The sequence below is a fragment of the Leptidea sinapis genome, chromosome 15 (assembly GCF_905404315.1).
Source record: "Leptidea sinapis chromosome 15, ilLepSina1.1, whole genome shotgun sequence".
Classification (NCBI taxonomy): domain Eukaryota; kingdom Metazoa; phylum Arthropoda; class Insecta; order Lepidoptera; family Pieridae; genus Leptidea; species Leptidea sinapis.
The window spans coordinates 1,610,869-1,736,521 of NC_066279.1; the positions used below are offsets into that span (position 1 = coordinate 1,610,869).

The window sequence follows — 125,653 nt, forward strand, 5'->3', positions numbered from 1 at the left end:
TAAATAAAGTGACATAGCGAGTGTAACACATTGCTTTTTGAGCAGACTAAAGTAATAAACTTGGCCTGTAATCTTGCGTCTCCTAACAGCAGGAGGCTGTATCTAGACTTATAAATCATCTAAATAAAATTATCATTATCAGGCTATGCCCGTTCTTCGTCTTCTATCATAAGACAATCTTAAAGATATCTGTAGTTGAGCAAGAACTATACATTTGGAATCACCGGGATTCGAACTCGTGACCCTAATTACGTCAAACCCAGTGTAATCCAACACATGTAATTAGTCAGTGTTTTAAACATAATTGACGTTAACAAAACACTGAAAAACAAACTGTCTGTGTTGCCAAATGTTTGACATGAAACACAATAAGCCAGAGAGATGCAAAGAAAATATGGAGATTTATTTTAAAACATTTTCTTAACTCAAAAACTGGACGCGCGTGGGGGGTTTCGTACGGAATTGAAATAAAAGTCGTTTCATTTTTCAAAATATATTCCTTGAGAATGAGCATGATATTAGAGCATTAATTAATCAAATATGTGCACACACACAAAAACTATTTAATATGTACACACGGTACAAAACCTGACTCAATACATAAATCAAAATATTTAAATTTTAACATTAATAAGGTATTCAATAAAATGAAAGTATAAAATAGATCAACTGGCCGTGTTAACTGATACAAGAATGACGTCACGGCTCAATTAGTATCATTGATCTGTGAGGTGTGGAGTAATGATCGGCCCCCATGACACTTAAAGTTTTCGCGCATTTCAGATTATTTAATGAACACATAAAGTTTTTCGAACTAAAAAGAGAATTAACTATTATTTATGATGTCAATTAAATCAACCCCACCGTGAAATAAACACCGCTCTGAGAGAGAAGGAACGGCACAAGATTCTCATTACAATAATCATCTGTTGCCCTGTGCTACCCGGGGCATAAAAAGAAAAGGTCCCAGGCCCAAGGGTGTCTACAGAGGCGACTTAGGGCATTTACCAGTGGTAGGCTCCTGTGCACAGAATGCCGGCTGTATTATAATGTAATAATAATAATATAATAATATTGACACACTTTTTACACAATATCTTGCCCCAAATTAAGCATATATAGCCTGTGTTATGGGTTGCAAGGTAACGATATATTTAATACAATATACTTACTTAAACATACATAAATACATTTCAACATCCATGACTCGGAAACAAACATCCATATTCATCATATAAATGTTTGCACCTACCGGAATTCCAACCCGGGACCTCTAGCTTAGTAGGTAGGATCGCTAACCACTCGGCTATAAAGGTCGTATTATGTGTACCACAACGGCGCCTTTTTCTGCCGTGCCGCCGTGAAGTATTATTGTAATTCGGTCTGAAGGAAAGTGAAATTACTGGGAAAATGACACTATACATCTTATGTCTCGAGGTGATCGGAGCGGCACTGCATTGCAATGGACAGGGCTTATCAATTACCATCAGCTGAACGTCCTGCTCGTCTCATCCCTTATTTTCATTAAAAAAAACTGATCCCAATGTCTCGGGCTCTCCTAGTTAGGGGTCGAGGGTAATTTTTAAGTTACCACAGGGAGTGACAATAACATAACATATTGCATCAACACTTGGCAAACGTCATGAAGCTATATCAGTTCGTAAAGGGGCTTTGGCAATGGGAGAAGAACGGATAAGAAACTGCCGGCCCATCTTTTAAATCAAATAATAACTTAGCCTACTTAATATAATATTATACTTAGGTAGCCTGCGCAAAACCACACAAGAACTAATAATAATCCTATCCAGGTAATAATCCTACTGGTATTTCAGGCTGGTAATCTGCTCGTACTGTGACTAATTCCATAAAAAGAAACTGTCAGTCAGCTTCATTTATATTATTTTTGTTGTCATCCATAATTACAATAAGTATGACATCATTATCATTTTTAGGGTGCCGACGACTTTACGACCCAAGGGGTAAAAACGTAACCCTATTACAAAGACCTGGGGCATGCATATCATATATGCAATTAGGCAGTGCCTACCTCGTTATAAACCCAAATAAATATAGCACGAGTATACTACAGTAGGCAGTCTACAGATTCCCTATACGAAGCAAGCAGCGTTTTATACAACTTATGTTGTACTGTCGGGGTAAAGAGTAACTACGACTAGTTAGATCTACAGTGCCTACCTTGCTAGAAAACCAATACACGCCAATGCGGCCGTTTTCAATATCCAATCTATCCTTAATATAACTTACTAGAGGTAGACAACTCTATCCTTTTACGCGTACTTACATTTCAATAACCTATCTACATAAAGCGTTCGACTATAACTACACTGGCCTTTAAAAGTAAGTATCACACTTTTAAAATTGGGATAACGTTTTAAGTTCACAAGATATACTTTCGAAATAAAAAGGACTCCAAAGAGAATTTAATTTTGTACATAAAAACTTTATAGTCGGTAACCTTCTTTTAAGAATTGGCTGAAAAAAACTTCAAAAACAAAACCATTCCTTTTTCAAAGTGGATGTTTCCGAATAACAATTTTACCATTCACATTTTTCTTTCTGTTTTAAATTTTTTTCAAGATCGATGGAACTTGTTTTTAAAATTTATGCTAAAAAGCACATAACATTTATTTAACATGCCTCTTTCAGTTGAAGAATGTGCTAGAATCATGGCTTTTCTGGAACTAGGCATCAGTATGCGTCGCACTGCAAGAATGGTGGGTGTGACGGTACGAACGGTCCAGAAGGTAAAGCGAAGGTACGAAGAGACTGGACACCATCTGAGGAGACCTTGTAATGGCAGACCCAGGTGTACCAGTGCCCGAGAAGATCGTTATATTATTTCCACTGTGTTAAGAAATCGCCACCAAAATGCAGTTGAAGTCCAGACCCGGAGGGACTACATTAGTGACAGTACAGTGAGAAGAAGACTTGCTGAAGCAAATTTGAAACCCCGAAGACCAGCGAGTGGCCCAAAACTCGAGAGACAGCATCGAGTAGCGAGACTGCGATACGCCCGTGAACACATGCAGTGGGATGAAGAAGAATGGTCAAGAATTTTGTTTGCAGACGAGTCTCGATTCTCCCTTTACACTTCTGATGGAAGGCGAAGTGATTACAGGCGACCTGGTGAGCGATACCATCAAGCCTGCATCTCAGAAAGAGTCCAATACGGTGGAGGCAGTGTACATGTATGGGCTGGCATATCTTCAGAAGGTCGCACAGAGCTAGTAGCCATAGAAAATGGCACCCTCACTGGGCAAAGATATGCTCAAGAGATTCTCAATGAGTATGCAAGGCCGTATTTAGCAAATATGGGTGATGGATCGATGCTGATGCATGATAATGCCCGGCCACACACGGCTCATATCGTACAAGAGTATATTCAGGAGGTATCAGCGTGATAGCTTGGCCATCAAGAAGTCCTGATCTCAACCCGATTGAACACGGGAGGGTTGGAACATTGGGAGGCTAGTCAGAAATCGCCGACCACCACCGACTACCCTCAGGGCACTAAAGCAGGCCCTGGTAGAAGAATGGGAGAATATTCCCCAACATCGGCTCCGAAACCATGTGTTCAGTATGCCAAATCGGCTCGAAGCTGTAATCAGAGCTCGAGGAGGCAATACCAGTTATTAAAAATTAAATAACATGTAATACATTTTAGTAGATTTTTTTACACTAAACTAAATATGTCTTTATTAATTGTTTTATCCTTTTTAAGTTAAAAATGTTACTAATGTATAATTTTAGTTTCTAAGAATTAAAGCCTATAAAATTTGCAACAAAACGCTTTTAATCTTAAATCTCTACCTTCTATAGTTAAGAAAAAAAAAAAAATTTGAAAAGTGTGATACTTACCTTTGCAGGCCAGTGTATATTGGACATAACTATGGATAGATAAGATCTTGTCATTAAACGGTGACAGCAATGTATCCGTAACTAGAGATACGTTACTGAAAACGGCCTTAAGACCAATCTCTCCGTCGTTTGTCTGTCTGTCCAACTGTCATCAGGCTGTGTCCAATGAACCATGATGTTAAACAGTTGACAATTTTACAGATGATGTATTTCTGTTGCTGCTATAACAACAAATAATAAAAACAGAATATAATAAATATTTAATGGGGCTCCCATACAACAGACGTGATTTTAATAGCCTATATTTTATAGATAAAGGGTTCCCCCTTTTTGCGCAAGTCCAACTCACACTTGGCCAGTTTTTATTATCATATTCAAACCTCGATACTAGGTTACTAACAGAAGAAATGAATAATTTTGATAAATTTTTTAAATACCTGTCCAATTTAGAACGGCAAAGAGATCTAATTACATAGAGCAGTGTTTTATACAAAAAAATGTTCGTGTTGCCCGCTCTGTGTCATACATATATCTGCTATTTCCTCTTACCAATAGTACCCATCGTACCTAAAGACATTAACTCGTAAAAAAATACGATGAAGTGTTCGGGTCCGGAACCCGAGCTTCAGGTCGACTCATGCTTTGCCAGTTTCTTAATATAAAGTTGTAAAACAAAATTTAAAAAGAAAACCAATTTGGAAGACCACACACCGCACGTCAGAAATGTCAGGTGTTGCAAATTATCTTCAAAGTGAACATAATTTGAGTTTACTCGCACCTGCATAATATTTAAATTATTTCACGTGAAAGTTAAGTGGACCACCGGCTCAGAAAAGGGTTGAATAGGCCACTATATCGCCGACAAAGGATACGAAAGACGATATTATTTTCGTAAGTGATACGACGGTAAACAATAAATGATATGCAGTGATGTGAGAATTTATTTATATATATACCACTCGTTAGTTCTTACTGTAAATACAACGGATGGAAAAATGCATGCTGATGTTTAAATACTCCGATCGATTGATTTTTATGACATTATCGACGAGACGAGTAGGACGTTCAGCTGACGGTAAATGATATGCCATGTCCATTACAATGCAGTGCCGCTCAGGATTCCTAAAATACCTAAAATTCTGAGCGCCACAACAATTTTTTGAGACTATAAGATGTTAAGTCTCATTTCCCAGTAATTTCACTAGCTAGAGCGCCCTTCAGACCGAAACACAATAATGCTTACACATTACTGCTTCACGGCAGAAAAAGGATCCATTGTGGTACCCATAATCTAGCCGGCATCATGTGCAAAGAGGCCTACCACTGGTATATAACCTTTGAGCTTGGGACTTCCCTATTCTTTTCATGCCCCGGAGAAGCGCAGTACAAATTCATGTTATATATACTCTTATAAGTTTCGAAAATACTTTGTGTGCTTTAAATTATTTGAAACGCGAAAATAATATACTATTTATGAATGGCGCGAAAACTTTAGTACGGTATCCTATGCAAAAAAGCCCCCCACTGGTAAATGCCCTAAGTCGCCTTACCCTTGGTCCAGGGACTTCCCTATCCTTTCATGCCCCGGGCAAGCACAGGGCAATATTGATTTATTAATAAGCCATGTTTCCATTTTTTAGGAAGAAGAGGGCAAACGAGGTTACATATGTCACCTGATGGTATGGACTCTCTTGTGACGCCAGACGAATCGCAAGATGGTTACCAAAATTACGTTTGACCTTCTAAAGCGACGATAAACGTACATATCCTAACTAGGAACCACTAGGAGAAGAATCTTAAAAGAGATATATTTTGAAAGAACCACTAGCATTAACGGATGTTGTTATCGAATGAATGATGCGCGAATAATTTTAAAATAGCAAAACTGACCACTTGTCACCATAAATATCAACTTTCCAAATGTTGACTTTCAGCAAAGCATGGGTTGTTCGTACCTTATTAAGCCTTGCTGGATATCCAAAGGTACATTAAAAAAAAACCTAAATAAGTTTCTTGATCACAAAAATAAAGCCATGTGACTCCTTGACATGAAACCCCTATCAAACTACAACTGCTGCGGGTTTGCAGCTCACTGCAAATTATATAAAAATATTCATTAAAAGAATCAGCATAAATAACAGTGGCTATCAGAGGAAAAGATTTGCCCTGATCTATACTAAAGCGCTTTTCCAACCATAATCCTAGAGGTCCTATACCTCTTCTTGCTGCTGCCTGCGCCTACATCTCCGAGTACAGACGGATTGTGATTGTGTAAGAACTGAAACTATAACTACTTTGTTGTCTATAGTACCCTAGACATCGAAAAATGGTTAAGTGGTACAGACCACGAGATTAAAATACATTACACATAGTTGACAGTTATGCTGTTACACATAATAATTATTGATATACCTGTTTGGAAAACCAATTATCAATTTTTTATCTGTCCATTCTAAAATCTGGACATGTTTTGACAGGAATTTCAGCTTTTGTCATTTTTTCAGGGTTAACTTGGGCTATTTTTGTTTCTAAAAATGGTAAAGGGTTCTGTGGAAAATAATAAAATTATGAGCACATTCCGATGGCATTCAAACCCAAAGCGTCCGGCTCGTAAATAATTAATTACCTTTAAACACGAAGGCGGCGTTGAAAATACTAGGCCACGTATTAAAGCAACATTACAACGAGTATTACTTAAAAACCCAGCACACAAATAAAACCCCTAACACTAATATGTAAGAGCCAATTTTGTAAACATTTCAATCGAACATATTGTACATACTGATGAACTAGGAAGTTATATAGACACTGCTGGAATTCAATATGGCGGCTTCCTTTTCCAATAAATTCTTAACATTGTTTTTATAATTAATTGATTTGTGGATTTAACACTTTTTTTATTATTATTGGCATGATAATTAAAGTAAAAATTAATTATATTTATGACTAAACATAATAATTAATATAATTTTATAAAAGGAAGAAAAATAGTGTCTTTAAAAGTTACACCCAAACAATACGCTTATTTTTGTATAATAAATAGGTGATTTATAGGCCTAAAAAATATTACCACCTCCAATCCTTGACAAAGTGAAAAGTATCTCATTATATTATTACTTTGAATCACTTTAAATATAGGAAAATAAAAAATATTTCACATTTTCATTTTTAAATCGAAACAAAAAGATGATATGACATTCCATTGAAAGCGATGATCTCAGATTTAAAACATACAGACGGAGTGCATTATGAGATGACTGTAAGATATAATAGAGTTATTGCTAAAGGTTGATTAGATCGAGGTTATAAGTAAAAAAAGTCAGATCTAAGGACTGAAAGAGCTTGTAAGGTTTGATGAGAGAGGAAGAAGGTAGACTATTGGAGATCAATAATTTTTACCTGCCATTTATCCGATTTCGCCCTTTTAATTTGGATTCTATATTGATCCTTCCATACATATATTTATTAATCATTTCCCTAGGAAATAAAGAAAAATCTAAAAATATTTAATATAGTGCAATCGTAAAGGAATTTGAATGAAAGAAATTCTAGTCAGCATTATTTTGGAAATGCTTAATTTCATTAGCTTTTTGGTTTTTATAGTTGATAATTATTAAATACTGAGCTTGACAAATATTTTTTTAAGAAAAGTAACATTAATTTTCTTAATTGATTATTTGATTAATTAATTGAGCGTGTTAATGTTACAACTTTAAGCCATGCGTAATTTGACTTCTGTAACTGTGACGCAATGGAAGACTTTTAACATCAGTGAAACATGGTAGTAAAAATTTCTTTAGATCCACTGCGCATTTTCAGATGGACAACAATATTGAAAACAACATCACTGACATAGTAATAATGTCTATCAAAAATTGTAAAGGAATCAATTTTGAGAAAATACATGCCTTTTATGCTTCATTCTTATTTTAAAAAAAGCTTTGATTATATCTTAAAGCGCGTCTGATGTGCTTAGTTCGTACATATAATACATTATGTGATCTAATAAAGCATATCTTGTCATAATAACATGAGAATATGATTTTTGGCACTTCAAATTGTTTAAAAATCATAAAAATCGTATTTAGTACAAAGTTTTTAGGCCGATTCTTCGATCTGATAAAATCTCCAACATCCTACTTATGAAGTCACGATAGGTCTACGGATCAAACGCAAAAATACTGTCAGAGATACATGAAAGGTTTTTACCATACTTATGAAAGCCTTAGACTGAAAATTCCTAGTAAAACGGAAACGTAGCCGTACAAACAAACTAAGCGGCGTACTGTCAATTAAAACCAAATCAAACTATACGTAGACCATTGCAAAGACCTTGAAGTCAATAATTTTAAGTGCGAGTGCTAAAGACGAGCAGTTAAGAATACTTATCAGAAATGACAAGTTGGGACGTTAATTTTTGTACGAACTCTATAATATAAGAATTTTTAAGGTTTCATTCGACAGCTGTTATCACTTAGTAAGTTTTATCTGAGATATTTTTGTGTTACAATTGAACTTCCTTAATAATAAATAAAATTTTAATATCATTAAAATTTGGAACCCTAGATTTAAGCGGATTTTTTAAATAGATTTAAGCATTTAGCATTCTTATTAAATTCTTAATTGAACAAAATATTATATCGAATTGAGCTCCATCTATAGATATTGTAAAGTCTGTTGTTCTAACCCAGAATCACAGACATAAAACAATGGCCGCATGTCAACCGTGTTGAGATTTCACAGAAAAAATAGCACAAATACATATAACTTGGAATACAAATGGTAAAATTGTGTATTTTTATTTGAAATAATATTTTAGAATTACTATTTGTGTCAATGGAAGACATAACGTTCTGTAGGTACTTATTTGGGCTTACTATTCTTTTGAAACATTTTTTTTTTTTTTTTTTTGTGTGTTTGCTCCAGTGAATGCATTTGCACATCGTGTTGCAAAAGAATATTGGTGGAACAACAAAACATCCTATTCCACTAATAAAAGATGAGCACATTGAATACTGAACTAAAGAGAACCTACAAGTTATATTCTTAGATCATTTATAATTCTAGATCGACTATGACAGCTGTGAAAACGTAGGAAAATATTGAGTTTAGAACTAACCTCTATTTTGAGAAATGCACGTACACTAACACAAAGTGTGATAAAAAAAATTATTGAAGTAGGCGTTACTTTGCGGAAATCCATAATTATACAAATGATTTAAGTTTTCTTTAGTGTTAATTCCGCCAATATTTGTTTTTAAACAGTTCGGTACGTGTTTTGCCTCTACACGAGACATCCTCAGGACGTGTTGTCTCGCCAAAATCAGTCTCGTGCCAGATTGTTTAAAAACAAATATTGGTGGAATTAACACTAAAGAAAACTTAAATCATTTGTACAAAGTGTGATACCAATCGCGAGTGTAAGACGTAGCTTGTCATGCAAACTAAACTAATATTCCTGGCCTGTTTTTATCGGTTGTCTAACAGCAAGATACTCTATCTAGACGTATAAGTTATCTTACTGTAAAAGTATCAGAATTTTCCTAAATTCATATGAATGTTACGGAAGTTTTATGCGTTATATATACCAAATAAGATTTTTTTTTCTGTGTCTATCCATTTATCTTTTTTGGCCAATCTCCAAAATCATGACGATGATTATAAATTTAATTGAGCTTGGTTATTTTCTGTTGCTAATAGTGATTGTTAAATAACCTTCTTATTACTTCTTCTTACTTATTACAAGGAGTAGATATAAAGACAAAAACAAAAGGCAAATCCAGACGAAATGTCAACAGATGATAAAGTTGTTAATACAATGGTGGCGGTACACGGCGAGCGGTGTGATCACGTCCCACGTTATAAATATTAGCTCGAGGACCGCGCGTGAGCATGACCGCAGCTCATAGTGATGTGACTACATCGAGCATCGATATCGACAGTCATTTTTGTAATACATTTTAGTATTTAAATATATTCTTCTTCTTCGGCGTTACACTCTTGTCAGAGTGGTCGTGGTCGTCACATCGAGGTTAGTGGCCTGTTTCACAATGCGACGTCACTCGTCGCGAACTGCCGCTCTTCTCGTGCATGAATGCAGAGTACCGTCGACAGCTTGCCTCACTTGGTCCGTCTACCTCATAGGGGACCTGCCCCGTGGTCTAGTGCCCTCAACATTTAAATATATAGACTTATTTTAATTCTGGCAAGTGTGCATCTTCGTGCGGTCCTAATCGATAATGCTTCCTCTGAAATAACAGGATTTTATTTCTAAGTATTGTTTATATTCTAGCACTGTAGTCTATAAATACCTGAGTGTTCACTTTTTGTTATTTAGGGCAGTATGGTACATTTTTATTGTACAAAAAAAATGTGAACATATGCATTTTTTCATTTTACAAGACCACTTTAAGCCGCTATTTTAACCGATTCCACCAGATTGATGCATCAAGAGAATACAATTAGTCCTCTTTAACTCAATTCAAACAGCACAATCAATCTATCAGTATGAAGCAATAAACAAGAAATGTAATAAGCCCCCTGGCTTCATATTTAGAGTTATTCGAGAATTCAAGTCTCCATATAATTTACTGTTACTTTGTGAATCGCCAATCGTAAGCCAACTCGGGTAAGCCTCCATTATTTGGTCACTTAGTCTCTTCAAATACCAGTCTTTCTTAAAAAAAAAGAGGTCTTTTCCCTTAACTTTTGAGGTTTGGTCTTAAACAGGAGCATACGAGGAGAGGCCATATTACTTCAAGTTAATGAGTCTTGAGTGTCGTCACATTGCCTGGCGACTTTATTGAAAATACTCAATTGCATAATTTATACTACCCTCTTGCTGGACATTCATCTTAGAGTTCCTAATCGATCTTCAAGGCTTGAATGGCCTATCTCGATTCCCGTCTGTTATAATGTGTGTGTAAATTAATAAATATATCCTGTGTAATGTACAGGTGTAAGGACGTAAATATCTATACCTAATCTGTGCTTAAAGCTAGTTTAAAATTGATTTTTATTATTATACCTATCTATTTCTGCTAAATTCAAAATAAAATATTTTTATTCAAAATACGATTTAAAATCAGTTAATGAACGTCAAAACTACCACCCATTCAAAAAACTATGCCTCAGACCTGAGAGACAATATCAATTGTTGATCGAAGAGTTGCAGCCTTTTGCATCTTTGTATACTGATAGTTTTCTGGTATGTCATGTATTTTTTGTAATTATTTTGTAATGATAAAATATAATATATTAGTTAATAAAAATTGACAAATATTTATAATCATTGATTTATCGATAGTTCATCAACTATATATGGCGCGTTTTCTACCGGAGGCACCGGTTGAAGTGATGCTGTGAGCGCGCGCTCTCCGCCCTCTATCTCGAAAACGGTTCACCGTATAAAAAATTTTTTCAGACAAAATTTGTAGAAATTTTTGTATTCTACAATATTGAAAAAAAATACAAATAGCAAAAAACCCATAGGAAATGAGATATTTCCAAAAAAAACGCAAAAAACCGATTTTTGTGACCTTTGACCTTGAAATTTAATATTTGCTTGCATATGTAGGGTTTGAGACGACTTTTAGGGCGTCAATATACAAGTATTTACAGACTTACAGCTGGGTATCTCGAATTCCGAGATTCTTACCTAATTTAAGCTTAAATGACTGGATTATAATTACACGTTTCAACCCAAGTGTTTGAATGCAACTCAATGCAACAACGAAATATATTTTGTTCGAGCAAAGATTATTTTATGATTTGGTTATGTGGAAAAAATTATAAAAATACATTTACTAAATAAATATACAGAGCGAATGTAATGCAATATGAAGACATCGAACCAATATCGACAGCTGGCACAACACTATCGATACATATCACTTGAATAGCATACAAAACCAATTCAGGTATTTCCGAGAGGCTGCTAATCCATTTCTCGCGTACCGACTCGATAACACGTTACATACACACGAAAAACATATTATTGACTATTATAGATATTATATTCATCACAGATCTATAATATATAGACAGACTCAATATAACTAAAACACCATGTAGAATTTACAAGTTGTATGGCCCGCATTTATCTTTTTTCACAAACGAAAGAGAAACTAAGAAACTGAGATCATGGAAACAGATTTTATATAGTCACGACACAGGCGTACTGATAAAATTATATCTGCACTTTCTGCGTTCTACTTAACTAGCTTGTCTAACTATAATGCCTGATTATAATTTAAAACAATTCTTTAAAGAAATTGACAAAATAAAGTAAATATTTAGTTTGAATAGAAATAAATCCTCATGTGCGTGCGTACGCCGTGTAAGAAAGACGTGTGTTCGTGTTCTTGTCAAGTTATTGTTTTGAAAGTGAAGTTAAAACAACAAAACCGATTGATAGTTACTAAAAATTAAACACTAATTCTGTAACAATTTAATTAGACTAGTAAACAGTGATTCAATGTGTTTGTGATGCAAATCCTAAGATTATAATATTATTCTGTTATTGCGAATGTTGTGATCGGTCATTGAACTCTAGAGAGATTTTTTGCGACTACCCACTTAAAAAATATGATTAGTGTGGTATTACGTACAACAATTTCAACGTATTAAGTCATAGCCAGATAGCTCCGCGGGCAACTCTTTGACTGTAAAGGCATAGTCAGGGGTTCGAGCCCCTGGTTGGAGTACGCTATTTTTTATTATTAATAAATTGATTGTTGAGTTCATCACAGTACTTTAAAAAGTAACGCTAAAATTAATTGAATTAAATTAAATTTAAGAAGTTTAAAAATGTCCAAATACATATGAACTGTTGAAACGAAGTAAATGATGAAGAAGATTATTTGTGTTGCACAAAATGTAAAAACGGATATCACCGTGCGTGTTTGAAGTCGACCGGGCAATTTAGCACAGATACAGATTCCACGAATGACTGGACGTGTCCCGCTTGTATGTCAAGAAGGCCGAAAGGCAACAGTGAAAACGCACCCGTGCGTACTAAAGACATCCTTTTAGCCTATGACAAAAATGTCACTAAAAGATCGACCAAAAGAGTAGCAGTTTCGTCACCAGAAACAGAAAAATCATCGCATCTGGAAGAAATACGTGAGATGGTCAGTGAAACTGTACGGGCCGAAATGAAAGAAATGCTAACACAGATGCGGACTTCCATAAAAAGCGTACTAAATAGTGAATTGAAAGTAATAAGGGAAGAAATCACAGACATGAAAATTTCTATAAATTTTATAAACAACCAGTACGAGGATTTCTTGAAAGAACAAACACGCGTAAATCAAATAGCTGTGAAGGATCTTAAAGAATATAATGCCAAACTAGAGGCGACTATTAATACCCTAAACACACGTGTTAACGAACTTGAACAGCGATCTAGATACAACAACCTGGAATTGCAATGTGTTCCTGAAAGAAAAAATGAAAATCTGATCAAAATCGTGGAGCAGCTGGGCAGTGTAATAGGGTTAGATATAGCTACTGACAAAATTATGAATGTAATGAGAGTTACAAAGGTAAATCGTCAAAGTACTCGACCGAGATCTGTCATAGTGCAATTCAATTCTCCGCTTACTAGGGACACTGTTTTGGCAGCAGTGATAAAATATAATAAAACCAACCCTAGAGATAAATTGAACACCTCTCACATTGGAATCGGGGTAAGTGGAGAAAAACAACCAATTTATGTCATGGAGCATCTGTCACCTGAGAATAAAGCTCTACATGCCGCGGCGAGACTTAAAGCCAAAGAAAAAGGTTATAAATATGTTTGGGTTCGAAATGGTCGTATACTAATGCGCAAGGACGATATTTCTGATTACAAAGTAATAAAAAGCATAGACTTTCTTAGTAATTTAAGTTAGAGTGTAAGTTTCAATTAATATGTTATACCAGAATGTTCGCGGACTAAGAACCAAAACCCAAGATGTTTACCGTAACATAGCAGTTAATAATTATGACATTATTATTTTGAGTGAAACCTGGTTGAATAGCTCAATCTCAAGTAGTGAATTGTTTGACACTCGTTACACCATGTATCGAAGAGACAGAGAGACTGCAAAGCTTAACATTAAGTCTGATGGTGGGGGCGTTCTAATCGCTGTCAAGACCAATATAATTTCAAACAGAGTTTGTAACTGGGAAAGCGATTGTGAAGATTTGTGGGTGGTTGTAGATGTGCCCCATTTTAACAGTATACGCCATATAGCATTTTGTAGTATATATATTCCACCTCCTGTAAATAAGAAATTGTTCGATATTTTTTTAAATAACTGCAATAGAGTTTCAGAGCAACATAATATGTTAACATGTATAATTGGCGACTTTAATCTTAGCTGTATTTCATGGAATACATCTTTAAACCCAGCTGACTATAACATACCCCCAGCTCAGAGATTACTGGATTTTATATCAGGAAATGGCCTGCGCCAATGTAACTATGTTCTTAATAATAGGCAAAAGATACTTGATCTTGTACTCGTAGATTTACCTGTATGTTCCGTCAGTTACTCTTATAATCCAATTAGTAATATTGATCCAATGCATCCCCCCCTTGAAATTAGTATTCCTTATACGAGACAACATAGACTTGCGACTAATACTTCAAACGAGTTGTACAATTTTTATAAAGCCGATTATGATTCCATTAATGAGTACTTGAAGGGAATTGATTGGGATACGATATTGAACCGAGGTGATATAAATGAAATGGTTAAAGTATTCTACGAGATCTTACAGGTTGCTATCACAGATTATGTTCCCTTAAAAAAAGTTAAAAGCAGTAGGTACCCTTCATGGATGAATCATAAGGTTGTAAAAAGAATTAAAGAAAAACACAAAATGCTAAAACGATTTAAAAAATATAAAAATCCAATGGATGAAATAGAACTAAGACGGCTTAGTGATCGCTGTGAGAAAATTACGCGTGATGCCTATAAAAATTTTAATGAAGACCTGGAAAAGAAAATTCAGAAAAATCAAAAAGCATTTTGGACGTTCCTAAAGAGTAAATGTAGTAATTTTAACTCATATCCAGCTGCAATGAGTAACGGAATTAAAACCTCAACTAGCGGATTGGAAATTTGCAATATGTTCTCTAGTTATTTTGCTTCGGTATATGATGAATGAAATAGTTCTTGTAAGTTAGACTCATTATCTTATTTACGAAAGATTCTCTATCTGGACCTTAGTGAAAATCTTGCAGGCATAGAAATAAATCAGAATGACATTTATAAAAAGCTGAAAAGTCTCGATATTGCAAAAGGTGCGGGACCGGACAATATACCACCGGCATTCATAAAAAATTGTGCATCAAGCTTAACTTCACCTTTATATCTTATTTTTAAAGCCTCGCTTAATTCGGGTAGTTTTCCAGCTTTATGGAAACAAGCAAAAGTTGTTCTAATATATAAGAGTGAAGACGTGAAAGACATACACAATTACAGGCCTATATCGATTCTTTCGGTTTTTGCAAAGATCTTTGAATCTTTAGTTTGTCCGACAATTCAAATGCATTTCAAACGTTTCATGCCTGAGCATCAACATGGATTTTTGCCAGGTAGGTCTACCACAACTAATTTGGTTAGTTTTACATCTTCATTATCAGAAGCTATTGACTCGCAGAAGCAGGTGGATACCATATATACCGACTTTAAAAAGGCATTTGATAAAGTTCCACATGGAGTACTCATTGGAAAATTATCATTATATGGGATTTCAGGCCCAGTGCTGAAGTGGCTTTCATCATACTTACAAGACCGTTCGTTTTATGTAGTCATTAATGGATTTAGCTCTTCAACTAATCTGGTAACATCAGGTATAACACAAGGTTCACATCTTGGCCCAATTTTATTTAATATATTTGTGAACGACATTGTTTCTTGTTTTGAACACTGCACACCATATTTATATGCCGATGACTTAAAAATAACGAGAGCAATTTCTTCACCAAGTGATTCGATTCTTTTACAGGACGATCTAAATAAACTTACCAATTGGTGTGAATCTAATGGCATGCAACTCAACTGCAGTAAATGTGTGCATATTAAATTTACTCGCAAAAATAATATCATTCCGACAAGGTATGAACTGTATGGTAATACTCTTAAAGAAGTTGAACTCATAAGGGACTTGGGTGTTATGCTTGATAGGAAATTGACTTATCTCTACCAAAAAGCGTCAAAATTATTAGGTTTTATTATGCGACAAGGTCGAAATTTTAAAGATGCCAAAACAAAAATCTGTCTTTACAACAGCCTTGTCCGCAGTCATTTAGAGTATTGTAGCGTAGTTTGGCGCCCACATTATTCTACACACTACTTAAGACTGGAGCGTGTGCAGAAAAGGTTCATGTGGCATCTATCATACTCAGCGAATATTAACAAAACGGTGGTGTCCTATAAAAAAAGATTAGAACACTTTAACATGATGACTCTTGAACAAAGAAGAGAATTTTTGGACTTAAAGTTTTTATATAAATTGCTAAGAAACAATTTAGACTGCCCCAGTTTACTACGTAAAATTAATTTCCGAGTACCACGCAGATATCCCCGAACTGCAATTACTCCGGTCGTGCCTCCATGCACTAGAACAGTCTTTGGCGCCAACTGCACTATCCCTCGCTTGTGTAAAGTATATAATAAATTCAGTTCACTAATTGATATAAATTTTGATTCCCCTAACACTATTCGTAAATTAGTTATCAACAATCTAGTCAACCAGTTATGAGTGTGATAGATTACTTTGCTCTGTTAGTTATAACATAGGTAATATATTTTAATTAAAGATTAGTGTATTTTATTTTATTATATAATTTCTTAGCTTAGATTTAGATTTTTGTTATACTTAGTTGTATGTAATTAAAACGCTTATTATTTGTTTCTAACTATCCGTTAAACAATTCTCAATTGATTATTGCAGACTTTCAAATTTTTCATACTTTTTTTTCACCGGTTTTAGTTTTTAACTCACTTTTAGATTTGTAATAATGTATCGATAAGCGAAATTAGCATGTAGTGTTTACCTTTAAATGATTTTGCATACCCTGCACATGTAATTTATTTAATCAAAACAAATCTTATAACTATATTTACAATACTACGACTACATAAAATTAAAACTATCATTACGGGGAAGCGTACCAAGAATACTGGCAGCATTATTGGGTTTCCAGTAGCCTTATTGAGGCGCGAAGATAGTATTTTGAACATTCTCCGCGCCTCTGGGCCCCACGGGCCAAGTGTCTCGACACCAAACGGCACAAAGATGTATGACTCACTGAGACCAACATATTTGCGACGCTTGCTGTTTTCGGCAGTCGAAGCAGCAGCCCCAGCACCAACTGACGTAACATGGACATGAGAAGGAGCCAGAGTGTCGACGCAAGTAGCGTCCCACACCAGCGCCCTTCCCCGTGCCCAAGCCACCAGCGTCATTCCATCAGGACGCTTGCCATCGCGGCGGGTAATACCATTTGGCTCTAAAACAGCTGGTATATTAAGAGCGGCAAATGCCCTGCGGATGACTTCATTAATGCTGGCGTGACGACTGATACGGCCTGCCGATTTTAGGCAGGATAACCCGTGGCGTCCAAGAGCATCTACCTGAACGCCACATCTACATTGATGTGGTTCATTCAGTTTTATACCTAGCCGGAGTGATACGCATATTGACAATGTCATATTGTCAAGTAGCGTTCCAATCGTCGCAGAAGGCAAGGCTTGTAACCATAAGCCCGACTCATTTTGTGTCACGGCCAAAAGACGAGCACGCTCTGTTATGTCAGTAGATGAGATCAATAGATCATCAAAGGCTGGCTTACAAAGAAGTGCGTCCCATGCTTTTTGACACTTTAAATCGTCTGGAAAATTTTGAATGTTTGCAATATTTAGCCAAGCATTGTTAGCTTCATTCAAATACACAATCTCTGAGTTACCTGGTACATGATTTACAATTCTAGTAACCAAAGGCTGCGCACTATGAACTGAAGATAGAAATGCTGGTAAGGCAACGCCCGAAATTTTGCGAGTACCCAAACCACCAAACCGTATCGGTAAAGAGGCTTGAGACCATGCACGATCTGTAAACGCGCAATTCAAAACGGTTTCTAAAATATTTTTAAGTGAAATATCAATCACATCAAGCAAATTTGGAAATTTCCATAACGGGCTAGACCTTAAGAGGTACGTAAATTTTGGAACAAATAAACAAGACCGAATAATAGTTAAGGCCATATGAGAATTAATTTTTAATAATCTGTCCGAAACATTATTAAATTTTTTAATGTGATCGTTTAAGATCGTTGGAATTGAAACAGGAAATAATGGAGCTCCAAGAAGGTCAAGTGAATTCTTATCCAAAACTTTAATATTGGGGGCCAGAACATTAAATTTATTGATAATATCAACCCGGTCTGAAATTTGGAAATTAATTTAACTCAAGGCCGATTTAGCTAAAACTTTCTATTACAACTTTCAAATCATCTAAAACAGAGTCCACTTCACCACCCAAAGTACCATCATCCAAGTACCAAACATTAAATTTTGATTTTAGTTTTGTTATGGCGGAATGAATGGCAAGGCTAAATATTGCTGGACCAAGAGGGTCGCCTTGCTGACAGCCAACAGAAGACCAAATATTATGATTTTTGAATAATAATTTGGATGGTTTACTATAACATTGCCAAATATAATGATATATTGAAGGAATTGAATTTTTAACTTCTCTCAGCAGAGCTCCCCTATCAACAGAGTTAAAAGCATTTTTCACATCTAATTTTAAAAAGACATCACCAGAGTTCTTCTCCAAAAAAGTTCGCGCAGCGTGGACTGCAGCTTCGCAACCACTTTTGCAGCCGAAACCCAACTGAGTTGGAATGAATTTAGTTGATAGGAAAGGAGAAATATGTTTACAACAAATTTTAGAAACAAGGCGTCGAAATGTGCAGCCCACGGCTATAGGACGAATACCACCATCTTTTTTCTTAAGAGCACATATATTCGCACCATATAAAATTTCGGTAATTTCGGTATTAACCTTTCCAGAAAGCATGAGATTTACTAAGAGAACAATGTCCTCAAGCAACGCTCTACCCGCATCCCCTGTGGAAGGACATACCAGATCTTTCAGATGCTGGGGTGTCAGTCCATCGGGGCCGCCGGCAGAACCAGTCTTAAAGGACATTATTGCTTTTAGTACATCACCATCATTAGCCCGTAGATGATTATCGGAAAAAGATGGTTCCGGAATAACACAATTAGCATCTGGTGATGGGTGTTTACTTTGTAAAGCCAAAAGTGTTTCATTTGAGTCGGGTGCCAGGATATCATTTGAAAAAAGTATAGATGCAGCACCTTTCACGTCACCGTCATTAACTTTCTGTTCTACTTTTCGAAAAATGTTGAATTTTGAATTTTGGTTACTATTTAAAATATTGCCAAAGATATTTGGGTCAGAACAATTTGATTTTATTTTCTGTGTGAGTGAACTGTGGTCATCTTTTTTTGCATGTAAAGTTGAATATGCGAACATGAACAAATGCTCCCAACTATCTTTTGAATTTTGGTTGACTGTAGATTGAATGACTTTGGAGAGTGCAGTTGCAACAGTAATGCGAGCCCCTTTTGGAATTCGCTTTACTACTGGAACCGAATTCTTTAATTTTCCTAATAATTCCGAAAAATTTGTTGTAACATGATATGCGTTATTTGTCGAGGGCAAGGTGCTATGATGTATATCCGAAACTAACGCGGAACTGTGCTTTTTACCGGTGTGAATTTTTAAGCCTCTTGCACCTCTAAAATAACGTGTAGGAGAGCATAGGTCACATTTCACCAGATCACTGGCTTGGTTACAAACATTGTTTATGTTTAGATTATTATCACTCATTAATTCACTATTGGTCCATTTAACAGTCACTTCACACACAAGCTCAGCTATTGGTCCTCGAATGACACGAACTGCGCGTTTCTATGTGCAGAAGACAAATCTGAAAACAATAAATACCTTAGCAACTATATTAACAGGACAAAAATACTTAGGAAATATACTATCCTAAAACATTGTGATGGGTAGCCACACCGACACACCAACACTTGTACCGATGCAGCACCACTTTCTGAGGCTGGGATGGGACAGCAAGCGCTGATTTGCAGCGAAAATAATCTGAAACAGAATTAAAATATGGATCAGTAGTATGTTCTGCGTGACAGCTCAATGACATCCATCAATTTCCAACATGTAATTTAAATTGTTAATTGTTTAAGAAATATTTTTATGTAAAATCGCTGGTAGACCAATAAATAAATAAAAAAAAATCCTAATATGTAACATGACAAATATATTATAGCATTGATAATTAAGAATGAAATATTTTAAATGTAGGAAGTGAAATTTGATAGCAAATACTTTCTCATCAACAATGATTCAAAATTATATTTATTTACGCTCACTAATAATACATAGTAATAGGTAGGGCGTATCAATTACCATCAGCTGAACGTCCTGCTTGTATCGTGCAAAACATGCATTTGTAGTTTAATATTTGGATAATAAAAGATATAAAAAAACCATTATATTACATGAGGTCAGTTCTGTACACTCTGTCTTCATTGTTCCTTAGTCTACACACAGAGAAAACACACTATTTTAATGTAGATACATTAAATTAGATCTACGTATTGTTATAGATTATTGATGTAGTAATCTTTATAGTTTGTCAATATATAATACAGTGCTCGCTATTTGTAACTTAGGTCTTAGGAAAACACAAAAGTTCAAAGTTATTAACAAATTAACTTTAATTTATGGAAGAGGAGAACGAAAGAGCGCAAGGTCACCTGATATTAAGTGATCACCGCCGCCTACAATCTCTTTAACATAATACATGGAGCACACTAACAGTTTTTCACTTCTAGGTAATCGGAACTATTTGAATTTCGAATGTTATATTTTTTGAAACGTTGCAAACTTCTTAGTAATAAAAAAAAATCTAACACACATCAAAGTTCTACGTACGCAACGAAAATGGAATTAAGTCGAAAAGATTTTAGAGCGATGATTTTTTATGACGTTGACGTTGGTTAACCGCATTTTTTCATCTCAGCTACGGGTCCTATTTGCACAATTCCACTTGAAGATCAAAAGAGTGCTAATTCCGAGTTGTTGTCTATCATTTGTATACATAGGGTGTAAAAAAAATACGCGAAAGACGACCGCGTTCTCCTATATCATGACAACGCTTCCTCACATACGGCCAAGATTTAATGGGAGGTTTCACATATACCAATTCCGAAGAGGCAGTGATAGCGTTCAATTAGCACGTAGAAAACATGACTTCAGATCTGTGGTCCTCCTGTTTTAAAAAATGGTTCGATCGCATGAAAAAATGTTTAAAATGAAAAGGAAAGTATTTTGAAAAGCATTAAACATAATATTTTGGTAATAACACTTTGTTTTTTTGAGTTACGCAAAACTTTTAGTGTGACCTACGTACTAGAGGAATTAAAGCTTTTTGGAAGGTACCATCGTGGTAGCTTTCAAGAGGTAGGTAGGCTTCCAGGACGAAACACACGTAAGGAAGCTCATTCCATAGCTTAGTTGTTGAAAGATGACTAGTCTTCTTAGAAAACAATAATGAAGCAACGACTGTACGCAACACCAAGTGATCGAGCTGTTCACAGAACACTGGATCCTCGACGGTGAACCATTTGGCGGCATGCCGTTGCACCCTGGGGTGCACCAGACCATAGATGAGATATTATGTTGCTATGTCGGCTAAATGAACAATAAATTACTGAAGCAGAATGTATAATCCCATTAAATACGACGTAGATACTAGATGAGCCATTAAGAAAAATACAAGTGGGTTTTCTGTGGCTAACGCGCAAACTTGAGCCTTTTGATTTCAAAATTCTATTTCGAATAAAAATCGTTCTCATTTGAAAGCTAATATGATGGAAAGCGTTCTTTACCACTCAAATTAGAAAACAAGCTTGATATTTTGAGAATACTTAAATAAACATTTCCTGTACACTTATCTGCGTAATCCCACCATGTCTCTCCTCACAGCGGGAGTAACACGTGCCTCGGTGATCCTGTGTTCCTAAACAAACAACAGGCATTATATTTTATTATTTCGACAGTTTCATCGCAGATAAATGTGTAGTTTTATTGTTTAGCTCGCTTTTTGTAGTTCTAAGAAAATAATCGCTTGAACTTTGAACTCGGGAAGATGTTTTAGTTGTGACTATATTTATGTAGGGCCAAGGGTCTCTGATACTAAACATGTCAAGGTGTTTAATAGGATAGGATTACAAACGGACGTTTGGGCCACCTCATGATAATTGAAGCCTGATCTTGCAACACCAGAGTCACAAGAGATTTGCTTGTAGTTCTAGTATCAGTTTTTTTACGGTTTATAATAATTTCACTGTCAAAATGTTATTAAGAACTCTAGTGGAGTTCTATCTTTATGCACCCCTATTGTAAGGATGGAAGAGAAAATTCTTTTTAGTTCATTAAGGACTTCAACAGGTATCCAAGAGGTTTTGCTCATCAGTGTTAAAAAAATACGTTTGCGTGTCAAATAATAATCAAACATCTATATAATATGTTCAGTTTTTTTAAGTTTGAATGTGTCCGTGAGTCTTTCATGGACACCAGAGAATATGGCCCATACTCTCTTGTGACACTAGATAAATCACAAGTTCGTGGCTGAACTTATAAAGTGTGGAATAAACGTACCTACATATAAAATCGAATACTGAAAACACAATAATACGAACCAGGTGCTACAAGGTGGGAGTTAACGGTTCTAACTATTGCGTCACCGACGATTGCATGATGTTTTATGACTAGAAGTCATCCAGAAATTTTCAGATTCCTAGAACCATCCGGACGCGAAACAAATCATACAAATCTCAATGTTATTTCATTACTTCGTTTCTAAGATGTCTTCAATCATTTAAGAAACACATAAATGACGTCAAGCGCTCATAAATTATTACTGAAGAATTTGTTCGCGGGGATTTCCACAACTGTTTCTTGTAAGCATGTGTACTGTATGAGTGACTACGTATTTATACGATTAAATTTATCACGTATTGTTGCTGAAAACTGCTTTATTGTAAGGAGCTATTGTTTAAGCTCAATTTAACACCTCATTCAATGCAAAATTAGGGTATATGTATATATACCTACTTATTACATGGGAGTATGTTCAGAAACTGCCTGGGAGATCGGTGCAATTCTGTTTAGTTACGTACGTCCGTTTTTATATATTGATAACTTTCTCCGGAGGTAAAAATAAAATTAATTTTAGGTAACTATAGTTGGTAGATTTACTACAGTTGTTAACTATTTGTATGAAAAGTAGAGTCTATCATGAATATACGATTATAAATGTTCATTATAAAACCGAATTCAATATTAATTTGACGCTAACATTCACAAATTGCGTACAAAATTTTTTGATAAAGATAGTTATAATATAGTCCCAGGCCGTCTTATCGTTTAGACAGTATAATTTACTGTAGAGCCTTTTTTTGAGATTATGTATGAAAAAAGCTGACTTTTTATTATAAAAGTGAGAGATTTATTATACTTGTACATTGCTGACGTGAACCTTCTCACATCTGGCATAATCACGACCGTTTGCGACCTGTCATTCAAAGCTGCTCGTAGAGTTACTTCCGCGTTGAAATTTCACGCTCACATAAATTATTGAGCGAAAAAATCGACGTGGTTGGTGGTCCTATTGTCTGAAGAGAACAATTGTAAAGACTAAAATTCATGCATGTTGTGAATAGTTTTGAATTTTTGATGATATTTAAGGCAACAGGAACTAAATGTGCTTGCAAACGAACTTTACTTTTATTGCAATAAATGGCTACAATATTGTAAGTTTTTATTACGAATTCTTAAGAAAGTATTAAAAATTTCTTCGACTTTCAAACCAGCTCTGCTAAAACAACTAAAACACTCGATTTCTTCTTATATCGCGTCATTATTTGTCATTATGTTGGTAATGTACCGTCGTTGGTTCTTATTACGTCTGCAAATTATCAAGTAAATTCTTAAATTTTGTGAAAATCACGTCCGTTACATATATTTTTTTATGACAATAAGGGACGAGACGAGCAGGACGTTCAGTTGATGGTAATTGAAACGCTCTGGCCATTATAATGCAGTATTGCTATGGATTCTTGAAAATCAAACTCATTTGCCCAGTAATTTCACTAGCTCTTCCGACCGGAAAACAATAATACTTACACATGGCAGTAAAACGCCGTTGTGGTACCCCTAATCTAGCTGGTATTCTGTGCAAAGAAGCCTGCCACTTTCATTTTATGAACCCGGGAAAGCACGGGGCACATAGATGAATTCAGGTGAAGTGAACAGCGTATCAAAAAGGGACAGAGTCGCTGGTCAATACTACCATTGTAATATTAGGAGCAGATCATTGAAGTTGATGATACATCACACGGGATATGCGAAACGTTATATAATAATTGATACCAGGTTACTGCGGAAACTATGATTTTCGCAATCCTAAAGAAAAGCTAACTCTATTCTTATTGCTATAAAGTTCAAAATGATGTCTAATAATGACCCTGGGGTCCCAAATATGGCCCACTTTCGCTAAACATCCGTTTGAAATGAGACCGATGGTTTGTTTAATGCGATTTTCGGCAATAGTAACGTTCGGTACACAGAGGATTAAATGATAAAATATGTCTTGAAATACATTTAAATATCATTGGTATTGCAGTAGAATAGTCATAAATCAAACAGATTGTAAGGAATAGTAATTCACTGCCTACGGACAAACGTGATGTAAGGCGAACGTTCTTATGCATTGTCATCATAATATTTACTTTTAAGGTTGGTAAATTCTGAAACAACATTTGCCGACTCACTAACAATTGTTGGTAATTATTACTGTATGCGCCCCTGAATAAAACACATTAGTAAAGTTTCAATAATTTTTAATCTATTCTCTCTTAAGATGTAATATTAATAAGGAGTTTAAGTTATTTTAGAGTTTATAAGAAATTGGAGAAATATTTAGCAAATTGGTCAATGATCTAAATCCGTGTTTTGCGTGTCTTAAGAAGCATTCCTTCGAAAAAAGCTGTTGTTTGCTCAAGTCTAGCATTTCCAAAATATGGTTAAATTTTCTTACACACTACGAAATTACTACGATACGACCCCAATCATGTCGCACACCCTTTACGTGTTGATGAGATAACAAAACGGGTCTCGGGATGCCCAGCAGAAGTGATAGCTTTAAATAATCTAAGTTTAACAATCAAATATTGAAATTGTTTAACTTGAGAAATGCTTAGGTTATATAAAATTACGTATTTAATGTATATTAATATGATCATGTAAAGAAAGGTTATTTATTAATAACATGTTTTATTTATTATAGATTTTTTTTTCTATTTCTTACATAAGAATTTTGTGTATGGACATAATTAGTATTACTATTTAATCCTATAAAACCCTTCCCTATAAATCCCTGGTTTTCCTTCCTTAAGATGTTATCACTTCAAAAATAATATTCTTGCATCTATTTCTTTAATTTACAGATACACTGGTCGTTACTTAATTATATTATACACATTTTTACTTCAGTCCTAGTTTAAATATTTTTTCACATCAAAATTTCATTAAAAATATACTTTATTGAAGTAATGATCTATGTTATTCAAAAAAGAAATATGTCAGACCTGGGAAATAAAGAACAAAGAAGGAGAAATTGTATTAAGAATTTGATGGTTTTAGTCCTTTATTATATTTTTATGTGACTATTTATATGTGTGGAAATATGCTCCCTCAGAAATCAAAATTAATTTTTTCGGCATGGCATTTACATATTTGTTAAACTAAGCCAATCATTTCATTACATTTATTTATTCCTCTGTATTTTATACCTATATATAAGAAGGGGAGAGAATTTAAATGACCGCGGAAATCAAGATCGTTAAAGGTTGCAATAATTTGGCGAAACTTTAACAACTCGCAATGGATTTGACATTGGACGTCTCAGGACGTATCTCCGACTCTGTTGCGTTGTGGACCGGGCTCACGCCCGAGGCCACTGCATGTAGGTCAAGTATTATGCGATTCAGTATTGTATTTCTGGTGTATTACGATGCAGCAGGTATGAGGTCTGTAGATGCCCATATGTACTATTTGACCAGCACGTTCTTCATCATAATTTTCTATGGGTCCGTACCCGCATGGTAAACAAAGGAAAGAAACACTATTACTAAGATTCTTTTTTTTTATTTTCTGTTGCAAAAATTAATTTAACAAGACATTTGTTCATATTTATTTGTTTTGCTGAGACATCTTCTCCATGTGGAACACCCCATATTATTTAATTTTAATCAGTTTTATGACTTGTGTGTTGACTTGTTGTTCATGATTTAAAATAGTGGCAATGAGTTTCTTGCTACTTCTTCTCATTAGCTCAACCCTTTCCGAAGTAGCAGTAGATTCAATAAGAAAATATTTTTTTATGACATTCATAAATGTCATTTCCGAGACCTACATGCAAGTTATTGTGATTTGATTTAATTTGTCTGACAGTATAAAAGGAAGATTTTTTTCGATTAAAGCCCTACCTTGCACAGAGAGGAGCGATGATGAATCGCGAGGATGAGCGTATGATGTTAATGGTTAGAGAATCTGATGCTAGATGATAACCGCCTCCCAAAAACTCATGCAACACCAGATGAATCAAAAGATGGCCGAGCAGGAACACCGCGCATGTAAGCTCATTCGAAGGTTTGGTTGTACGTGGCAGAAAGTCTCTTGGAAACCGCACTGTGGAAGAATGTCACATATCGAAATGGTAGGGCTGGAATCCAAGTTTGGGATGGCTCATGCGAATTTGGAATTCAGCAGTAGAAATTTATAGAAACAGCTCTCCGAAACATTCCCCGTGATAAATGCGCTAGAAGACACCAAGGAGCGGCTCCAGACCTTGGAGCTGGTAATAGGGTATACCAGGAAGAGAGCATACCTCATATGTGGTTGGGCCTGCACTTTACAAAGTGCTATGATGAAGGCCGGCTTGAAGTATTTGCTCTGTTGATGATCCCAGTTGGCTAATTTGTTCCCTTCCCACCAAAATTTTGACAGTTTTCTGGATTATTCACCACAAAGGCACAAAATTGTAACTGTCGATCTTAAAAAAATAATACAGCTACGTGTAAGGCTTTATTGTAAATAAAATAAAAAATGTAATGAATAAAGAATTTTGCCATTACAATTTTATTACATTACTAGCTGACCCTGCAAACGTTGTATTGCCATATAATGTAATAAAAAAAATCAATATTTTAAATTTATGGTTTATAAAAGATAGACGCAATCGATTCTCAGACCTACCAAATATATCGTACTACAATTATTGTATTAGATTGCTATCTTGCAACTCTATAGCGGATTTGTGGATGGAACAGAATAATATAAAAATCGCGATAAGAAAATGTGGGATTTAATAAAACTTTGTGAGTTATTATTAACATCCTGGACTGTACAAAACTAGAGCAGAGATTGCTTAATAGTACAAGTACCAAGAACAATATTTAAAAGTCGTTCCTATCGTGGCGTATTTTTATATCAGTTATCAATTATTGACGCCAAGTGGTTCTTGACACTGGCTTCTAAGCTAGAAGTCCCGGGTTCGAATCCCGGTAGCTTCAAACGTTTTATGTGTTTGTTGAAATAGTGCGAGGTCAATGATGGTCGGAGCTGTGTGCCTCCTTTCTCAGGAATACTGTACCTAGTATTAGAAAGCCCAGATTCTCATGTGCAAGAATGGGTGTCTTTCTCTGGGTCAACTGGGGTCTCTAAAAAAACAAAAAGTTAAAAAAAATCATTACAAATAATCATATATTTCGCATTATTAATGTTAAATATTTAATTTAATAATAACATTTAATTTCCGAATTCATTGCAAACAATAATCTTTGGTCAATTCTTTAAAAATTTCGCTTAGCATAGTAGTCGCGTGCTATATGAAAAAACTTCCAACACAGATGCACTCCATGCTACAGAAAAATACAAAGCAACAATTAGCGAAGCACCCTACGCGAGCTAAAACACCCTTATAGCACTATTGTGTGACCTACCCTAATTATTGTAGGGTGACCATAATTTATTCGTCTGAATGGCTATAAATAATGGACAGCTAAGCATATTTATTAATTAGGGCGAAAAACGTGCGTGCGGGTCACTCGATTGTAAGTCATTGACACCGCCTTTTTATAATATGAATTAAGGAGACAACCAATAGTCAAAACGGCTTACCTTGACATTATACGTCCCGTACTACTACAGTCAGTCAGTTTGATTGGTTCCTTTGAATGGTGATTTTGAAATGTCTGTCTGGAACTTTTGTAATTATGACGTTACTAAGATGGTTCACCTTCCGCCATATTATCGTGGAGTATTATTTCTCTAAACAGCGGTACTACCATAGAAATCGAAAAAGGAAGATTATAAGTGCGGGATGACGGTCTCCTATAAATTCATACATTCAGGGACTTGAACAGCAATATTGGTAATAAAAAAGCATCAAATGCCATTGAAATGATTAATACTACTCGATTATGTTTTTGTGTATTTTTGTATGAAGTTTTGATTATTTTGCATTTCATTTATTTTTAATAAATAAATCTTATAAATATCTTCTTCCTTCCTCAACAATTGTTTGCCATCTTGGTTTGCCACTTGCTTTTCTTCTCTGAAAAATATTAACTACTAAATTCGAGACCGCACACTCTGGTGTGGGGTTTTTTGTTGCGACATCCACTCCATCATGTTCTAGCTCAACGGTGCGTGTCGTCGGCTTCTTGCGTTCGGCCTTAGGCATTATAGCAATAATTTTATAACTATCACCAACGGACGAGCATAGAGATCATTTAGCGGCAGTTAGATGACAGATGAAATTGAAAGTTTATATTTTTGTCTGTATATTATATTTTTGTATGTGAACCTAAAACTGTTTGATCTATTTAAAAAACAGGAGAATGAATATATTATCATTTATCACCATGTAGCTGTATTTTTCTTACTTACTTTACTTTTATATTATTATTTTTTTTAAATTCATAAGTTCTAATACGTAAATTGATATTTGTAATTATTTTTTGTAGCATGGTTGCCCTACCACCTCAAAGAGCCATAATAGAAATTCATAAAAGCCAAACACACCTGGCGTGTGCCCTTTATTTAAACTTGGCCACTTTTAATCCAACACACGCCTATTTATTCAGGAGGATAATACCTTGAGTGTCTCAAAATATTTGTATAGGTTATATTGCTTTCTGTTTGAACTGGTTTTAGAGTATGTTTTAGGTAATTTTTATTATTTAAAACATCGGTAATAAAATTTCAAGTTTGTTACTTCTCTTTATCTCTATGAAGAAGGTGGATTTTCGGTATATTTCATCATAGTCCGTCATGATTGCTATTATTTTGACTAGTTTTACTATTATATGGGTTATATCTTAGACTAACTACTATCTATTTATTTTCAGGGAACATACAGTCCTAAACAAATGATATACATGATATAGGTAAAATTAATATCGACAATGAGTCCCATACAAGTTAAACAAAAGATTTTTTTTTAATATAGACGCAACTTATGCACAAAGTTTTTACAATTTTGACAAATATATAAAAAGAGTACAATATTTTTCTTATATGTATCTTAAATTTACCATTAGAAAGATGAAAGTCAACATCTAAAAGAGTACTGTTGTACAAGTTAATAGTTCTTCTAAAATTATTAAAGTATTCTTTGAATGAATATAAGGATATGTCTTTGTGAAATAAGTAGCGATTTTTTTATCTAACGTGATAAACAGCAATGTCTTTTATGTTGTCCCGACGCCTTGTAAATTCATGCAAAACTTAAATCTATGAAGTAAGTAGTTTAATCGTTTTCCTCCGACATACATACAGACAAACAGACAACAAGTATAGACTTAATAAATAATAAAACTAATTTAATTGCTCCGACTTTGTCTTTAAAAGATACACTGAGGATTCTTTAAAAAAATATTCAATATATCTACAGTTTTTAATTTGTTCCGATTTTACGAAATTCCATCCGCAACAGTTTTTTTTTATAATAGAACCACGTCTGTCTACGTCTGTCGGGTCAGCTAGTCTATTTATACATATAGTAAAATCTCAACATACTAATAAGATTTCACGCTTAAAAAAGCATATACTCTTTGCCTACACTACTGAGTAGATTTTTATTCAAATGTACTCATACGAAATTCTTAAGACACATGCATTCTTAACATACTATATTTGTTACAAATCATGTTTATTGTCCTTGAAAGTTTTCACAGATTTAAAAGAGAATGAAAGTGGGTTGAGAATGAACGAGTTACTCATCAAATGTTTTCTCTATGCAGATGCAAGTATTTCTTACATCTTCGGCCGAGGAGTTGCAGGAGATGGTAACTGCTATGAATGGAGGTTTTGGTAGAAAGGGATTGAAGATGAATGTAAAGAAGACGAAAGTGATGGTGTTTGAAAGAGATGAGGTAGTGACAGCCTGCAATATCGTGATTGGAGATGAAAAATTTAACAGGTGAATGATTTTGTGTATCTGGGTTCTAAATTTACAAGAGATGGAAAATATGAGAGTGATATTGAAAGAAGAGTGAATGCAGGAATCATAGTGAATGGAGCTTTGCACTCCTTTATGAACAGGCACAAGGTGTCTAATAAGGCTCGTTTGGCTGTGCATCAGGGGGTGTTGGTTGCAACACTCATGTACTTAAGTGAAAGTTGGGTATGGCAGAAGAAACATGAAAGCAGAATAAATGCAGTTGAGATGAGAGCGTTGAGAAGTATGATAGGAGTTAAACTGAGTGACAGGATAAGAAATAGTCAGATAAGGAAACGTTGTGGTCTGAAAGAAGAGGTTGTGACAAAAATTGAGAAAGGTATGCTGAGATGGTTTGGACATGTCGAGAGAATGAATGAAGAACGATTGACGAAGAAAGTGCATAAGGCCAGTGTGAATGAAAGTGTTGGAAGGGGTAGACCTAGGCGGACATTTCAAGATCAAATCAGAGGCGTCTTGAAAAAAGGCCAGGTCAAGAGTACCCTAAGCCGGAGAGCAAGTATGAAAGGAATAATGAAAGTGGACGAAGCGAAACAAGTATGTAAGGATCGTAGCAAGTGGAAAGAAGTGGTCTCTGCCTACCCCTACGGGAAAGAGGCGTGCCGTATGTATGTTCGTATGTATGTAAAGTTTTCATTTGTTTTAACAAAAGCTTTGTGTAATGCTCTCTTGAGTATATCCTTTGTTTGGTTTCCTCAATTAAAATATTTTGGACTTGCTCCTGCCTGCGAATGCATCTGTGTGGATTCGAGAATAGGGTAAATTTGCCGTCGACTTTCAGACAACACGCAACCAACTTAGATATCATCCTCATCAACTGAATGTGTGGTCTTCAACATACAGCGAGGTCTTATATGAACTTGTAGCACTTTGGTAAGTGCTGAAAAAAAGTGCATTGTTTGCAATGGAATGAGTTTCCTTGTGCGGTGTTTTCAGGACAATACGATATGGGTACCATTTTAAAATAACCGCGTATACATAAGGGGCACTGTGATTCCTCTAGTTTTGCAAAATAGTATGGTGCGATGATCACATACGATCGAGCGACTCGAATGCTTTTTATTCTTTCATTTCTTTAAATAGATAGTTCTAGAGAGCCTTAAGAAGTTTGGGATTTTGCGGTAGGGTCGGTACACTCGCGCAGGAAACGCTCAATATCATGACTTGATCAAACTTGTCATGCCTACTATTAGGCTAAGACGAGACTGTAAGTATTTTTATGGGAGAAGTATTGTGCTTTTACAACAGGATACCAAAAAAAGTATCAAATACACGTGTTGCAAAATTAATAAGTAAGAATATACATATATACATATAATCACGCCTCTTTCCCTTGTGGGTAGGCAGATACCACTTCTTTCCAATTGCTACGATCCTTACATACTTGTTTCGCTTCGTCGACTTTCATTATTCCTTTCATACATGCTCTTCGGCTTAGGGTACTCTTGACCTGACCTTTTTCAAGACGCCCCTGATTTGATATCGAAACGTCCGCCTAGGTGTACCCCCTCCAACACTTTCATTCACACTGACCTTATACACTTTCTTCGTCAATTGTTCTTCATTCATTCTCTCGACACGGCCAAACCATCCCAGCAAAAGTAAGAAGAGCTTCTTATAATGAAATATAAATGTATATATACACACACAAACACATATACACACACACATACACACATTTTATATACAGGATGGTTTTTTGAGAAGGGCGGTAATGGCCAAGTCGGAAACTATGAGAATAAAAGAAAGTCATTCCCTCGATTTATAAGAAACCAATATCAATAATATAAGATTTATCCTTGATTGAATCTTACTTTTTGTTGATAGAATATCAACAAAAATTAAGATTCTAATAAAAACAGTGAATAGGGGTGAGTTTTCTTCCGCTTAAAATTAAAAAGTAGAAAATTTGCTATTTCCTTTCATTTTTCGTAATACATATCTTTGCAAAGATTGATCCTTATTAGCAACAGAGTCCATTGGTCCGATAATACAGGTGTAATTTTTTTGAAAAAATTTTCGTCAATAGTTAAAGAAATTAAAAAAAACTAATATGCAGTTTTTGGTTCCTTATAAATCCAGGGCATGACACCTTTCACGACTCTCCCCTAAGTCTCGTAATCTACTTGGCCCATCTCAAAAAACCATCCTGTATACATATGTGTGCGTGTGTGTGCATTAAATTGATTTATTAGCGAATTATATTGTGTTAGAATTTTTGACTTTTACATCGGAGCCCCGGTTCGATCCTCACCCGAGTGTATGCATTAGCCGACCCGGATGTATCGACGATTAATTCAAATAAATAATTTTGACCTCTATATAGTAAACTCGCTTATTATAATTATTCTGCTTCGATTGGCCATCTGTATAAACAACACATGAAGTTAACAATAACATAATTATTTTATCAATATTTAGATTTCATACACAAGCGTTGGTGGTGTAATGGTCAGCATAGTTGCCTTCCAAGCAGTTGATCCGGGTTCGATTCCCGGCCTACGCACACTTTTTTATAAGTTTATTTGTAACTTCTGCAGAAATTTCTGAACTGATTCATATTCGACTCGACATTTTTATATTTGTGATGGTCAAAAATTGACTCTAATTAAAATCTTAGTTAACTAACCAGTGGGAGGCTCCTTTGCACAGGATTCCGGCTAGAATATGGGTACAACTACGGCACCTTTCTTTGCCGTGAAGCAGTAATGTGTATGCATTACTGTTTCGGTCTGAAGGGCGCCATAGCTAGTGAAATTACTGGGCAAATGGGGCTTAACATCTTATGTCTCAAGGTGACGAGCGCAGTTGTAGTGCCGCTCAGAATTTGTGGGGTTTTTCAAGAATCCTGAGTGGCACTGAATTGTAATGGGCAGGGCGTATCAATTACCATCAGCTGAACGTCCTGCTCGTCTCGTACCTTACTTTCATAAAAAAAAGTTATTCATTTTACCATCTTGCACCACTTCAGAGAAGCTGAGCTTAAATGAAAATTGACAAGAATGGAATTGAAATGAAATATATATATTTTTCACAGGAAATAACATAACCTTAGATAATTTATATGTCTAGATAGAGTCTCTTGCTGTAGACAACCGATAAAAACAGGCCAGAAATATTAGTTTAGTGTGCGTGACAAGCTACGTCTTACACTCGCGATTTGTATGACACTTTGTGTTAGTGTGCGTGCATTGCTCAAAGCAGAGGTTAGTTCTAAAGTCTATTTTTTTCGACGTTTTAACAGCTGTCATAGTGTATCTAGACGTATAATTGATCTAAGAACATAACGTATTGAGAGCTAAGAGAGCTGTTCGTGCTATATATCAGCTTGGTTATAGACATTCTCTCAAAGAAAAATTTAAAGAAATAAATATTATGACTGTTCATTGTCAGTACATTCATGAAAATTTAATATACGTTCACAAAAATCGTCACCTTTTTGCTATTAATAGTGATTTTCATTATAATAACACTAAAAATAAGGGACTGCTTGTAACTAATTCTAGTAGGCTTCATAAGATACATAATAGCTTTAAGGGTAAATGTATACACTTCTATAATAAAGCCCCAGCCACTGTTCAGGCATTATCTATAAATAAATTTTAATGTTTTATAAAAAAATGGCTCCTCTGCTGAATATCTAAATGATCGGACAGCCTGGGACTAGATTGTGATTATTTTATAGCGATAGAAATGACTGTAGAATATTGTATATTTTTATTGAAAAGAGCGCAAAAAAAGAATGCTGGGAGAGTTTCTTGCGTCGCTTCTTCTCTCTCAGATCGCCATTTGTTTCCGAGCTGTATGTGAACGCGCATTGTCATGCATTAACGTAAAATTGGAGCCAAAGGTTTGTGCAAATGGATGGACATAAGGTCTGAGAATATCCTCAACGTAATTTTCAGCGTTCATGTTTCCATTAACAACAACGATCTCAGTTCGCCAGTTCTTCATAATACCCGCCCAACTGTTGAGCCGCTGTATGGATGAACTTCCTGAATGTTGCTGAGCCTTTCAGTATTTCCGGGCCGACGGTACACTCGCACCCTTCTTGTTTCAGGCCTATACCCGAATCGCGACTCATCCTAAACCATAATTTTATCCCATTGTTCCTGGGTCCATGTTCTGCGTTCTCTAAACGATTCGTTTCGACGAGCGCGATTCCCGTGACGTATCGGTGGGCATCTAATTGGGCGTCGAGCTCTCTCTCTCGAACTCATGCAGTCGATTTCGCACAGTTTGGGGACTTACATCAACACCACTTGAATTTTGTAGCTTCAAACTTATCTCTCGAGCGGTTAACATCGGCTGGCGTCTTGCAGTCAGTTGTATGTACCAGTCTTGCCGAGTGGTTGTACTCCTTTTACGGCCTGAATGCTGTTCAGGTTCCCTTGTATTATTGTGGCGCAGCCAAAGACGACAAATAACACTTCTATGAATGCCAAAATGCCGAGATACCTGAGATTGATTACTTCCCGCTTGCAACATCCCTATAGCTCTTTCCATTTCATTTGCCGTCAAATGACGTCGCTCCATGACGTAAAGAATATCTAACAATTCAATTTTGTCGCCAACTTTATTTAAATGGTTGGTAAAATTATAAAATCAAGACTAAACGTAGCAATAAAAACGCACTTAAATTCAAATAAATTCCCATTCATTTAATTTTATGAAAACAACAAAACATAATCGATTTTTTTTTACAACAAGCCAGTATATCATCAATAACAAAAAAGTTTACATACCTATGCACATTGAGTGAATAAAGACTTAGAAATTAATTAATTAATTAATTAATGGTAAATTTGTAATATCATGCATGTTGCTTAAACTTTTTTGATGTGTGTATTTCATATGAGCCCAGTGAGTCCAAGTATATCTCCTGATTACTGTCTGGTATACAAGAAACCTAGACTTAGAATAAACTAGCGCATAGACTAACAAAGCGTGGGAGCGAGAAGAAGATCTCATACGGAGATACAGCAAGATAAAATAGGAAACCAAATCTATTGTTATTGTTACCGATTTTTATTTACAAGTCCTAAGCAGTCGGCAACGCTTAGATTTAGCTAGTTTAGTATCAGCTGTTTATAAGCTCCATTTAGTAATAAAATATAAAATTTGACTGCTCAATGTCCGAAAATTTCGGCATACCCCAGTCGAATAAAATCATTTAAGTGTAACTAAACAAAACCAAATTATACTGCCATTTACATACACATCATTAATGAAGAGATTAAAAAACAGATTGAGTTAAAAAATGATAACCCCGCCATGCGAACTCTATAAATCCACACCATAAGCCGCTAAAACCATTATTATATAAAATAGGGATTAATCGTTTTTTTTTCTAAAAAGTTCAACAATCATTTATTTTTCTTACGATGTGCTTTTTATATCAATTTAATTGTTATATACGATTTTATGCGACTAAACGTGGGAGTTTTGATTTATGGTCCTCCTAGCCGCTTCGTGCTGTCATGCAATACCTACGCCTAATATAAGCCTATATAAGTGACGCGGCGTATGTAGTAGGTAAGCTGTCAACGACCAATAACAACTTCAACATTTGCCTTCAATGACACACACTCGTAAATAACCAACAAAGTTATTGTTATAACCCCAAGCCAGACACTCGATAAACAAGAGAAAGTATTCAGTTACTAATTAATGTATCGAATGTCAAACGTGGGCCGCCATTTTGTTTTCGAGTGGCAGTAAGAACGCGCCGTTGTTTGTTGAGATAACAAAAAACATGCTTGGGCTTAACGATTTCGTTGCTTTGGTATTATTTTAATATAAATTAGCCATCAAGAACACATTTTCAGATTCTTGGTACCATGTAATTTTATTTTAAGATGTCGTTTCTCCGTATAGAAATAAAAGCCAGCCAAGTGCGAGTCAGGCTTGCCAATGAAGGGTTTTTTTTTATAAATTTGGGGTTGAAGCACTGAAATCTGAGGATCTATCTTACCCCCCGCTCGCGTTCGAGCGCCCACTCTCAGTCAGATATCTTCGATAGCGTGGTAATCAAGGCTAGGGTATAGTGCAGCGGGTTTGTATGCATAATATGTTTTCAGTTTTCCGGATTTATATGTAGGTACATTTATTATATTGAAAACATATTTGTGCTGCAGAAAAGAGCAATTCGAGCAGTCTATAAAAAGCGTTCAAGGGATTCATTGAGAGAAAAGTTTAGTGAAATAAATATTATGACAGTCCACTGCTAGTACATATACGAGAACCTCTTTACGCTTGTTTTTTAAAAACAAATATTGGCGGAATTAACACTAAAGAAAACCTAAATCATTTGTATAATTATGGATTTCCGCAAAGTAACGCCTAATACAATAAATTTTCTTATACGCTTATAAAAATATTAGCCAATTTAAAAAGAATAGTGATGTACACAGTGTCAATACTCGAAACAAACATAAACTCGCAATTCCATCTACTAGGCTCCGTAAAATTGCTAAATCTTTTAAAGTGGACTGTGTTATATTTTATAATAAACTCCCAAATGAAATTAAAATATTACCTATTAAAAATTTTAAATGTATCGTAAAAAATAAATTAACATCATAAGGCCTATTATAATGTGAAAGATTATTTGAATGATAAAGATAGTTGGAATTGATATTCTAAATTTTGTTAATGAATATTGTTATAAGTATTTGTATGCTATTGTAAGTTTTGTACTTCATCCTGACTTGCACTAAATAACTTATAAAGTTTTACAGTGAATAAAGATTTTCTGACTTTGACTTTATTTGAAGCTTTACGGTGATGGAAAACATGTGAGAAAACTTATACGCACATACGAAAATATTCAAAAGTTTTGTGTAAAAATTGATGAAATCTTTACTTAGACCCTAACAATGGCGACGCCACTGTCCAGTAGGACGTTTTTAGGGTATTCATTCAGAATCTGCTCAGCTTGGATTCTCTAAAACTAATTGTGCCTATTCCGCTTGCAATCTCCATAGAGTCCTTATGAGAAACGCGTGGCACCAGCATATTAATGCACGACTACTCTTAGAGTAGGAGCAGCCTAGCATGAACGGTTTCGTACGATCGTTCACGAACGCTATAGATTTTTTTTAATACTTTTGCAAAGGACAAAAAAGCTATTATACATTTGGGATTCACCACCTTGGTTTAATTTTTTTTTGTAATAGAGGCAATAGTCATAGGTAATCTGTCAAAATGTACCGCTACTACAACAAAAGTTAATGAATTACAGGTCGCTCACACACGCGATAGAAGTGCTGTAAGACTATAATAATAGGATTTCTCTAATAGCAAATTATGTTATATAAGAAATCCATTAAGGATGATTTTCTAGTCCGTCATTTAACACCTATTTCCCCAGGAACGCGTAGAGGTATCAAATACCTAAGTATTTTGTAACAACAATAAAAAAAAGAGTTTGTTGACGATTCTGCTAAACTTATTACGGCATAGATGGTTTGCCGAGCGTATGGTAACCACCTGATGGTATGTGACAACCCGAAGAATCACAAGATGCCATCAACTACTGGGATACTCTCTTCTTCTTCTGGTACCATAACCCTGCTCTATTTTACCCAGCAAGGTAGGCACTTTAAGTAGATCTAACTAGTCGTAGGTGTTAAGTATCCAGCGTAAGAAAAAAATTTATGAGTGGGTGTTCAATAGAAGTTTTAGTAATAAAATAACGGAACCAAATGAAACTAAATTAACTTTAACACTAGTGCTATATTGATTTAGGTTCATAATGTCGTAGGCACAGCCTAATTGCCTATATGATATGCACGCCCCTGATTTTACCCTCATTGATCTTCCTTTTTCTTTTTTATGGAATAGGAGGACAAACGAGCGTACGGGTCATCTGTTGTTAAGTGACCACCGCCGCCTACAATCTCTTGCAACACCAGAGGAATCACTGGAGCGTTGCCGGCCTTTAAGGAAGGTGTACGCGCTTTTTTTGAAGGTACCCATGTCGTATCGTCCCGGAAACACCGCACAATGAAGCTCATTCCACAGCTTTGTAGTACGTGGAAGAAAGCTCCTTGAAAACCGCACTGTGGAGGACCGCCACACATCCAGATGGTGAGGATGATATCCTAACTTGTGGCGTGTCGTGCGAAGATGGAATTCGGCGGCAGGAATCAGGTTAAACAGCTCTTCGGAACACTCCCCGTGATAAATGCGGTAGAAGACACACAATTCCTGATAAAATTGTATTTCTTGTTTATAATTATTTTGTACAATCACCATATTATTTGCGTAATAAATAAACGTTGTTTGGCTAGATATTTATAAAGCTGTCTCGGCGTCTAGTCGCTTTAAATATCACAAGTTAGTAGGTACCAAAATCGATTTTCGGCATGAGAACATCAAACGCGTGCAAATGATTTAGACTAGGTATGTGATATGCCTAAACACGTTTTTAATACAACTACTGAACAATAAAGAATAACAGTTAAGTGCCTTTCAATAAATTAAAAAATATTTCATCTGAATGAATATACTTCAAAGGCAAACTCAATAATTATGAAACGTTTCAACAACATATGTAGGTTGTTTTATGTCTTATCTTTATGCCTAACATTGTAGTGCATTCTGTACCTATCAAAATCATAGTTTGTAAGTACCTACTTTATTTGTTAAAATATTAATTTCTCATGTTACAATAGGTCTTAATGATAATAAAGTTATTTATTTAAGCCTAATGAATTCTAGTTTGAATATGGTTAATTTATACATTAATATTATTCTCGTATGCTTCAAAATCTAATTAAATCGTATGAAATAATTACAATTTCCTCTGTGTTGAATGTTATTAACACAGCGTTAACAATTATCATATTAAATTCCTTAATACATGTGAAACAGAGTGCATTATTGCGTGAAATTAATCGTCTGTTATATTAATAGCTGAAGTAAGATGCAATTCGCGATATTTGATTTCGATTGGATTAAATTCTTTGTGTACAGTCGTGGTGAAAAAAAACATTTCAGCAAAGTTAAAGTGTTTAAAATTAAAGTTAAAGTTTGTAACTTCGATCAAATTTATTGGATCGTAGATAACCTAAAAACGACAAAGAAAAAAGGGGCACAAATAAACATATGGTCTCAGTTTTGTTTAGTATCTTTCGGTTCCTTCTGTATCTTCTACCTACTACATATATCATATGCATTCCTCCAAGGAGTTGTTTGGGTTGATACCAGCAGTCGAATTCCATCACCTTTTACACTTTCTATCAGGATATTATATAAAGTCGCAAAATGTCTTCACAATAAATATAAAAAGAAATGTATATTAGTCTATAGCGTACAAGTGTTGGGACTGCTGCGAGGTCACAGAATGGTTCAAGCTGGACATACATAATATATGTGTCAGCATTTGCCGAGCTTGTGTCTGGTGTTGCAGGAGAACATGTGCGCCGAATATCACTTAACATCATTACCCGTACTCTCGTCTATACTCCGTTACCATAAAAATAAAATTACAGTAGGTACACGGTTCCATCTCAGTAGTAAAATTGCACCAAAATCAGTGTAGAAGATATTTGCTATGTAACCACACGAGTTATACTATAAGGGTTCCTTGTATTTTAGTCGGACGTCCGATACCTTAAAAATATTATAAATGAAAGATTTTGATCATGATTGTACAGCTCAGGTATTAATCCTCGGTTATTATCATACTATTCCCTTATCAGACTAAATCAATTCAGATTACAATCAGAAATACTCCTTAATTCCTACGACAAAGGGTTGAAACTCGTATGTATGGGCACCTTGTTAGCTGTGAAATATTGCTAGCCACGCCTCGTGATTTTTCTGCTTTATTTGTTGTCATATCCTTTAATAAAGCCGTAAGATATATGTCTTTATTGATCAGTTCTGTTGTAAATACATACCTTGCTTAAACAAGTGCGCATTTAAGAATCGTTGACATTTAAATGAACAAATATATATAGGTACTTCCTGTTGCGTCTGATATAATATATTTATTTATGACGTATTTCCACGGACTAGTAAAAAAATAAGCCCTCTGTGTCACCTTACATAACAGTGTAGCACCAAAACAAGCCGATTAACATGTAAAAACATACATAGATAGGCGGCCATTTTGAGAGTTGTCATCGTCTGTGACAGATCAGTTTGCGTCTCAATAAAATATTTTAATAATGCCATCGTGCGTTGTGAAAAACTGTAAAAACGATACTATTTAAGTATTTGTGGCCATATTTAAGGGATAAAAAATTGTGTAACTAGTATCCCCCGTAACCGCACACACACACTAGCATAACGGTGCTAACTTGCTAATATCACGGCGCGGAGTCCTTCTTTTTTTACTCGTCCGTGCGTATTTCATGGGTAATTAATAGGTTCCAAGCAAACGAATACACAGTTTTAATATTAAATAGTTTTTCTTATAAGTTCGGTAAATCCAACTGTTCAATACAGAGAATATTCCACGAATACATATAACCTTATTTACTTCTATTTTTTTGCTAATTTTACGTAAAATGTCAATTTAACAAAAGAAAATAAAGATGTTTTGAATGTTAATAACATATCATTGTTACAGTGAACGAATAAAGATTGTTTCTGTCTACTGAAACTATAAGAATTTGAAAGATGCTATTATACCGTAGAGTTTGTTAAAAAATAATAACGAGAAACTAATATGTACATAATTTAATTTCAAACTTTGTTCAAATTTTTCCGACAGTATTATTTCTGCCGTGAAGCAGTAATGTGTAAGCATGATTATGTTTCGATCTGCAGGGCGCCGTAACTAGTAAAATTACTGGGCAAATGAGACTTAACATCTTATGTCTCAAGAAATGTTAAATGAAAAGTTACGTCTCAGAAATTTTTGGGTTTATCAAGAATCCTGAGTGGCAAAACATTGTAATGAGCAGGGCGTATCAGCTATCATCAGCTGAACGTCCTGTTCGTCTCGTCCCTTAGTGTCATTAAAAAAAATAAAAAAAGTCATTTTTCGAAATCGTTGACTAGACTGTAAATTCTTATTGTTAGATATTAATATAGTACCTTATAATTTACCTTTTTTTCTATTTGAAATTGGATGCCTATCTGTTATTAGCTCTAAATTTTTATTGCATTTTGTACAAATAGCTCATGATATTCCTGGACATAGATAAATAAATAATCTTATCACTGGCCCGACTAAACAGTTGGGTCTGTGATGAGTGCGCACACTAGACAACTATCGGCCGACAGTTTTAGGAACGATTCGCTATTAGTTTTAAATCGGCTATTGATGAGTCTGGCCGACTAAACAATCGGTGGTGTGCGCGCCTAGAAGAGCGCTGTACTGATTTAACAGTCGGCCGATAGTTTACTGACGGTTTAGTTTGAAGGCAATCGTGTAGCCCATCAAACTTTTTTGTCGGCCAATACCGAATCGTTATAATGTGCGCACTCTCATCTCCCATCTTCATACTGATTAGGAATCCAACCAAACTATCGGCCGATCAAAAATCTGCAGTTTGCGGGGTCAAAAAGTCGAATCATATACGTCTAGTTACGACCCGATCCAACAGTAAATAAAATGACTCAATGATTTTATTATGTGTATATTTCTTCTTCAGAGCTCTCTTCTGATTCAGATGATGTCTGCGAGGAATCAGACTCTGTATGGTTGTAAGCCCAGGCTTCCACTTGGAACTTGTAAAGGTGCTGTAGGGTTATCACTGGTATAAATACCTGCAATTAATAATAATAATAACACTAGCTGATTAAACTGGCCCTTTTTATTTATTACTAGCTGATGCCTGCGACTTTGTCCGCGTATATAAAGGGTTTTTAAAAATATTAAGCAAGTTAGGAATTGAAGACTATCTCATGTCCTATTCCAGTTCCGGTTCCCGTTTTCGCTCCCGTTCCCAACATATATAATATGAATCATGTTTCGAGGAAGATTGCTATAGGAAACTAAACCTCCACCTTCGCACGACACGCCACAAGTTAGGATATCATCCCCACCATCTGGATGTGTGGCGGTCCTCCACAGTTCGGTTTTCAAGGAGCTTTCTTCCTCGTACTACGAAGCTGTGGAATGAGCGTTTCCGGGACGATACGACATGGGTACCTTGTGATTCCTCTGGTGTTGCAAGAGAATGTGGGCGGCGGTGATCACTTAACACCAAGTGACCCGTACGCTCGTTTGTCCTCCTATTCCATAAAAAAAAAACTACTATTGGTTTAGTTATAGCTCATCGACGTGAATTTCAGTTTTTCCTAAACCCCGCGGGAACCATGGGTTTTACAGGATAAAATGTAGTCCGAGCGCTAGTCTATTGCTGTACCAAAATTCATCAAAAATCGGTTCAGTAGCTCCAGCGTAAAAGCGTTACATTTACATTCATAATATTAGTGGGGATTTACACACTTTCAAGAGGTACTACTAACTAGGCTTACAAAAAATAATAAATAATAGCAAAAATGAACAACAACATTATATATATATCTTTGAGATTTATTTGGATTTAAAATCGGGCGTCAACGTGTTGGTATCCGCCATGTTGTTTTAAGTCGATCATTTTTTTTTAGTTACAAATATTAATTTAAAATATTTGAATAAATTGTGATATCATTCAGACACTTTCAAGTGTCTGAATGATATCACAATTTATTCAATGAAGAAATAAATATCCGTTGGGAAAAATTCGTCGCATTTCGTTTTTCCCGAGCCTTTCAACGCAGACGAGAAGTGTCACTAACTAACACCTCAGCTAACACAAAGTGGCGTGACGAAGGTGAAATTCGGTGGCAGGGATCAGGTCAAACGGAACACTCACCGTGATTAATGTGATGGAAAACAATGAAGCGAAGTCTCCAGCAACACCAACTCATAAAATTATTTTATATCGTTGTGCTGCTTTAAGCAAAACTTTTTACCTTTACTTCTGGAGTATCCAGTTGCCATACTTTGGGTTGTCCAAGTTTGTACGGTAGGCCAACCTTGACACATATCACCATAGTGTCATGGGCACTGTCAATCTGCAAAGTAAACGCCCTATTGGGGACTTCTGTTATTCAGACTTACAAACAAAAAAAATCACCTGGTCAGTGATATGTCCTGCACAATACAAGCAGTGCCGCTTAAGAGTCTTGAATATCTCATTCTGAGCGATAGCGCGATTACTCTTGTTTTTTCAGTAGACCAGTCTTTTATTAGCCTCGGCACCTATGATAACGAAACTCAAAATGGGCCGCAGCCCTTGAAGGTAGTGTAAAAATACTACAAATTACTAGGCGGCTGAAATAATCACTGCTGTGGTACCCCATGAAGTTTGCATCAGTGCAAAGGAGAAATCTCTCCGGTGGAAAAAATCTCGAACATTCCTAAATTCGAGATTCCTGTTGGACGTATTCGGTATTTAAGTGACATACACTTAAATGACTAACTGGCATAAAACAACGAATTGTTTTTGCGCCTTTTTCAAAACTTCGTCTCGTCTTGTACATGTTTTTGTTAAAATATAAAGATAGGGCTTTCTTTTATTACAATTTCTAACAAGATTGTATCTCCTTAGTAATGATAACATGGCTCACTCATATAGTTCTAGGTGTTGCAAGATATTGTTCATAAAAATATTTCTGGAATAACCATCCTTGATACGGACGCAAGTACTTATAAGACAAACCTTAATAAAATTGTCTTCCATAGACAATCAATTCTGAATCTCACCTCCAGGTAATAATTCAGATAGGTCAACGAAGACGGCTTCACGGAGAATATCTCATGGTAAAACCGAAATATGTCATCAGCAGACTCGCCCCTGTCGTAACAACGAAGCCCCCCCATCCACCAATGTCCCACCCATGCATGCGCAATTAAGTCGTAGACAGACGCTCGGGGCATCATATAACCTTAACATAAAAGTTATGACACTCAATACGCATACAATCAGTCGATACTAAATATATTAATCTAAAGTAGTATTTAATTTTTTAAACCCAACTTTAATATTGTGTAGAAAAAGTATTTTTCTAGTTTCCTTGTTTTATTGTCTAGTTAAAGGACGGCAACGCTCTTGTGATTCCTCTGGTGTTGCAAGAGAATGTGGGTGGCGGTGTACACTTAACAACAGGGGACCCGTACGCTCATCTGTCCTCCTATTCCATAAAAAAAAAGTTATGGATATTTGAAGTCGACTTTTTTTGTAATAAATTTTGCATTTCTAAGATACGGTAGTATACAAGTTACAAAAATATAACATAAAAAATTCTCTAGAACATTATTATACCTATCTAAATATTACTTAAGTGGACCGAGAATAGCACCTTGGGGCACACTTAAAAAATTTCACTCACGAGTTTAATGTTAGATTATCTGTGGTTTACATGGTAAAATAGAACGTACATCAGCTGGCGATAGTCAACCAATATTACCTTAATACTGTCTACGTATTAAATTAAATTACCGAATGGATCGTCTTTAGCAAATGCACCGACAGCTTTTCCCGTTATGGCTGCAGTAATCCACGGTACGTAAGGATATATCAGTGTGTGTCTAGGTGGTGGGGGTGGCCTACGTTGACGCAGGGGATCCGGACATGGAGATCCACCTGTAGAGTAAAACAATCTAGGTATAAGAAACGAGTTGAAGTTTGAACCAAAATATGAAAACGATAAAATTATTTGCAAATAAAATTCCTTTCTGCAAGTTGTTGTCATGTCGTCGTAACTCGTTCTTTTCCCCGCTCTTATATAACTATTAAAAAAGCAGCTAAGGTGCAATATTGGCGAAGATTTAGCAAAGGTCGCAAAGTTTTGTTTCACACATCTACGCGACTACGATTTCGGGACCTCCAAGTTTAGAAGGTAGTTCAAATGCTAGCAACGCATTTTATATCTATGGTTTTGCGGGAATCCTTATCTAACTTCCAAATTTCCCGTTTACTTCCGCTGCTTTTAAAAAAAACTCACAGTAGTCCGCTTAGAAAAGAGCAAAATGGACTGTGTGTGGCTTGAAGGGGAGATCTATGTCCAAAAGTCTGTTGGTGAATATGATGATAATGGTGAGCAAAAACATCTCTAAGTCGCGTATTAAGTACTCCATACTAGTGAAATAATAAAATTTAATTTCCAACATTACATTTTACGTACCTATGTATAAATGACTACAAACGATGTCTTTAAAGACCATTGTTGATCGACTCAATAGCTAACCTCGAGAGTATTATGGCAGAGAATGAAAGAATAGTATAGTACATAATATATTCCTCTCTCCCATTTCTTTTAGAAAAATATTAAAAAATGTATTGTTTTAGATATTTTCTGCAATAGTGGAACCCTCAATAAGCTGTATTTTAGTTGAAAGATTAATTATATGTATACCTTGTGATAATGACACTACAGACCAATGTCCGGTGTGCTCGTGAACAAAGCCCGGTGACCCAGAGTAGAAGCCACAACCAGAAGAACAGGCCATGCGGCCTTTCGGAATTTTGCTTACATTCTGAAAAACGTATATTCTTATCAAATCAGCTTAATAGCAGTAGAACTAACTCTAGTAGACATCACAAGCACACCTATTTCCGCCATTTTGAATGGAATGATTGTTCTGTAAACTTTTTCAAAATTGGAACATTATGGTACAAAGTGCACTATTCTCCAGCAGAAACATACAGTGGCGGTACTGCCAACGAATACTGCATAGGACACCAAATCATCTAGACTACTAGAACTAATAAGTTCAACCACAGAATAAAAAGAAGTAGTACAGAAGATTCACATATTTGAAACACTTTAAAAGAAATAGCTACTTTAGCTGTCTGGTAGTAAGATTAATTTGAAATCGTACTTAGTTTGCAGCTGAAGTGGATTCATAATATATTTCAAATTAGTTTGCGCACATTTTGACAACAGGCGCCATTTTTACTATACTTTTGGTTGTAATGTCGAGGTGTGGTTGTAAGATAGGTCTTACATAAGCAAAGCTACCGTACAACTCGCAAGATGACAGTTATATTTTCGTCTGTTTTACATATTCAAAACTTTTTTATGCTTCTTCATGTTTGAGAAGACTTTTACTCGGATCAAATAAATTAAGAAAATAAAATATTATGACCTGAGGAAATCACGCGCCAGTAGGTATGTTTTCTTACCTAGATCACGGGTAGACTATGATTACTACCTGATTCTGCTACTAAACTGTCCCAAGAAAATAATTAAAAAACCATTAACACTCTAACTTACAACAGGGTTGTCATATAAGTAGCAAACTTCTCTTGGCAGTAATTTCAACTTCGATATCTCCTTTTCTTCTTCAATGAAATCTCTTGGGACATCTGGAAAATGTTAGCTTTATAAGCATGAATAATGCTTCAATCAGATGGCTTCTTATGGCATGAAAGGAAAAACTAGGTCGTCTGATTTATCTTTACCTAGTATAACTGAGTTCAGATTTTATTCATATAAATACAAAATACTTCGGTAAACTGAAAATGGAATTATTTACCTAACATTAAAAGGGATTTAATTGAACAAGATTTGATTGTATTAAAGATGAAAAAGTATACCAATTTCAAGATTGATAAACAGAATTAGAACAAATTTACCAGTGGGAGGCTCTTTTGCGCAAGTTGCCGGCTAGATTATGGGTTACCACAACGGCGCTTATAACCACAGTAATGTGTAAGCATTATTGTGTTCCTGTCTGAAGGGCGCAGTAGATAGTGAAATTACGTTAGGTTACGAGCGTAGTTGTAGTGCCGTTCAGAATTTTTGGGTTTTCCAAGAATCCTGAGCAACACTACAATGTAATTGGCAGCGCGTATCAATTACCATCAGCTGAACGTCCTGCTCGTCTTGTCCCTTATTGTCATGAAAAAAAATTTAAATTATTTGTCTATTATTTGTTTTCTGAACCCTTACACGTAACAGTATATTTTGCGGTTACATAATATTTTAATATATAAATGGGGTTTTAAAATACAAAGTTTATCATTGTTTGAGTATGGTTGGGTCTACATAATAAAATCAACCGCGCAGCGAACGAAAGCTGTGCAACCAAAACTCAAACAAAATCGAAGTTAGCAATAACTCACGAACGTCAATTCTGTTCAGGTATACTTACCAGAAATGAAGTCAATATGATAGATACTGTCTGTAGTTTGTCGGCCATTTTTGCCGATCAAAAAGTTCTTGAAAGGCAAGCAAGCTGGGACCATATATTCTGAAAGTAAAATTGTAAAATTTCGTTCAAGATCAAAATCAGTCAGAATCTTACCATTGAAATGTGTCTCTGACCTGTGATGAGCGAGCGCAGGAAACTCAGCCTGGGCATTTTTGTTAAATCTTTATCTAATACTAGCAGCTGACCCAGCAAACGTTGTATTGCCGATATTAAAATCGCGATACAAAAGTAAATGTTGATCGTAGATTGGTGAAAATTTGAAGTTGTATGTATTTTTTAATGCTGACTCATAATCAAACCAATTTAAAAAAAAAATGACAAAAAAATTAAAAAAAAATCGTGTGGACCACCCTTAACATTTAGGGGGATGAAAAATAGATGTTGTCCGACCCAATATGCACTCAAAATTTCATGAGAAACGGTAAAGCCGTTTCGGAGGAGTTCGGTCCCGCACACCGTGACACGAGAATTTTATACATTAGATATAAAATTCTCGTGTCACGGTGTACGTAATGAAACTCCTCCGAAACGGGTCGATCGAATTTCGTGAATCTTAACGTGCATATCGGTTAGGGTGGTGGATCGGACATCTATTTTTCATCCCCCTAAATGTTAAGGATTTTTTTGTTTAATTTTTTTTAATTTGTTTAATTATGTGTCAGCATTAAAAATACATACAACTTCAAATTTTCACCCATCTACGATCAACAGTTACTTTTGTATCGCGATTTTAATATCATTCTAATCCATCCACAGACACGCGATAGAGTTGCAATATGGCAATCGAATATAATTATTATTGTAGTACGATAAATTTTATGTACGATATATTTGGTAGGGCTGAGAATCGGTCGTCATCTATTTTCATACCCTAAATATTTTGATTTTTTTTTATTAATTTATATGGCAATACAACGTTTGCTGGGTCAGCTAGTATATATATAATTCTTCTGTACGTGTGTTGACAGTGAACTCCTCCTTAACGGCTGGACCGATTTGAATGAAATTTTCTGTGTATGTTTAAGTGGATTCGAGGATGGTTTAGATTAACAATTGAACTACCTCCTAAATGGCTGGACCGATTTTGATGAGTTTTTAGATTTTTAGAGTGTTCTAGTGAATTTGAGATTTGTTTAAATTCTCAATACAGTCAACATATAATTCTCCTACGTTTTCAAATTTAACACGTGTGTACAAGCAACGTCTGTCGGGACCACTAGTAGAATATAAATAATTACGTTTTATAATTTGAAAACAATAAGTAATTTATGTAAAAATATCATATTGGCAAATTGGCACGCCTTTATAACTAAGAAAGTATTCATAAATAAAATGGTATAATGTTAACAAGCTTTACCCTCAAAATATCAGATTTCATGACTAAAGAATAATAGAGTAATAGACTCGTTTATAATACGGACTACGGGGTAAGCCCACCCCGTACTATAAACGCGCCACTAAGTGTTATTGAAAAGGAAATGTGTACAGAGCGATAAATATCGTTTTTCTATCGCCGCAACATAATACTTTGGGTCATTGACCGTATTTTGTTTTTTCGCCTACCGTCAAAACTTACTTTACGTCTATTAGTAATATCCTAAGCACATAGTTGGATTTTTTTACTGCTGGACCATTGGATGTCCAACGTCGTACTCGGCACGGTCCGAACGGTAATAATAATAATTTTCTGCGATGGACTATGCGTCATAGAATATGGTGCGCTAACAGACTGCGCCCGATGGTTCAGCCGTACCAAATCCGATCATGTGTTAAGGCTTTTAGTGGTCACGCCTCTCACGAGATTTAACCGGAGTGATCAGCTTCATCAGAGCGATGCTGTGCCTGACGCCAAAGTGCTTGTACTCCGGATGCAGCAGCACGTCAGCAATCGGCATGAGAAGCACCGCTGGCTCGCACTCTGTTCCATCTGCAATTTCCGTAATGCTGATCTTGCATTCGTTCTCGTCTCGCTCATAATCACCGAACACGATGTTGCCTCTGAAACATAATAAAAAAAAAATCACTAACGCACAATTCGTATAAGCACAGTGTGTAAATAAAAAAAATCACAATATTTTATTAATATTAATTTGTGTTAAACAGTTTTAAAATGTATAAAACAAAATAATACTAAAAACAAAACAATTCTTAATATGATTACATGACTTTAGGCTAAGCCGTTGGCGAAAAACCAGCCAACGCTTGGGTTTCCAGAAGCCTTATTATATATTTTGTGTTTCTTTGTTATAACCTAACCATTATCTGTGGTATTTCTAATAATTTTTTGCATCATCATGATCATATACACCTGAAGACGTCCACTACTAATTACTAAATGCCTTCCTCTAAGATGGCCATGACGATCGATCCTGCGCTGCCCTCATCCAACCTATTCCGGCGATCTTGACCAAATCGTCGGTGCATCTTGTGGGGACCTTCCAACACTGAGTCTTCCGGTACGTGGTCGCCATTCGAGGACTTTACTGCCCCAACCGCTATGGTTCAGTTTGGCAACCACTGGGCTATATCGGTGAATTTGACTACTAACAATCAAGCCAATCAACAGATAAAAAAACGTAACAAAATAAAAACTGTACAATTAATATTTTATTGAAAGAATACTAATTGGTGTGTGTTCTACAAATAATACCAAACCCAAAAACAAGGACGACGTCGCGGTCAGCAACTAATCAATAAATATAATAAAACCATAAGCGAATTGTCCGTTTCTTAAAAAAATAAAAACAATTTATTCAACATGTTACAGAAGCCGAAAAACCAGATTTAAAGTTTCTATTTGTCGATTTTTCTGTATATTGTGGCAAGATCCCCATATTATTAACACTACCGGTAGCACATGGTAAAACCCGTTGGGTTAAGAGTGTTGGAGGCGTTATCTCGTCGCAGAATTTAAAAAAATACGACGGCAACTTATTTCTACCACACCTACTCGGAAAGTTCGCATTTTTACCCACATTTTCGAGATCAAAGTGGGGTCAATAAATTCATATGGCCAAAAAGTACCACTTTTCTCCTGGACAACAGAGTAAAAAAGCAAAGTTTCCGTTACAGGTGTTGTAAAAATAGTATACGGGAGGGAAAAAGTTCTTAAGATTCTTCAGGGAAGTAGGCCATTTCTAGAAGCGTTATATACTATTATAGAGCTAACTTGTGTCAACAAGATATATAACATACTAACAAGGCAAAGCCGTCCGGTATTTGCGCCGCATCGACAGCCGTTGACAACACAAACTGTCTGCTAATTAACACGACCCGGGGCACGCGGTAGTAGTGAGGCGTCCCGTTCTTTACTGGAAAGTTAATTGATTAGACACAGACTACTACAATAAATACAAGTAGATGTGGCAGTTATATTGTGCCTACGGCTTACATTTTTGGGTAAACCATTATATGATTCCTTGCAGACTACATACGTGTAAAATTTAAGTACCTGCAAAAATGAGGGTACTTCTGAAACTGTGTCTTGTAATATTATATTCTTCGAATAAAACAATGAGCAGTTATTATTTTAGTTACGCCATAAGCTATTTTATAGCTTAATTCTTCAAGAACTAAAATAAGAACGATTGTAAAACTGACCTTATTCAAATACAAATAAAGATTATTATTATTAAATTAATATAATCATTCGTAAGTATTTAGCCATGCGTCAACATATTCTTGACAGCTCAGAGGCGTTTGTTTTCATTTCTGTTGTGTCCGTGTTAAAGTGAGTGAGTAAATTCAAACTCTAAGGGTTAATGCATCCAGTGTACGATAATTTATATTTATACATTAAATTCTTTATTACTTTTTATGAAATGATTTATATTATTCAAACACGACTCATATTTTGCATGCAACACATTACAAACTAATTTGTTAAGTATATTACAGTCATTGTAAAATAATCTATTTGATTGAAAAGAGTGGCCGTTGAGTTTCTTGTATGTTCTCCTCATGAGCTCAACTTTTAACGAACATATGGTAAATTCATTAATTTAAAAGAAACTTTTGTGGTGGCGATTCAAAAGCGCTTAGTTTTAGCCTAATTGAATAAAGTTTATTTGACTTAGACTTTGAAAAAAACTTTGGTTATTTTTTGTAATTTCCTCGAGTTTAAAAAAAATATAGTTTTGTCTACGAAATATCGTTAATATTTAGTACGACGTACATACTTCACGAACGACCATCAGATTCTAAATAATAACTAAAATAGTTTCTAGGAATAGCCTAAATCATACGACCATCCAAGTCAAAGCCGTTAGATTCCACCTGCACTGTTTTTGTCCAGCTTTCACCTCAAATGCTCGAAGAAATTAATATTAGGTTTTAATATTTCTTTTAATATTACTTGTACTATTATTTATTCTTTGATATTATTGTACAACGGATTGTTTCCGCAGCGATGCGTCGATAGACTGTTGGGTATCGTGAAGATTACCAGACAATAAAAGGGCGGAATCTTCGCGAGGTGTGTACGGACCATTTGTATTTTTTATGAATATAAGGGACGAGACGAGCAGGACGTTCAGCTGATGGTAATACGCCATGCCCATTACAATGCAGTGCCGCTCAGGATTCTTGAAAAACCCAAAAATTCTGATCGTCACTACAATTGCGCTCGTCACCTTGAGACATAAGATGTTAAGTCTCATTTGACCAGTAATTTCACTAGCTACGGTGCCCTTCAGACCGAAACACAGTAATGTTTACGCATTACTACTTTTCGGCAGAAATAGGCGCCGTTGTGGTACCCATAATCTAGCCGGCATCCTGTGCAAAGGAGCCTCCCATTGGTAAATGTTTTTGTCGTACTATACATTTAACTTGATATTAAATGGCATTACACTCACCTCACATGAGATGTGATGGTTACAATAATTGTGAATACTCGTAAAATGACGCCTCTATTCAATTTATTCTAATCTAATCGATTATCGAAAGAATGTGCTCCTTTCATAGTAACTGTGGCCTACATAATGAATTCTAGAGTTACGGAAAAATGTATTCTTATAAGCTAGAGATCAAAGAATAAAATAGACGGAATCACTGTACCACCACCAATATTTAAACACTAGAAATAATTTCAAGCTGTTGTGTGTAGGAGGAGGAATTTACCTATCGGCAATTTTAATAAATTTTACAATTTACAAATTACCCAAAAGCGTAACGTTTCATTTTTGTGTTTTAGTGATTAACTTTGACCAGCAATCTGTTTGATATTTGTCATTAAATTTTTTTGACTTTGACTTAAGTATTAGAGACACACACATATTACACATAAAGAAATATTTTTTAAGTACGTGTTCAAATAATTTTTTACTTATAATAAATAAGCCTTTAATTTAGGTTGAATTAAATTTATAAAACAAAGCGCAAATATATTAATTAATAAAATCATTTTTACTAACACAATACACCGGGCTAAATTGAATAAAAGAAGAACGGACATCGTGCGGGCCGGTTTGTGCGTCGCACCAGATGGTCCGGCGTCGTACTCTGTACGGTCCGGACGGTAATAATAATAGTTTTGTGCTATGGTTTATGCGACAAACCATCAAATATGGTCCGCTACCAAACCGCGTACGATTGTTCGGCCAAATCCGATGATGTGTTGAGGCTATTATGCTGCACCATTTAACCCACAGTGAGGTACCGTTTGTACGAAAATTTATAAAAATTTCACGATATCGTAATCGTTATATTATTTAATTTAATCACTTTAAAGTAACAAGGCATAAAGATTAATAAAAAAGATTCATCCGGTCCGTCTGCGTTATTCCTAAATCTGGACTAGTGTTAAGGACTTTTTTCAACCATTTGAACCATTATACAAGAATTATAGTTAGTCGGTCAATGCAGAATGTAGCATCTAATGGTTATAGACGTAGTTAATAAACACGACGTAAAAGTAAACGTATATTACTAGAAATCATTTTTTGTTTGGTCGCTGGATACTGGTCGCTGATCCTATGGTTATATATAGCTTATCACAACTGCCCCCTACTTTCACAGAAGAGTCATAGGTGCTTTGGCGGCTTTCAAGGTAGAAGGAAGTACATGCTTTTTGTAGTGAAATCTTGTTAAGCTGACGACTTTATTTTGTGGTTGTATCACACTGAGCCGTCATGCTCGGCTATGTCACGCTTTTTGGGTATAGTCAGCTAAAGCTATAAATACATGATCGGATTTGGTACGGCCGAACCATCAATTGAGGGGCCATGTTCAATGGTACGTCAAAATGTCCATCGCACAAAATCTGGTAATAATTTTCGGACTAAATGTCGGACCAAATCCGACCTGTTTATGCTATAAGGTGTGCTGATCTGATAGAGTAAAATTTATCAGAGTAATTTATGCACAAATATAATTAAGTATATAACTATTGTATATTATATAACAAAGAGTGGCATTAAACCAAATAAAATTACCTACATTAATTACATTACACTTGATATGTCTAATTTTTTCCTACAGCTCATTCGGAAGACATTTTTTCTTGAGAACGAGCAAGAAACTCTGAGGTTGCTCTTTTCAATTCAATTCAATTCAACATAATGCTATTACAAGTTCTTATTTTCAATTAAATTCACAAATCAATTTAAATCTCGCCTCAATTAAGTTTTCACATCTGTCGTGTTGTCTTAAGTATGTACACATGCGCGTTGATGGCTTTTAGGATGGGAGTACACGCTAGTATGAATGTAGCCTTATCGTAACAACCTAGAAAACCACGCAGATATGTTTCTTTCCACAGTTTGATTCTACGTCGGAGAAAATTCAAATCAAAACCACACCATTTGAGAAACAGTACCTTTTACACTTTTTTGGCATGTGTTTGTTTGTTAGTATGTTTTTGGCATTCTTTTTGGGATGGATGGTAGTTTTTGAAGTGATGTCACATCATATTTGAATAAAAATATTTAAATTTGAATATGAATATGAAATCGTAGTATGTATGTAGTAAACCTGTAGTGACATAAAGAAACCCACCATGTATATACTGCAGAGCCCCAAGCCACGTGAACTGCAGGTCTGTGAGAGGTCCTTCGTCTGGGTCAAAAACTGGGTCGTCATGGCAATCGAAGAACTGGCAAAACGATGGTGTCACTGGAGTTATATTATTACATTAGCCATTGTATATAAAATAAATATTTTATAGTACATTTACTATTATGGTTTTAAATAAAATCTAATGTCATATTTAGTAATTTTTTTAATTCACGCCTAATACGAGTACCGATTTGCAATTGAATGTATCGGTATGACCGCAGACTACACAGGTGGAAGAGACGCCACTCTCTTTCATTACTGCATATGTGCTTTGTGGGCGGAGGTCAATTGATTGGCCGAGTCAAGTCGTTTATTATATTATTATTGGACATATTATGTCAAATGTTATGAAAAAGCAGTGAAAACTTCTATCTATGTATATCAATAGATTTTTTTTAATGGTGACACTTCAGTAAATAAAAACATATGTTTTATTAGGATTTAAAAAAATATATTTTTATTTGAACCGAAATTATCGCTAGGTATATGTTTGTAAATGTAAAAACTGGTCAAAGTTTTCTAATTAAAGAAGCCTTAAGCAGCTTAATTGGATGATCTCGAAAAACCACTTAGTACTTACCCGCAAAGATTAACACTAGCTGCAGTGTTAACATTGTCGAGAGACACCACTCAATGTGATTATCTTGTTTACATCGCAAAAGGATGAATCATTCTTTAATTTGTAAACATTACAGATTCAAGATTCTTAGCATATTTCGGCAACGAGAATAAGTAAGTAAGTAAGTATATCATTATTTGGAACAAATACAGATAAACATTGACAACACTCCTGTGATTCCTCTGGTGTTGCAAGAGAATGTGGGTGATCACTTAACACCAGGTGACCTGTACGCTCGTTTGTCCTCCTTTCCAAAAAAAATATCATAACAAATAATATGAAGAAAATTTGAAAAACTATTAAACTTAGATATTATAAAACTTATATATACATGCCTTATCTAACTAAAACTAATATACATCCATAACCAAGGAGAAAACTAAAGTTAGACTTATTCTAGATCAACATAATGAGCTGGTGTTTGCAGTGTTTTGTCCCAAAAAGATTTACTAATCAGCATGTTACTTGGGTATATTAGATGGGTCGGCACCACGCGTCATACGCGAGGCCCTATTATCGCAATGATATCGCGATCAATTTTTTTTTTATGAAAAAAAGGGACGAGACGAGCATGACTCAGCTGATGGAAATTGATACGCCCTGCCCATTGCAATGTAGTGCCGCTCAGGATTCTTGAAAAACCCCAAAAATTCAGAGCGGCACTACAACTGCGCTTGTCACCTTGAGACATAAGATTTCATGTCTCATTTGCCCAGTAATTTCACTAGCTACGGCGCCCTTCAGACCGAAACACAGTAATGTTTACACATTACTGCTTCACGGCAGAAATAGGCGCAGTTGTGGTACCCATAATCTAGCCGGCATCCTGTGCAAAGGAGCCTCCCGCAGTTAATTATAATCTTCATATTCAGTGTCACTAATTATTTGTATTTATTTCATAAGAACACAGTTGAATTTTTTTTGAGTGTTATAAAAATTACTTTTAATTGTAATTGTTTTCCTATTATACAATCGTTTTCTTTTATAATAAGTCGGTAGAATTAAGCTTTTTGAAAGTAATTGCGTTGTTTATTTTTTTTTTAAATACAATTAACAAATACAATTTCCCAACATTGATTCTTCAGTAGCTATGTAAATGTTAAGTATGTACTCAATTTCTTTAAGAGGAAACATTTTAGCTGAGGCCTTTTTCAGATTTTATAATTCTAAAACAAGATACCGTCGCAGTAACGCGGGCGAGATTTCCATCATTGCGTTATAGTCTAGTTAATAAGTGCCTGTTTGGTCAACTTTTTTCAGCAGTCTCCGAAAATTATGATTGAGGTGTCATTCGATTCGGAATGGCATCTAGATGGTTTTCGACAAAAAATGAAGTTATGGAAGCAAAAAATACAACAGTTATTATCAATTAACTATAAAAAGGGGGGTTTAGTTTTTTGCAAATATCTCATAAACTAATAAAAAATTTTCAAATTTATTAAAAGATTTCAAAAGAGGAGGAAATTTTCGAAAAAGTTCCGACTCCCGAATTTTTCAAATTTGAAAAATCTTTATTAGCTTATGAGATATTTGCAAAAAACTAAACCCCCTTTTTTTAGTTAATTGTTAATAACTTTTGTAATTTTTGCTTGCGAAACTTCAACATTTTTCGAAAACCATCTAGATGCCATTCTGAATCGAATGACACCTCAATCATAATTTTCGGAGGCTGCTGAAAAAGGTTGACCAAAAAGGCACTTGGTGACTAGACTATTATGGACAACTGCAGCTCCGACTAAAAATCGTTGGCTAACAACTGAGGAATCACGTTTTGTAAAGGGCAATTCCCTCTTTCAAAATTAACCAAACATTCACGAAATTATAGGAACTGAGTGGGAAGGAGAAATATTCAGTGTTTTTATTTGTTTTGTTTCGGACTGTATTAGTTTTTCTTGTATTATTGTCGAGAAAAACGCCTTAGAGCGCTTTCTATGGTAGTTTAAACACTAGATCCATATTCCGTCATCCGATTTCTTTCCGTCAACCGTTAAAAATAATTCTACGACTATACCGGACCGTGTTTTCACGGGTACTTACACTGGAAAAAAAAAATGTTGTTTCATACAATTTATGGCTGTATGGGCTTAAACCCTTTGCCTGTCCAAATATTTTACGAAGAAACCAAAATCATTTCATGACAGTTTCTAGCCTCCCGCCGCGATGTCAGTAGTGTTTATTTACGTGATTTATCTGTTTTAGGTTAGAATTTATTTTCCTTATTTTCTTGAAAACGGTGCATTACCTTGTAATAAGAGTGGTATCATTGTAATCGTGGACTAAAGCTCTATCAACTACAATATTTTTTACATCCAAATTCGTGCTAAGGGATACTAAGTTTTAACCGCGTGTAATCTTTACGCGCGATTGAAGTAAAACTTATTAATAATAATTAACTTTAGGAATAATTAACAGACGCATTGATATATTTCATTAAATTTACGTTATTAAAGCCGTGTTACTAACTAAGCACTCACGTATTACTGAAGAGCTAGGAGCATTGTTAGATTTTTTGCGATTTTTTTTCTCGGAAAAGCTGACGATATAACTTCATCTTTTAAGCAAAGTTGGCATTTTCTCTACCTATAATTAAAAAATGCCATTATTACTATATAATATCTATATATAAAAATGAATTGCTGTTCGTTAGTCACGCTAAAACTCGAGAACGGCTGGACCGATTTGGCTAATTTTGGTCTTGAATTATTTGTGGAAGTCTTGAGAAGTTGTTTTGTTAAAAGGTGAATAAATAGGAAAATGCTACTAAATTAAATAAAAACAACAAATTTGTTTTTCCTTTGATGTGTCCATACATAATTTCTATGAGAGAATTTACTAACGCACGGTTTGACAGTTCTGCTGTGAAACAATTTCATTACGACAGCAGGGTGCATATTTTGCGAAATATTTCTTGATGTTATGATATATTATTGACAAATTCATAAAAACGATTATTTTATTTATTATATTCAGAACAACGCCTGTCGAGTCAACTAGTACTTCATATTATTTTATCAAGTGAGATTTCATTTATTTTACAAAGAATGATATAATGATGTTATATTTTGATATTATTATTCATCAGAATATACACACATTTTACAGGTCAGGTCATTATCAGGTTCTTGATTTTCTCTTTTATTCTTATTCATTGATGAAAGAGTAAAATGTTCCTGGGATTCCACCATTTTATTTGACTGATTATTATTTTCATTAAATATTCTATTTTTAATTCAGGTCATTTCTATTCAGGTCTATTCGCACATTTTAAAATTTTCACTCATTAATAAAATAATTGATAATAAGAAATTGATGGTTATATTATTATTAGCACATATAAATATGAGGTTGTTATTCGATATTAACAAATAGGGCTGTATGGGTCTGCCTTTGCCTATCCTAATAATGGAAACGAAAAACAAAAACCGAGAACATATTAACGAATGTCAGAAAATTTCTGAAAATTTATAAATTATTTATTGCAATAGTAGTATTAAATAAACAATAAAAATACTTGGAGATTTTTAAAAAATATTTCAATTAACTTATGTACCGAGCGTAAATCTGAGTAACCTCCAAGTCGCGCCTAAAGAAGTTTTACTTCAAAAATCTATTACTGAAATGAGTGACGTGTATCAATCGTAATATTATGTAACCAGGACGTCTATTACCAAATTCGAAAGCCGCAGTTTCGTCCGAAACGAAAAAACGACGAATTTCAAATTAAATCCTATTACCAAAGTACTACGGATTCGAATAGTGCGGACGGATTTCATTTTTGAACCAAAGACAATATAACCATATAAAGTGACGTTGAAGGTACGACCTTATTAATCTCAAACAACGAAACAGTAAATGTCAAGAGAATTTTTGAATACGTTAAACGAAAGACAAATTAATGTCTTACCGCGAACTTCGTATCGATCTTCGGATCCGAAACACTTTCGTAATAGGAAAATGTACGATCCGTCAACCGAAACTTCGTATTTCGATTTTGGTAATAAGGCGTCTGTATCGAAAATTTAATAAGCATATTGGATTGGGATCGCGAGAAGTGAAGTCCTCCCTATTCGCTCAAGGTCACTGGTATTTAGTGTCACCTTAAAACTATTGTGTATCTCTATGGCTCCTTTGCACAGGAAGCCGACTACATTATGGGTACCACAACGGCGCCTATTTCTGCCGTGAAGCAGTAATGTGTACGCATTACTGTGCTTCGGTCTGAAGGGCGCCGTAGCTAGTGAAATTACTGGGCAAATGAGATTAAACATCGTTTGTCTCAAGGTGACGAGCGCGATTAAAGTGACGCTCAGAATTTTTGGTTTTCTTAACAATCCTGACACTGCATTGAAATGGGCAGGGCGTATCAATTACCACCAGCTGAACGTCCTACCCGACTCGTACCTTACTGTAATAATTTTTTTTTATATGAAGCCTACCTACTGGAATCGCAGGCACTCTACTAAATCCCCAAGATTATAAAAGTTCAGGGCTTCATTTGTGTATTAAGATTGTAGAATGTATTATCAAAGTCAAGGCTAACTGTAAACTATATGATTATGTGTCACGCCGAGACAATCATTGTTAGAGCATTAGATGATAATATCACACGTGCGGTGCAATGGTAAAATGTGAGGCGCCACAAATAGTTAGAAAATTCGAGAGTTGCTAATAAAGGGAGAAGGCACTTTAACGTTTGATGTGTTACGAGCCGGTGCAAGTAGCCGTGAGCGATACAAACGGACATGATTTTAATAAATTTAATATAGAAGAGGCAAACAGGCAAATGATTAATGTTGCCGGTCTTTTTTTTTAATGATAATAAGGGACGAGACGAGCAGGACGTTCAGATCATGGTAATTGATACGCCATGCTCATTACAATGCAGTGCCGCTCAGGATTCTCAAAAAACCCATAAATTCTGAGCGGCACTACAATTGTGCTCGTCACCTTGAGACATAAGATGTTAAGCCTCATTTGCCCAGTAATTTCACTAGCTACGGCGCCCTTCAGACCGAAACACAGTAATGCTTACACATTACTGCTTCACGGCAGAAATAGGCGCGGGTCTATGAGGCCGGAGTAATCTTCCATTTATGCTGGTAAAGAAACCCACTGATATCGTTTTATCAGCTCATGACAAGTCACTTTTATTCAAAAGGGTTCAAAACTGTTGTATAAGATGGGTCAATAAACGCGAGACACTTATTGTGTTTATTTCCGTTTTTTCTCAATATAATATTAATAACTAATATTTTCTAATCGATGGAACTATAATTGACATTTCCTAACTGCTTTTTACAACCTACTTGAATTATTTTTTTAAATTGATATATTAAGTTTTAATTCATGAAAATTTTTTATACTTGAATTGGAGGCGAATCCAGTAAAAATACTTTAACTTTAAGACTATGTCATAAAAAGCCACCTCTATACTATCGAGCCTACCTTCAGCTCAGTCACAAACAATTACCTATATTATGTAGCATACGATGTTTGCATATGAAAGTTAGCAAATTGCCGACATCCTTCCAACACCGCATGCCAAATGACAATGGGGCAATCATAATTCGACCTGGATCGACTGGTTCTATATCTGTTGAATTATTTATGAAAGAACAGAGGGTACCTGAATTAGGTTAGGCTAGAACACCTATTAGATATCATAAGAAGGTATACAATATGTTTTCCTACTAAAAATATCAGATGAAGATCATATTATTATGAATGTGATAGTTTGTATGTTTCAAGCTAGTCTAGATAGACTGTGAATGCTGTGAAAACGTTGAAAAATATTGAGGTTGACAGTTAACCTCTATTTTGAGCAATGCACGCACACTAACACAAAGTGACATACAAACGGCGAGTGTAAGGCGTAGCTTGTCATGCATACATGCTAAAGTAATAAACCTGGCCTGTTTTCATCGATTGTCTATCAGGAAGAGGCACTTTAAATTATCTATGTTTTCTATGTTTATTACTCAATGACGCCAAAACGCCTACTGGATATCAATGTTTGAAAGATGTTTAGCTCCAATAACACAGAGAATATTTTATAAATGTAATGTAAACGCGAACAAAGTCGCGGTAACAGGAAGTGCTACTTGATATATTGTTACCATCGAAGGGTTTCTTACCACCGTACAATATTATAACACGATGTATTTAAATGCTTTTAAGAAGAAGAAACATTTTCGGTTAAGCATGTTGGTCATTTTAGTTTTTATTATTGTAATATCATACAATTTGGTTAAAAGAGCTGGCATAGATATTTGTCGGCACTCTGTCCCATGTTTCATAAAAGAAGTCAAAAAAAATACGAAAGTACTGCAACATGATTAGTCATTGTTCGTAGTTATTGTTTTTTTCTTGTTTATTAAGTAAGAACATAGTTATTTTAAGTCAGCCTTTTTGGAGTGTACAACATTATAATTTTTTTTTAATGTTTCCGTAGATTAAGATAGTTGTAAGTACGTTGGCTTCCTAATAAAAAATTAAAAAAATATCAGCAAAAGTAATACAAATTCTTTCAAAATTCAGCCGTCTATCTATTGATGCTTATGATATACAGGCAGACAACATAGTCCTAGAGCTGGATACCCTTCGGCTATGAAACCCTAGAAACAACCAGATACCTATTTTAATAGGGCCCGCGTCGCGTGACTTGAAAGTGTCCTAATTGGGACTCATTTTGACAGCAAAAGACGTGTTTTACACGCAGCTTAATTGAACACTAGCCATATATATATATATATATGGCTAGTGTTCAATTAATATTAACCCATATATATATATATATATATATATATATATATGGGTGAAAATTTGAAGTTGTATATAAATAAATATAAAAAAAAAAATCGTGTATAACCACCCTTAACATTTAGGGGGATGAAAATAGATGTGGTCCGATTCTCAGACCTACCCAATATGCACTCAAAATTTCATGAGAATCGGTCAAGCCGTTTCGGAGTAGTTCAAAGTTTAACACCATGACACGAGAATTTTATATATTAGTTAGATAACTCTTGTGTTTTTACTTATTAATATACCTACATTTTTTAAGTGGTGTAAGGCATTTAGTATTTGACGTTTGAGTATTTTTGTTGCATCTCTTTACATATTATATTGTAATTGAAATGATTTGTAAATATTTTAATTGAGAATAAGAACTTGTAATACTAATCAAATTCAAATTCATTTCAAATTCAAATTCAAGAGTAAATGTAATTTATCTACGAAATAAATTTTTTTTTGATTTGATACCAGTTGGAGGCTCCATTGCACAGAATGCCAGCTAGATTATGACTACCACAACGGCGCCTATTTCTGCCGTGAAGCTGTAATGTGTAATCGTTACTGTGTTTCGATCTGAAGGGCGCCATACCAAGGAAATTACTGGGTAAATGAGACTTAACATCTTATGTCTCAAGGTGTCGAGCGCAACTGTAGTGCCACTCAGAAGTTCTGGGCTTTTCAAGAATCCTGAGCGGCATTGCATTGTAAATGAGCAGGGAGTATCCATTACCATCAGCTGAAAGCCTTGCTCGTCTCGTCGCCTATTACCATAAAAAAATTTGATTTGCTTAACATTCACATTCTTACGAAACACTTAACGAATTCATATACTTGTATGGCACACTGGAATTAATCTGGGTGAAATTTTGCACACAAATAAAGGGATACGAAAATAAAACTTCTCTGAACTTATTTAACTAACAATGGATCGCAGTTATCTGAAAATAAACGTTTTATTATTATTATTATTAACGACTATTTCTAAGCGCTAAGTGTTTAGAAGGTTACTATAATTAACTTAAACTCCAGATAGGGGTCCATATCATAAAACTATTCAGAACAATTTGCACATGCAAATATGTTTGATAATTTACATAAATTTCAATATTCACTGAATGTATATAAAGAACTTATTAAAAATTAAATCGTTCAGTTTTTTTTGCAAAAATGTTAACACAGGTGATAATTTTATTCATTGGAACTTTGACTTTAGGTGAATATTTAAGATTTCTATTGTTACTTTTAAATTAAGAATACTTATATTAAATAGTTTTTTTTTTTTTTTAATTTACTATTAATCATATACAAATTTTACATTAAGGTTTCAAAGCAATAAAAACCACAAAATATGTTTGAACTATTGCTAAATTGAACTATGTCTGTAACTGTAACTGTTTGAAACGGTATAGGCGTGGCTGGTAAAAAACTACCTTTAAAAAACCGACTTCAAAAACTGAAAAGTATCAAATAACTATAAATTTAATTTAATACACCTCTTATGCAAACCTTTACCTTTAATATTAATAAAATATTATTATTTGTATGTGCTACATATTATTAGCTTTGAAGTCGGTGCCAAGCCAAATGTAATAAAGGTACCTACACTCGCCACGCGTGACTTTGAGCGGGATAGCTTCGTCTAGAACAAAACAACCCAAGCGGACAGACACGCATGTCCAGACAACCTAAATAATTACAGTAAGTACCTAAGCTGTTTATAATATTAAGTTTTATTTTGTTTAGGGCTTGGCACTGACTTAAAACTTATCAATAGATAGCACATATAAATAATAGTATTTTATTCATATTAAAGGTAAAGGTTTGCATAAGAGGTGTATTAAATAAAATTTTTAGTTATTTGATACTTTTCAGTTCTTGAAGTCGGTTTTTTTAAACGTCGATTTTTTCTATATTTTAAACTTTTCTATTCGAGTAGCGCGAAAACATAGTAAAAACTGGAGGTCTATTACCAAAATCGAAAGACGAAGTTTCGTCCGAAACTTTATATTAAATCCTATTACCAAAGTACTTCGGATCCGAATAGTGTGGACGGATTTCGTTTCGGAACCATAAGAAAAAGTAAATGTCAAGTGAATTTGGGAATAAGCTAAGAAAGACAAAATGTCTAATCGCGAACTTCGTATCGATCTTCGGACCGCTTTCGTAATAGGAAAATGTACGATCCGTCAACCGAAAATTCGCATTTCGATTTTGGTAATTGGGCTCCTGGTACGGCAATACCATTATAATAGAAAGGGAATTTATATTAAGTCTAAAAAAAGAACCTAAGTGATAAAGCTGCTCAACTTAGGTGGTGATAATAATAAAGGTGATCACTTAACAACAGGTGACCCGTACGCTCGTTTGTCCTCCTATTCCAAAAAAAAAAAAAAAAAAAAAAAAAAAAAAAAACTACAGTTACATAAAAAATAAGTTATGTAATAAGTATTTAATGATGCATTATACATACTTTTTAATTTTTTTTTATAACTATGTAATCTACTCATTTATTAATTAAAAAAAAAACAATTCGTAACTTATTCTATATAATACCTAAAATAAAAGTTTTTTTCAAATTATTTACATATGACTTAATAATTAATAACGCTATTTATATAAATAATAATAAAATAAACTTTTTTTAATTAAATATGTTATTATCTTAATTTAAGACCTTTTTTACCTTAAGTACTATTTTTGTGCCTTCTTGATAAACAAATTTGAATTTTGAATTCTAATTAACGCAAACAGGACTTGAATCATGTTTAATTAAGTTTAGTTTTTATATTTGGGGTCAACTTTGAGATTTTTTTGTAACAAGAAATTCTATGACACCATGTTTCCACATAAGACAGTCGCTATCATATCCTTAAATTATTTAATTTAAGCATATATTTATTTCAAAAAGATCTATCTTCTTTTTGGTCGCCTAAATCATTTCTGAAGGTGGTACTTCAAAGTCTTCGTAAAGTTGGTCATGATCGATATAGAGTTGTTCAGAGAGTGGAATATCTTCATGGGTAATTTGACATGGGGTGAGCTGATCAGTTCAATGGTACCTTCTATTTAATTCCCTTTGATTTGGTTATATATCTATGTACTTACTTTATTTTTAAAAGGTCCAGAAGCGAGTGTTGGTGGGTACCCTCAATAACTTATAGATTCCATCCATCATTGAATAACTTGGGACATTGGGAGCTTAAAATAGGACCAAGTTGGGTGTGGGCTTAAAATTTCACACAATTTTTTTTTCTCAATTCAGTCCTTGAACGATTGAAAAAAATAAAGTACTATTTTTGAAGTCTGTTTAAAACTAGTAATAATAGTCATATTATATTATGTATTAACCATAGTGAACGGGGCCAAATCTCGAGAATAAATAATATTTATATGGGATTTTGATAAGTGAGCACACATCTTAAACTCGTGACGTCACTTATAATTTATTAAGTAGGAGTATTTCGCACATTTTCTCATCGTCAGGATGGCCGAGCGGTCTAAGGCGCTGCGTTCAGGTCGCAGTCCACTTCTGTGGGCGTGGGTTCGAATCCCACTTCTGACAGACTTTTTTTTACATTATTCATATCTTTAGTTAATAATATCGTAATTTTAATCTTTTTACATCATAATATACAAACTCAACTACACTTGGCGTTAATTCTCATTACGTCTAACTCAGAAATTGACACTAACATTTAGTACAAGTATTTTTTTTCATATTGTATTGTAATAATTCAAATTTACTTATTTTTTATGATAAGCCGTCGCCTTTTAACGCTACGATATTGAAATTATAGATTTTTTTACTTATTTTGCTCAAGGTGAAGTGCCAAGTTCAATGCACATGCGTTTCATATGACGATATTCAACAACTTGCATAGACAAAGATTCGAAAATAAATCCTCTTCGAGCTTTGGGCGATCTCTACTTGTAATTGTTTTAAGCTACTATTAGGCTACGATGTCTTTTTTTATGAAAATAAGGGTCGAGACGAGTAGGACATTCAACTGATGGTAATTTATACGCCCTGCCCATTACAATGCAGTGACGCTCAGGATTCTTGAAATACTCAATAATTCTGAGCGAGACTTCAACTGCGCTCCACCTTGAGATATAAGATGTCACGTCTCATTTGCCCAACAATTTCACTAGCTACTGGGTTTCTTATAACTAAGCGATTTTATTTTTATTCCACAGTAACCTCCGAGTTATTTTCATCAGAAGACAAGAGGGATGACTGGGAGAGAATCGTGGGGGGTACGAAGGCTGCTAACGGGTCCGTACCTTACCAGGTCTCCCTGCGTATCTATGGAGTCCGCCACTTCTGCGGTGCCTCCATCATCACTCCCAGGGTCATACTGACAGCTGCACATTGTGTTGACAGGTAATTTGATTGTTACAGGCATAGGAAGAATATTAAAAGGCATAAAACGCATTTTTTTTCTCGAAATTGATTTCCTTAGAATTATGTTTTTGATGTTACTTCTAACACTACCACCGCTTCGGAAACAAATGGTGCTCTGAGAGACGACGAGTGGCTCAAGAAACTCTCCCAGCATTATTTTTTTGCGGTCTTTTTAATAAAATATACAATATTGTACTGTCGTTGTCATTGCTTTAAAATAATCATAATCTAGTCCCAGGCTATCGGATCACGTAGATATTCAGCTGTGGAGTAGTAGGATTTACGACAGAGCCATTTTTTAATCTAACATTTAAATTTATTTTTAGATAATGCCTGAACAGTGGCGCGGACTATATTATAAAAGTGTATATTATAGTTACCCTTAAAGCTATTATGTATCTTATGAAGCCTACTAGAATTACTTACAAGCAATCCCTTATTTATTTATTATAATAAATCACTATTGAGGGCAAGTATATGACAATTTTTGGGACCGTATATGAAATTTTCATAAATATTGATGAAATGAACAGTCAAAATATTTATTTCTTTAAATTTTTCTATTAATGAACGGAACATCGACTGGGCATTATATTATAAAAAAAAAGTTATTTGCGTATTTTTTTCTTTTAAATGTGTTCAGTACTGGTAGCTGATAAACTGTTTTTGGTTATTTTAAATATCGGTGAATAAAATACTTATCATCTTTGGAAAAAGAGGTTACCAAGAGGTACCAGTGGGAGGCTCCATTGCACAGGATGCCGGCTAGATTATGGGTACCACAACGGCACCTATTTCTGCCGTGAACTAGTAATGTGTAAGTATTATTGAGTTTCGTTCTGTAGGGCGACGTTGCTAGTGAAATTACTGGGCAAATGAGACTTAACATCTTATGTCTCAAGGGGACGAGCGTGATTGCCGCTCGGAATTTTTGGGTTTTTCAGTAATCCTAAGCGGTACTGCATTGTAATGGGCAGTGCGTATCAATTACCATCATCTCAACGTCCTGCTCGTCTCGTCCCTTATTTTCATAAAATATTAGAACTCATATATCTTTCAGACTTAAACCAGAATACTTCAAAGCCATAGTTGGAACTAATCAGCTGAGAGCTGGTGGCAAGGCATACGACATCCGTAAAGTGGTACAGCATGAGAACTATGACGACAACGTGATCAAGAATGACATTGCCATCATCTTCACCGAAGAGGCGATAGAGCTTAGCGATATAGTTGATGTTGTAGAGCTGAATGATGAGCCGGTGATGAAAGGAGAGGAGTTGCTGTTAACTGGTTGGGGAGCTACTTCTGTAAGTCTTTGTACCTTTTTTACATGCTTTTTACTTGCTAATTAATATTAAATTTATTGAATTAGGCGTTACTTTGCGGAAATCCATAATTATACAAATGATTTAAGTTTTCTTTAGTGTTAATTCCGCCAATATTTGTCTTTAAAACAATTCGAGACGTGTTTCGCCTCTACACGAGGCATCCTCAGGACGTGTTGTCTCGCCAAAATCTGGCACGAGTCTCGTGCGTGTCGAATTGTTTTAAAGACAAATATTGGCGGATTTAACACTAATGAAAACTTAAATCATTTGTATGCTAAATAATACTTATTTATTTATGTATGTTTGTTTGGAACCGATTCGGGCGCGATTTTGACCCACTTTTAACGGACTGATTTCATTCAAATTCCGTAGATTTATCGAGGACCGATTTGTAAAATTATTCCATTTTTCAATTTGCAAAATACGATTTTTGTTAATTTATATAATTTTCATCTATCGTCTATAAGGCAGAAGTTGATGTTAATTTTAAATTTCAAAATAGATTTTCTACTTTTTAGTTAGTTTTCGTTTTATATTAAGTTTTTTGTTCTCAATTTTTAATTCTCAAAAACGAGCAGCATTTCACTATAGTTGGCTGAATAAACCTCGCGTATTGAGATAGGGACATGTCCTAGTAAATACTTAAAATAGTCTCCACTCAAAATACAGTTTGGAACCTGACTATTGCTTTCTCAATTTTGACGTCACGGCGTATAAATGTGAATGTAAGTTTGTTTCTTACGCTTTTACGTCGGTAATTGATACGCCCTGTCCATTACAATGCAGTGCCGCTCAGGGTTCTTGAAAACCCAAAAAAATTGAGTGGCACCACTATTGCGCATGTCACCTTGAGACATAAGATGTTAAGTCTCATTTGTCCAGTAATTTCACTAGCTACGGCGCCCTTCAGACCGAAACACAATAATGCTTACACATTACAACTTCACGGCAGAAATAGGCGCCGTTGTGGTACCCATAATCTAACTGGCATCCTGTGCAAGACTCCTACTGGTCTTATTGTAAAATGTACATCGTCCTACAAAAGAAGTTGAAGGCATAATAAGTTAATATTTGTTCCTGGTGTAACAGGTTTCTAGAAAAAATCACTAATTCGTCTACAGTCTTTGAACATACATTACATTATCAAGAATATACTAATAGGCATCGGTTACAATAACAACGACAACCACAGCCTTGAAAATGTTACACAAAATATAATGAGTTTCTTGCTACTTCTTCTCATTAGCTCAACCCTTTACGAAGTAGCGGTAGATTCAATAAGAAAAATATTTTGTTTTTGACATTCATAAGTGTCATTTCCGTGACCTACGTGAATAAATTGATTTTGATTTGATTTGATTTGATTTATATATTATTAGTATACATATGGATCCAGAGACTGTGCTTGTCGTAAAGCACGCGAATTGATAAAGATTGGCAGTTGCAGAGATTTCCGATAGAAGTGGAAACCTAGAACCTTTTTAGAATGTTTGAAACCATTCAATTATTAATTTCAATTTATTTTTTAAACTTATTTATATAAATTTAAAAAATTTATACAGAAACACAACTACACCAATGCACAGTGTATACATTGACCATTTCACTAAATACATTCAATTTCGGTGACGCGAACTCACGAAATTTCACCAGTCAAAACAGTGTGAATTTTTTTTTTTTTTTAAATTCAAAATTTCAGGGCCGGATTTAAATTTAATGCCTCCCCTGGGCACCGGAAAAAAATCCGCTTCAATAATTTTACTAAAACTTATAGTTTATATATTCTATTTTTCAAAACTAAAATACCTAATTTGTTGCACAAACTTTATCAAAACAAATACTAATTATTTTTTTGTAATTCCAGAAAATAAAAATATCGATTATTATTTTAGATCTCCAAGGTAATAAATTGATTAAATCGTTTTTATTTTTACTAAACGTGCCATAATTATAATTTACAAATAATGGATAAATTGAATTTCTTGAATTATCAATTAAACCAGAAATTATTAATTAACAGAATTAATTAATTATATTGAGCAACATTGATAAGACTAAAAAAAACTTTTTTTTCACTTTCAAAATTTTGCCGCCCTAAAAATTATGCCGCCCTAAAAATTTTGCCGCCCTAAAAAATTTCGCCCTGGGCACTTGCCCCAACTGCCCCCAGTGTAAATCGACCGCTGTGTGTAATTATGTATATTTATATTTATTTATTTTATAAGATTTTCCCCTACCTTTAGATTTCACTTCAATAAATATTTAATTATTTCTAGTACCCAGGCCGTCTGCCCAACGATCTAATGCAGCTCGAACTCCGAGCTGTTACGTACGACGACTGCCAGGAAGCGCACACAGCTGTTAATGCTGTCTTCGAGAGCCAAATCTGCGCCATGACAAAAGCTGGGGAAGGTGCCTGCCATGTAAGTCACCCTATTATGTTATTTTAAGGAATAGAGGATAGACCAGCATACGAGTCACCTGATGTCAAGTGATCACCGCCACCCACATTCTCCTGCAATACGAGAGGAGTCTCATGAGCGCTGCCGGCCCTTTAAAAAAGTGTACCCGTTTTATTTTTGAAGGTACCCTTGTCATTTAATCCTGAAAACATCGCTCACGTTTTGCACGTACGAGGCAAAATAATAAAAGGCATTTATTTTCTCAAAATTGATTCCTTTAGAATTATTTTTGATGTCATTTCTAACACTACCACCGCTTCGGAAACAAATGGCGCTCTGAGAGAGAAGAATCGGCGCAAGAAACTGTACAATATACACATTGATAAATAAAAAAAATGTCACGAACAGTTTGTCTTTACGCTAGTATATTTTAAGCCACAGCATTTAATATTTAGCTGTTTTAGACGTTGACTCTACATAGAGCGTGTGATGGATGGGTATACCTTATTTCAGGGAGACTCTGGAGGTCCTTTGGTGAGAGAAGGAAGACAAGTGGGCATTGTGTCTTGGGGTATTCCCTGCGCCAGAGGAAAACCAGATGTATATACCAAGGTGAGCGTTCTAATGTTAATAATTAGACTTCGTTATTACGTCATGGAAAAAAAAATAAGAAAATGCGGTCGATCAAGGATAATGAACATACAAAATATAGATATTTATAAATAAAGTCTGGTAAATAGATTTTGGGACACTGCCACATAAATAAAAGATTTTTTTTTTCAATGTACAAATCAGGTTAAAAAGGCATAAAAGGCATTTATTTTCTCAAAATTGATTCCTTAAGAATTCTTTTTGATTTCATTTCTAGAACTACTAGATACTACTACCGCTTCGGAAACTCTTCCAGCATTCTTTTTTTGCGCTTTCTTCAATAAAAATATACAATATTTTACAGTCATTTCTATCGCTATAAAATAATCACAATCTTGTCCCAGGCTGTCTGATCATTTAGATATTCAGCAGTGGAGTAATAGGATTTACGACAGAGCCTTTTTTTTTTATAAAACATTTAAATTTATTTATAGATAATGCCTGAACAGTGGCTGGGACTTTATTATAGAAGTGTATACATTTACCCTTAAACCTATTATCTTCTTATGTATGTATGATTTAAAAGTAAAACGTTAAAGCTTAAACAAGGTAATTATTCCAAATCCCAGATGCCTTGGAGTGCACAATAGCAATGATTATCTTCATATACTTATGTTTAAATACTTCAGGCAAACATTTTGTGCGGGAATTTTCTTTTTCATAATTATTGATTCCTTGAGAATTCTTTTTGATGTCAGATACGGCGCAGCTGTACCAGTATTACTATTTGCGCTCTTTAAATAATATTACCATTATGTAAGTAGTTTTTAAATACACAATTCTGTAATCTGAAGTCCAGTAATGAAATTATAATAATATTAAAGTTTTATTTAATTCCATACAAAATATTTACAATCAATTTATCTAACTTCTAAGGAATCAATGGTTCGTATTTTGGGGTAAAAGCCTCCTGCAAGTAATTCCATTCAGTTCTGTTTACTGCTGTCTCTAACCAACTTTGCCCCGCCACCGCTAAGTACTATTTCATCTGCCCATCTAGAACAAGTAGCCTATCATTCTGGTGCCTCAAGGTCCCGACCATATCATTATTATTTATGTCTATCTGCCACAGCTGTAGAGATATTTTTAACAAAGCTTTTATATTAATTAGAGACAATGGCTGGAACATAACTTTATTATAAACTAGCTGACCCAACAGACGCTGTTCTGTAAAAAGAAAATATGGCGTAAGTATTCGGGAATAATGTACTATAAGGTCATCGGAAATGTGTAATCTTATTTATGTGAAGATAATGAAACAAAAACGTATTTCTGAATGATCTTACGGATCGTTTCGCATCAAGCAATTATAATTGGTGTAAAAAAGGAACTACTTAAAATGATAAGGATTAATATTGTATTTATGGAGACAGCTTTTACATTACTGCTTTATAATTGCCTATTTTTTTAGGTATTAAAATGGATATAGTATGTTATAGTTAAGATATAGACATATTATGCCATCGCGGACTTTTCTGTTCATTCATAACAAAGAGGTAAAGTATGTTAGGTTGCCTGGATCTACAATTTTCAACTTGTTCTCGAACAAAAATGATCCGAAATCTTTTATAATGTGCGCAAATCTACGCCAGACAAAGTCGCGAGCGTCCGTAGTATTAAAATATTATCAACAAGAATACTAATTAAAATAGAGGTAGTACAAGACTTTACAAGATCTTCAGAATAATGCCACCTAGTGGAGTATATAACACCAAACAACACACAAGACATTTTGAGAATTAATAATTGCGAAGATTCTACATGTAGAACATAGATGGCGCGTAAAAGCGAATTCCGGAAAGATTGCCTATTTCACTAATATCGGCCAATAATTCTAACCAAAATCCACATTCGCACAAAAATTGATACCTGCTGAAACTGAAATGTGTTACTAGGGTATAATTAATATTTTTTTTGTAATTTTTGTTATCTCTGTCTCTAAATTGTAACATCAAGGAACTTTTTCTATAAGCCGTTAGATGGCGCTGCTTGAAGCTGTGATGAAGAATAAGCACGCGCTGTATATATTTTAAGTGATATTGGTCTACCAACAAATTGTTTCTTTAGCGATGTGTTACAAGAGAATGTGGTGATCACTTACCATCAAAGTCTTTTTGAAGTGAGAGCTTCTAGCGCTATATGCTATTAGTACTCCAGTATAATGTAAAATGGAATTTATGAATCTGATATCGAGCTTCGTCCAACATTGAGTATTAGAGGATTATAGAATAGCTTTATTTTTCGAATAGCAGATTTTTAACTCGTTCGTTTCGCTATGAAAATATAATGAAGTTTTACTGATAACTGATTTATACTTTATGTTCACCGAATAAATCAATTATTGTTATTAATTTATTTATATTGTGTGCCTCTGGCCTCAACATACTTGGTAAAAGGGTAATCTGATTTTTAAATTTTTATCAATATATTTTATTGCTACGTCGGTACTTTTAGTTTGAGCTTAATTCCCATCATATTTATTATTTAAAAATTCATAATTATAAATGATATTAGTGATAGATTAATATAATACGTGTTGGTTATCGCGACGGAATTTAATATTAGCCGAAATTTTACGAAACGAAAACGAGATTATCAAGTTGCTTCAGAAAAATTAGTAATTTTATGGGAAAATACTTACCCCCTTATTCATAATAGTCTGCTAACTTAAAGCATTGCTAATTCTCACTCTGTCTTCTTCTATTGACCTAAGTCAGAATGAGAAAAAAACACTCCTAAGCGGTTGTTTAAAGTTAGCGGACCATTATAAATAAGGGGGCTAGTCTTTTGTATCGAATATTGTTATCGCGTCGCTCTATATGATTAGTTATCACATACCTACCTATACTCATCGAATATACTCGATGTTGGTATTCGGTATGTGAATAGAGATGGTCGATATGGAAAAACATCGATGTTTTTGGTAACAAATAAAACTGTTTATTTTATTGAGAAAATGTGTTTATTGTTATAAAAAATCCAAAGGTAAAGAAAACAATTAACATTCCCAGTATTTTTGGGCACAGTCTGTAATAAAAAATAACTTTGACAGGTGTCTAACGGCCGTTCCCAATATTCAGTCCATCTCGTACAAAGATAAAAATCGTAACTATCGTTGACTTTTCTGGCCCAATAAATTTATCGACGATAACTTACCTTATCCGTACACGCTGTCTGTCAATGGGACGACGTATAGCTAACCAACGATAGAAATTTGTATGGAAATTGCAATTCACGCGTCCCAATATAAGGCGATTATTGACAGCTAATTACTGACAATAGAAGGTAGTAATTTTTCTCTATCTGTAGATAGTATATTGGGAACGGCCGTAGTAGTAGTCTCATCTAGTGGAAAACAGTAAGTCATTTCTAATGACTATATAACTTGATAGTTGAACCTAGTACATCCGATACACACCCTGATGGCACCCTAAGGAAAAGTTGACGTTTCGATATTTTATTCTTATAAAATCGATGTGTCGATTATACTAACAGCAGTCAACACGCGAACGCGAGAGGTCGCGGGTTCGAGTTCCGCATCGTTCATAAAATTTTGATTTCAGTTTTATTGGTGTTGTAACTGTATTTCAAAAGCGTCTATGATGCACGGTGTCACCGCTTCGATACTCGCACGCCACTTACCAATTTGTTTACGTTTTTATTCGACGGCTTTATAAGGTCGACAACGCTCTTGTGATTACTCTGGTGTTACAGACCTCCACTTTCATAAAAATAAATTGTATGTCTTACATTAAGGATTGGTCTCCGCTGCGCCCCAACTAGATACCGCAAGCGTAGTTGCAAAATGCGGCAGCTTTTACTACTCCCAAAATGGGTGCACTCCAGCCAGTCCCGAACAATGTGTGACGTTGACGTAGGGTTGCCAACGTTTTTTTACAAGAAATAAAGTATATTCAGGTCTGTGAAGAATATTAAACAGTATTTTAGAAAAATGAACAGTATTTTATTTATTTATTGTTTTAAAACATATTTTTTTGAACTTCTCGCACAACTTACTAATTTAATCTTGTTTAAAAACTTCATACGCCTCACCACAATTATAACTAAAATTAAATTAGGTAATTCACGGTCCACGTAAAAAAAGGTTATATGTGAATGAGAATGAGAAGGCATACACTCGCATGTCTGTCACTGACAGTCTTGAATATTTGACATTGACAGATTCGTTCAGAAACTCAGTGTGATTTGTTTGTGGTTATGCTCACGCTGTGCAGCAGTGAGCGCCCTCTGACTTAATAAAACAAAGTGTGAGCGAGTAAGTATAACACATAATGTGTTTGCATGCTGAAAACAGTATTTTGTATACTTTTCAATATTCTTATAATACTGTTGAAAACAGTATACCAACCTACGTTGACGTGCCACATGTTCTGTTAAACTTTACTAATAATTGAAACTAATATACCGGTTGCGTAGTAATACGTTGTAAAAATAATTACAAGAAATAAGAAAGACACTAGGATCGCATAATATCATCAGTAAGTATTTTGTATTTATTCAATTTCAATGTAAAATAACATGAACCGTATGTTACAACATTTGAAAGATGATTAAGTGTCAAGATTTCACGCACACAAGCATCTAATAGTAGGCGCAATAAAATGGCTATTGTTCTTAGGTAGTGCGATATCTAGTTGTAGCGCAGCGGAGACTAATCCTTAATTTAAGGCGACACTAAATGCCAACGACCTTGAGCGATATGAGTTCACGGCTGCCGGCCCGCCATCAATGTCACAAATCCAATATGTTCAAAATTCTTGGGTGGAAATCAATTTACATGCTTACAATCCTCGTTATTCACTACTAATCTGAATAAATGAACCTACACAAAAAAGTAGAAGCTATAAGAAGTACCAAAAAAATGCGTCACGCCATGCCAAAAAACTTGTTTAACTTCAAAGAAAAGTGGTAGTTCAAAAAGGCTCGGCAGTGTTAACTATAACCAACAGCAAGCATTAGCAACCTACAAATAAGACTTAAGGATTACAAATAAGACTTAAGGATATGTGTAACAGGATTAAATAGGGTTCATAGCTCGAAATGCTATACTTTCACCACAAAACTTGTCTAAAACACCATGTTTGCGTGTTTTCTGCTCACTCTTCGCCTTAAGTTTTATGTGTAGCTAAAGGAAGTCAACAAACGAATGAGAATGAGTGTGTCAATTATTCACAGAAGGCGAGGGAAAGAGAAGGAAGACAGTTGGTTGATAGACGTCTGTCATTTTGAAGGCTCGGAGTCGTATGGCAGTACGCTTTACCTTTTGCGATACATTACAATTGAGATTATAATGTCATTGCTACTGGCAAATGATCCGTGTAACATGTAACATCAAATGTTTCAAATGCTTTAAGTCCTATAATAATTCCTTGTTATTATACATTCCTACTAGGCGTTCCCGCCCGTTTCGCTAGGCGAATTTTAAAAGGAAATAAATTAAATTTTATTCATCTTATTACAAATACAATAAAAAATAAGTAGCCTTAAACCAATAACAATAAATTTCGCATCGAATTTGTGGTAGTTTCATGTCGATACGATCAGTTGTTCAGGCGTGAAAGAGCCTGAAACATAGACCATTTTCATCATATACATATAGATAATGAAGCGTGTCCTACCTAAGCCCTCTGAGGAGCCTACTCCTAAAAGTAATAGGTCTCGAGGATATAATTTAAATCTCAGCACAGTAACACGTTTCCTAGTTAGTTAGCCTTTTCACACACAGGAAATCGAGGATAGGCGTGCTAGCGCAAGCAGGGGGCACAATTGATCCTAGAATTTAAGTGCATTTTAATCGCCATATAATAAAAATAATAATAATTCCTTCAGTTCGATCCTACTTGAAATCTCGCCAACCATTTTAGTAGTCACTTATAAACCACCAACAAAGTTACTTTAAGCCGGACCATATCAAATTAAATTAAATCAAAATCAGTTTATTAATCACATTGCTTGGCCTATGTGTATGTCTCAATGGCTTGATCCTATTGTAACAAGTCCGTTTTCTCCTTTCGGATCTATATGTGAGAGTAAACATAATATATATAGCTAATATTTAATAAAAACTCAATAAGGCTTCAAAAATTAAGCGTTTAATTTGAAAAAAATATATATTTGCAATTTCGATTTACGATATTTTATATTTGTGATTCATCGTAGGTGTAGTGAAGTATGAAGCACTATGTTCTAAGTGGAAGAAAGTGCAACTCGATCACTCGGCTGTGTAAAGGCCCTTGGCCTAGCCTCTATCAAACAAACTTCACCCTCATAGGAATTGCTAACTCTGCACTTGTGTTGGACACAATTAAGACATATACTATGTGACCCGCCATATTTACGCCTAGAGATAACTGCGCGAAGTCAATATACTTGACTCAAACGAGCACACGAAAATTTTTCCTATAAACACGATCATCTAAAAAGATGCATCATAGTTTCACTTGAATGTGATTTGTCATTCATACTCCGTTTGTTCAAATTCATTTTTCCTTTCTTTCTTGTGCATCACTACATTGAGTGGATCATGAGCAATCGGAGTTGAGTTCAGTATATCAATTTCCATATTGGACACTATTTCGAAGATCTTCGCTTTAGCTATAGCTCTTTCTCTTATCGGAAAAGACCTAACTGTTGTCGTAATACCAGCAAAGAACTGCTCTATATCATCAGAAGGTGTGTTCTTTCTACTGTCAATGATATATTTCATCAACAATGTGCTCGTTGTTTCCTCTGCATGTTCATCCAGTTTCTGTCTTTTCGGAGGCGGTGAAGTAGAAATAAATGGCTGGTTGATATAAGGCTGAACTTCGTCGATCAGAGACACGTCTTCTGCCTCGTCTTCTGCATCGTGGGATGATGTCAGTAGGCTTGTTTTTCTTCTGAGCTTCAAGTAGGGTAATAAGAAGGCCATTTCATCTTCGTACCTCCATTTCTTTTCGGACACTCGCCCATTTTTTCTTTTCTTTACAATACGCCTGAATGCGTCTCTCAGTAATGCCCAGGATTTTTTACATTCTCTGCCTGTAATAAAGAATAATTATTTGAGTTTGATGTATTTTATCTTTATTATAGACATTTTGAAGGGACAAAAGATGAGCGAATAGATGGGCCTGATGGTAAGAGGCATAAGAGAATCAATATTATTATCTTAGTATAGAAGTTGGCCTAAGAGCCTACACAATTATTATTAGTAACACGAATGCGAGTAAGATTGCGCATAAAAACCTACAGGCGCTTTAAAACAGTGAACAATTGTAACATTGATAACAGTTAATCAAAGTTTTACGATTATGGACAATAATTTAACATTGACGTTTGAAAAAATGCCATACAAGTAAACACTTTCCATTGGTTACTTATGAAAAAAATAATGTGAATGCAAAAATACCTATAAGACAGTTTTCTTATGATAATGTACCTAAAATAACTATCATATATCATTTGAATTACATAATATTTACTTTATACTATATACATGTTAATTAATTGATGAGTGATGATGAACGTCCACTTTTACCTTTAAAATTTTCTATGGCGCATTATGAATTGTGTTTAAATTCACTTTGGTCTATTAATGCGGAAGTTGACAATAATATGTCATTACATTCATTAATATTTTGAAGAAAAAAATGTTAATAATTATCCTACTATATTTTTATTGGACACTGAATATTTATGTATGTATGTATGTGTACATGGAACTTTTTGGCCATTTCCTTAATAGTTAGTGATCGGTTGATATAGCTGTGGTTTTTTTTTTGTGAACTGAAGAATAGGCAACAAGAGTTAGTACGGTTAGTAATAAACACCCATAATATTAACTACCTTCTTAGTATCTAATCTAAGTTTAAGGGAGAAATGTGAGAATGTAGCATATTAAGTAAATCGTATACAACTAAGTTGAAACCTATTATGGTGACGGTACAGACACGCACGAATCGAACATACTATTTGTTAAAAAATATCATGCTTGGTTCACATAATATAAAGAACAACAAACGAACAAATCGATCGATCGAATCGAGGGAAATATATCTCTTTGACTTGCCTTTGATCTACTGTATATTATGTACCTGCCCGCATCGATCATTATAATATGTAGGCCCGGGTCCCGGCTTTATAGTGTGCATACCTTAGCCTTACATAGAGAAACCAGACAGCCATGTCACGGTCCAATGACGCTCCAATACCGATACGTCACAATATGGAATTACTTTCAATTGGAATTGAACTCTATACCAAAGAGATAAGACGGAACTCGATTGATATCGAGTATCGAAATTTGAATCGAAGGTAGGTACATGTTTCTACTTTTAACACAAGTATTATTGCATTATGAATGTAACTTTAACAATTAAACATTATTTATATCTATTTAGCCTAACATAATACCAATTTTATGAAGAAACTAAAGTCGGAGTAGGTACATGTACATACTACATAATACTTACCGTCCATATTGAGCTTCCTGCCAACCTCAATCCATGTTTCATCCTTTTTCTGATTATCACAATATTTCTTATCGTTCAGATCATATAAAAGTTTGTACTGCCTTACGACTTCAATTAATTTCTCGTTGTTCATAGCTGTTGTGGTTTTTGCGCGGGAAATGTGAATACAAGATGTCTGCCCGCTGCCGATGCAATGGCGTCACTAAGCCGCGCCGGTTCAGACATGGTTCGCGCAGTCCCCGCAACCCGTAGATAATAGACAGTTTATTCGACTGTGAACGTTTCGTATAGGTACTATACGGCCCCGTTACGATCCTTATTAGAATGATTATTACAATGCAAAAACTGTTTTAGTACTTTTACTTTTGTGTGATGTGTTCGTATAGAAGGGCGTGTGTGCCGGTGTGATTAGCATTTGGATCATAGTATACTAAGTTTATGATTTGGATTCGTGTTTATTTGATTTTAACTTTTTCTTTAAAAGCTTAAGGAATCGTTATAACCATCCCTATATAATACAGTTGGACTCGGTAACTGACTTCTGTTCGGGGTGAAAGTTAAGAAAAACGCGTTTCCCCAGAAATAAGATATAGCTTGACCGGTTTTTCGTCTAAAAATCCATCATAATGTAAATTTATACTCAAACGTTTGGATATAAGCAAAATATAATTATAAAAATTAATATGTACTTACTGTAAGTAGGTATGTACCTACCAATAGATTTTAAAATACCTACCAATTCATAAAATTTGAATATACAAAAATCCACACTCTGATTTGAATACGTCATATTTAATACAAAGTATTTAAAAATTCTATTCACAAATGGGGCAATATTATTCGCTCAATTTCTTTAAGCAGCCTTAAAAATCAGCATTTTGGTGGTACTTAGAGTACGTGTACTTTTACAAATTCTTTAGTTAGACTAAAGGTAAAAATAATAAACTAACTTTGACTTTAATCAAAATATAATATTTAGATACCTATTATTACAAATTATGTTAGGTTAATGCATCAAATCTAAGATAATTTATAATTAATTTTCATTGTTTATTACTTTTTATGAAAATATCTTTTATATTTTAAACGCTTTTTATGTTTGAACTTGATTCATATATTGCAAGCAGCACTTTACAAACTTGTTTCTTTTGTAAGTATATTACAGGTAAGTATTGTAAAATACTTATTGATTTAAATGGGTAGCCATTTTGTTTCTTGTACCTATGTGCTGCTCACGAGCTCTACTTTTCCCGAACATAATATGGTATTATATTCAGTAATTTAAATTAAATATAATGACGATTGAAAAGCGATCAGTTTAAGACTGTTTGTATAAAGTTTATTTGACTTTGGCTTTATGTAAAAAAAAAAAAAGTTAATTTGCCCTTTAGCCTGTCCTCTTGACTACAGGATATCTCTTTCCCTTGAACCGTCGTCGAGCTATCTATGGCACTTCGTGTGAGCTTGAGTTTGTCATTCTACCGTTTGTACTGTCGACCTCTACTTCTTTTGTTCGTTCTTTCCTTTATCTTTCTTTTATTTTTAAAATAAAATACTGGTGAAAGTATGTTTGTGATTGGTGAGGAAGTTTATTAATTTATTTCTTTTTATTACGTACCAATGACGTTCTATACATATAGACAATGCACCTAATACAAAATCAAAGCCGAAATATGGCACATGCCACAAATGACATCATAATAACCTTCGACTGCTATGTCTATACATTTCTGCGTTTACTCTAGTTGTTTAAAATATTATTGGTTAATAGGCAGCAATGTAAGCACTACTTCAGTTTCAGCTGCGTATTTTGAATTTAGAACCCGATTTGGACAGTGACATCAGTGGAGTAACATTTAGGTATTTTTTTAAATCAGAAAAAGAGGAAAGGTTCAAATTAAAAAAGAGTTATCAAAATCGGTTAACCCGGTCGAATGTTCTGAAGTAACAAACATAAAAAGCATACCGACGAATTGAGAACCTCCTCCTTTTTTGAAGTCGGTTAAAAAGGGCGACTCTATTGTTTTCATTTCTGACTGTCCCATTTTGACAAACGGGTCCTGTCTGGGGACTTGTCAATAATTGTACCATATTTAATGAAAAAATATTCGTTTTATTAAAATTACTTACGCTTTTTGCATATCATTCTTATAAAAATAAAACCTTACCGATGATAAGTCACACCATATTTTTTTTTGAGTCATTGATGTATTATTTAAGCACTTTTTATAGCACACTTAGGCTTGTTGATTGACATACAGTTGACACACGACTAAGGAGAAAAGTGTGCTTACATTGTCTTAAGCACACTTTTTCCGTTCCGTTATCAGATTGCTAATGATATGTCCATATGTATAGAAGGTCATTGTTACGTATATAAAAAATTACAAGCCTCTCCTCTTTATATTAATATCAAAGAACGCCCATTCAAGAGTTCCCTACACAGTATAGAGCAGGGGTGCTCAAACGGTCGATCGGGATCGTCAGGTCGATCGCGAGTGCTTTTTGAGTCGATTCCGAGAAAAAAATTCGGTATAATAAACTAAAATCAGTAATTATGTACCATCTAAGAAAAGTATGCTCAGGACATGCAGTGTCACGCTTCACCATCCAAAGTCACTCTTTAGTTAAGCTTAGAAATTTAGAACGCGTTTGTTTTGTAAAGAAACTCGCACGCGTTTGTTTTGTAAAGAAACTCGCAATTTTGAATAATAATTATGAGTTTTTTCATTGACATTTAAGAGCAGACCTAAACTTGACTAAAGAAATGCATATTTTGCGCAAAACTAATATCTATGTCATCGTGACACTCTACCTAGACGACAATCCATCATCACACATACTTAAAGCCTCAGAGCCGATCGATCGTAGTCTAACAATTTTGAGGTAGATCGCCAGCAGTTCAAGCTTGAGCACCACTGGTATAGAGTATAGACGAATTGAGATCTCCCGCCTTTTTCGAAGTCGGCACAAAATTATACTTACCATCAAAATGACTACGAAATATACTATGAGCGTTGTATTTTTTTTGTTATTGTGATGGTGGTATTACGTACTACGTGCATCAATTATGTACCATAATAATAATAATAATTATAATTATAATATATTTATTTGCATAAACATAGTATACAATGGTGTTTAAATTTAAATAAATAATAAGAGCTTACATGTTTTGCCAGCACTATTCCTAGCATGCAAATATTTAAACACAATGAATATAATCAGAATTTCATTTCCATAAATTCCTTAATACTATAAAAATTATAATCATTTAGCCAACTATATAGTTCATTCTTGAATAGAATTTAAATTTTTTATGCTACTCGGTAACTTATTATAAATACGAACACAATTACATACACAACTTTTATTATATTTGGTAATTTCTGGAACATCATGAAGAACGAGTCTTTGTGGATCACGTCGGTTCCGCGGATTTAGATCATTAGCTGATTTAAACAATTCTTTATTTTTTTTACAAACATACATATCTCGAAGATGTAAAGCGACGGCAAAGGTAACAATCCTAGTTTTTTAAATATGGGTTGACACGATTGCTCAGGATGCATCCCGTACATTGCCCTAATACACTTTTTTTGAGCAATAAATGCTCTCTTAATATCTGTGCTGTGTCCCCATAATATAAGCCCGTAGCGCAGTACCGATTCTACATGTGCGTGATAAGTCATTATAGCAGTTTTTAAGCTTGTTACTCTTTTGACTTGCTTAAGCGCATATACGACCTTATTTATTTTCTTACATATATTATCTACTTGCTCTTTCCAATTGAAGTTCTCATCTATTATTACTCCTAGAAACTTTGTATGTGCTTCTTCTTTAATTGTTGTTATTTTTAGTTGTATATTGTATTTAGGATTATAAAATTATTATTTCACTGTTGTCACTTAATAAGGTTTATTATATTCTATTAATTAATATATTTATAAGTAGTTTTAAAGTCTATTTAACTAAACATGCCGGACAAACCTCTGTGGTTTTTGACCTGTTATATAAATAAGTACAATGAATTATAATTCGTCAAATATAAAAATAATCATTTTCAATTATTCACTTCAACAGGTGGAATTCTTCATGGACTGGATTGAAAAGACACTCCTCGAAGATGATGAAGAGCATTTAATGTTTATACAACGAAAGAAACTGAACGGATATTAGACTGTCACTGTATATAGGCGATAAAATAAAACAATTTCACGAGACCCTTACCTAAGTATTTTATTACCATTTCTCTTTTAAACCTTATTGAAGTTATACTTCTTTTGGCCCGATGGAGAAAAATGATGAGAGTGAATTTTTACGATGCGCGCGCACACTGACACCTGAATTCTACATCGTGAAGTTAGTTCTAGGTGGCATGAAAATCGATAACTATGTTCAAGTTGTATATTCTAGTATTTTTATATTTAGAACACGTGTTTCGTAACAGTACAATTAAACAGTGTGAATAAATAAATATTATTTTGGTGTTTATATTAAATCAATTTCATATAAGACGGTGATAGTATTTACTAATAATTTATTAGTATATCTATATAAATATATTGAATATTATTGGTGAAACTGAATTGAATAAACTGTTTTGAGTGCATTTATAGATTTGAGGTTAATTATCGGTATGTGTTCAGACTTAACGCCTATTAACGCCATAACGTAATATTTGTGTTACGCCAAAGCACCCACATCAGGCGCTTGAAAATTCTTCATACAACTGTCATGTAATCTATCACTCTCAATCTGAACTCATGTCACTTGACCTACGATCATTGTACAATTCACATCTTTTTTGAATTACATTAATTTATTAATTATCTGGGCATTTAATTTACACCATTCTATACGCTAAATATAGAACATGGTGGTCCATGAGGGGAACAAGGGGACACCGGTTAGCGCCTACCTAACCTAACCTTTTTTTTTTTTTTTAACGAGGAGGAAATACTTTTACGTACTACCCCCGTGCACTATATGGCACAGGGAGTGTGGGACTCAACCACTTAGACCATCTTCTACATAGCTAGAAGTTGGCCAAGTTTGGTAATACCCACTAAAACCTCCTCGAAAGCAGAGTTCCCCTTTTTGCGAGGTTCTCCGGGGTCTTTGCAGGGCATTTCACCGGAGAACAACCTAACCTAACCTAACCTAACGATCTTCAACATCACATCAAATCATTCCTGTGGATGGAGCCTTGCAGTGGATATTTCTAAAATCACGGGCTCTATTGGAAAGCAGTAAAACAAAGAAGATTCGAGCAGTTACGAGTTCGTCCGCTAAGATAAGTGTCCATCCTTAACTAATTCCTTAAAAACCTAATAACTATCAAAATAATATTCAAAATCGTTCGTCATTTGTGTTTTTAGACAAGTTTTACAGCGTTTTATGCACGTAAATTTGTTATTTAGTGCAAAATTGCATCATCTTTTTTACCTACCCACATGTATAAAAAAGTGAACAAAGGAATTAACTTTTAGCTATTTATCGCAATATTATCTAAATTAATACATAAATCATTCAATTGCCATGCCATTTCATTTGAATTACGCAGGAATTGCATTGCTATTTAAATAAAGAGAATCTATATTTAGTTAACTGACTACCAAAAAAGAAAAGTTTAAATTATATTGTTTTGTTGTTGTTTGTTCGTAAGTGTTATATTTAATGACAGAAGAAATGAATAAACAAAGTTTACGTGATTTAATCACTAGAAGAACGTCCGCCAACGGACAAATTACAAAATTTAAAAATTATTCAAATAGCATTGCCTGTTTAATGGAACTAAACAACGTTCAATTAACGGAGTTAGATTTAAAACTCACCAAATTTGAAGCTTTGTCTATGAAGGTTGATGATTTGCAGAGTGAAATAGAGGTTTTAAATTATGAAAATATTTCGGCTGAAATTGAGGAACGCGATAAAATTGAGCAAGATATAATTATGAATATAGCAAAGGCCAAAACTTAAGTCTAACATTTCCCCAAAAAATTAGAATGCGAGAAAAGGCGCAATTCGGGTCACAACGCGTCATGTTGCATAGATGATCCTAATCACCCCCTCGAATTAGGGTTGAAACTCCCTCAAATTCAAATAGCCAAATTTGTTGGCGCATATTTCCGTTGGTTGGAGTTTTGGGATACTTTTGAAAATCTGATACATAAGAATAATCGCATATCAGACATCCATAAATTCCATTACCTCGTATCTTATTTGCAAGGCGACGCGGCCAGGATTATTTCAAATTTGGAGGTGTCAACCAACAATTATGCTGAAGCGTGGAAGATGATTTGCAATAGATACGACAACAAAAGAATATTGATTAATCATCATTTAACATCATTATTTAATATTAAACAGCTTCCACGGGAATCAGAGCGATCTCTACGATTTTTGGTTGACCACGTGACCAAAAATTTGCGCGTCTTAACAAGCCTAGGACGACCCACTGACAAATGGGATGTACTAATAATATTTATGTTATCATCTAAGTTAGATATCAATACGTTGTTAAAATGGGAGGAATATCGCAACAATTTGGAAGGCGACGTACCTACCCTCGAACAATTTTATAAATTTATGATAGACCGTGCTGATGTGCTCGAGTCATTGAATCGTAATAATCGGTCTGACGTTACTAGCATGTCAAAGGTGACCAGTGCCCCTGTGCGTTCTATAGCTAATAATAATTATATTCAAAGGCAAGGTTAAAAAAGTGTCGTAAAATCGTTTGCGAGCACCAGCAATAATTATAGCAAGAAACCAAATACTACATTTATGTGTATTATTTGCAATGAGCGTAATAGGATATATGATTGTCCAACGTTTAAAGCGAAGGGGGTTGACGAGCGAATGATGGACGTGACGAAGTATAAATTGTGTGTTAATTGTTTGAGACAAGGTCACCCCGAAAGCGAGTGTCGCATGGGGTCATGCCGTGAACGCGGCTGCACCGAGCGTCACAATAGTCTGCTCCATCGCCCATCATCCTCCTCAAGCCACCTCGCTCTCATTGATGAACAAGATGAAAATGAAATTATCGTTAACTATTCTAATCACAATACAAATCAGGTGTTATTATATACTGCTATCATTGAAGTATCGAATCCAGTTGATCAACAAAAGGTCAAAGTTCGTGCTCTCTTAGATTGCGGAAGCCAATCTTCATTTATATCTGAGTCCCTAAAGACCAGACTGTCACTAAAGTGTCGCCACATGGACACACTAAAGGTCATTGGTATAGGCAACACTTCTTCAATGAATGTAATTGAAAGTTGTGATATTCAATTGAAAGCAACAAATAGTAATTTCAGTGCAATGTTATCGTGTTTTGTTTTAAATGAGCTCACCGGTCGTTTACCAAAGACGCCGGTTGACATCAAGTCAATTAAATTACCAGAAAATATTCAGTTGGCTGACCCCATGTTTTATCAGCCAGCTCCCATAGATGTACTAATAGGTGCTGATCTCTTCTGGGACATTCTAGGAAACGAACAACGTTCTCTAGGACCAAACAATCCTAATTTAAGGAGTTCACAGTTAGGTTGGATAATCTGTGGCCCTATAAATTCAGCAGTATCTAGCAGAAGGATACACTGTCTCTTCATCGCAAAATGAAAATATAGAACAGTTGGTTTCTAAATTTTGGGAGTTAGAAGAAGTTCCGAAAAAGTCAATCATAAGTGAAGATGAAAGCGAGTGTGAAAGGCACTTTCTCGCTCATACTATAAAGTATATATAATATAGAGATATTCTTCTCTAAATAAGTTACAAGTTAATTTGCTTACGTGCAAAGATTCATATTTAACACTAGAAATAGCAATGCGAAACGTGCAGGTTTATTAACAGTTGAGGAATTACGTGATTCATGGCATTCATTATGTATCATCGCTAAAACTCAATCCTTCACAACTGAATAAGACCTGCTAACTAAAAATAAACCGTTAAGTAATAAAGGCAAAATTTTAAGTTTGTTTCCGTTCTTAAATAATAAAATAATTCGAGTTGGAGGTCGGTTGGATGCGGCTAATTATTATTCATATGAGAAAAGGCACCCCATTTAATTTCATGCCTCGCACAGGTTAACAAGACTGCACTTTGAAAGAGAACACGTCAACAATATGCACGCGGGTCCTTTACTGTTACTATCTATTGTGAGGAAAACAGTGTGGCCAGTAAACGGACGACATCTCGCATGGCGGACAGTTAATAACTGTGTTCGGTGTAGACGTGTACGCGGTGAAACGTTGCAACCTAAAATGGGTAATCTACCACTCCAACGTATAACCCCAGGTCATCCGTTTTTGTCAGTGGGTCTGGACTTCGCGGGACCGTTCACGATCGTAAATCGTAAGGGCCGTGGAAGTCGTTTAATAAAATGCTACATGTGTTTGTTCGTTTGTCTGCGTTATAAATGCATCCATCTTGAAGCTGTGAGTGATTTAACTAAGGATGCATTCATAATGACACTTCGGCGTTTTGTAGCGCGCAGAGGCAAACCAACGTAAATATTTTGTGATAACGGAACTAACTTCGTAGCAGCCGCAAGGGAGTTAGGATCATTTATCAAGCAAAATCAAAACCCTCTATTTGATTTTGCAAGTCAAAATTCTATCCAGTTTAAGTTTATTCCGGCTTACTCTCCTCATTTTGGTGGTATATGGGAAGCCGGCGTTAAATCGGCAAAATTCCACTTAAAACGCGTCGTTGGCAATAGCCATCTCACTTTTGAGCAACTTAATACTTTGTTTACACAAGTGGAGGCGATTTTGAAAGCCGTCCCTTGTGCCCCCTATCATCTTCTCCTAATGACCTCCTTTCCCTTTCCCCAGGACACTTCCTGATCGGGAGACCGTTAACTGCTCCACCGTCGCAACATCTGGGTGATTCTAAGGAAAATAAACTTCAATGCTATGAGCGCTTAGAAAAAATGCAGCAACACTTCTGGCAAAGGTGGCAGCGTGAATATCTATCTGAGATGCAGCAGAGAACAAAAAGTAAAAGCAGTACATCAAAGCTGGACATAGGAGATATGGTACTCTTGGCAGATGATAATGCTCCTTCACTCTCTTGGAAGCTCGGGAGAGTACTACGCCTCATCACGGGAGCTGATGGAACAGCGAGAGTGGCAGACATCACCACTAATAAAGGCTGTGTTCGCCGATCTCTAGTAAGGCTGTGCCGACAGCCGAGGAACTTCAATGTTGAAAGTGATCTTTCAACGGCCGGGAGGATGTTCAGACTTAACGCCTGCACAAATATTACGCCAAAGCACCCGCATCAGGCGCTTGAAAATTCTTCATACATCTGTCATGTAATCTGTCACTCTCAATCTGTACTCACGTCACTTGACCTACGATCATTGTACAATTCACATCCTTTTTGAATTACATTAATTTATTAATTATCTGGGCATTTAATTTACACCATTCTATACGCTAAAAATAGAACAGTATGTATAATTTATTTACATCGTTAACTAAAATTTTTTAAATTATTATCTAAAAAATATTTTTTTTCGGTCTGTTCTATTTCCGGTATATTAACAAATTTTATGTATAAATAAAAAAATAATTCATTTTCTATACTTGTTTATATTAACCTTAAATGCTGAGTGTTTATACTATCTTTGATCTTAACTATTTGATAAAATTTGATTTATTTTATACTAAACTAAATCAAATTTTATATTCTATACGCCAAAGAAGTATAACTTCTAACACGTGTACATAAGTACACACACTCTTTTTTCTTTTAGCGCGAGATGAAAAAAACTATGAGAGTGAATTTTTGTAATGCGCGCGCTCGCATGGTTTTGCATAACGCGGAATTTGATCAACTAGACACAAAGTATCCAACTATTGTTGTTATTTTTTTACGTTAAGATATAAAAGTTTCTTACATGCAATAACAAAACTAACAATTGGATCATAACTCGCTCTATCATCAAAACCAAGAGCATAAAAAATTAGAACCAACAATGGATTGAACATGGAAAAGATGAAGAATAGCGAATACCAGTGGGAGGCTCCTTTGCCCCGGATACCGGCCAGACTATGGGTATCACATCGGCGCTTATTTCTGCCGTGAAGCAGTAATGTGTGGGCATTATCGTGTTTCGGTCTGAAGGGCGCCGTAGCTGGTAAAATTACTGGGCAAATGAGAATTAACATCTTATGTCTCAAGGTGACGAGCGCAGTTGTAGTTCTCAGGATTTTTGGGTTTTTCAATAATCTTGAGCGGCACTGCATTGTAATGGGCAGGGCGTATCAATAACCATGAGCTGAACGTCCTGCGCGTCTGGTCCCTTATTTTCATATTTAAAAAAACGTCACCTGATAGTAGGTGATCACCGCCTGTTACAATACCAGTCGTAGTGCCACCCACCTTTAAGATGGTTGTAAGTATTTGTCGAGGACGGATCACGCATGGAGGAACTCGATAGTTTGGTTGTACGTGGACAAAAGTTTCGTGAAAACCGCACTGTTGAGGAACGCCACACATGCAAACATTATGGTAGGGGGCTTGTGGTGTGATCAAGGAATTCGGCGTCAGGATTTTTTTTTATGAAAATAAGGGACGAGACGAGAAGTACGTTCAGCTGATGGTAATTGTATGCCCTGCCCATTAGAATGCAGTACCGCTCAGGATGCTTGAAAAAGCTCAAAAATTCTGAGCGGCACTACAACTGCGCTCGTCACCTTGAGACATAAGATGTTAAGTCTTATTTGCCCAGTAATTTCACTAGTTCCGGCACCCTTCCACTAGTAATTGGTTAAAATTTGGGGAATTTCTGACAAATCGGCAACGCACTTCTGCTAGAAGCGACTTCAAAGTCCAAACCCCAAACCCCCGTCAATACCAACGGTTATTATAATACAGTGGAGTAAAAGACAGAATAAAGATATCTACATTTATTATCTTCATTACACTAATATCACAGAGACCAGTAATTATCTAAATAGAAAAAATATTTATGTTTATTTATAACATAAACATCAGCCATGTTACTTACAAACGCGATGTAAAGTTATTCCAAGTTTAAAACTTTTTGTCCTTATCTTACCTATGTCACTACAGAATTCAGAGAGAAAGTAATTTTATAATTTGGAGTAATGTCACAATGCGTTTATAAGTAAGACAGCTGGTGTAAGCAATGAGCAATAAATTTATAGTTCATTTTTAAGCACGAAAGGGTGAGATGATGCTAACGAGATTGATGCTAACTTATGCAGAATGAGAGATATTTAAACAAAAACAATACGCTGTGTTCTTAGACCAGACACTGTTTCGGTAATTGTCTACATTAAATACAATTATATTAAACCAGTTAAAACGTATTTCTTGAAGTGTAGATATTAAAGACAATAGATTTCACCAATAACATTTGAAAGCTTTAATGAAAACCAAGTTTTTGGGTAAAATCATAGATAATATTATGTAATAGAATTTATCAAATAGCCGCCGGCATCAAAGAGAACTAAACTACTATGTCCAGTATATAGTAATACCAACTTATCTGTGAAGTGGCAAAAATAGGAGCTACGGTCGCCATGTTGAAATGTCATTCGACTGTCAGTGTCTACTACTTTCGAGTGCTCCGTGTGTTTTAATGCGATACTTCTGAATTTTAAGCGTTAAATATATAATATACTTATATAACAAAATAATAATATAAATAGCAACACTGAAACGACGATGGCGACAACCATCAGTTCACAGATAAGTTGGTGACACTGTAACTGCCAATCAATATAAAATCAGTTTTTTAATTCAATGTCAAATATGGCAGTGACGGCTCAGTGAGTTCATATAATAGTATCATGTCAAATATTTTTTTCAATACAGTTGTTAAATATGGCGTACTTTCCGAGTCTACAATTATCATTATACGAAAACTAAATGTTTCGCATGAGCATTTTTTTTTTGTATGCGGTCGTGACTTTCTTTAACCCTCGATTATTACTTTTCCGGTTTAGTTTTAAAATTTTAAGTACACTAAAAAAAATATAGAAGGGAGTTTTCATACAATATGGAATTAAATGGGATGGATTTTATGCAAGGAAAAATGAATGAATCTGTGCGCCTTAATTCCTCAAAATGCTTTTTAATGGTTGTTTATTATATTTAATAGCCAGTTTTAATTTAATCATTTTCACATCAACATTCATTTGTCAAAATCCGTTTAAAATTTATCCCGTTGCCAAGTTTTTAGCGCCATTTTCTGAAACTATGTTGCTATAACATTTTTAATTCTTCTCGGGTTTGTTAATAAGAGCTCGTTTGCAATAACCCACTTTCCACCCTTGTATTGTGATAGTACATTGTGATGTACTATTGCGAAATTGTATAACGCCCGAGTCCTAACATATATTTTTATACAGGGCAGTATTGAGGTGAAACTATACGATTTTTGAAATTCATTTAGACCTACAATAATTAAGGAGAGGAAAGATTAAGTAAAATATTTAACACTTAATTACTTCTATTTAAGTTACACATAAATATTTACATTATTTAGATAATTACTGATCAGTACATGTATTATACAAAAATATAAAATTTCAGTCTTATTTAGCATACGTATAATAAATATCATTTAACATTAACATTTTAAATAGTTTTGAAATATCTACTTAACTGCGCTACAGGTACCTACATCCTATAATAATAAATTTGTGTGCGACCAAAATATAAACTAATGATTTATTAAAATTAATAAGAACTATATAGATAAATTTAAAGATAATATAATTAAACTGTAGCTTCTATTGTATTCTGAGAAGACATTAAGTTAAATTTTGAGAAGGTTTGATAAAGATAACATTATTGCTAAAATGGTATTAGTGGCACACCGCGCGTTGCGCGTTGCGCCTATAGCAAGGGTCATATTATTTACTCTAGGGATTAGCGACAAGCGACGCCAAGTTCACGTCAAAAGTCGTCGGATGCAGCGCCCCCATTGAAATTTGAAACAACAACTAATTGCATTCACCGTGTATAACTTTTGGCGTACGATATAGTTTTTATTATTTTAATACGACCCACATACATTTATTAAAATAATTATTTATTTCGTTTCGATAATTCATCTTTTTAAGCGTTAAGTATACCAGCATTTTCATAATCCTCAATTTTTCATGAAAGTTAACTTAGTATCCATATCTTATATACGTGTAAATATTACTACTACACCTGGATGATACAAAAAGGCTTCAAAGGATTGGAATCACATTAGCGTGCTGACAGTAGGTGCAATGACGTTCAGGAAGACGGCATATTTTGTGCCTTGTATTAAGATTGCAACTTGAATATATAGTTCTGGTTTGTGGGTATACGACCGTAGATTAGGTAATAAATATTTCTTAGACAAAATAGTTTAACAATATCTAACATACAACAGCTAGCTCGGACAGGCATTGGTAACGTTATGACTATAATTTTCGAACATTATTATTTTGACTATAAATAACACCGCGATTGGATAAATAGCTTACATCATTTCTAAAATATAAATAGACACAACAAAAATTAACACTCTCAATCGAATCCATAGATAATCGAAAAATTCTTCAACATTTTCATTGGATATGTACTCTGTGTCGATATTTTGTAGTTCAATGAAATCTTTGCGATAATCTCGCCCAAAAATTCCAATTCTTAATAAATTATCGGCATTATGAATCATGGTTTTAACATCAATATTATTCCCAAAGTTTTTTTGGAACAAAATGTGTTTTGTAGATTCTGTACTAGTGAGAATACTTGGATAGTGTTCCGTGTTGACGCTAAAGTTGGCAGATATTGTTAACTTGTCAAAGATTACAGAAGTGTTGCCGGCCCTGAAAAATAATTTTTTACGTACATTAATTCACAGTCTGCAAAACTTATTTAGATTATGCCAAGGATTACTAAATGTTATGGGAAAAAAATGTAGACTGTTACGTTAATTAAGGATAACAGTGACAGTGCTAACAATAAAAAAATGGTCACTGGCTTTTTGGCAAACTGGAGCATCAAGGTTAATATCGACGACGAATGATTTGCCTTCAAGCCCAAAACACTGTTGGCTGCATATCATCAGCATTCATTTATATGCAGAAGACAGCACAGGGTATTTTTCTTACACAGGCCATGCCAACACATCTCGAAAATCAGAACAAACTGATCGAGACTGACTGTGCTATACAAAGTCCCGGAATGGGGCTGACTTACTCAATTCAGCTTAATCCTAACAAATCAGGCTGCAGAATTCCCAAGCCGTAACGGCTTAAGATCCTCCAAAAATAAAGGAAACTCCTACCTTAAAGACTAGAAAATATTGAGTTTTGTACATTACCCCCTTACACCATAACATCTTACACCATTGGTTCTTCGAGTGAAAAATTATATGTAATAAGACATTGAAACTACCGCTACTACCCGGCAAGTTTTCGGCATCATCATTATCAGCCGTAAGACGTCCACTGCTGGACAAAAGCCTCCCCCAAAGATTTCCATGACGATCGGTCCTGCGCTGCTCTCATCCAACGTGTTCCGGCGATCTTGACCAGATCGTCGGTCCATCTTGTGGGGGCCTATCAAGACTGCGTGTTCCAGTACGTGGTCGCTATTCGAGGACTTTACTGACCCAACGGCCATCTAGTTAGTAAATAAAGAGTGTAAAACTTACTGTATTAAACAAGATCGTTTGTACAATCCCACGCAAGCGATGACTGCACATGTTTGTGTACCGACCCTGTGTCCCTCTACGTCTAGTAGACCATCATATGCAGTGAGACCGAATGAGAGTGCCTTGTTGATGTTACCTACAACCAATTCATACTATAAACCAAAGTCAAAACATGAAACAAGAATAGATTAAACATTAAAAGACTTTTTAAAACATTGGGTGCTTTTGAAGTTATTTGACTAAAGTGCATATTATTACTCTATTTAAAATTCTCCGTCCTCCACAATCAGTAAATAGTATTGATAAATTTTAATAATATTATCATGATTCTTTTTCAGTTTGGCAATATCGCAAGTATTGAAATGGGCTATTTTACATTTTCAGAATAAAGTTTTTATTTATGGTCACCTGGTGTGATCACCGCCGACCACATTCTCTTGCAACACCAGAGGAATCACAGGAGCATTGCCGGCCTTTAAGGAAGGTGTACGCGCTTATTTGGAGGTACCCATGTTACCCACACCTCTTCGGAGTACTCCACGTGATAAATGCGGTAGAAGACACACAGTGAAGCGACGTCTCTACGCAACGCCAAGTGATCCATCTGTTCACAAAGCACTGGGTCCCCGACAATTCAAGGTGCAATGTGACAGCAATACTGCATATGTGGCCGTACCTGCGCTTTGCTTGCCTGACCGGCTTGAAGTACTGTCGTTCTCTATTTACTTTGCACTCCGAATTGGCAACCCCTCGAGATTTCGAGACCCAGTATTCTGATAGTAGGCGAGGTTTTAAGAGAAGTATTGTCGAAGGGCGGTAACACGACAAATGGGGGTTTTTAGTGGTAAACGTGAAACTTGAGTTTTCTGGTGGTTAAATTGGACAAGGTTCAATTTACCCCATTCCAATAAGACCTTCTCGAGGGAGGACTCGATAGAAGACACAAGTTTCTTCCGGCACTGGTCGACGATTTCCCAAGAGAGACCTGCATGGCCCGTGTATCACCAGTGCTGTCGTCTGTATAGCAATGTATGTTTGAGGTGTCCAACATATCATTGATATGCAGAAGAAACGGTGTGGGAGGTAGCACACAGCCTTGGGGCACTCCAGCGTTCACGGGCTTCGGGTTCGAGCAATAACCGTCGACAACGACTAGTATGCTACGCCCAATGAGGAAGATGGAGGTCCACTTGCATCAGCACTCGGGAAGCCCAAATGATGGAGGTTTTGAGAGAAGCGCCTTGTGCCATACACTAACAAAGGCCTTCGCCATATCCAGGCTAACTGCTAGGTCTTCCCCCTTGCTTTCGATAGCCGCCGATATGTGTTAGGTATACCACAAGATACCGGTGAGATTCCGGCCGACCGACCATGGCGAAAGCCGTACTGTCGGTCGTTTATTAACTGGTGACCTTCTAGGCAAACCAAGAGCTGGCAGGCAATTATGCTCTCCATGATTTTATAGAGCAGGAAGGTTATAGCAATAGGCCTGTAGTTTGCCGGATCCGAACTGTCTCCTTTTTTTTGTTGGAGGCAAAAAGAGCGCACAGAAGATCGGCTTTCTCTTTTGCCGTATGGGCCAGGGTGTCATTCCTCATGTGCAACAGCGGCAGGGACGGCTGGTTGAAGTTAACAAGAGCAGCTTTCGACTTTCGACGACAAACAGAACTTGCGTGTTCTAGCCGGGTAACTGTAAAGCTGCTAGAAAGAGTTAAGTAGTTTCACCAATGTGGTTCTATAGACAAATAACGTCGTATTAAAACGAAGGCGTAATATGGAACACAAATTACTCGATGATAAGCTTCGAATGCTGTTTCTTTACATTGCCGCATGTACTTCAGTTGCTTTAATTATTCATGGTTAATAATCATCAATGTAAATCATTCATTCGGTTCAGACTACATACAAATAATACATAATACCAAAGAAAATAAAATAAAAGAAAGTACATAATACCATATAATAGGTACTTTTCCTGTATTTTTCATCCATTTAACAATAGCTCACCGTTAACAGTAGTCTTAACATCAAAGCCGCAGCAGAAGCTTTCATGGCACACTGACTCCTGATAACCTTCAGAGCCTCGGACCAGGTCGAGTGGCTTGATGACGTAGTTACTTAGGTCTTCACCTGGGAGTGACGAGAGAGCCACAGGATTGGTTGTGATGTGATCATCATCTGTGGAATTGTGATATAACTAGTGATAGCTAGTCATATGTATACATTATGCCCTAGAATAGCTGATTTTTGTAATTGCTTCATCAACACATTGTCAGAAAGACTGAGTCTACCGAATACGTAAAAAACAGGATTCTCGACTATCTATCAACTTTTTACTATCGAGTTTCATACAACACTAAAGACTAGGTAACATCGGCCATATATCGATGTTTTTGGTTTGAATTTCAATTAAGACCTTCGGAAAGTGCTGAACCGGCAAACGTTGTTTTGTCATATAAATTAAGTACCGCGCGCCCACTCATTCATATATATCATAGAATATTGGTATTGCGCCAGAAACTTTTATTCGCAGCAACCAATCGACCAGCTGATCAAAAGCCAAAAAGAAAGTGGTTAGTAGGTACTGAATTTGCCAGTATTTAGCAAAGAACACCTGTACAGCGATATAGAAAAGGACAGCGAATCTATTGTTGCTGCAACTGATTTTAATTGACAAGCTGTAAACAGTAAGTCATGCTAAGAATTTGAAAGAAGTTCCTTAGTAGTACTTCCTTAGTAGTATTTTGAATATAACTAATAACCATAATAAACTAGCTAACGCACATAATGTAACAAATCATAATCGGTCTCTAAAGTCTATGGTTTTAACCCCACCACCACGGTACATTCATGTAGATTGACATACAAGTGTCTTCCGACGTGGACGCAATGAGAAACGTAATAATTTTTATTATTTAGGACTTACCATTTCCATTCTTGTTAAGTACAGCTATAGCAATGTTGCCAGATCTCGTTATAGAACTGCTGCCATAAACACCGTATTGAGATATAACATTTGATTTTGTTGCAAATGCCCATACTGGCGTAAAGTGTTCACCTGTAAGGTTGATTAAAAAAAATGTAATACTAACAATTTGTTATTTTTGAAGTGGTAACTTCTTTAGGTGCGTTGAGCACTTTTTGGATGAACATAAAGCGTGTACTCGCGTCATCGTCACTGCACGCTTCCCATGAGCTATATATGTATACTGTAAATACATATAATATGTGGTGTACATAGCTCCGGTCCATATTAATATTCATAATATTCATTAAAAATTAAAAACATTCGAGATAAAATTGTTCGAACATCCTAATTTATTTCCTCAATATTTATAGATCGCAATCTCTTAATCCATTCGACCCGACTTTACCCGAACGACATATACCTAAACTCTACCAACGCCAAAACAAAATTTCACAATCAAAACAGTTTTATTTTAAATTCACGTCGATCAGAATTTATACATCCAGTTATTTTACCTGATAAGAACAGCGTAGTTGCCGACCAAGGTCCGAGAACTACGTAGTTTCTGATATCTGAACCTCTGACATCATGAAGAACCATGTCTTCTTCCGCCATAACTCCGAATTTGACACCAAAATCAGTTGCAAAAGAAACCATATTCGCTTGTGTGTCGTTGCAGTTATGAGTTGACTTTTTGGAACTGAAAACGGTAAACTAAATAAAAACATGTATGGTAGGTACTTTGTACTCAGTCTTCATTATTGATAATAACACCATAGATTGGGAATGGAGGAACCGCACTCAATCTATTACTTACATTTTATAATACGATATTACATAGAAACCATATTGCGCCCGTTCTTTTCAGGTCTGAGGCATACTTTTCTTAGGAGATTCGAAATGGGTGGTAGTTTTTGACGTTCACTAAATGATTTAAAATCCTATTTTGAATAAAATTTGAAAATTTGAAATTGCTGTGCGGACGTTTTTATTTCATGAGCATCAATTTTTTATATAAGTGTAAACGTTTGAGTGTGTTTGTTGCATCACTTTGAGTAGATATTATTTATAATAATTATAATGAAGCTTATTTCAGTAGCTACGGTGCCCTTCCAATGACCAAAACACTCTATCTGGTTCAAAATTGTATCTACGTCATTGACGTACAATAAACACAATCATACTCAAAAATTGTTTGAAGCAAAACTCTGTCTACTCGTCTATTAGGCAGAGTGTTCGTTCAGTTGTGCTTCGACCGCGCTTTGAATACAACCTCACGCAATGAAAAAGTGTTCAGTGAAAAACTATCCAAATAACAGCATATCCAAACTTCAAATGGATGGGGTCTCGTATTTCAGGTAAATCTTTAATTTAACAAACATTACTACCACGAAATAATTTGAATGATGAAATGACTTTGACATACATAAAACCTGTCTAATTTTTATTTTAAACTTACATTGTAACAATGGCTCCGTTTCTATTAAACACCACATTGTGTCTCGAGAGTTCTCGTCTGTTCTGACAAGTTATACTGTTGTACAGGTTTGCAACGATATAGATTCTTTCCTCTTTTGCAGCAGTAGACAATGCCTTTAGAGTCTGAAAGTTAAAGATTCTTATTTGGTAATATCGGAATCAGCGAACATGTTTGTTTCTTTTGTGAGTATTTTTGTATCATTATATTAACTATTAACATGCTTGCTAAAATTACATTGCTTGCGACGGCATCGTGAGTCGGGTTTCCCCAGCCACTTACAGCAAGTGATGTTGCCATTACATATTTTCTATATTATTTTAAAAGACTTTAATAATTGTACTGGAGTGCTCGCTGAGTTTCTTGGGACAGTTCTTTCAGTTCTGAGCAATGACGTTCTATTTGTAGAACATCATTGGGTCTGAGGTATTAATTTCCGTATGGGTGGTAATTTTTGACTTACAATAAGTTATTTTGAACTTATTTTGAATAAAAATATTTGAATTTGAATTGAAATATACTAATTTAACATACTTTATCATAGCTATTAGTCCGTCTTTCTGGCTCTGTATGCTGTGTCGGTATCACCAATATATCGGCACCCTGAAAAATACAACGATAAAGCTTTAAAGATTAGTTATTTAAAAAAAAACATCTGTTAAACACTTGTTTTATGAAGTTCTATTACAAATCTATGTCTTTCTGATGTTTAGCGTTCAACATTCTTTAGATATTCCTTTATTAAACAGGATTCGAAGCTTGTCTAAGGTGTATATATCGGATAGATCATATACTTGGAATATTTACGGTCGTTCCCAATATTCAGTCTATCTCTTACTTGAGATAAAAATCGTAACTATCGTTGACTTTTCTATCCCAATAAACTTATCGACTGTAACTCACCTTATTCGTACACGCTGCCTGTCAATGGACGACGTATGGCTTCCACGCGATAGAAGTTTGTATGGAAATTTCAATTCACGCGTCCCAATATAAGGCGATAAGAATGACTTATCGGGTAAATTGGGACAGCTTCAGATTATTGACAGCTAATTACTGACAGTAGAAGGTAGTAATTTATCTCTACTTCAGATTATTGACAGCTAATTACTGACAGTAGAAAGTAGTAATTTATCTCTATCTGTAGATATTATATTGGCAACGGCCGTTAGATTATAATATGATGACAGATAGATGACAGCTGACAAAAATTGCGTTCTGTTCCGTTTATTTGATCCTGTATGTATAGAACGTCATTGGTATTGGAGTCGTGTACGCTTCAGTTTATTTTGTGCTTAGCGACTTAGTTAAACACAAGCTAAACATTGTTTTGTAATAGAAAAAGATAAACTCCATTTTAGACGTCGTTATTATTAGGGCACTGACGTTGTTATAGTTAGATCACTGTCTAACAAAACACGTGTCTAAGCCATGTTTAAATAATTTTTTTGTAATAACACCATTGATGTTAAAAGACCATCGTGGGTCGGTTCATTCAATAGGCTTACAATATACTACCGTATAGATACACAAAGCGTGCGAGAAAGAAGAACATCTCTAACGGAGGTACAGCAAGATAGAAAAGGAAAGCGAATCTATTGTAACCAATTTTGATTGACAAGTCGTAAAAAGTCAGCCACATTGTCGTAAAACAGTCATAAGGTCCTTAGTATTTTGAATAACAAACCACTAGCTAACCATCAGCACACATTGACAATCAAGATTGGTCGCGCATTATCGGGCTGTCGCTAATCTTTACGCTAGTATATTTTGTCTATGGTTCGTTCAAATCGCTTAAATATGACGTGTAAGGGATGTGTCCATCGCACTGACCTGTATAAATACCACTGGACAGGCTGTTCCATATGTTTGACAGCAAAATTTTTGTGCCTATTTAAAGCGCCACTCGCGAGCGTCCAGAGAACAAATTTTGACGTATAATAGAAATAGCTGCGAAGTAACGTACAATACTCTGAAGTATTTTTGCATTTTGAATTAATTTCGTTCGTTTTCCGTGTTACTTATGGAGTCAACTACTACTTCAGAACGTCTATTACCAAAATCGACAACCGAAGTTTCGGTCCGAAACGAAAGAACTCCAAATTAAATCCTATTACGAAAGTACTTCGGATCGAAATCGTGCGCACCGATATCGTTTCGGAACCATAGGCATAAGTGAATTTGGGAATAAGATAAACGAAAGACAAAATGTTTAATCACGAACTTCGTTTCGATCTTCGGATCCGAAACACATTCGTAATTGGAAAATGTACGATCCGTCAACCGAAACTTCGTATTTCGATTTTCGTAATAGGGCTTCAGGAGTCAACGTAATAGAGGATACAATTTTTGGAACGAAGTTCCTTACGGCAGGCTTGGAGGGGATAGGGATTTTGCTGCGCGACCGAACTGAAGAAAAATGTGATAGTAAAACCGTAAGAAAAAACCCGTGGAAAAAAGTGCGTGGAATAAAACCGTTAAATGAGACGTGCGCAGGCGCGACAGTCGTTATTTATATTTTTCTATTTCTATGTAATTTTATGTTGTCAAACAAAAATAAAGAGACATATTTTGATATTTTAGTTGATAATTTGAATTACGATGTTTTTGGAACGAAGTTCCTTACGGCAGGCTTGGAGGGGATGGGGATTTTGCTGCGCGACCGAACTGAAAAAAATGTGATAGTAAAACCGTAAGAAAAAATCCGTGGAAAAAAGTGCGTGGAAAAGTACGTGGAATAAAACCGTTAAATGAGACGTGCGCAGGCGCGACAGTCGCATACACAAGCAAGTAGTGTATAATACCTAATTGAGCACGATTTTTTTTGCAATTTGTGTCGATTCTACATTAGCCGAAGGAACTTCGTTCCTACCTGGTGTCCCACGACACCACATCATTTTTTTTTTGTAATTAGGTTCACAACATCTATGTTGTCCACTAGGTTGTCATCACTAATTTCAGTACCGCAGACTCTCGCTACATGGCCAACAGCGCCAAAATGGCGAATATCAAACAGGCACAAAAGCACTTTGACAGCCGCCAGTCCAGTGGTATAAAGTAGAGGTCAGTACTCAGTGGTCCATCGTGAGCACAAAATTGTAGTGAATGCCTTGTAGGTATGGTAGGTACGTATAGGCAGTCTGTCAGTTTCAAAACTGTTCGCTGACAGCTCCAAAGAAGCTTCACAAGTAGCCCGAAATCATGCGTCAGTTAGGTATGATTTAGACAGAGATGTAGTATAGGCATAAAAAGGCATTTATTTTCTCAAAATTGATTCCTTCAGAACTCGGTTTGATGTCATTTCTAATATACTAAACACAACTACCGCTTCGGAAACAAATGGCGCTCTGAGAGAGAAGATGCGGCGCAAGTAACTCTCCCAGCATTTTTTTTTTGATAGAAATAAATAATATAGAAAGGAGAAGTGAAGAATAAAATATAGAAAGAAGACTTATCAAGAGTTAAACAATTCGTTATTTTTAAAGTGATAAGATAACCCTCATTTCTAGAGTAATTATACAAATTAAATTTGAAACTAAAATTTAGAGCCAGAACCTGGGTGTTAAACCAAATATACCAACATTTACGACCCATGTGTACTTGAACGGTTGGCTCAATTGGAAAGAGCGCTCGGAAGCAACCCGAGAGGTCACAGTCCCGTATCGTTCATAAATTTAAGTTACAACTTTAATGTGTGTTATCAAGAGTTACCAAGAAACTGTGGACGCTTTATTTAAAAATGTATTTTGGACTTCCCAGCAAGACTCTCCACCTGGTCACAAGCTACAAATTAGCCCAGTTTAGCTGGAAGTCAGTGTTCCAAACATTATAACAGCTCAAGACTGGCCCTGGTCTAGTCCTCTTTTGAACCCCTTGGGCCGAAAAATTATGGTCAGTTTCAGAAGACATGGCCTGCACTAAACGTAAGCGCTTAAGAAATCTCTAGAACAAGTTTTGACTAAATTTCCCATAGAGACAGTGGTTCAATTCATAGATTCGTGGCCAGACTAAAGGCCTGCTAAAAAACCAAAAGCAGTAACGAAGAAAAGTAAGTATATTCGAATAAAATTATTATTATCAGTGGCAGTGGGCAGGGCACATAGCTCATCGGACAGATGGCCGCAGAAGACCCAGTGTTGGTAGACCCCCCACAAAATGGACCGACGATCTGGTCAAGATCGCCGGAATACGTTGGATAAGGGCAGCGCAAGACCAATCGTCGTGGAGATCTTTGAGGGAGGCCTTTGTCCAGCAGTGGACGTCCTCCAGCTGATAATAGTGATGATGAAACATCTACACATATCTACATATATGTATTATAAATGTGAAAGTTGGTATGTTTGTATGTTTTTAACTCAAGCACGCCAGGATGACATATAACAACAAAAAATTTAGCACACACGTTCAGTAGATATACTCTGAAATAGCAAATGCTTTAATTTGAGGTTAAAAAATTTAAGGTTTCTGTGAATTGATTCATTTTCGAGTTTCACAGAGCAAGATTCATATCAAAATATCAAAATGTCCAAGCTAACGAAGACGCGGACAACAGACAATGAAAGATACGTAAGAATTGAGACCTAAATCATTTTTAAGTCGGTTTAAATCAATCGTAAGTTAAGGACATAAGATAATATTTAAACTTACCGCGTTCTTGGCTGTTCTACTAATCTCTCCATACTCGTAGATTTCTGAGTTAGGACCCAGTACTGCTACTGTATATACTTCCTGGAATTAATTAGTTACATTATAATCTTGGCATAAACTTGTAATATATCATCTTGATGTATAAAGGCTCTATATAGTAAAGGATCTATCGGCTACCATTGCTGAACACATTTAAGGCTATATTTCACCGAGACACCACGGTGGTTCAACTAGTCGCGCCACCATATGTGGTTGTATATATATACTAGTCAAAACAAAATAAGGGCCACTTGATTTTTAGGGCCTCGCTAGCGATAGTTTTTTTTTATACATTCTCAAGTAGCTGATAATTTATTGTGGTATTACCTTATTTGTTTACACACATTTTTTGAGCATACCACCCGCATAATTGTTTAAAGTGGGTAGTTTTAGATAATTTATTGTAACCACTTGATTCTACCCGATTTTAAGACGGATTTAAACTCAGTCAAATTGAAGATTCTCTCAGGAACACTGTAAGTTTTGTTTGACTAATGGCTGAATTAACATTTTAAAAAAAGTTATGCCGAGAATTAGAAGTCATGTGGACTTGCCAACCGTAACTAGGGCCGTAACATTGCTTCAAGAAGGCCATTCGCAGCGTTCTGTGGCGTTGCAGCTGGGTTTTTCCCGGCGAGCGATCCAGAATGCTTGGAATCGTTTTCAAGAGACTGGGAGACTAACCAGGAGACGGGGATCTGGCAGAGTTCGAGCAACTACAGCACAGGAGGACCGCTACATGCGCTTGACTGCGCGTAGAGAACGCTGTATAACAGCCCGTTCCTTACAAAACCGTTTGCGGCAGGCGACCGGTACACGTGTTAGTGATCAAACTATTAGAAATCGTTTACACGAGGACCAGCAGTTCTCCAGGAGACGCGTAGTGTGGATACCATTAACAAGAGCTCATCGTGCAAACCGATTATCATTCGCAAGGCAGCATCTGGCGTGGGATGTGAATGATTGGAGGACAGTATTGTATACGGATGAATGCAAAATTACATTTTTTAGTGATATTCGTCGCATTAGGGTCTGGAGGCGTGAAGGTGAGCGATTTTCGGATGCTTGTATCTCGTATTAGAGAGAACATCTCTAACGGAGAAACTGCAACATAGAAAAAAAAATTTAACAACAAAACAACCGCCGCGACCCGCTCTCGCCTCTCGCCTCCTCACGATTCAAGCACATCTCACCTATAACTATGTATGTAGTTACAAACCTATCTTGGATGACACCGACTCCAAAAATTACAATAATCGTAATTACAAATATTGTAATCGTACTAGAATAAGATTAATTAATTAGATTGGATAAAAATATTTACGCAATTATTTTAATACTGTTTAGTGCATATTATATCTACTGTTTTTTAATAGTGTTTTGAAGTCGATTGTTTTTTTGTGATTTTTTTTTATTTTTTGATTTTTAGTGAATTTGAAGTACACTAACTAACAATTTGTCTAAATATGTGTAGATATACTAAATTTTTCAATGCAGCAATGAACGTAAGCGCTTTGCAATTTGATTGCAGACAGAAATTCTGCCAAAGATCGCACCCTTACTGTAAGTCGTTAATGAGTTCCCTTGATCATCACTTTCGACTACGACAATAACTTAATTACTTGACCAAAATAACGTTATGGTGGATGACTTAAATATCCCACTAGCATGAAAAAGATTTGGCCGAGTATCGTTAATTTGCTCCTAAGAATTGAAGAGTTCCATTATTTTGTCATGTCCGTAATCAGAACCCAACCAAACTCTCACCAAACTATCTTTGAAGTATATCCTTTCCAATAAAAAAGAATCATCGAAATATCGTTAACGAATCGAAGAATCATATAATATCGGTTAACGCGATATTGAGTTATTCGTTAATTTATCATCCACTTTGCTATACGTATTATGTATAGCAAATTTAAGACTTTTATGGTTTTCTCATGGATGCCATTGTATACAATGGGACCACACGGGAAGCATCAGCTTTCAAATAAAAAAAGAATTATCAAAATCGGTTCACCCAGTCGAAAGTGAGGTAAGAAACATAAGACTTAAATATCCGGATACAATAAAAAAGATTCGGCCGAGTCTCGTTAATATGCTCCTAAGAATTGAAGAGTTCCGTTACTTTGTCAGGGATTCCATAATCAGAACCTAACCAAACTCTCACCAAACTGTCTATGAAGTATATCCTTTTCAATAAAAAAAGAATCATCGAAATCGGTTGGCGCGATATTGAGTTATTCGTAAATTTTTGGTGCACATACGTATAGCAAATTTAAGACTTATGGTTTTCTCATGCATCCATACAGTGGTATCCCACTGTCAGATCTGGACCAAATTACAATGGGACCACACGGGAAGCACCAGCTTTCATTAAAAAAAAAGAATTATCAAAATAGGTTGACCCAGTCGAAAGTTTTGAGGTAACAAACATAAAAAAACATAACGACAAATTGAGAACCTTCTCCTTTTTTGAAGTCGGTTAAAAAGCGCATCTATTGTTACTGTGGCCGATTTTGATTGAGAAAGAAGAAATTGAAGTAAATGTGTTTACGGTAAATGTATTTACATTTTCCTTACGCTAATATTTTTATTGTGTAAATATCGAAAATGCCATGTTTAAATAATAAAAAAGAGAATTTGTTAAGTTTAGAATTAAGTTATTAGTTAATTAAGAATAAACATGAACAATTTAACTAGAGATATTTCATCTACTTGTAAGTTGTAACAATACAATAATACTCTGTAAATAAACATATTAATTAATCATATTATTATGGATATAATCCTTACGTCATTTAAGACAAGATAAACAAACCGCCAAAATGAATTTATAACATTACGTTGACCCTATCACGTCGGCAACGAATGATATCTCGTATCCTTGTCCAACGCATTATCTTTTATATTTCTGTCTCATAGGACTTCTCTAATCCACATAATGAAGGGACGAACGCATAGTCACGTAGACTTTAACACAGACTGCTATACATATTATCCCCCTTATTCATAATGGTAAACGCTAACTTTCCGCTAACTTTAAACAGCCGCTAAGGAGTGTTTTTTCTCATTCTGACTTAGGTTAATAGAAGAAGACAGAGTGAGATTTGCAATGCTTTCAGTTAGCAGACTATTATGAATAATGGGGTACTACTTTACCAGTGGGAGGTTTCATTGTACGGTATACCAGATACTTTGGTACAACGGCGCCTTTATCAGTCGTGAAGCAGTAATGTGCAAGCATGATACATTCCTGCTTCATGACAGAAATAGGCGCAGTTGTGGTACCCATAATCTAGCCGGCATTCTGTGCATAGAAGCCTCCCGATAAACGATAAATGAACTATTTCGTAACTATTAAACATAGCCCCATGTGGCTTACCAGTGGAAGGCTCCTTTGCACAGGAAGCCAGCAAAATTATGGGTACCACAACGGCGCCTATTTCTGCCGTGGTTGCCGTGGTTCGGTCTGAAGGGCACTGTAGCTAGTGAAATTACTAGACAAATGAGACAACATCTTATGTCTCAAGGTGACGAGCGTAATTGTAGTGCCGCTCAGAATTTTTGGGTTTTTCAAGAACCCTGAGCGGCACTGCATTGTACTGGGTGCGGCGTATCTATTACCATCAGCTGAGCGTCCTGCTCGTCTCGTCCCTAATTTTCATAAAAAAAAACATCATGCGAAGGTATTCATTCAAACTTGACCACATTACAGACTGTCAATTTCACTTCGCCTATTTCACTTTTTTGGGGTAAAATTTTTAATTGCTGTGAATTACGTGTATGCTAGATGCAGCTTGCATCTTACTATATAATAAAGAAAAAGTGGCCAAGTGCGAGTTGTACCCGCCCATGAAGGGTTCCGTAGCAGCAAGTAACATAATATAAAAGTTCTTGTAGTTCGTTGTAACTTTGATCGATGTTTTAAGTAGCCCCCCAAATTTTTTGTTTTTTCTATTTTTGTGGGAAAATCTTAATGCGGTTCACAGAATACATATTCTGCTTACCAATTTTCATCAGTATAGTTCTTATAGTTTCGGAAAAAAGTCGCTGTGACGTACGGACGGACACGGCGAATCTATAAGGGTTCCGTTTTTTTTCCATTTGGCTACAGAAACCTTAAAAAGCGGCCAAGTGCGAGTCTGACTCGCCTATAAAGGGTTCCGTAGCAGCAAGTAACATAATATAATATATTATATAGAATGGAAAATGATATTAAATTATTTAATTGGAAAATAAAATAAATCATTTATGTACCACTTTGGAACTGTCTTTCGCGCAAACTATTCAGTTTAGAAAAAAATATATTAAAAAGCTCTAAAACATTTTTGAAGACCAATCCATAGATCCCAGACGTACCTACGGGTTAGATGAAAAAATAGTTTCTGTTTATTGTTTCTTGTTAATGTTTATTGTTCTTTAAAAAAAATCTATTTTTATGTGAAAATGTTAAGACATCTATATCAATAATACACAGAACACATCTATTTACTAACTTTCAACAGTATAGTTCTTACTTTTGGAAAAAAGTGGCTGTGACATACACGGACAGACAGACAGACATGACGAATCTATACGGGTTCCGTTTTTGGTCATTTGGCTACGGAACCATAATATAATGGTACAGTAACATTATAATTTATAGCCCATAGACACTTCGTATAGGCCAAATGCGTTCAGATACCACATTAGGAACACAGATCTAATGTAAGACCATAGTACACAATAGCGATTGTTTACGTGATGTAATTATTACTTTACTATTGCTAATGATCATTTCCTATACCCGCTCACGTCATTGGTTGATTTAATTGTTTGCGTATATTAGGTACTAGCTGACCCGGCAAACGTTGTTTTGCCATATAAAATATAATTCACGCAATAGTTTTATATAGCCTGTACATCATTTTGTTCTATTGTCAATAGTTTTTGCAGCGCACGCAAAAATAGGTTTTCGATTTTACACCTTGTGTTACAAAATAGCAATTTTATTACGGATCCCTAACTTTGAAAAAAAAACATAGCCTATAGCCTTCCTCGATAAATGGACTACCCAACACCGAAAGAATCATTCAAATCGGACCAGTAGTACCAGAGATTAGCGCGTTCAAACAAACAAACAAACAAGGCAGCTTTATAATATTAGTATAGATAAAGAGTCAATTCAAAAGAAAATATACAGATATTATCTATACTATATTTATATATATACATATCTTCAAGTTCTGATCACAAACCGAGGATATGTAAAATCTTTACTTGGACACATTTTGCTTATGATTATTAAGTTTATTTGGAGGTATAACGTTTCCCGCGTTTATTTGCAAGTCTGCATGATATTGGCTGCTTGACATTCGGAAAACTACAGAATATTATCATTGTATTATTGGCGGTGTTATCAGCGATAAAGTCAATAATTTGAATATTCTTGGTTTATTCTCAGGTATAACTTGATTCCAAGTTTATTTGTAAGGCCATACATGTTCATACTCCGAAGAAACTCCGGTAAATCAAAATCGAGAGCTACACGTTTGTACGTCAATAACTAAAGTCCTAAGATTTATAGAAAAACTGTAGTCATAAAATTTTTAGAGAGTCAAAAGATAACCTAAAGTTACGAACAGCAAGGACCCACAGCACAAGTAAAGGAACAAGATTGTGTGTTGGAAAAATATTACAATTTTGTTGGAAGCATTCACCATAACAACCAAACGAGTCAGTAATTTACTGACTGTTTTATTACTTATTTAATACATAGTATAAGTAGTTAAATATTACATTTAGGTCTTTTTAAAATTTAAAACTGCAGGTCGAATAGAAAAATATGTAATCAAATATTACTTTTTCCTGAAATTTTTGATCGCTATAAATCGTTAAATATTTTATTCATTGCTTTGAACTCTGAGTAAATATTAATCTTATTTTTAAATAAAATGCATAGTAGGTTATGAATTTCCAAGTTTTTGAAACTACCCACATCTTATTAGCTTAAGAATATACTAATTAAGTACTTATAATTTTCCCCATATTTTAAATTATCCTTTGAATGCAAAAACATATTCTTAATGATTTAACTTTTTTATTTTGGTGCTTAAATAAAAAGACGATAGATTTCCAATACACCAAAAATAAGAAATTTTTTCACAAATATTTTATACTCGTTCTAAGCGATATTTGAAAGTTAATTTAATATGTAATCGAACAGTCTTATAATATCTATGAGATACACATTTTTTGAATTATTAAAACTGTACAAAAACATACAAATAGATACACAGCGATTCTTTAATGTTATTCCCACGAGCTAGGTACCATTCAAAAACGGTAGTTTAAATTAGAAATAGTGCCGATATAAATATGGTAAATCAATTGATTCATCGCTACATATTTTCATATAAATTTGGGCCAAAATTAATAAAGATTATTTAAGGTTTCGTCTTACCTCGCCGACTGCATAATACACACACAAGACACACAGAGATATCACGGAACGCATTATTCGCGCACGCACTGCTTCACACCTCCCGTAGCACTGACTACTACGGCTAATAACTACAGTTACACTACTCTACAGTCTACGGTAACGCGAGCCTAGCTACTAAGTTTTGGTAGTATACAATTTTTGCGATAAGCAAAACAGTCTTTATAAAGGTATTAGACAGAGCAAACATGATTTAATCTTATACATAAAGCATACCTACATCCGTACACAAATCATTTGCTCGATTATTTTACGTTGCATAGAGATGTGGCCTCATGTATCACAGAAGTTGTTCAAGTAAATGCCAGCCTTATTTCGCCTCAGATATCATGTAAAAATACGTTATTTCACCCGCCTCACGTTGGAGTCTGAAGAGAATGCTTGCCATCCACAGCCACGTTATCGTAACATGTGCTGAATTCAGTATTCTCGTACTTTATCCAGGATATCCACGTGAGCCAATCACCCGTTTGCCCCCTCAAATATAAAAAACTTGCAAGACTGGACTAATAATAACGTCGCCTTATAAACCCAAACCCACGTCATTCGTCTCGGACACTGGTCAGTTTCTCGCACACACAATGGACCCGCACGGAGAATCCATGAAATGATAATGATGAAATTTACCAACTGCCGATATAAACTTTTAACCCCAAATTCACCATTTTTGCCAGTATTACTTCCAAAACTCAATATTCTTGAACATAAAAAAACCTATAAACTATGATTATAAGCTAAAAGATGAAATATTGACATCGGTACATGATCCTGTCGTAATATTAGATAAAAAGCTGATTTTTGAAGGCTTGTAGGGTGTTGAGATTCGTCTTAAGGATTTCCAAAGAAATTAAACTACCATCAACAATTGTACTTCCCCATAACTCGTTCGTTAGGTCTTATCTGGGATATACTTCCACAGTCTGGAGTCCTCAGTATCAGGTGGGTAGGTAAAAAATTAAAAGAGTCCACAATCATATTATATATCAAACAGTAATGACAATCCCCATTTTCTTTTTAAGCTTGGGAACAACGGTGTTGACTCTCCAAATCGTCTTTCTAAAATAGGTATCTTTAAGGAACCCACGCATTAACTCTTGGCATCTTAAGCTGTTCTTTATTGCACCAAGCAAGACAAAACATTCATAAGTAGATGTTGCAACCAAGCTAATCAGCTATGTTCGGAAAAGGATATTTTTCATCTCTCTCTCTCTCTCTCTCTCCATAAATATTTGCCGAGTTATACCCTAGTCGGTTTTGGTTGGTTTTTTGGTTAATAAGTTGTTACCTCATTCTTGTTATCATGCCCAATTATTTAGTTGTAGACACAATTTTGTAATAAGTATAATTTTTTATTGGAGACTATTTAGGTTTAAGTGTTTCATATAATATTATGTAGTAACCATTCATGTAACTGTAACTTTTTGTTTCCATACAATAAATAAATAAACGTCTAAAAAACACACACACACACAATATCTCTCTCTCTCTCTCTCTCTGCCTCTCCCTCTCACACATACACACACACAAATTTTCCTTTATTCTTTATAATATATAGAAAGTACCTACATACTAAAACCAAAGCAATTTACTCGTTATTTCTTTTTTGAGAGCTTTTTTGCTGCTGTGTGTGCACAGTTATTTTGTTTGTAAATAACTTGCTTATTATAAAGAACACATAACATGGCACGCTTACGATTTTATTATATCTTTAGATAGTATTTGAATATCTTTACGACAAATCCATCACTAACATGTATCAAAACAGGAAGATATTCCACTCAAATGATAAGAATCATAATATCAATAGGTACCATAATATTATTAAGGCGATCAATAATTCATATTCATGTAAGTTTATTTTACAGTACATATTAATAACTAATGATTGCATTCCGGCTTCTCCGTTTTTTTTGTTAAATGGGAGACCAAACGTGAATGTTAAGTGATCACTGCCGCTCATACTCTGGCAATATCCTAAGAATTTAATTCTTCCACCTTGTTATCTATATATTCGAATAAAGTTTTCTTATAATTTATTTATGATTTTGTGTTATTTTACAAATAATTTAATAAGAAGCTGTTTCTCAAACTGAGTAACAACGTAAGTCCTACGTCAAAGCAGTTGTAGAACGCGGCCCCGTCATCTATCCTTGATTCATGCCGGCAGCGAAACGCGTGCAGGGTTGTCAACATCGCATTTACGAACAAATCTTCCATTGATCTTTTTTAATTAGCTTCGCTTATATTAAATGATCAAATCTATAATACCTAAGGAAAACATAGACTACATAACAAAACATAGAGATACTTTGATAGTGTTGTGATTGTTCTTACATGAGTGACTCCCACGACGATTCCTTGCCTATAAATATATACATAATATAGTTGTTTACTCTTTATTTCTTTATGCTTAACGTGGCATTGCAGCGCATGCCGAGTACTGCTAGAATGTAATAAATACAAGTAGTGGCTCAACTTGGGTACTAGAAAGAGCAACGATGGGGTCCGGTAATGAAGGAGTGTTTGAATTTGAGAAGTTGAATTTGAATTTGACAACACGATTACCGGTGGGAGTCTTCTTTGTATAGGATTTCGGCTATCTAGGCTTTTTCCGCCGTGTATTGTGCAATTACAAGGCTGATGAGACAATGACAGTCTCAAAAAGACCAGCGCTTTTGCGATCCCGCTAAGAATATAAGGTTTTAAGAAAACTTATTGAAGTAGGCGTTACTTTGCGGAAATCCATAATTATACAAATGATTTAAGTATTCTTTAGTGTTAATTCCGCCAATATTTGTTTTTAAACATTTCGACACGTGTTTCGCCTCTACACGAGGCATCCTCAGGACGTGTAGAGGCGAAACACGTGTCGGAATTAACACTAAAGAATACTTAAATCATTTGTATATAAGGTTTTATCAAGAATCCTAAGCGGCACTGAATTGTAATAAACAGGAAACGTATTGCCACCATGTGAATGTCTAGCTCGTCTCATTACATTTGCTCATAAAAAAGAAAAATAATTATTGCTTCCTCAGTGAAATTTATTATTAAATAAATAGTTTTGGGTTGTGACAACCCTTGCATTAGTGACTAGAGGTCTAGGCGTCACAAAAACGCCCGAAAATTCCTCTTCCGCAAAACGTCGTATTACATACAAAAATATATACCTGAGTAATGGCCTACCATTAACTGTGCAATTTTTTTAATGATGTTTGATGGATAGTCTCAAAAAATGTATAGAGTATGAACAAGGATAAATTAGCAACCGCCCGCGCCGTAAACAGATTAAAATAAATTTCACCTGTAAGACTTTAAGTAGTTTCTATTAAAGTTCATTAAATTATCTTTTGATTAGATTAGAAAATAATTATTTTGATGAGTAATCAATTTCGTCGTTCGACAAACGTCGGTTTGGATAATCTTGTATTTGCAATTGACACGTGTATTAAATTAGGAAGCTCATGGTCACTCAAAAGGCAATGGAGGGCTATGCTCGGAATCAGAAAAGAGGAGATCCGTAGGAGAACCAAAGTCGCCAACACAGCCCAGATGGTTTTGAAACTATAGTGGCAGTAGGCTGGGCACATATGGGCATAGCTCGATGGACAGATAGCCGTTGGAGCAGTAAAGTCCTCGAATGGCCACCTCAAAACCGAAGACCTATTGGTAGGTTGCAGGATGGACCGACAATCTGGTCAAGATCGCTGGAATAGGTTGAGGGTAACGCAGGACTGATCCTCATTGCTATCTTTGGGGGAGGCCTTTGTCCAGCAGTGGATGTCTTCCGGCTGATATGATAACGCGAAGTAAAATTAGGTTTGGATAGCGGCTGCGTTTCCAATCTCAGAATACAAATTTTATTTCACACGTCAAACAATCCTGAAACCCAAGCGCTGGCAGCTATTTCGGTCAACGGACCAGCCTAGCTCTCCAATGCGGAAATGCTTCCAGTATTCTTGGTAGACCTCCACGCAATGATAGTTTTAATTTAATATAATCATTGTATAGTAAATATAGTTAAAAGATTTGTTTTGTTTGAATAAATTTATCATCCTGAATCTTCTTTTCTATATTTAAAATCTTAATCTGATCCTTGAATCTTCAATATCGACGAGCGATATGTTAAGCCCAATGGTTACCTATTGATCTAGAGGTCCAGGATTGGAATACACCGGGTGCAATCATTTATGTGATAAATATGGATGTTTCTTTCCGAGTCATGGATGTTAATTTGTATTTATGTATGTCTATGTTAATATCTACGTTATATTGTATGAAATATATCGTTGTCTTGTAACCCATATTTACAGGCTATGCCTAGTTTTGGGCTAAGATAATTTGTGTAAATACAATATAAGTAAATCATCATTTCCAACTCCATTTAGTAGAAGTCAAATTAAATATATTCAATTAGGCTTAAGCTAAGCGCTTTTGAATCGTCACTACAAATATTCCTTTTAAATTACTGAATCTACCATATTGACACGAGAGTGGGTCAGGGATTGGAAATAATACTCCGCTTATAGGAACGAGTCTTTATTTGCGTTCACTTTTTCTGAACTTGCACTTGCCGGTCTGCCGCTGTTCCTCTTGTGGGCGGCAGTACCTTCAACGCGTCACACTGCACCGAACACTAGGTCTCTTCTATCTTCTTCTTCTTGCAACACTTCCACTTTTCACTACTTCTTCTTTTCTTCTACTTCTTCTTCTTCTTTACACTTTCGAGTCAGAACTAGAACTGCCGTAGGCCACGCTTAGTACGGCTTATATACCCCCGGATCTGTTCCATTTTCAAAATGATTCCCCCGTTCCATCTTTAAATTTAAATTGTACTAGAAAATTCTTTTAACTATTTTTGTCCTGCTTACACATTTTCCATCCCTTTTCTTCTGTTCGATTTGATCCTGAACTTACTAGAAATTTCCATTAACTTGAGAAAACCCAAAAAATTCCATACACTGGTAGGTGTACCGAACCCGGGTCTACAGCGTCTAAAGTAAACACTTTTACGCCAAAGCTACGAGTATTGCTGACGGAGCTGTTGAAATTATCAATGTCTTGAAGTTTGACAACTCTCGTCATGTACGTTGCTGCACGATATGACGTTTGACAACTCTCGTCATAAACGTCGAAGCGTCGCGTTGCTACGCGACACTATGTTCGGAAAAAGTGGAGCTCGTGAGAAGAACACAAGAAACTCAACGGCCACTCTTTTCAATCAATAATATCAATATTACAAAATACAAAACAAATTAGTTTGTAAGTTACTGCATCCAATATATGAACCGTGTTAGTTAAAAGCGTTTAAAATATCTAATATTTAATAAAAAGTAATAAAAAATAAACTGTATAAATATGAATTATCATATATTGGATGCATCAACCAATATAATATAGAAAAGGCTTATCTGTCACATTGATAGAAATACCAAGCTAAAGATATTATCAAATCTGCGGGTAGGTTTAAAAAAGAATCACTAAAAAGAACAATGCCAAAAGTAGGAAATGGATTATTATAAATCAAAACTTACAAACCTACACAAAAATACAGTCAAATTGAAAATCTCCTCCTTCATTGAAGTGACATGAAAATAAAGTGGAAAAATATAGCAACGTTACATACATATGTCTACTGTGACGTTACTAAGGGAGTTCGTGATGACCGGATAAGTCCCTTAAAACAGCTCTGACAATGACGTATTAACGGGCTTTTAATGTCAATGACCAACTTAACTTTGTTAACATATAAAATTTATAGGTCATATATATTTGAACCAAGAGTTTATCTTTTAAACCCCAGCAACAAGAAAATATTGCTGATTATGTTGGCAATTATCTCGGCCTTTAACAGCAGCAATATTTTGTTATGTGTACAAAACACAAACGAATAATAAAAAACGCTCATATCCGGATAGCTTAGCTTAACTTAATAGTAGGAAGTATTTCTATTACAATAGGCAGATACTTTTTTCGCTGGACGATCCAGATGCCGCTGCTGAGAACGTTGCCAATAGTGCTGCGGACAAGTATTCCGGAGTTGACGCCGGTCCTTACCCGTCTTTTCCGGGCCTCCTATGCATCAGGAGTAGTCACAAGATTATGGAAAGCCGCTTTAGTGCACCCGGTTTCTAAGAAAGGTGTACGCTCGGATCCATCCAACTAAAACTCAATACAGCTAGTACTCAGACCATCGAGAATATGGGTTAAGTCTTCCATGGTGTCAGTTATGATTAAAATATAGTCTACGAGCCGAAGATGAACAGCTTTGGCGATATGGACATCGCCTTGTCTGACTCTTTGCTGCAGTTAGATAGGCTTTGAGATCTGATCCTGGAGATGGACTGACTTCGAAATATTGATAATCAATGTGGCATCTCTGGAGAAAATAAAGCACCGCCCAGGTCTCGACCGAATCAAAGGCTTTCTTAGTTCACGAACGCCAAACGTGGTGGCTGATTATATTATTCCTTTATTTTAAATATGCTCTTTTTCCCAGCTCATATACTTATAATTTATTTCTCTAAATATGAAGTAGTTTAAAATTTTGAAATGCTAATATTGTACGATGTATAATGTATAGCGTTGAAGAGATTTGTTGTGTCCTAGAGATCTTTGGGGTGAGGCCTGTCCATCAGTGGAAGTCCTCCGGCTGAAGTGATAATCAGAGTGACAAAAAGACAAGGAATTGTATTGCTGCTCATTCTGTTGGAGCAATTAATAAATAAATAAAACAAGAATTATGTACCTAACATTGATATTTAGGTAAACTAAATAGATAGAAATTGACTTGTAAACTGGATGGAACTAGTGATCATTAGAAGTAATGGAATAAAGCAGTTTGAATAAGATAAATGACATGTCTAATATTGGAAAAGTATTTATAAAATATTCCATCAATATTACGTCTGGTCTTTAGATAAATGTCATGCAACTGCAGCGTGGCCGTGATAGCTGTGACCGATAGTGTGGTAGGTCGGTAATTGTGATGATAAACAATGGAACTGGCTTGTTTCTGACCCAATATTATTTCAGGTGCGTGACATACACGTGGATAGCGATACCTGGCGGGAAGATAATCTAATGATAATGATTATCAATTGCAGTTCCATATCACCTCGTTGCAACAGAGCTAGCTGTTCGGTGCAGTACTTGGGCAGGGCAAGCGAGGCATACATAGGCCACGAGCGTATGATTCAATACACAAGGGCTAGTTTCTTGGCAAGCTGAGATCGTTGCAAGAGGTCGCCTCTAGGTTTTTTTATCAATACACATAATATGAGAAACGTTCAATTTCTCGGCAATAATTACCCATTATAACTTTTAATGTCTTTTTTCAATTAGTATCATACAAACAATTCAAAATGCACTAATAGAATTAAATGATATGTCATTGCAGCAAAATTAAGAATTAGTTGGAAAAAACATGTCTACAAAGTTGAATTAGCGGTAAAAACCATGCACGCATCGCGCAGAAATCTGTGCTGGCACTACAACGAAACGCAGAGTACGTAGCTCAGTACGTACATTATAGTACACAATCAGGAGGTCTACTCGCAAAATCGACAACGATACATTCGGAACGATACAACAGTACTCCGAATATATCGCAACCATCCTACTCTAACAAATGTTCGAATTCCTTATCGTTTATCGTTACCATAGACTAATATTTTGATTTTTTTACAATGTTAGTGTGAATAAAATATGTTCAAACCTAAACATTATCTGTGCTATGTCGCTGTTAAGTGTCAAAAGTCAAAACATAGTTTAGGCGCTAAGGACCATGCCAGACTCTGCACCACCAATTTGGTATCATTTACACATAATGTAAATGTTAAAAAAATATGTAATGAATATAATATGACCATTTAAAATTTAATAAATAATACAAAACTTGTGGATAATAAAATGTAAAAAAAGTAACTCGACCCTTCTCGTCGACTTCCTATTTTTTCAGGCGGCCATTTGCATTATTTTTACTCATAAACGATCAACAAAATGACTTAGTAGTAAAAAACTTTAAAACTCCTGTTGAATAGTAAATCACATATAATTATTTCAATAATATTTATTAACTATGTATATTGTATGGCAAATATATCTATACAACTTGAAACGATAATAGCATCGACAGCCTAGAAGGTGTCGTTGAGATTATCGTAAAAGTGACGTTTGATTATTTGTGAAATTCGAATATTCGTCTCTGACATTTTCAACTAAGAGTAGGGTTAGGACCGATAATATCGAATAATGTTTCATTCGTTTAATCATCGTTTCGACATTGATTACGATATAACTAAGAGTAGGATTCGACACGACTAATGCCACGATTTAGCGAATATCGATTTTAGGAGTAGGCCTTGCGTTGCGTTGACCTGCACCGTATGAGTCAGCATACGGTCAGTCTTACTGCCGCCAAATAGCGATGCACTTGTCTTTCTTGTTAGGCATCGTCCTGATTTGCCACGATCATACAATGACACGAGACGTTCTACATTCGATACTACGATATTTCATACGATTCTACACCTTTCACAACAGCCAAGCAAGAAAGGGCGTACTGTGTAAAAGGATTAAGTATTGCCTCCCTCTATTGGTGACACCCAGTTTCTTCGAAATTAAATCAAATCAAATCAAAATCACTTTATTCATGTACTTCAACGAATTTATATTTATAAACTTTTGTCATTTGATAAAAGTTTTCTTTTTATATTTACCGCCACTTCAAAAAGGCTTGAACCTTAATGAAAAAAAGTGGCAAGAATCTTATATTTACAGCCTCATGTTTTTACAAATCATTTCAGTTACAATATATATGCAGTGATGATGCAACAATACTTTGCTTGTACTGTACTGTGGGGTGCTTTTTAAGATATTATTAAAATAATAATTCTTCTACACCCCAGGCTGTTTTTACAATAAAATATATTTTTTTTACACTATTTTCAATTAAACGAACGCTACTTGACAATATGACATTGTCAATATGCGTATCACTCCGGCTAGGTATAAAACTGAATGAACCACATCAATGTAGATGTGGCGTTCAGGTAGATGCTCTTGGACGCCACGGGTTATCCTGCCTAAAATCGGCAGGCCGTATCAGTCGTCACGTCAGCATTAATGAAGTCATCCGCAGGGCATTTGCCGCTCTTAATATACCAGCTGTTTTAGAGCCAAATGGTATTACCCGCCGCGATGGCAAGCGTCCTGATGGAATGACGCTGGTGGCTTGGGCACGGGGAAGGGCGCTGGTGTGGGACGCTACTTGCGTCGACACTCTGGCTCCTTCTCATGTCCAAGTTACGTCAGTTGGTGCTGGGGCTGCTGCTTCGACTGCCGAAGACAGCAAGCGTCGCAAATATGTTGGTCTCAGTGAGTCATACATCTTTGTGCCGTTTGGTGTCGAGACACTTGGCCCGTGGGGCCCAGAGGTGCGGAGAATGTTCAAAATACTATCTTTGCGTCTCAATAAGGCTACTGGAAACCCAAGCGCTGGCAGCTATTTCGGTCAACGGATCAGCCTTGCTATCCAACGCGGTAATGCTGCCAGTATTCTTGGTACGCTTCCACGTAATGATAGTTTTAATTTTATGTAGTCGTAGTATTGTAAATTATAAGATTTGTTTTGATTAAATATATATTTTCAATTTAAATTTATTAAAATTTATTTTCTATTTTTTTAGTTGAATTTTATATAAAGCGTACTTTTTAGTTTTCTTAAACTATTATTTATTTATCATTTTTTAGTTAAATTTTATATAAAATCGTATTTTTAAAACTATTTAACTAAATTGACAAAAATCTTAGTTTGCAAATTGAATAATGGAATAATCTTATCAAATTAGTGTATTGTCATCGGTCCTTGATAAATCTACAAAGTTTGAATGAAATCTAGCCGTTTAAAGTGGGTCAAAATCGCGTCTAAAGGAGTCAGTTACAAACATACATACAAACATATAAGTGAAGCTAATATAAAGCGTATAAAAATACTCAACGTCTTACAAGAGTAAGTGAAAATGTAATCTGGCTTTGCCCTTTGATCACGTCACTCGAAACTTCCAGATATTTTGCGATAGAAACCACTGGCGACCTGAAAGTTACGACCTTTAATCATGTAAATAATCTTTTACTTGTAAATAATATCATCGTAATAACAATTTAATAACTTTGTTATTGTTTTGAACTGAGTGACGATTATAGACTAGAGTAGGCATATAACAGAACATGACGGATTATATGTGTGATTAAATTATAGCAACCAAAGTTCTTTATAATTATTCTAATATAAATGTATGTTATATTAGGTATAAAGAGTTTATTTCTCAAAAAGAACAAAAGTTCACTTACATGAGAACAATGATTCTATATAAATATAAAAGAAAACATAAATTTTATAGTTTTATAGTTACGGTGACTTTCAAGCTAAACAAACAATAATAAATTAAAAACACGCTATATTCTAAGGTAACAATCTATCTATTGTGATTGTCAGTGCTTTTTTAATTTAGCTTTAAATTTTGGAAAAGATTTTTCCTCAAATATATCTTTCGGCAAGTCATTATATAGTAGGGCTCCCTCAAACTGTATAGTTTTTGTACCATAATTAATTGTCATGGTACCATATTTATGTGATTTTGTCTTAAAAGTGATTTGGGTATGTACGGAATTTAAGAGTATTTTCCTAACTAGTATGCATACTTTGTATTTGTATAACTGACTTATTGATAGTTGATCAGTTTTCTTATATAGTTCTCTTGTCCGGAAGTGATAATCGAGTTGGAACAAAACTATTAACAGTTTGTTTTGAGATCTGATCTGAGATCTATTATAAGTGTATTCAGGTCCATACGTCACATATCCCACCGACCTAAATAACCGACAACGCTCCTGGGATTCTCCTCTGGTTATAAGAAAGTATTTGCATTGCGGCGGTGATCACTTATCATGAAGTAAGCCGTGCCAGCTGTAGTCCTTATATTCCATTAAATAAAATTCTTCGTTTGGCCATAAATACTTTTGAATTTGGAACCTGTCATTACCTTATTAATATAACCCTCAGATATATTCAATGATGTTCCATACATATAGACAAATCACGGCGTATAAAAAAAACCGAAAGGCATTTAGTCCAGTTGTTTCTATACTAATTTTATAAAGAGGAAAGATTTGATTGTTTGTTTGTTTGCATTGAATAGGCTCCGCAACTACTGCACCGATTTGAATAATTCTTTCACTGTTGAGAAGCTACATTATCCCCGAGTGTTAAGTATATAACATTTTCAAAAAATTAGGGATCCCTACTAAAGTCCAGTAATGTAACCCAAGGTGTAAAAATACGTACGCGTCGTACGACGTCGCGGGGTATCAGCTAGTTTAAAATATTCTTGGTCAAAATCTAACAATGTAAATCATTTATTCAGTTTAAGTTACGTATGTCTTACGGATGTTTGCCCTGTACTTTCCCCGGGGCGTAAAAAGAATAGGGGAGTCCCAGGCCCATGGGTGTCGTAAGAGGCGAATAAGGGCTTTTTAGGAGTGGGAGAGTCACGCTGCCGTCTTATGACGTCAGCACAATCGGGCCAGACTCGTCCGGGTTAATTACCACACTCGCACAGAATACCGGCGTGAAGTAGCGGCCTAGTGCCGCTATGTTTCGCATAGGTTAGTGTCGAGGACCGGAGGCCATCCCTTCCCACCCCCCACAAATTATGAGAGCAGTCCGTAAAATATTTCCCCAGGAGGGTACCGGCTCTACCAGAGCCGGAGAATCCCTCCCCGAGCACTCTCGCTCGGGCCGCCCTTCGTATTCTGGGGTGGGCACAGAACCGCGCATGACCGAAGACAAACGAGGCAGTAACACCACGGCACCCCGCTCCACGCTCAACGTGGACTTTTGCAATATCAGGGGAATTCACTCTAATTTAATCGCCGTCCACCACCACCTTGAGACGGCGCAGCCAGCCTTGTGTTTCCTTACGGAGACGCAGATATCTCGACCTAGCGATACGTCATATTTAACGTACCCCAGGTACAAAATTGAGCACAACTTTTTGCCTCATGCCGGGGTATGTGTGTACGTTAGGGAGGATATCTGCTGTCGCCGTCTCGGCAATTTTGAGGGTAGGGACCTGTCTACTCTCTGGCTCCGCGTAGATTTAGATGACCGCGTCCGTATCTATGCGTGTGTCTACAGGTCCATAGTGGTAACGCAGAAACCGATCATCTCATGGGCTGCGTTCAATCGGCAATTGACGTCGTGCTTGCACAGATCCCCTCCGCTGAAATCGTAGTCTTGGGTGATTTCAACGGGCACAATGCCGAATGGCTTGGATCACGTACCACAGACTACGCAGGGCGATCTGTGCATAATTTTGCATTGGCGTATGGTCTGTCCCAATTGGTTGAGTCGCCAACGCGGCTCCCGGATGTGGATAGCCACATGCCGTCCTTATTAGATCTTCTGCTGACTACACATCCCGATGGTTACCAGGTCTTTGTCGACGCCCCTCTCGGAACCTCCGACCATTGCCTGGTCAGGAGTGTAGTGCCTATCCGACGCCAACGTCGCAGACCACCAGCGACCCGCCGCGTTTGGCACTACAAGTCAGCAGATTGGGATAGGATGCGTTCCTTTTTTGCATCCTACCCTTGGGGTAAGGTTTGTTTCCCTTCGGATGATCCTAGTGCCTGCGCCATTGCAGTAGGCGATGTGATACTGCAGGGCATGGATATTTTTATACCAAGCTCTGTAGTACCGATCGGTGGCAGATCACAGCCCTGGTTCGATGCGTTAGTTAAAGCAGCATCTGACTGCAAAAAACAGGCGTATCGAACTTGGGTTGCGGCGCTGGGCACAAAGGATCCGAACTGCAAAGTTCTTAAGAGGAAATATAACCGTGCCTCCAGATTTTTTAAGCGGCAAATCGCCCGTGCGATGTCTAAGCACGTCGTCAAAATCGGCGAGCAGCTTTCCAGTTACCCGACCGGAACACGCAAGTTCTGATCGTTGTCGAAAGCTGCTCTTGGTAACTTCAACCAGCCGTCCATGCCGCCGTTGCACATGAGGAATGACACCCTGGCCCATACGGCAAAAGAGAAAGCCGAGCTCCTGTGCGCTCGTTTCGCCTCCAACTCGACTCTTGACGACAACGGAAAAACACCGCCGACCATCCCGCGGTGTCAGAGCTCTATGCCTGAAGTACAGTTCAGACAGAAAACTGTTAGGCGAGCTCTGTTTTCGTTGGACGTCCGGAAGTCGAGCGGGCCGGATGGCATTTCTCCAATCGTGCTTAGAACGTGTGCCCCTGAGTTGACGCCGGTGCTAACGCGTTTATTCCGGCACTCTTATTCCAAAGGCGTAGTCCCTGACTCATGGAAGTCAGCCCTTGTCCATCCGATCCAAAAAAAAGGAGACAGTTCGGATCCGGCGAACTACAGGCCTATTGCTATCACCTCCCTGCTCTCCAAAATCATGGAGAGCATAATTATCCACCAGCTTTTAGTATACCTAGAGGGTCACCAGTTGATCAACGACCGACAGTACGGCTTTCGCCATGGACGGTCGGCAGGTGATCTTCTGGTATACCTAACACATAGATGGGCGGCGGCTATTGAAAGCAAGGGGGAAGGCCTGGCAGTTAGCCTGGATATAGCGAAGGCATTTGATCGTGTATGGCACAAGGCGCTCCTCTCAAAACTTCCATCATTTGGGCTTCCCGAGAGCTTGTGCAAGTGGACCTCCAGCTTCCTCACTGGGCGTAGCATACAGGTCGTTGTCGACGGATATTGCTCGAACCCGAAGCCCGTGAATGCTGGAGTGCCCCAAGGCTGTGTGCTATCTCCTACGCTGTTTCTTCTGCATATCAATGATATGTTGGACACCTCCAACATGCATTGCTATGCAGATGACAGCACTGGTGATGCCGTATACACGGGCCATGCAGGTCTCTCTCGGGAAATCGTCGACCAGTGCCGGGAGAAACTTGTGTCTTCTATCGAGTCCTCTCCCGAGAAGGTCGCGGAATGGGGTAAATTGAACCTTGTCCAATTTAACCCCCAGAAGACTCAAGTTTGCGCGTTTACCACTAAAAAAACCCCATTTGTCGTATCACCGCTCTTCGAGAACACTTCTCTTAAAGCCGCGCCAAGTATCGGAATACTGGGTCTCGAAATCTCGAGCGATTGCCAATTCCGTGGCCATCTGGAGGGCAAAGCCAAATTGGCTTCGAAGAAGCTGGGCGTCATCAATAGAGCACGGCAATACTTCAAGCCGGCCCACATTCTAGCGCTCTACAAAGCGCAGGTCCGGCCACACATGGAGTATTGCTGTCATCTCTGGTCTGGCGCACCCCAGTTTCAGCTCGATCCATTTGACCGCGTGCAACGCAGAGCATCTCGAATTGTCGGGGACCCAGTGCTCTGTGAACGGCTGGATCACTTGGCGTTGCGTAGAGACGTCGCTTCATTGTGTGTCTTCTACCGCATTTATCACGGGGAGTGTTCCAAAGAGCTGTTTAACCTGATTCCTGCCGCCGAATTTCATCATCGTACGACACGCCACAAGTTAGGATATCATCCCCACCATCTGGATGTGTGGCGGTCCTCCTCAGTGCGGTTTTCAAGAAGCTTTCTCCCTCGTACTACAAAGCTGTGGAATGAGCTTCCTTGTGCGGTGTTTCCGGGACGATACGACATGGGTACCTTCAAAAAAAGCGCGTACACCTTCCTTAAAGGCCGGCAACGCTCTTGTGATTCCTCTGGTGTTGCAAGAGAATGTGGGCGGCGGTAATCACTTAACACCAGGTGACCCGTACGCTTGTTTGTATTCCATAAAAAAAAAATTGAATTTTGTAACTGATTCGGACAGTTACGGTTGACACACGACAAAGGATTTCCTCCACTCCTCTCGCGTGCTTAGTTTGTCTTGTTCTAAGCACAGTTTTGCCGTTCCGCTCTCAGACTGAGAATCATATGTTCTTATAGTATGTGTATAAGAACTTCATTGGACATATCCCATTGTATTTCACATTTTTGCGCCAATCTGTGATAAACATACTATTCTAACATTAAAGTGGGATTATATTGAGGATTGAGTTTCAATGACAGCATCTCACAATGTAGGAAGGTATGGAGTCAAATGTCAAATGTCAATTGTTGGAACTCCACATCTCCGTGATTTTAATTGAAAATAACTTGTGTACTATATATGTATACTATATATAGATACAATGAAACCCGTTTGTGATAGAATCAGATCTGGCACAAAAAAGGCATAATCAAAAGCAGTGAAGAAAATAATTCTAAGAAAAAAATGAATATATCAGCTAGTACCTATATTATGTCGCGTATTTTAAAAAAATGAACCGGTAGACTCTAGGAGAGAACTTGAGAGCTGATAAGAGATGCACTGGTCTTTATTAAACCGATAATTTGAAAATTAATTTGGTGGTGTAACCAAAACGATTTCTTAAGCGGCCGATTTTTTCTCGTCTGCTTTTGCTAAAGTGCAGTATTTTAACCAACAGAATGACCGAGCTTACGCTCAAAGCTCTATAGAATGATATCATTAACATGATCATCAAATATCTACGAAATTTCATGAAATAGGTAACACTACCTACAATTTACCACATAATTGTTTATAGTTAGTTTTGCTCATTCTCCGTAATAAATCGAGAACTATACATCATAAAAATAATTAAAACTCTGTTTAAGCTTGTGTCAATAACGCCCTTTCAAACGAATCCACTTGACAAAGTAAACTTAATTCAAATGACCACCGTTCCTTGCATAAAAACTCTGTTTTTATTATTTAACTACAAATGTATAGTTATCAGACTTTACCCTATAGGTACTTGTAGTAAGAAGGTTTTACTTGC

The 125,653-nt window shown here is 35.6% G+C and overlaps 3 protein-coding genes, 1 long non-coding RNA gene and 2 other non-coding genes across 6 annotated transcripts; 3 read left to right on the top strand and 3 right to left on the bottom strand.

Annotated features, from left to right (window-relative positions):
- Positions 1–33,011: 33,011 nt before the first annotated feature.
- Trnag-ucc (transfer RNA glycine (anticodon UCC)) lies at positions 33,012–33,083 on the top strand. Its single transcript has one exon. It is a non-coding gene; the product is annotated as a tRNA-Gly (tRNA).
- A 9,083-nt stretch (positions 33,084–42,166) lies between these two features.
- LOC126968166 (uncharacterized) lies at positions 42,167–55,388 on the bottom strand. Its single transcript, XM_050813023.1, has 11 exons — positions 55,381–55,388; positions 54,741–54,857; positions 50,944–51,055; positions 49,543–49,742; positions 47,685–47,783; positions 46,805–46,896; positions 45,944–46,064; positions 45,028–45,171; positions 44,292–44,473; positions 43,499–43,600; positions 42,167–42,304 (listed from the first exon to the last, which is right to left on the bottom strand). Exons 4-11 carry the CDS (start codon positions 49,637–49,639, stop codon positions 42,167–42,169), a joined length of 975 nt encoding a protein of 324 aa, XP_050668980.1. The 5' UTR covers positions 49,640–49,742; positions 50,944–51,055; positions 54,741–54,857; positions 55,381–55,388.
- A 9,842-nt stretch (positions 55,389–65,230) lies between these two features.
- On the top strand, positions 65,231–83,948 carry LOC126968167 (chymotrypsin-1-like). The gene is made up of 6 exons (XM_050813024.1): positions 65,231–65,234; positions 66,436–66,598; positions 67,680–67,926; positions 70,224–70,370; positions 70,863–70,961; positions 83,555–83,948. Exons 1-6 carry the CDS (start codon positions 65,231–65,233, stop codon positions 83,648–83,650), a joined length of 756 nt encoding a protein of 251 aa, XP_050668981.1. The 3' UTR covers positions 83,651–83,948.
- Trnal-cag (transfer RNA leucine (anticodon CAG)) lies at positions 65,693–65,776 on the top strand. The gene has a single exon. It is a non-coding gene; the product is annotated as a tRNA-Leu (tRNA).
- On the bottom strand, positions 77,092–79,661 carry LOC126968439 (uncharacterized). Its single transcript, XR_007730202.1, has 2 exons — positions 79,472–79,661; positions 77,092–78,041 (listed from the first exon to the last, which is right to left on the bottom strand). It is a non-coding gene; the product is annotated as an uncharacterized LOC126968439 (long non-coding RNA).
- Positions 83,949–91,817: 7,869 nt separating the features above from the next.
- Positions 91,818–109,856, bottom strand: LOC126968402 (vanin-like protein 1). Its single transcript, XM_050813418.1, has 9 exons — positions 109,731–109,856; positions 103,247–103,327; positions 99,134–99,202; positions 98,582–98,724; positions 97,638–97,822; positions 97,081–97,212; positions 96,162–96,332; positions 94,155–94,290; positions 91,818–93,324 (listed from the first exon to the last, which is right to left on the bottom strand). Exons 1-9 carry the CDS (start codon positions 109,782–109,784, stop codon positions 92,976–92,978), a joined length of 1,320 nt encoding a protein of 439 aa, XP_050669375.1. The 5' UTR covers positions 109,785–109,856; the 3' UTR covers positions 91,818–92,975.
- Between the last annotated feature and the right edge of the window lie 15,797 nt (positions 109,857–125,653).

Excerpts from the sequence above, each read along its gene's own strand:
- LOC126968166 (XM_050813023.1), bottom strand. The coding sequence starts at position 49,639 with ATGCCGATTGCTGACGTGCTGCTGCATCCGGAGTACAAGCACTTTGGC. Across the intron at positions 47,784-49,542 it reads GATCACTCCGGTTAAATCTC|AATATATGGTCCCAGCTTGC; the intron begins GTGAGAGGCGTG and ends TTTTACTTTCAG. Across the intron at positions 44,474-45,027 it reads TGCTAAAGACGATCCATTCG|GTTATATGATGCCCCGAGCG; the intron begins GTAATTTAATTT and ends TTTTATGTTAAG.
- LOC126968167 (XM_050813024.1), top strand. Across the intron at positions 66,599-67,679 it reads GCTGCACATTGTGTTGACAG|ACTTAAACCAGAATACTTCA; the intron begins GTAATTTGATTG and ends TATATCTTTCAG. Across the intron at positions 67,927-70,223 it reads CTGGTTGGGGAGCTACTTCT|TACCCAGGCCGTCTGCCCAA; the intron begins GTAAGTCTTTGT and ends AATTATTTCTAG.
- LOC126968402 (XM_050813418.1), bottom strand. The coding sequence starts at position 109,784 with ATGCGTTCCGTGATATCTCTGTGTGTCTTGTGTGTGTATTATGCAGTC. Across the intron at positions 96,333-97,080 it reads ACTTAACAAGAATGGAAATG|ATGATGATCACATCACAACC; the intron begins GTAAGTCCTAAA and ends ACAATTCCACAG. Across the intron at positions 93,325-94,154 it reads AAACGATCTTGTTTAATACA|GGCCGGCAACACTTCTGTAA; the intron begins GTAAGTTTTACA and ends ATTATTTTTCAG.